At 45.0% G+C, this 144,179-nt stretch overlaps 4 protein-coding genes across 4 annotated transcripts in view; 2 read left to right on the top strand and 2 right to left on the bottom strand.

Moving 5' to 3' along the window:
- The window catches only part of LOC142588350 (nose resistant to fluoxetine protein 6-like), a 55,638-nt gene extending 1,667 nt beyond the window's left edge, over positions 1-53,971 (bottom strand). Inside the window, exons 1-14 of the mRNA XM_075699982.1 lie at positions 53,277-53,971; positions 32,829-33,037; positions 30,282-30,396; positions 30,087-30,171; positions 25,190-25,272; positions 18,561-18,743; positions 13,632-13,725; positions 12,619-12,705; positions 9,652-9,817; positions 6,938-7,020; positions 6,281-6,403; positions 3,494-3,614; positions 2,806-2,995; positions 1,486-1,628 (exon numbers count right to left, since the gene is read on the bottom strand). Coding sequence (XP_075556097.1) covers positions 1,486-1,628; positions 2,806-2,995; positions 3,494-3,614; positions 6,281-6,403; positions 6,938-7,020; positions 9,652-9,817; positions 12,619-12,705; positions 13,632-13,725; positions 18,561-18,743; positions 25,190-25,272; positions 30,087-30,171; positions 30,282-30,396; positions 32,829-33,037; positions 53,277-53,613 — 2,019 coding nt within the window. The 5' untranslated portion in view covers positions 53,614-53,971. The remainder of the gene's footprint in view (positions 1-1,485; positions 1,629-2,805; positions 2,996-3,493; positions 3,615-6,280; positions 6,404-6,937; positions 7,021-9,651; positions 9,818-12,618; positions 12,706-13,631; positions 13,726-18,560; positions 18,744-25,189; positions 25,273-30,086; positions 30,172-30,281; positions 30,397-32,828; positions 33,038-53,276) is intronic.
- A 14,959-nt stretch (positions 53,972-68,930) lies between these two features.
- Positions 68,931-128,268, bottom strand: LOC142588342 (nose resistant to fluoxetine protein 6-like). Its single transcript, XM_075699970.1, has 15 exons — positions 127,647-128,268; positions 115,079-115,290; positions 107,133-107,247; positions 105,498-105,582; positions 104,644-104,726; positions 103,216-103,398; positions 102,467-102,560; positions 95,082-95,177; positions 94,801-94,966; positions 91,556-91,638; positions 83,004-83,126; positions 82,365-82,485; positions 81,132-81,321; positions 74,585-74,727; positions 68,931-72,868 (listed from the first exon to the last, which is right to left on the bottom strand). The coding sequence occupies exons 1-15, from the start codon at positions 127,897-127,899 to the stop codon at positions 72,602-72,604; spliced, it is 2,214 nt and encodes a 737-aa protein (XP_075556085.1). The 5' UTR covers positions 127,900-128,268; the 3' UTR covers positions 68,931-72,601.
- On the top strand, positions 116,219-120,248 carry LOC142574350 (uncharacterized). Its single transcript, XM_075683456.1, has 3 exons — positions 116,219-116,551; positions 118,887-118,940; positions 120,145-120,248. The coding sequence occupies exons 1-3, from the start codon at positions 116,219-116,221 to the stop codon at positions 120,214-120,216; spliced, it is 459 nt and encodes a 152-aa protein (XP_075539571.1). The 3' UTR covers positions 120,217-120,248.
- On the top strand, positions 116,576-117,681 carry LOC142588335 (uncharacterized; the record flags this gene model as incomplete). The annotated part of the gene is made up of 1 exon (XM_075699959.1): positions 116,576-117,681. A coding segment is annotated over one exon (822 nt), but the record flags the coding sequence as incomplete, so codon positions are not given.
- Positions 128,269-144,179: the final 15,911 nt, after the last annotated feature.

Here is a 144,179-nt window from a genome sequence, read left to right as displayed (position 1 = left end):
GGGCGATTTGAACTGCGCTAGAGGTACGCGGACGCTTCAGAACGCATTTTCTCTTAAAATAAGTCTCTCCTTGGCACGAAACAAGCGTTTCAAGGTTTCTGTGATGGTATTTCAACAGTCCACGTTGACTTAATAGTAACCTTTAGTGTCCCTTTAAGCACCGAAGTAATTTAACAGCATAACTTGAAACGGGAGACATTTTCCATGTGGTAAACGTTCAGCAAATCGTAAAATTTGCTTGCCACAGACGCTGCCCGCACTTGACTCAAATAATTAAAAAGGTGGCATTCTGCAGAAACTTGCGCGCCTAGAGTGAGGACACCATAGTGGAACCCATTCCCATTCTTATCCGTTACGCATTCCCGAGTCGTCTGAGTGGCACTTTGCCTACGTTATCAGCACGATCGGTCGGTCGTGAGTGGTACATGATAAGAAAACTGGAGCGAAAGGAATTCTTACGTTATATAAACTAAGGTTTAACATTTTAACATAATTTCAAGGCCTCACAAATCAGTACATAAACAAACTATTTGGTTGCATCTTATGGCTCGAGCAGGAACAGAAAAATATTGCATTGCAGTAATTTATTACTGCAGAGAAAACCTCGCAAAATAGGCGAAAAAAAAACCGGAGGACAGGCGCTGGGTCCGCTGCCTCTCCTGAGTCAGCGCCTGTCCAGTGGAGTTCGCCGTCTTTATGTGTGTGTGCGTGTTTGTCTGGATAAAGTTCCAGCAACCTGTTCAATTCGTCATTCTGCTGTAATGAACTATTGCATTTGGCAGACAACCTAAGTTGCCCTCTAATGTTTAGTCTAGTCGCTACTTTGCTTTTTGCGCTCCTTTCATTTATTTATTGATTAATTGATGACCCATTCTTCTCCCTTTTTTATATATTACAAACTGGTTGCTGTTCGCATAAATACATTCGGATTCTAGCTGTACACTTGGCGGTAACCACTCTGGAATAATTTAGAAGTGTTTGTGTTTTGTTCACCATCCGCCACTCATATAGAACGTTCTGTACCACCTGCTCAGTTTTATTAAGCGTATTTCAATTTGTTCTTGAAAAACATAATCGCGTGCAAGAAGAAGGGCTTCGGATGAGTCCGTTGTAAAATGAGGCGGATGAACTCAAGCGACATTGGCTTCTGCCTAGAGATAACATATTCTGTCTTGTAGGACAATACCGTAATTGATGTTCTCCGCATTACTTGAGTTATACCTCGCATATGGCAAGAACTTGCGCTGCCGGTGAACACTGGACGTTATTCAGTTAGAGCACTCCTCTCATAAATATTCTCGTTGCGAAATAGACCAAATCAGAGTTTGTTTGCCACTGATACACAGTGTCTTAACGCCTTTCAAGTATCGCATATTTAGCGATTTGAAATCATGTGCCATTGAATTACAGTAGAAAGCTTCAACGCTCAAAGGAAATTCAAAATTTACGTCGTGCTTGAGTGAATGGATAAAAACTGCAGCTCACCAAGGTAAAGTGCGAATAGAATATCCGCTCTCGGGCTATGTTTGACTTGATAAAAAACAACGGTACATGAACGATATATATTCCAAAGCATAGGCGACTCAGTGGAACGAATACTCTCCAAGAGAGGAAACTCCACAGGAAACCTGTAAGGAAAGAAAAGAAAAAAGACTGATTATGAAAACGGCTGCAACTTGCGCAATTATTGCAATGTGCCTCCCAAGCAAATTTGCCTCATTTAAAGCATCCTACAAAACAACCTGCGAATTGACTTTCTCAATGGCCCACCCACCACAGCCTCTTACTGAAGTAATTTGACAGCTTGAGCCAGTATGACGCGTTGGCGCCATGCTCAGATGTAACCACGAACCACAGTGGTACACGGTCGGTACATTTTGTAAAGCTGATTTTCGCATTCATGGTACCACGACTTTCTCCGTGTAAGAACGCGCTATTTTGGCATCCTGATACAATATTACGGCTACCAACGTGATGTTTGTGGTGTCGTGGTTTATGACGCGGTTGTGTGTGCTTATTTTTTTTTTAATTTAGGCAATAGGGCGCAAAATATTTTGCTTTTTGCACGTTCTAGCGCACTTGACACTGCCAAAGGTTACAAAGTGTGCACAGCCTCTCGCAATGGACCCCATGAAACCAACTCTTCTTCTACAGTGTAGCGGTTATGGCTATTTTGGGTCAACATCTGTGTGGTGCTCCCATCATTTCCTTCCATTTGATGCAAACTTTGATATCGCCTCTTGGTGTCGTAGAGCTTAAGAACTAACACTCGCGCCGTAAACGATTATTGTGCTTACATTGCTTTACTTGGCATCGTCAGTGGGTATTGGTAATGTTTGCGGCGCAGATATCTGTTGTTATAGGCTGGCCCCGTGAACAGAAGCTTCTTTTCTTAATCATAAATCAAACTATGTAAAGTCCCATACCAAGGAAAGCAACCTGGACTACCTCTTTACTACGATGGCAGTTAAACGCTCAAAACTAGGCTCAAATTGTGCCCGCCCTGTCTGTTACGCCGTCGTCGTCATCAGGCCACCTCTTCCGTTAGTCCAATACGGCCAAGAAAAACGAAACTTTGCTGACCATCTCTAACTCGCGTTCTTGCGAAAGTGTGCAGTTAGGATGCGGACGCCCTAACCACTGAGCTATCGCGCAGTAGTCGAACCTTCTGTTGCTTTCAGCACTTTTCCGAAAAAGATAATACGTTGTTATGCAAACTAGTATGATCAGCAAACTCTCGTGAACTTTAAATGCGTTACTGCTTTTAAAAAAGTCAGTATTGAGGAATGCGTGCTACGTTCTCACCTCCTCTTCTCGTTGAGCAAGCGAATACTGTCCAGCCGATGCAAAACGACCACATCAACCTGTCGATGAATGCTAGCGGAACTTTTATCCATTCCCCTCGGGGACCATGCCCACGGTTCCAGTCATATTTTAGGAACAAAGTTGCGAGGGCACAGGTCAACGTCAGGCACCACATTCCAACCTGCTTCGTCTTTAGGAGGAAAACGACATCGCAGCATTTAAGGTTCACCACCAGTATACTCAGTAATGTTTTCTTGGCTAAACACCAACGACCATAAACAACAAAATAAATAAATAAATAAGTAAATAAATAAATAAATAAATAAATAAATAAATAGATAAATAAATAAATAAGGGAATAAATAAATAAATAAATACATCCACACTTCGCGGCTGAAAAACCATATTTCGTGCGGCTTCAATAGACACATAAGGGAGTGGCCAGTTTGTTTGAGGTGAAAAAAAAAAGAAAGAAATCGAGCCTTGCTCCGTGAGGATTCCTAACGGGCTCCAGTGTAACATATTTTCCTACCTATGTGCCACGTTGGTCATTTCGTGTCTTTATATTTCAGGCGAAGGTAAGAAAGATAGGCGGAAGCGCTATTTGCTGTGGGCGTATATTAAATAATGAAAACGAAGTGTTGAAAGTTTAGAAACACAGCACATAAAAGCTTATATAATTATTTACCTGTGATATCTTCACTTGCCCATATTTCTTCAACAACAAGTACGTCACACATCCTGAGAAGTAGCACATCCCATGATAAAAGGGCAAAACGTACACGTAGTTCAACGTGTAAAGGACGATGCTGAGGAAGAACACATTTCGTTATAGACCGGATGCACTTTGAACATGCACGAAATACACAGTATTTCTATGAGTTACTGCGCATAAAAAAAGCAAGTTTTTTTTTTTGCCTCAGAAGTATGCAAAGTGTAGTGAAATAGCGGCGGGTATATTGCGTTGTCGAGCTGATTGAACATATACTTCTTCTGCAGACTTCGGCATATAGTAAATGTTACACTCTAAAACTGACGTAAATTGTGCGTGCAAAACGGAAGAATTTTGCTAATTATTGAACAGTGGTATAAGTAATGTAAAAATCCTCAAAAGTTGTTTTGCGGCGTAGAGAAATATAGCATAACGCTTTTCGCACTGTGATACGCAATGTCATAATCTTTGTGTCACCCAGCTAAGGGAAAGCATGTGACCGAAACAAAGTACTTAATTAAAATTTCCTCTCAGTGCTATAGAATGAGAATATTCAAGATACCCTCAGAGCGAATATGATGCATCGAGACTTGTACACGAATCTAAACAGAAACACCGTTTACGAATAAATGACTGCTGTAGTCCTGCTGCAACAGGCGCACAGGGGAACACACTCAATTTCCTCACATCGGCTGGCTGTGAGGACACCTGAATTGATCGGACTGCTCCCTCTGAGCTCAATCAGAAATTAGTTTTCTTTTCAGCATTCCCCTCGGACGCAGCAAGCCATGGAAGTTGTATTTCCAGATTTATTTAAATAATTTCTTACTCTCTTGTTGTTGGCTACAAACGATGGACGTAAACGCATACATTCCATTTCATTTCATCCTGACAAAATGGTAATGATTCCAATGTAATGTTAGCACGCGTAAGCCCAATTTCTGAGGATGTGTCACTAAACGTCCTGATAATATTCATGTATACCCTCTATTTACAGTCAACGACAGAAACGCGGAAGAAAACTTTTAGTCTTAATTTCCTCAAGAGTAAGGAAGTGCCTTACATCTTCGACTGTGAAACTATTTCCAATGTTCGAGAAAAATTAGAGAACCGAGGTGTTTCTTAGAGCGCAGCTCTTAGGCGCCTGTTCCTGCAGCGAGCAACGGCGTTGTCTGACGGCGTCGGCGAAACCGAGAGAACGAGCGCTGCGAAGAATGAAAGTGAACGCGGAGCGCAGCGGGGTATGAAAGAAAAGCGATAGCGCAGGAAACGGTTGCAGCGGAACCATGAGGCGGAAATCGGAGGAGTAGCGGAGGGGGGACGGCCTGCACATTCGCCCAGTTTCGGCGGCTACAGCATCCGCAGCCGCGTGGGCGATTTCATCTGCGTTTCCGAAGGGGCGCCAGGGTGCCGTGAGGTGGGGAGGGCTACGTTCGTCCGCGGCGTCAGCTGCTGAGGCCAGTCCGTGCTACAAGCGTGTGTGACGTGCATCACTGCTCCTGCATGTGTCGATGGCGAGCGAATACGCGTAAGGCTTGACGCTCCCTTGGGTGTTGTCGCCACTGACCACTGGTGGCACTGCTTCCCCACGACGAAGGGCCGCTCTCGTCGTTGGTGGAACGAGAGCGTGAGAAAAAAAAGCGCACTGCCGCGCAATACGGGCTGTGCGGCGACGATGGCTACGATATGGCGGCAGAGTAGCGCGCGTCGTCTGTATGGAAACAAAGCGCCGCTTGAGCAGAGGTCTGTCTGAGGCGGCTGCTGTGAGTCGCACCCACGCGTCACCCACGCGCCCCTCTCGCGATCTATCGATTATCGAGGCAAACGAGCCATACTTGGCTCCGTTTGGAACGTAGCGCATGAGACAGATTGTCCTCGCCCAAAATATTGTGAAATGGAAACACGCACAGAGCTGCATTTAAATATCGCATTTGGGAGTATCGTAACCATCGGTAGATTTTCTTAAGTGATTACCATGCATACGAAGCCAACGGAAAATGAGGCAAAGGAAAAGATAGGGCACATCTATTGGTTCTTAAATTCAAGTGTGGAACTACATATGATGAAGTGTTACATTTGGGGCAAGCTTTGTATTCTTAATAATGGAAAAGGCAAATGAAATTGGAAGGGCACACAACTTGTCGCCGGTGCGAGCCGAACCTGCAACCTCCGCATGTCACGGGCCCCGGTGGCGGCTGTCTCCCCGTCCACCTTCTTGGTTATTTGTGTATGTGTACTCACCCTAGTCCTAGGAGTTCCAAGATGCCTGCTCCGAATGTTATACATCCTAAAGTAACTAGCGCTGTGCGAGCATAGACCGTATCCTTCGTAAGCCGTAGGTGTCAATGGACATTCGCAACTATAGAGCATACTGAAAAATTGCTTAAGCAGTTTGTGTAAAATTACCAGCCTTCTCTCTCATAAGAGCCAAGCGGTTGGATATTTATTATTTTATTAAAAGCTGCAATCACATTGTTTCTTTAAAATTTCAAACCTGACCCAGACTCCGCCAATAATTCTGAACGTTTTGAATTTCTTGCTAACCTTAGTTTGAGTATGTGTGCGATATAGCAAAAGCAAAACCTTCAGATCCTAAACTATGAGGCTGCATTTCGCGCTGGCTATTTTTTTCTTTCTTTCTTTATTGTTCTGAAAGCTAAGCCTTGTGTCTTGCTCTAGAACATGGGGTGTCCGGTACCTGTGCTGATTCTTCGAAACCGGAAAAGAATTCTTATTTCGTTTTTGTACTCAATGGGAACTTACCTAATGTCTGCAACAATCGGAGTCATAAAAGGAGGGCAAGGTGTATTGTACACTTGCCATGCTGTCACTGAGCAACACAGCAGACTGTAGCTGAAAAAAGCAGCAATTAAGGCCCAATAGTATCTGAAACGAAATGCGAAGCACATGAGCGAGCCGCCCTGGTCTTCTTTGGCAGTTATTACTTTCTTTTTATTAAATGTATTTAAGGAGAGGTGGGCGTTACTTTCTTTAATTGCCTGGTCACTTATTTCACAGCAAGCCTCTATCCGAGAGAAAAAAAAAATACTGTGAAATACTAAGCAACATTGAAGCCTGCTATGTTGGTATAATGGCCGCACTAGCATGGATATTTCTGCGCTTATTTGATGAAATATTAACCAGGAATTAGTGCCGTCGAAAAAAACAATGAATAATAAGCATGAAGAGGTGTATTACGTACTTTCAGTGAAAGAAAATTAACACTTGCTGTGACCTGTCCAGGCATTTCAGGGGCAGGCTTCAGGTTTATTGATTCATTTCATGTTACAACTAACTGCACGAACTGCATCTAGCCTTCGGAAATTTATGATAACGCAAGATCTGAGCTATGAAGCCATCAAAAATTTCTTTTGCGTGACCACTACCATATAGAGAAGTCTCACTCGCTCATTTACTTACTTTTTGAGTATGAGGATAGTAGGCAAAGCCAAAAGAAATAGTTGGAAGTCTGCTGAAATGAACCACAGGTGGCCGAACATTCCCTGCACGGGGAAAAAAAGCACGCGCTCATATACATTTTCTTCCTTGTGCTAAATAATATTTCAGAAATAAATATATGTGATGAAGTACTTCAGTATTTCAGAAACGAAACTGCGCCAACGACATATGAGATGGAGAAAGTTCGAGTATTTCGCCTTTGCATCTGCAGGCGTAAAACGTCATTTTTCATTGGCTCGAACGCAGTGCGCGATTTGTGTTCGCAGAAATAAGGGATATCACACTGCATTGCTCAATTATCTCAAGCGTTTCGGTTCTATTGCAGTAAAGCTCACTGTAAGATTTATTATGGCAAGTTCGTAAGTGGGCATTCAACGCTCGCGAAATAAACAGGGACCTACGAACTTGCAGTGCTATTTTGTTATACAAAAGTGGCAACAAACATATAGAAAAAAAAACTGCACATTTAACGCTCTTGTGGACGAATTAAAGTGTATAGAAAAAAAAACATGCAGCTGTGTCAAAGTTTGAAGCAGTGAGAGCGATAGATAGGGCACTTTCCCTAGCAGTGATACTCCCACTGCACTTTGTAGTATCCGTTGGCGAACACATTTACAGCGGCACACACAAACAATATGTGCACCACCTGATTTTAAACTTTTATGCGACCTGCCTGACCAACGTGACGGTACTTTGATCCGAGCTCGTCCTGAGCCGAATACAATCTTTCGAGTCAGTATGGGCCCGTGTAGAGCCGTCGGAATAAATGGCTTTGTGGCTGTTGGACGATACCCACTGAGCTATCGTGCAGAAGTCTGCTCTTTACATGCTCTCTTGTGCAACCGTCGTTGTCATTTAAGTTGCCCTGCGATTTTTGTCAAAAGATTTCGCCAACTCGGGGATGTGAAGTACTGCAGTCTCTATTCTCCGCATACGCAATTTAGCCTACTTCTGCGTATGCGAAGAACAGAAAACTGCAAGATACATTTTTCTACTAGAGAGAGAGCATGATGTATTGTGCACTTAAAATGTAATATTATGGTGTACTGTTGCTGATTTACGTTAAAGTAGTAAGCTAGGGCACACTTTTGATACTTCACAGTGTATGCTCCTTACGTGTGCACTATTGCATTTCGTCGGTGATGTTTAACCGTCTGCTCTGTTAGTATCAAAGTTTTCGCGCTTTCTGATACCTTTAACTTATATTAGTAATAACTGTCGCATTGCTAATGATTGCCTGTAAGGGTACAGGGATCCCGTCAAAATGTTGATTGACAAGCATGTTGTTTTTGTTGCCTGCACTTCTCATCTGTGAAATGGCGAAAAAAACTGAAAGTAATGTCGTAGATGTCCACCTGAGCAAGTACCCCGTCCACTTGAATGGGTATCGAACAAGGCACCGCTCCTTTTTCCGGAAATGACACTCTACCAAACAAGATAACCGCAGACTAGGCGCTGGTATGACGAGACAGAATTAATTGACAACTCGAAGCACGTGAACATCAAATAAGCAAATAAGTTGTGCGGAAATTACCAGGATGAGAAAGCCGTCTGAGTTTCCTTGGTAGCTTCAAGCTGCCTGCGGGGGGATGGCTATTTTTTCTTTCTTGATACTCCGGCACATTGCGCCAATGCGAAAAGACTCGTGTTGCCACGCTTTCGTTTCACATAAAAGAATGCTATAATGGTCAAAACTATTCCGTAGCCTACCATTACGGCACCTCTCGTATAACCTGCGTTTGTTAATTTGGGCCACTAAATTAAAGGAATCAATCAATCAATCAATCAATCAATCAATCAATCAATCAATCAATCAATCAATCAATCAATCGCAGTAGTGCTGCAATAACTCAAATTTAGGCTCTTTTTTTTTTAGATCTTGAACTCTTAAACTAGGGAAGGGTCAGAAGAATGCGTATAATAAACGTCAAGGAATTGCCTACAATAGACGGGTGCTTAATTTGGAGCTAGGACGTCACGCGTAAATTAAAAAAAAGCGAAAGGAGGTCCAGTGGTCATGCAAAATAAAGTATCGTGTGTTCATATACACGAGTGAGCATCAGTCAACAAAAACTAAATATCTAGTCACAAAATCCAACTTTAGTAAAGCGCTAAAATTCCAGCTATAATACAACGAATCAGAAAAAGAAAGTGTAATGCTGCAGCTCTTAAAAAAGGTTCCCTTATTTCTCATACACATGTCGTCTTGTATATTGTGCGTTAATTATACCCTTCTGGAACACATTTAGGCATGTCGTCGTTAGCACGCATATACCGTGCCTCGAGATGCACGGAGGAGCCGACACCCTTATTGGCGGCTTGAAGTAAACACCAATGGGCGTGTCCATTTTACGCGAATGACGTAGATTGCAACTTCTCAGAATATTGCGCACTTTTTTTTTTCTTGCGCAGAGGACAGATTATAAGCACCAACGGCGTGAATCGTTTCCGGATACTCTCGAAAAACTGAACTTGTTTTTTGCGCCCTGGTAAGTACAAGAGTTCTATTTTGAGAGCATTTTAGGCGTATGCAAGAAAATTTAAAACTTTTTTTGCCCCCTCCCCTTCCTTTCAGTTTTTGTCTCGGCGCTTTCATGCAAAGTTTGTTAACGATAACCGTCGCGTAACAGAGTAACATCACGGCGTATGATAAACAAAAAGAGTTCAATACTCACAATTTCAGTTTCGCTGTATAGGTTGCGTATTTGGAGCAAAATATGGCACCATTGATTACGAAATTCATAGTAAAACTTTTCCATGAGTGGCTTCAGATTAGGGCCGGATGCGACTTGTGGCACCAATAAACAACACACCATGGCAAAAAGGACAGGGGCTGTTGTCCTGAAGAAAAGAAAAAGAAAGCGCAAATTTGGGCCAACACAATTATCTTACTTAAAGAACAGCGGGTTTGTCAAGCTTTAGCAGAATCATTTAGATTTTTCAGTGGAGGTATTGGTTCTTCTTCCCGGCACATAAGTTTAGGAAAAGTCGGTGCTAATACTAGTATTTGCCGTTATGTGAAAAGTTTTTTCTCATAATGGACACGGCCCTGATACCAAGAACCAAGAGTCACAGCTGGACGCATTTGTAGGCACACTAAGCAAATAACCTGTGGTAAGCACACAATCAGTCCACGTGATCACACTAACCATGTAGCCACTCAAGAAATGCTATACCTGTATAGTTGTGATGGCGTCTGAACATACTGAGAAATGACAATAATAAATTACCATAACCTAAGTGGTTTTTATCAAAAATTACCTTCGGTGTCACAAGCGCTTTATACAGCGTTCTAGTTACTCGTTGGCCGATATCGTTGACTTGTTCAGTGGCCTACGCTACAATGCCATTACATGTGTTCTTAACGTCGGCAATGCAGCATCACCAATGCGCCATCGGCAATCTAGGAGGTAGTTTTTAACATGGTATATTTTTCTTCATACGATTTCATTAATGTCATCACATAGTCATTAAAAATGTTTACTTTACCCGTGCATACTTGTTATTTAGCTGAAAATCTCTGATGTTATTCTTCAGGATTTGAACTAATTTTTTTGGCCTAGTATTTAGGGAAGTATGCCATTCGTATGCCCCATACAAGTATGCCACAACAAGCTCCAGTGACGGGAGAGCTCAGCAACAAAGCTGAAATGAGAATAAGCATGTGGGTAAAACACTCGATGCATTCTTGCTAAACCAAATTAGACGCGTTGTAAGTTAAACCATAATATAGTACATCGCTCATGCAACGTACGAGGCTCAACGGAAGGTCTCTGGGCCGTCTTTTGCATTCTCGGTCCCTTAGTGCCACGGAAGTGCAAACAGTGTTAGTCAGTGGTATTATATGCTCCAATGATTTAATGATTTGCAACATTAGTGTGACAACAGTCCTCGACACACCGGCTGCGTATCGGTGTTCTCCGCCTATATACCGTGCGAGCTAAATGTGAACGTGACGTTGCAAGTGTAACGGAGGACTGAACCTACTGCGCGGCTCCAAAGCTGCGTGAACGAGAAGATGGTGTTACTTTTTCGTAACAACTTTTCACTGGTTCATACCTCAAGCCTAAGGCTGCTGGAAATGTGGAGAAAAAGCCAAGCGCCGGCTCCCACATTGAATAGCGCGCACCGAGGGGTTACCCCGCCTTGGCGACAGCGCTTGCTGTGTATCTAAAAGTGTCCTTGCCATTTGCCCTCTTAACTGTTCTGTTTATTTGTCCCTACGAATATTTTTTTCTGGGAAATGTGATGTAGGGTTCTTTTTTTTTTCGACAGGATTACTAAGGAACCTTGAAACGCCAACTAACCAGCCCGAATTTATTCGCATATATCTCGAGACCCAACAGACGGAAGTGTTGGCATTAACTTCCATCAGCCATTTATAATGATGCCGAAAAGTGAAATCCCGCACAGTACACAAGAAAATATGTGGCGCAGCTCACTACACTGGCGTGCAGGAAACGATCCGTGCATGTATATTTAATAGGAAATCAAAGGTAGGCATCGAAAAGGTAGCGCAATGCTATCCCCCTATAGAGCGACCAGTTACACTTTTCATTATAATTTTCCAATATGTTCTGAAAAACAACAGTTGATGATGCGTTCTTCAATTTATTTATGTATTTATTTATATATTTATTTATAATGCCTCACAGGCACAAGAAAGGAAATTGAGTATGGGTTGTCATACATCGCAAATAACTCAGACAAAATAATGTGACGCTAGCAAAATACGAGACAAACAAAATACTACACGTACAGCCAAGTTGGACGATGATTATCAGTACGACTATATTCATCATCATCATCATCAGCCTGGTTACGCCCACTGCAGGGCAAAGGCCTCTCCCATACCTCTCCAACAACCCCGTTCATGTACTAATTGTGGCCATGCTGTCCCTGCAAACTTCTTAATCTCATCCGCCCACCTAACTTTCTGCCGCCCCTGCTACGCTTCCCTTCCCTTGGGATCCAGTCCGTAACCCTTAATGACCATCGGTTATCTTCCCTCCTCATTACGTGTCCTGCCCATGGCCATTTATTTTTCTTGATTTCAACTAAGATGTCATTAACTCGCGTTTTTCCCTCACCCAATCTGCTCTTTTCTTATCCCTTAACGTTACACCTAACATTCTTCTTTCCATAGCTCGTTGCTTCGTGCTCAATTTAAGTAGAACCCTTCTCGTAAGCCTCCAGGTTTCTGCCCCGTAGGTGAGTACTGGTAAGACACAGCTGTTATAAACTTTTCTCTTGAGGGATAATGGCAATCTGCTGTTCATGATCTGAGAATGCCTGCCAAACGCACCCCAGCCCATTCTTATTCTTCTGATTATTTCAGTCTCATGATCCGGATCCGCAGTCACTATCTGTCCTAAGTAAATGTATTCCCTTACCACTTCCAGCGCCTTACTACCTATCGTAAACTGCTGTTCTCTTCCGAGACTGTTAAACATTACTTTAGTTTTCTGCAGATTAATTTTTAGACCCAACGACTATAATACATGCTCTTATATGTTCGCTTTTGAAACTGTGGCTTTGCTTACGAAACCTCAGATCTTGTTCGCGGAAAAAATTATGTTTCAGTGCTTTTGGTAATACCTAAGTTAATTTCTGAGCTTCCAATGCAAAGTAGTTTAACTTACCTGATATGACGCCGTACGATGGCAATGAGTCCTGTCAGTAGTCTGTTGTCACGCTTTGGTTCAATATTGTAAGCGAGAAGGAAGCCACTGAAAGCCAAAAACACGTATTAAAGCAACCACTCAAGGGTTCAAGTGTTCGACGGTCTTGGGTGTAACTGATTTTCCCAACTCTGTAAATAATTAGACATGGCCAGAAGTATTAAATTTGAGCTTTACTGCTGTGGAACTGTTTATGATGTCTGCCATGCATGATAGCTAAGGGAGTGTCGCGGCCAGTTTAGAGTGGCCATTGCGCATGCTTCTTGAATAAACTATAACGCATACCATAAGAATGAAGATATATATATATATATATATATATATATATATATATATATATATATATATATATATATATATATATATATATATATATATATATATATATATATATATATAAAAAGTGGCATTAGACATTCCTGAGCTCTTTTTTGCAACCTAATTTGCTTCCTACTAAATCTGTGGAGGCGTCGTCAACTTTACAAAAATATATTATGCATTCACGTATCCCTTAGTAACACTAACCCTTGCTAAAGTGTTTACGAAAGTGTTTCATATGGCGCAACTAACCCATGCACACTGACTATGTACTGGACAAACACAGCGCCAACTTCCAAACCAGGTGGTGAGTTAGCGCCATAGGTTCGCGTCTAACAAAGCCAAACGGAAACCTTTTTTGTTACTTTATATCGTTCGCGCTTCACAATTTATTATTCTTAGGGAAAAGGGGGTTTCACATATTGCCGACCCCATTCACATTCCAAATAAAATATGAATCCCAAGCCCAGTTACGTTTCTTTCATTCAGATTTAATTATAGCTCGTTCCCTTATAGATAGGGTTAATCTTGTCACGAGCCGCAGCAAGATGTAGTTAGGTGTTTTGTTGTCTAATGGCGCAACCTATTCTGGAAGTATGGCAGAGAATACGATGGTAAGAGAAGTCCGAAACCTGTGTTAACGGAATGTCACTTACCTCAGAAAGAAGAAAACGTCTACGCTCAAGTACCCAGTCATAACAAGAGAAAAACTGACGTTGTCGGCATAATGCAGAGCATTCACCATGCGGGCTGTTAGGAGAACACATAAAGATGTCTGTAAGTGCTTAAAGTTTTCGTAATATGGCTGTTGCAGCAGAATATACCGTGCACGCCCGCTTAGCCGACCATTTGCATGCTTCCGCCATTGAAAGCGATGCAAAAGATGATTGTAATATTCATTTGCGCCATAAATTCGGAATCGAAACTGTCTCTACAACGTGCCCAGGATTTCATGCACTTTTAGACATTCTTGTCGAAAACGAGTGTTCAAAAAGTTGTCGAGCTGGTGACGTATCCAGCTCGACTCAGTATCTGCCAGGCTATTGGTTGCATTCGCTATAAAAGCCGCTACTGGAGTCCCACGATGCCTTTGGTTTGGCTCGGCTGGGTTACGAACGTTATTTTGCCTCTTTGGATATGACTATAATTGGGTGGCTGAGGATGGCTAGTATGGGTTTTTAGGTCCACGAGATGGAGGCGACATATGTCGACAACGAGACACTCAAGCGCGAAATGGCTCTCGCGTTTTCACACTTGAGTGCGCCATGATTCATCTTTTGGGAGGCGCTGGCGCGAGAATGTGGCGGTAGTAGCGTTTACACTTTGGTCTACATCATACACCCAAAATTTAAATTCACTTGAACGTGTCCCTTTACGCATGCAGGGGCATTAGCAGTAAAGGACATGTTTTCGGACGCTTGAGATAAGCTCGTTGTTCCTTGTCCGACCAACAGGCCTGGACAGGCGGCGTGATCGAACGCAGTCACTCGCGATGACGAAGTAGCTTTAACAGGAAGTTCAGGTCATTGAGTTGGACCTCCGCAGGGGCATGGAAATGCAGCGCTATTATGCCGCGACTGAACCAAGGCTGTGGGAGAAGACGAAACCACTGTTATGGGCGAGGGAAATTTCAAGATGTAACACCATCCTGCAAAGAAGAGTCATCATGCAGAGAGGAATGCTTTTTGCGGAATAAAGTGAGTGAGGTGGCATTATGGCTGCAACGAATGCTACCAACGTGAATATTTCTTCCTGACATCATCATATTTCTTCAGCCAACATCCTCTGCACTCGAGAGCTGCGGCAGGCGCCTCCTATGCTTGTCATGCGACACGTCCACGGTAGCTTACACGCAAGCTTATAGGCCAAGTAGGACACTGATGAACACGCCGAGAAAGAACGCATTGCAAGCACACATTCGCTTCTTCCGGTCGGGTTACACTTCTCGAAGATATGACTCCGCTGTGCGGATATTGTCGGATAGAGCATGGTCGGAAACATTACAGGTACACATTCGACTAAAGTTTCGACTGCAACTTAAAGAGATGGTATCAGTTCTTGAAAGTAGTTTTCAGGTCCCTGTTCAAGCCAGTAGACGAAGGAAAGGAACAGCTTCGTAAGCGGACTTGTGAGTATCCGCGTTGCGCGAGGTTGACGCGAATTTACGTACTGCTAGAATAAACCTTGCCGAAAGGAGGTGTGCTGCTTTGGTCGCTTGGTACCACGCTCTATTCACGAGGCATAACTTCATTTAAAAATTTATTTGTAAAAAAGAAAGAAAGCGGCTGCGATTTCATCAGTAACATAGTGTTCGGACTAGTTACTACTACTCGCGAAAGGTGCAGCGCTTGTAAGAGGAACAAGTCCTGACGACGAAACGGAACCATGGGGTGATTAGGAATTAATCGCCGAGAACAGCATGTCGATTGTCTATTTTTGTGGTCTCAGGTTGGATATGTTCACTGTGTTCTTCCGTCTGTTGCTCTTTCGGCGAAGGCTCCTTTCAGGGAGCTTTTATCTTTAAGCTGCTCTAGGTCATCAACGCTAATGTCTAAAGTCAATTTCCAGCATTTAAGTTTTCTGTTACACACGGATCGATGCCTTTTTCTTGAATGTGAGGCGAGTTTGACCAGCTGGCGCTGTAGAACGTCATTCCTAAATTGTTACCTTTACCGGTTTGATTTGGTTTGGTGCCTAACGGTATGAGTGGACCCACTACGGGGGATCGGCCCTGAATAGGGTGGGACAGTAAACTCTCCGTTGTTAGAATGTCGGTTTATCCAATATTTCAGAATAACGAACTTTTTTAAAATCCCCGGCAGTTTTCTTATAGATTCTATGCAATAATGTTTCACTTAAACGAATTTCGGAAAAGTCAATATTTCAGTTTAACGAACTCGCTCAGAAGACCAAGGCTTATTTTTTCGTTATTTTTACGATCGGCAATGTAACGTCGCTGGCGCTACAGCGCCCCTGGGGCAAAGCGGCGGCGCGGAAAACGAACGGCAACGAGGTATGGCCTCCGAGATTGCCCGCAGAAAACGAGCAAGCACGTAATCTCGGAGGCCATGAACAAAGTAACATCGCCGAGCCAGTTTCAAGGCCTATAACTCTAGCTGAGGTTGTAGGGTACATTGGAAAGTTGAGAGACTTTGTGTCTCAACAGCAAGCTGTGCCAGAAGTGTACAAAAACATTCATTCCTTGGACAGTTCTCTTACTTCTTGTGCTTTAAGTGTACAAGTGCAGAAGAAGATTACAGATTTTTTTTCTAAGTGAGAAAGGCAGCATTATAACTGTTATGAACCTTGTACTTGTTGATATGTACAAATTTCATTTCACACATTTCTAACACTATGGATGCCATGTCTTTTGCTCCATGAATTGCACTTCAAACTTTCGACTCTGTATGCCACGTCTTATGTTGGTCTAGTGAATATTCAGTTTAGTGAACTTTCAGTTAAGTGAACTATTTCCTTCGGTCCCTTGAAGTTCACTCAAGTGAGAGTTCACTGTAGTAGGAAAAAAAAGAAAGCTTAAAAGGAATTCTGTAAATTAAGGACAATATAGTAAATCGATAATAATTGTTCATATCAATGTTAGGACTATAATATAATATATGTACTATTAAAATTTTTGCATTCGTGGTTTGAAAAAAAAAAGCACTGAGAAAATTAACAGGGTAGTCTCTTTGGTTCAATTAAAAAAAATAAGTATGACCTCACACAAGTCCCTATTACGGTATCCTAGTGCCAATGGATCAAGAGAGAGAGAGAGAGAGAGAGAGAGAGGGAGAGAGAGAGAGAGTATAACAGGAAGCGAAATGTCCAGCCCCAGAGAACCTTCCAGCTTCCAATTGCTTCTTGTGTAATGAAGAAAATATTAATAATTTTCTCCTTTATTGCCGGCGCTGCACCTCCTTGCGCAGAACTATCCTCGAAGTACCTCTTTGTCATCTTGCTCTTTCGATGGCTGTCCCTAATTTATCTTTTAGCGCTGCTGACTTTTGCCGCAGCGACAGGGCAGTTAGTGCTCCGCTCTACAAGTTGCCTCCTAAATGGGGCATTTATGCAGGTTACGTTGTTAGGAGCGCTGTCGGTAATACTGCAATCTCTTCCCTTCTTTTTAATTAAAGCTATCTTTGCTTCCCCTGCCCCTCTCCCCCTCCTCATCCTTCTTTCTTTTTTTTGTTTTGAAGAACACTGTGGTTACGTTCGGTATACGAAAAAGAGTCGATGACGGCGTTGACTATTTCGTCGCAGTAAAAAAAAAAATCCCGGCGGTGCGCAGAAGTGTCAAGCTACTTTCATGCTTTAATGAACGTAGCTTGGCAGAGCCGCGATACGACATGCCTATGAATAAGATGATGATGAGGTTGAGGGCTACGGGTCTTGAGATGGTTGAGGGAAAGTGAACGTTTTTCTGGTTGTTTTAGATAAATGACTGTGTGGGTAAATCAGTCGTATAAACTTTTAGGCGCCTTGGAGGAGGGTGTAATTAGTAATCCTCATGACATGTATTGATTTTCGTACTAATAATATCATCCTATAAAATTGTCCTTCCGCTCAATGACTACTCACCTAATGTGCGTCTGTGCTCAGTAGCAAGTGTAAAGAGCGCATTCGTGTAGGTTTCATAAGCCCAAATGTGCACTTATTTGAGGCTTGCTGCAGGGAACACATAATGCATCTATCTTACGAGCGCGAAGCTCAGTCATCTGTAGCGAGGGCGCTGCGCCTAACCGAATGTCGCTTTAGCTGCGCGTTGTTACACCGAAAGGTGAAGGGCTATTCGCATGAAATGACATTCAGCAAGACAATTTAAACAGTTGAAATATCGAATGATGCGAAAAAAATTATTACCAGAGACTGTGTAGAAGCATCTTTTATTAATGGAAAAGTACGTATCTGGTACTTTTCCATTAATAAAAGATGCTTCTACATTGCCTCTTCTAATAACTTTTTTAATCACCTTGACGTCATTAACATTACTAGTCGTCACAACAAACGATGCATTCAAGAAAGTCGTCGTAAATTCAGGAACGTAAGGTTGAAGACCGTCGTCATGGGCCCCAAAACAATATTTTTTCTTTAAGTCCGAAAAAATTTAATATTTTTAACCGTTATAACGTCGCCTTGTTCAAATATATTTCATTTCTGAACTTTGTAGTGATGCTTTCAACCGTCCAATTTTTGTAGGTTTCCCCGCCCTCGCCAATACTTTGTTTCTTGTCAGTCTGTCTATCTGCGTGTCTCTTTCTTTCTTTCTTTTATGGCGCACTGCTCAACACAGGGCTCGGAGGCACCGAAGGTATTTTTAAAACTAAAGCAGGCAGCCGCATTTCTCGCCCTTCATTATGGCTCACCGCAGCCCGGTTCCATTCATAGAAAGTGGATGGAGGCTGCCGTGGCGTTAGTCTCGGCTATTATCGATCACTACGTAAAAGAGGTGTCATGTTGCCCAACGAAACATTCGGAAAGCCACAATATTAATTATCCCCCATGGTTCCAACGTCTCCTATACACACACATTTAACAATATGTGACCAGTACCAATATGTCATCAAAAACATCTCACGAATACTTACAGGTATTGATGAAATCGAATATGTTGTACGAATGACCGAGGACTATCATAAACATGCTGAAAAATCGCAGACCATGAAAGAATCTGTACATGTAGGCATCACTTTCTTTCTCCTTGACCCCAGTGAGCAGAGTATGTAAGTTTGCTTGCAGAGAGAATGCTGTCAAAAGTTTGGTAATAAGATCTGCAAGAACACAAAACGGACATTTACAGAAGCTTGCCAATCAGTATTTAAAAGTATGGCAACTTTATTGATTGATCAAAGCACAAAACTTTGTGTAATATATGACATCGACTTTTCATGAAATAATTTGTAGAAACGTTCAAGTTTATGAACTTTTAAAGGTGTGTTTAAGGTACGTTTCCTTTGTAGAGTGCTGTTAGTTCTTACAAAAGTATTCCATTTAGAACACAATGCACATGGCAACGGAACACATATAACATACACAGGCGTTCATACTTGACAAAAACAAAGTAAGAATGTACACTACTTGCCCATGTTTTCTGCAAATACGCAGGCGTGGTTCCCCAGATAGTTCTGGCATACATCATATTAGTGTCATCGCTTTGTAGGAGGTATTACAGAATCTGCGGTAATACCGCCTTTGTAAGAGCGGCTGAGGAAGGCAGCAGTTTATGTCGGGCACATTATTTAGTAATCTCGTACAAACGAGCAGCCATATACAAAACGTGAAAAGTTTCTTAACACTGTATAAATGATTGTACGATGGTGAACACTTCTAGGATGCCTATATAACGCTTTCAGCAAACATGCTGAGTGTTCCACGTAAATAGCGCCGAAATCAAAAAAAGTCCTCCATCATACACATTTAAGACCAATAGTTTTTACACCGTAAAAATGTTTACACCCTTAAGGGTGTTTTCTTGTCGCACTGGTCCCACCTTTACCGTTAGGGCCCTACACACATTTATAGAGGACGACAACGGAGCTCCAACTAGACGTGCGACGACAAAAGACGTAGTTGGAAACTACGTAATTATTCTGAAAGCCTTGGGCACACGGAAATATCCGACAGGAGAATTTCATATCTCTCGATGTGAAATTCCATGTGCGACCAGTGCGACAAGAAAACACCATTTAAGATGTAGCCCTTTTTACAATGTAGTTGTCTTAAGCTATTCAGCAAAAATGTAGATAGTTTTGATTGATAAAAAGATAATAAATTACGGTCAATTACACAAGAAGATAACATATTTGTTTTTTAAGGGAGAACTCGTACTTCAAGAAGCTATAGTGCACGCCCCGAAACATCCGAGGAAGTTGCTTCCATGAAGTTTGCTTTTAGGCAGTTATCTTCTTTCCAGGATTCAATGAATGTCCGTTAAATATGAAGAAATAATGTCACTGCACATTTGAGTTCCTGGAAACGTAGTGCTTTCAAGCGTCCTCATAATACGAAACTTACATGAGGTACGCATAGGAGCGGCGCGTTCCGGCATCCAGCTTAAGCCAGAAAGCCGCGTCAGTAACTTCGTTGTGAAAACAGAAATATTTACTGGCCTTACTTTCAGAAGACATTTATACATAATATATGGTTGCATAATCCAATTTATGGTGTCTTTGATCTTAACTAATTAAATTAGCTAACATGGAACACAACGCAAATATTCTGAGTAGCTATAAAGGACTGCAAGCAACATACCGGTGATAATATTAGTATTTGACGTTACGCGCCAGTTTTCCTTAGTTTGGTTCTGATTACGTGAAACACCATGCATAACATCAAAGTGTTCAGGAACTTGGGAATTGTCAGTTTTTCATCAATCCAGGCAAAAGTTTATTAATATCACTGTCAGGCTCCGTCATTCAAGTCTGTCTCAAACACTTTTTAATACTGAATAAGTCCTCCCGGTCGCTTAAGAATGCTACCGTGGTAGTAATTAATAGATTCAGTGCTGCACAAGGCAAAATCCTTCCTTGGTTCGCACGGTCTCTAGCAATAACTATGGTATTTTCCGATTAGACGAGGTCCAGTCGTATCCTCAATCTGCCTTGACCACCTGAGCCAAATATTACTTGCCAAAAAGCAGCAGAAGCGCTACAATATTGGTCTAAAGAAATCTTAATTTCTTCCTCAGGATTTATTAAATACCCACCACCTTTCGCGAGCTCTCATGATATAACCGCAGGAGACAACGTACATGGGCTGAACAATCCCGACTCCTGCAAAGCCCAGATCCATTTAGTATACCTAGTCCACGAGAAGTTGCATCCACGCAAAGCGGAGTAAATTTCATAAAATGAAACACACGTTAAAGGGGAAAGCAAGAACATATGCGAGCCACAAGTACATGCCGCAACTGTCGGGCCAGAACACGAGAAAGAGAGCGAGCAGTCGCGTTCAAACGCGTCCATGTTCTCGAGAAAACCTTGCGTCGGCTGTGAAAGCTGCCGGACGTGCTGAAGTCAACAGTGCGCTGTGATCGTGGCACATTACCGACTCCTAATGGCGTCGAAACGCGAGACTTTAAGATCGCTCTTCTGGTCCAAGTGTAGTAAACTATGTCTACTCGACAGCAAAAGTACGTGGCTCTCAAGTTTGCACAGGTGACCCGGTTCTTCAGAGCGAGCTTGCTCCATTGTTCCGCTGCGGTCAGCTCTATCGGTGCATCGTTCCGTGCACTGTTTTAGTGACGCAGCGGCGAGGCGCTCTGACGCAAAATAAAGGGCCGCATTAAAGTGGCAATGGAAGGTGCATTACTTTCACTACAAGTCGTGCTAGCTTCGAGCATATTAGAAAAAAACAAGCAATGTAAAGGTAAATAACTATTGAACAGTACATTTCGTTCTTAGGGCAGCGGTAGCGTAGAGGTAGAGCATCCGCCTCGCGTACAAGAGGACCGTGGTTCGAATTCCGGTGCCGCGCAATTTTCCACCGGATTAAAAAAATTCACGTGTTGATAAAACTGCACAAACAGGCCAGGAGTGTGGCCTGATCACTGTGAACAGAACCGGTAACGCACCAGAGCAGGATTGGCCACCCTGGTGCAGTACTTGGCCACAACCTCCTATATGAATACAAAAATCAAACCCCGGCCCTCAGTACCGAGCAGCTGCGAAGCAACTGACCACGGCGGCGGTCAGGCCTGTGACGCAGCAGAGGGTGCTCATAATCGTTGGATCCGGACAGGACGCCATTGGAATCTGAACCTGGCAACGTTTAACGCTAGAAGGTTATCTAGGGAGGCGAGTCTACCAGTGCTATTGGAGGAATTAGAGGGCAGTAAATGGGATATAATAGGGCTCAGTGACGTCAGGAGGACAAATGAAGCACATACAGTGCTAAAACATAGGCACGTCCTGTGCTACTGGGGCTTAGCGGAAAAACGAGAACTAGGAGTCGGATTCCTGATTAATAATATAGCTGGTAACGTACAGAAACTCTATAGCATTAACGAGAGGGTGGCAGGTCTTGTTATGAAACTTAGTAAGAGGTATAAATTGAAGGTCGTACAGATGTACGCCCCTACATCCAGTCATGATGACCAAGAAGTCGAAAGCTTCTATGAAGACAAAATACACGGTACTGATGGGCGACTTCAATGCCAAAGTAGGCAAGAAGCAGGCTGGAGACAAGGCAGTGGGGGAATATGGCATAAGCGCTTGGAATAGCAGAGGAGAGTTATTAGTAGACTTTGCAGAACAGAATAAGATGCGGATAATGAATACCTTCTTCCGCAAGCGGGATAGCCGAAAGTTGACGCGGAGGAGCCCGAACGGCGAGACTAGAAATGAAATAGACCTTATAATCTGCGCTGACCCTGGCATCATACAAGATGTGGACGTGCTCGACAAGGTGCGCTGCAGTGACCATAGAATGGCAAGAACTCGAATTAGCCTAGACTTGAGGAGAGAACGCAAGAAACTGGTACATAAGAAGCCGATCAATGAGTAAGCGGTAAGAGGGAAAATAGAGGAATTCCGGATCAATCTGCAGAACAGGTATTCGGCTTTAATTCAGGAAGAGGACCTTAGTGTTGAAACATTGAACAACAGTCTTATGGGCATCATAAAGGAGTGTGCAATAGAAGTCGGTGGTAACTCCGTTAGACACGATACCAGTAAGCTATCGCAGGAGACGAAAGATATGATCAAGAAACGCCAATGTATGAAAGCTTCTAACCCTACAGCAAGAATAGAACTGGCAGAACTTTCCACGTTAATCAACAAGCTTAAGACAGCTGACATAAGGAAGTATAATATGGATAGAATTGAACATGCTCTCAGGAACGGAGGAAGCCTGAAAACAGTGAAGAAGAAACTAGGAATTGGCAAGAATCCGATGTATGCATTAAGAGACAAAGCCGGCGATATCATCACTAATATGGAAGAGATAGTTCAAGGGGCTGAGTAGTTCTATAGAGATTTATGCAGTACCAGTGGCACCCACGACGATAATAGAAGAGAGAATAGTCTAGAGGAATTTGAAATCCCACAAGTAACGCCGGAAGAAGTAAAGAAAGCTTTGGGAGCTATGCAAAGGGGGAAGGCAGCTGGGCAGGATCTGTTAACAGCAGATTTCTTGAAGGATGGTGGGCACTTTGTTCTAGAAAAACTGGCCACCCGGTATACGCAATGCCTCATGACCTCGAGCGTACCGGAATCTTGGAAGAACGCTAACATAATACTAATCCACAAGAAAGGCGATGCCAAAGACTTGAAAAATTATAGACCGATCAGCTTACTGTCCGTTGCCTACAATGTATATACTAAGGCAATCGCAAATAGAATCAGGAACACCTTAGACTTCTGTCAACCCAAGGACCAGGCAGGATTCCGTAAAGGCTACTCAACTATGCACCATATTCACACCATCAATCAGGTGATAGATAAATGTGCGGAATATAACCAACCCTTATATATAGCTTTCATTGATTACGAGAAAACGTTTGATTCCGTCGAAACCTCAGCAGTCATAGAGGCATTACGGAATCGGGGTGTAGACGAGCCGTATGTAAAAATACTGAAAGATATCTTTAGCGGCTCGACAGCCACCGTAGTCCTCCACAAAGAAAGCAACAAAATCCCAATAAAGAAGGCGTCAGGCAGGGAGATACGATCTCTCCAATGCTATTCACAGCGTGTTTACAGGAGGTATTCAGAGACCTTTATGGGGAAGAATTGGAAATGAGAGTTAATGGAGAATACCTTAGTAACTTGAGATTCGCCGATGATATTGCATTGCTTAGTAACTCAGGGGACCAATTGCAAGGCATGCTCACTGACCTGGAGAGGCAAAGCAGAAGGGTGGGTCTAAAAATTAATGTGCAGAAAACTAAAGTAATGTTTAACAGTCTCGGAAGAGAACAGCAGTTTGCGATAGGTAGCGAGGCACTGGAAGTGGTAAGGGAATAGATCTACTTAGGGCAGGTAGTGACCGCGGATCCGGATCATGAGACTGAAATAATCAGAAGAATAAGAATGAGCTGGGGGTGCGTTTGGCAGGCATTCTCAGATCATGAACAGCAGGTTGCCATTATCCCTCAAGAGAAAAGTGTATAACAGCTGTGTCTTACCATTACTCACCGACGGGACAGAAACCTGGAGGCTTATGAAAAGGGTTCTACTTAAATTGAGAACGACGCAACGAGCTGTGGAAAGAAGAATCATGTGTGTAACGTTAGGGGGGGGGCATATGAAGAGAGCAGATTGGGTGAGGAAACAAACGCGAGTTAAGGGCGTTAAGGGCATCTTAGTTGAAATCAAGAAAAAGAAATGGGGGGGGGGGGCATGAGCAGTGCATGTAATGAGGAGGGAAGATAACCGATGGTCATTAAGGGTTACGTAGTGGATTCCAAGAGAAGGGAAGCGTAGCAGGTGGCGGCAGAAAGTGGCGGCGGATGAGATTAAGAAGTTTGCAGGGACGACATGGCCACAATTTGTACATGACCGGGGTAGTTGGAGAAGTATGGGGGAGGCCTTTGCCCTGCAGTGGGCTTATCAAGGCTGATGATGATAATGATGATGATGACGATGACGATGATGACGATGATGATGATGGTGATTTGTTCTCTTAGTAATAGGACTGATATAAGGAACTCTAAAGAAAACACTAGACGAGATTCTTGGTGCGACGCCCCTTCAAGACCGGAACATTCTATAAACAGTGTCTAGCGTCCAATCAAAAGAAATAACATAGTGAACTCAACACAAAGAAATGGACGTCGATATTGCCTGGAGTCTTCGGGGACAGTGCTCTGAGTGCACTCCGCGATCTCGCGTCCAATCTGATGCAGTCCACGGGACTGCCTGCAATGCGCTTATATTGTTATTCTTTAACATAAAAAATAAACAAGGTAACAAAAATAAATCTATCCTTTTTGAACGTATGGCATCATGAAGGAGCTGAACAAAAGAGTTAAAGCCCAATTTGCGCGCTGGCTCAACTCCTCACACTATTACGCTATCTTTTTGTTTTATGACAATCGTTCGAACTTCTTGAGAACGGACGGACCAGTTCAGTGCGTTCCCTATAGTTCATAACTGCTGCTCGCACCGAAGAATAGTGTATGAGTTTCGAAGTATTATGTTGCATGCAAACACCGCATATGACATATACTGTAGTCTTGTTGCTATTTGTGTATGTTATGTACACCTGTGAGACTCACTCTGGTTCGCATTGGTGCGTCTCAGATAAAGGTCGACGCCGGTGCTCAGGGAGATGCCCACTGCAAGGACTCCTAGGGCGGCCCTGCACAATAAGATATCACACAGTGATGTTTATGAGAGAGTTCGAACTTCCTTTTTTTTTTATCAGCAAGATGTCGACCAGATGTCGCGCCGCCAAACCTAATTGATGGTCATCCACTCGGCTGGCAACTTGGAACTATGTCAGCTGACCTGCCTGAATATAACCACGCACCCTTCTTCCACACTTCGGGCCACGCCACCGCAGTTGGAATGTTTCGCTCACAGCTTGCACTCGTACAGGTTAGTTACCTTGAAGCTTCATGTTATCGTAGCAACAATCCTTGTCTCATTGCGGTGTCGTGGCCCCCTGATATGTCCAACGGTATCAAGGGGTTTGCGCGTACAGCACTGTATTTTTTGCGCCTGTTATTGCTAGGCGGAGACATTGAAGTGAACCCTGGTCCAATGACGAAAGCACAAGAAGAAAAACTTGACATGGTATTCAGTGCCGTACAACGCTTGGAAGCGAGTAATTCTAACTTGTTGGAATCAGTGAACAAAGTGTTACACATACACATTGGACTAAAAAATGATCTTGAAGTACTAACTAAACGCGTACATGAAGTTGAAGGTAAACTTAAGTCACTTTCCTCAGAGAGACCAATCTCAAGCCAAGAAGTTAATCTAGCCAAAATGCAAAATCAAATCCAGGATTTAGAATCAAAATTTGCATCAGGAGTGTCGCCTCAGTCTTGCAGCAGCAGCAGCGAGCGTGATATATCGATGATGCACGATAAAATAGACGATTTGGAAAACCGCTCAAGGCGCTATAACCTCCTCTTTTATGGCATTCAAGACACGGGTGATTCGGAAGACTGGGAAACGTCCGAGCAAATAGTAACTAAATTCTGCAAAGATCAACTAGGAGTATCAACAGCTTCAATCGCAAGTGCGCATCGCCTCGGACGATTTTCAAATGAACGCACTCGACCAATTATTGTGAAGTTTTTCAATGAAAAAGAAATCGAAACAGTGCTTAGTAATGGCCACAAGCTGAAAGATACTAACTTTGGCATTTCTCGTGATTACTCTGAGGCGGTTCGCGATAAAAGACGTAAACTTTGGCAGTTCTCTAAAACCATAAAGAAAGAAAAAGACCGTGTAAGCCTTGTCTTTAACAAACTAAAACTTAACAAGGAAGTATACGTATGGGACACTCAAGCAAATTGTGCGAAGCTCGTTTCCCCGGTTGTGTCTCCAGTTTGACATAGCGCCAACTTTTCAACTTCACCTAAGGTTCCACAAACACCACAAACATTAATAAATAGTACGATTAATACTGAGGACGGTTGCTGCTTTTTATACACTAACATTAGAAGCGTTATGTCTAAAAATGTCGCACTATCTTCACTAATCGACTCAACATCGGCAACAGTAATAGCATTAACTGAAACTTGGTTGAACGATGCTACTCCTAATGAAAACATATTCGTTTGTGAAGCTGATTTTAATATCGTTCGTTGCGATAGGAAAAATCGTCGAGGTGGTGGTGTCCTCCTTGCAATAAACAGACAGTATATTGTAATGCCCGTTGTTATTAGCACTTTCCTTGAATGCGTAGTAACTTGTTTTAAATTCAGATCAAGTAACTTAATTATTGATGTCTTTTATCGCCCACCGGACCTTACTCATGGGTTCACAGCGGAATTTCATCGCATTTTTACTGAACTTACTCATCGGTTTCCACATTCTAATGTAATAATTTTTGGTGATTTTAATTTCCCAGACATAGCATGGTCCACACAATCAACCTATAGCACACAGTCAGAGTCGCATGCGTTCCTCCAGTGCTGTCTTGATTTCAGCCTAACCCAATTAATTTCAAGCCCGACAAGATGTTCTGCGCACTCTTCTAATATTCTTGATTTGATCCTAACGAACAATCCAGATATATGTTCTGAAATAACTCAGATTACTGGTCTATCCGACCATGATGTTTTAACTGGTCGCTTTGTTCCTTCACCTATCAAAAGGCAAATTATCAGCAAGCAGATTAGGTGTTACAAAAGAGCTAACTTTGATCGTATTAACAATGAACTATCGCTTTTTTCTATCGACTTTCTGAGAGATTACTAGTCGCGGGCAGTAGAAAAAAACTGGTTACTACTTGAAAACGCACTCACTAATCTCATAGATAAATACATCCCGGTCATTTCCATAAAATCCGATAACACTGCTCCTTGGTTTTCGCTGAACCTTCGTCGCCTAAATAACAAGAAAAAAAGATTATTCAGGCAAGCTGACAGAAATCGATTATCTAAATCCTGGCGTCGGTACAAAGCATGTGACGAAGAATACCAAAGTTTACTCAAAGCGACGCGCAGAAAATTCTATAAACGGGACCTGTCATCGATGTTAACAACTAACACTCGGCGCTTTTGGCGTGTCATTAATCCCAAGCATAATTCTGACATCGTCCTGACTGATCATGATGGCGCAGCGTTAACTGACACTGATTGTTCCGAACTACTGAACGAAACCTTTTCATCGGTATTCACGCGCGAATGTTTGGAACCGTTAGCCACCATGACTCGCACTGATTCGTTTATGCCGGAAATAATAATTACCGATTCTGGAATTTATTCTCTCCTCACGAATCTTAATATTTCATCTTCCGCTGATAATACTGGCTTAAATAAGACAATTCTAAAAAATATTGCCCCAAGCATCTTTCCAGTACTGTCCGCCTTATTTTCACAATCACTATCAACAGGCGTTATCCCTCACGAATGGAAGGTGGCTAAGGTAGTGCCATTTTTCAAGTCTGGGGATCGTTCTTCACCGCTTAAGTATCGACCAATTTCTTTAACAAGTAACATTTGTAAATTAATCGAACATATCATACATTCCCAGGTCATTAACTATCTTGAAGAACATAACCTCATATTTAAGCAACAGCACGGTTTTCGCAGAGGCTATTCATGTGACACTCAGCTCGCTGGTTTTATTCACGACATACATTAATCAATAGACACCGGAATTCAAGTAGATGCCGTATTCCTAGATTATTCAAAAGCATTCGACCGTGTCCCTCATCGTCGACTTATTCACAAACTTATACAGCTGAACATTGACTCTACTGTTGTAACATGGATAAAAGACTTTCTTTCTAACAGAATGCAATTTACATCGGTTAACAATCACAACTCATCTCTAGTCCCCGTAACATCAGGTGTACCACAGGGAAGTGTGCTTGGGCCCCTACTTTTTCTAATTTATATTAATGATCTACCAGACGGCATCAAATCCAATATCAGACTATTTGCTGATGATTGCGTCATATATCGTAATATTCACTCTAACTATGATCACGACATTCTTCAATCTGACCTAAACGCAATAAACGTATGGTGTTCAACTTGGCTAATGCCTCTAAATCTTACTAAAACTAAATTCATGTCTTTTACTAACCAGGCGCCCCGAACATCAACATCTTACATCTTAAACAACAGCCTTGTTGAACAAGTTTCCAGCTACAAATATCTTGGCGTACACTTAACCCCTAACTTGACGTGGAATAATCACATTAACCATATCCTCGCTTCTGCAAACCGTTCGCTTGGTTTCCTTAAACATAACCTCAAACAAGCTCCCGTACACTTACGCAAATTGGCATACACAACACTAATACGCCCTAAAATAGAGTACGCGTCAGCCATATGGGATCCCCATCAAGCATACCTAATAACTGACTTAGAAGCCCTGCAGAACCGTGCTGTACGCTTCATCTTTTCAGATTATTCACGAGAAACAAGTATAGCAGCATTAAAAAATCGCGCCGAACTTGAAGCCTTGTCACTTCGCCGTAATATATCTCGTTTAACACTATTCCATAAGCTCTACCATCACGTATCCCTTCATAACGAGTTCATGCGTAAACCCTCAGTCATTTTTCCGCGTCGGGATCATTCTTGCAAAGTTCAATGCATAATGTGTCATTCCCTCGCATTTGGTCAGTCATTCATACCTCGCACCTCGAAAGAATGGAATAATCTGCCATCGCACATTGTCACCGAAACAAATGCCTTAAAATTTACAGACGCTCTACGCAGTACCATGAATACCTAATATATCACGTCTGACTCTCTGATTTGTAGACATATTTATTTTTTATTTTTTTGTTTGTTAATGCGCCGTTAACCAAGCTTCCACGACAGTGTCACATTTTGTACAAACCATTTAGAGTTCCTGTACTGATAACTATCATTATTTTTTCGTGTTTGTACGTTGATGCACTGTAATTAATCTTTTCCCAGTTTTGTTTTTCCATTGTATTTACATTACGCACTGTTCACCTCTCCTATGTAACATTTACCCTATGTAATACCCTCCCTAGAGGGCCTTTAGGGTTATTGTGAAATAAATAAATAAATAAAATAAAATATATAATTTTTTACACACGCGCCATGTAGTGGCGCTGCACGAATAATTTAATTTTCTTCTTAGCTTTTACTTCTTTACGATAAAGTTAACGATGGAGAACGTGTCGGTACCTGAGATTTTAAACAAGAAAGTATACGAAAACCGCCTGCTTCTTGGCCAATCACCCATAGTGGGTACGCGCCACTGTCTGGGACACAAGACACGAGACAAGTAACGCGTTACAAGAGTTTCTGAAAAACATGATAACATAGCGATTTATAAGTTCTTACATTTAACGTACTAAACTTCACTATCCACAAATTACTCGCGAGCATTTATTCACTTGGTTCAATCACTACGCTAGTTGGCTGCAAGTAAAGCTTATTTGCCGAAAGTGAATTTAGTTTGCAGAGGCAACTCGACAAACTGCATAATAATTATATTCTTGCCCACACGATCGAACTTTGCGTCTTGGTCATTGGAGGCTTCAGGTCGGTTACACAGTCCGTCACGACGAGATTGATCGTTCCTTGCACCACTGCAGGAGAGATAAAGAAAGGCGGTGAGTGCCTTCGTGTCCCAGTGCAGACATATGCATGTGCATTCGGGTAACAAGAGCCCGTTGACGGCCCTTTGATGCATACTTACGTGCGTCCAGAAGACTTTGAATATCGGTTTCAGTGCAGTCGCTGATGAAGCAAAATCCAATGCGCACGCCTTCGACGAACTTGTTGTTTCCACTTTCTAAGGCAAAATCGATGGCCTGCATCAAATAAAAAAAAAGGATTTGCCCGTCTCGATAGATTATATTTAGAGTATACTTTCGGAGATATCATTTCATATCAGTTGAAGATGCCTCTAACGAACCCCCATTAAACGCTACTTTTCGCTTTGACAAATTTGAGAAGGGCAAGAGTACACCGTAAATACCTATATAAGCGCCAATCATCGACAGTTATGAAAGAGTCATTTCAAATAAATTGGCACGTGAGTAATGATTTTGGTTACTTGGGTACGCAATTGAATAATACGCTATTTTGGTGAACCTGGTGGTATTCATGGCCTCTGAATTTACTCTTTTACTCGGGCTTCCCGACAGACCGTATGGTCGGGCACGTACATAAAACTACTTTACACTTGAATATTTTTAGGACGTCTATTCTAGAAACGCTTGTTGCTGGGCAAATTGCTGTGGTTTACAATACAGGGTGATCATTTTTAGGTTTACCGGAATACTTGAAGATTGCCTGTGGCAGATAGGATAATTCTTGTCTTTGAGCATTATTATTTAAAGAGGCGCACATTACTAGCACGATAAATTGAAACTCATATTCAATTAATTAACTTCTTAATTAATTACTTTACCGCGCACATCGCATTATACGAATTGTAGACGGTGAGTTTGCTAGACAATTCCCCTTGGGACGAACTTTCACAATGACACCAGTTTCGTGATATTATTTCCCGAAGTGTGGGAAGAAGTACATGGGCGTTCCATTTACTTTTATGCTTCAATGCATGAAAGAGCGTTCTGCTAAAAAAAGTAAGTGGAACAACAGTGAATTTTTTACGGCGAGTTTGATGGTGTATATCTCCAAACTGGTGTCATTCTGGAAATCCATTCCAAATGAATACGCCTTGCAAACTCTCCGGCTACAATTCGTAAATTGCAATATGTGCCATGAAGTAATTATTTATTGAGCCAATTAATGATTATTTTATTAGAATACATTTTTTTCAATTTCTCGTGCAAGGAATGTACACCTCTCTGCATAATCCATCACAAGGACTAGCATTATGTTAACTCCAACAGGCGAGCTTTTCAAATTTCAGAGAAAACTTAAATATGATCACCCCGTACGTTGTTGTTCTTGTCCGCGTCTTGTGCTTTGTGTGGTGTCTGTTTTCGTACAGAAAAAAAAATTCCGCTACTCCGATCGGTTAGCTTTTGTATCTCATGTGCTGAGGAGGCGCCCGGAGAAAAGCAAGCGCACCACTTCAGTCCTATTGTTCTGCTCAAGTCGAAACTGGAATGCGTTGTGCAAGCTCAGACACCACGTATATCCTTCACCATCACAATACTTGAAGTTATCAGGTATCCACAAACTTTGGTAAATGGTAAACATCGGACGCTGAAATGAGCGCAGTATGAGAATATGTGACTTTTCTTTCTCGCCGGTTCACAAGATTTGGTAATCGCGAACAGGTTGCTGTTTAGGCATGACGAAATGAACGTGAAGTATATGTCGCTGGAGAACAGCATATTGGCTACTAAACCTCCTGCGGGCCTTTGGCAGTTTCGCAATATTTTGGCATGTGAGGGCCTTCCGTTCCTGCTCGGCTCAGTTCTTCATAGAGCGTCCCCAATTCCTTCTCTCTCCCGATTTTAAGTGAACGGCCTATATCATCTTTGGGGGGCGGTGAATGGGTATGCAAGTTATACTAGCGGGCACAAAACATTGGTAGCGAAACGACATACTCATCCACGGGTCAAAGCTGATTTCCTGTCCGCAAATACAAGATTGTCAAGCCAGACGCGATACATTTACTGACACATAGAGACGGCAACAACAGGATGCACATTTGTCAGCCAGGCAGGACTCGGGCTCACGATTATTGTAAACTGCAGGCGGTGTTTACGCAGGCTCACTTATTTTGGCTGGAGCAAGCTTTAAAGCCTGAGGTCATTCAAAATGGGCGTTTATTCGAGCAACAAGGTGGCATTGGCATAGCATGCATGTCAGGCATACTGTCGCGACCGTTCTTTGTTTTCCCACATGAGTTGTTCACGATACCACTGGAATGTGTTCTCACCGGCATTTCTCATGGGCAATGCATGCAACAAAACGCGAGGCGCCTGTTCGGCGAAAGCCATGGTTGGCAGCCCTTGCGCTGAAGGGCTCCGCAGAGGCACTGGTGCTGCTATAAATTAACACGTTTTAGTATCTACTCATTCACAACGTACTTTTAGAACCATAGGGCTCACTTCTCATTGACACTATTTTAATGAATACATATTTTACACCATAATACTGAATATTTTAGGCCAATATACAGCCACTCAATTTCCACCACATTCAACTATCCTCATTGTCATTCATCACCAATTGTCATGGCGCTCTTTGGCCATTTCTGGCCCTTGCGCCAAAAAACAATAAGAATCAATCAATCATCAAAGCCATGGTTGTTGCTCACCCTAGGGTGGGACATTGTGATGGCCGGAGTCAGGTACCGGAGCACATCAGTGACGTTGCTATCCAGGTACAGGTTGCAGTAGTGGGCTCGTGCTGTTTCTCTACCATAGAAATCCCGCACTACCGTCTCGATGCACTCGTCGAAAGCTCCCACGTCTGAAAGGGTGCCTTGGAATAGCCCAGTGGGATACTTTCCTGAGGCATCTAACACTGAAAAAAAGAAGTCACTTTGTGATATAGCAACTATTTCAATTTATGCTACTGTTCCAAGCAATTTTACGCTCACTTCACGCCTACCACTTCTCCCTTATGCCCTTTTTTGATCCCTCCATTAAAATTTACCTCCAAATATAAAGCGAACGTAATGGTTACTTAGCTTCAATGTGTCCTAATTTTTAAACGCCTACCATACATATATACTGTGGTCCAGCAATGGGCCGCATAGATTATTTGGGCGGATATGTCACATTCTATACTTGCCGGACATTTTTTTGCCTCTTATGGCTACACACTTTCGAGATCGAGCCAAGCATAGGATTCATTCAAGACGAAATATATATGTGAAGGAGAAGAAAGGGAACCGAGGGGCCCGATTTTTGTTAATCATATCATAAGAAGCCAACAAACATTGACACCAAGGACAACATAGGGGAAATTACTTGTACTTACTAAATGAATTAAAGAAATTATAAATAGAAGGAAATGAAAGTGGATGAAAAAACAAGTTGCCGCAGGTGGGGAGCGATATATATATACAAAAACGAAGAAATGACTAGGCTCCAACCGCAAACTTTGCGGTCGCTCCATTGTGAAGAGCATCGCACGCGTAATGCGAAAACGTGCTTTTATATCCCACCTGCCGCTAGTTGTTTTTTCATCCACTTTCATTTCCATAAATTTATCACTTATTTAATTCGGTTGGTAAGTACTTGCTAATTATCAGTAGTAATTGCGGGCCCTGTCTTCCAGCCTCTGCGTTTCCTTGTATTTCTTCTCTCTTACCGTTATGTAGGCTTTCGCACTAAGTTTTTTTTAATGCTCCGATTAAATCTCCATGGTTTCATCTTCTCAGCAGTTACATCACACCCGCTAGACCTACATCTACTACACGTCATCATGAGTCCTATATACTTATATTGTTATGTGTAGAAAGACACAGACGAAAGAGGCGATTTACAGGCTATTGACACTGGACTGGAGCCAGAACGCCAGGCTGACATTGGCTCGCGCCAAGGGCACAGACCCACTTCGTCATCGTTCTCGCGGCGGCTCGTCCCTTGAGCATCGCTCGGTGATATCGTAATACTACCCCCCGGCGGCAAAAGCACCGTCACGGTGCTGTTAAATATCGAAGGCGCGTGGAGAGTTGTAGGGTTTGAGTCGGGCGACGTGGACAATGTCACTGGTTGTCACAGCAGAGGACGTAGTGGGCGTGGCTAGAACGATTTCGTAGGTGAAATCGGTCACTTGGCGAAGCACGCGATATGGGCCCGTGTGGCAGGAAAGCAGTTTTTCACAAAGGTCAACTTTACGCGATGGTGACCAAAGCAACACGAGGGTGCCGGGCACAAAATGGACATCACGGTCACGGAAGTCGTAGCGTTGCTTTTATTTGCCTTGAGAGACTTGTGACGAGCGCGCGCAAGTTGGCGAGCATGGTCAGCATGGGCGATAGCATCACGGGCATAAGCGCTAGTTGATGCTGTGGTGGACGGAAGCACAGTGTCCAGTGGTAGCGTCGGTTCACGGCCATGCAAGAGGTAAAAAGGAGAGAAGCCAGCAGTGTCGAGTCGGAAAGAGTTGTACACAAAGGTAATGTAATGTAGAGCGTGGTCCCAGTCATGGTTGTCGTCTGAAACGTATTTGGATAGCATGTCTGTAAGGGTGCGGTTCAAACGCTCAGTGAGGCCGTTCGTTTGAGGGCGGTAGGAGGTGGTAAATTTATGCTGTATTGAGCAGGCACGCATGATGTCGTCAATGACTTTGGCCAAGAACGTACGGCCACGGTCTGTTAGCAATTGACGCCGAGCACCATGAATCAAAATGATATCATGCAGGAGGAAGTCCGCAACATCAGTTGCGCAACTGGTCGGAAGAGCGCGGGTTACGGCGTAGCGGGTCGCGCAGTCAGCCACGACTGCAACCCACTTGTTCCCTGATGTAGATTCCGGAAATAGGCCGAGAAGGTCTAAGCCAGCACGATGGAAGGGCTCGGCAGGAATGTCCAGCTGCTGCAGGTAACCAGAGGGGAGCTGGGAAGGCTTCTTGTGTCGTTGGCAAAGTTGACAAGCGGAGACCTAACGTCGTACGGAACGGGCAAGGCCCGGCCAGAAAAAACGGCGACGTACACAGTCATAGGTTCGAGATGCGCCGAGATGTCCTGCCGTTGGTGCGTCGTGAAGCTCTTCTAGAATGGTTGAGCGGAGGTGTTTAGGTACGAAAAGTAGGAACTCAGAGCCGTCCGGATGAAGGTTATGACGGTACAGAGTACCGTCGCGGAGGACGAAGAGGTGGAGAGTGGCGTCGGCCGGAGAGTGTTCAAAACGGTCGACTCTGATGTAGGCGTCACGACGTTGCTCTTCAGCGAAATGAAGCAGCTGTGATACAGAGAATACGGAAGAAGCACTGGCAATATTAGAGGAGTCAGAGTCGTCAACAGGGTAACGCAACAAGCTGTCAGCGTCTTGGTGCAGGCGGCCAGACTTGTACACCACGGAATATGAAAATTCTTGTAGCCTCAAAGCCCATCGACCAAGCCGCCCTGTAGGATCTCTTAACGATGAGATCCAGCAGAGAGCATGATGGTCAGTGACTACGGAAAAATGGCGACCGTAAAGGTAAGGACGGAACTTCGCAACCGCCCTGACTACAGCAAGGCATTATCGTTCCGTGATGGAATAGTTGCGCTCCGATGGTGTGAGGAGGCGGCTCGCATAAACAATAACGCGATCCTGGCCACGTTGACGCTGGGCTAAGACGGCACCTATGCCATGACCGCTGGCATCTGTACGCAATTCTGTAGGGGCATCAGGATCGAAGTGGGCGAGAATGGGTGGTGAGGAAAGAAGAGTAACGAGACGAGAGAAGGCGGCGGCTTCTGCAGTACCCCACGAGAATTTTACGCCTTTCTTTAAAAGATTAGTGAGGGGTCTAGCAATTGCCGCAAAATCTTGAATAAAACGACGAAAGTACGAGCATAGCCCTACAAAACTTCGAACGTCTGCGGCTATCTTCATAACCGGAAAGTCTCGGACAGCGCGAGTTTTTTCGGGATCAGGCTGTACTCCGGAAGCGTCAACGAGGTGGCCCAGAACAGTAATTTGGCGGCGGCCGAAACGACATTTGGACGAGTTAAGTTGCAGCTTCGCCTTTAGAAATACATCAAGTATAGCTGTTAGACGCTCAAGGTGAGTGTCGAACGTGGGCGAGAAGACGATGACGTCGTCGAGGTAGCAGATACATGTGGACCATTTGAAACCTCGGAGCAAGGAGTCCATCATACGCTCAAAGGTGGCAGGGGCGTTGCATAATCCAAACGGCACTACTTTAAATTGGTATAGGCCATCAGGTGTGATGAACGCGGTTTTTTCACTGTCCATATCGTCAACATCAATCTGCCAGTATCCAGAACAAAGATCAATAGAAGAGAAATAGCTGGAATCGTGGAGGCAGTCAAGGGCCTCGTCTATACGTGGGAGTGGGTAGACGTCCTTTTTAGTAATGTTGTTCAGATGACGGTAGTCTACACAAAAGCGCCATGTGCCATCCTCCTTCTTAACCAACACTACAGGTGACGCCCAGGGACTCGAAGAAGGCTCAATGATGTTTTTGTCTAGCATTTTGTTCACTTCACTTTGAATTACTTGGCGTTTCGACGCAGAAACTTGATACGGTCGTCGGTGAATAGGAGTAGCATCGCCAGTAAGAATCCCATGCTTGACCGCGAGCGTCTGGCCTAAAGGGCGATCGTCGAAGTCGAAAATATCTCTGTAGGACGATAATACTTGGTAAAGGTCTTCAGCCTGCGCAGAAGACAGGTCCGTCGCAACCATTTTCTGTATCTTCGGATCGGTGGCCGAGGCTGGCACGATCGGCCTGTTAAGCTCGCAAGAAGCATCGGTCGATAAAGTTGCCACGTGATGGTCGCCGAGACAATCAACGTTGACAAGGCAAATACCTTGCGGTAGAATTTGCTTTGCCAATCCAAAGTTAAAGATAGACATGAAAGTGCTGTTCGCAGTAATAGTAAGTATACTGTGAGGCACGGTAACGTCATACTGTAGTGGAATGTCGGGCAGAGGAGTGACGAGGTACTCGCCATCAGGGACTGGTAGGGAAGACAAGAGTTCAATATATATATATATATATATATATATATATATATATATATATATATATATATATATATATATATATATGTATATAAATTCGTTGCATTACCGCAACGAGGCATTAAAATACAAATGTTTTTTTTACGTTTTTTTTTTTGACGTAGTGCGCGTCCTATGGCGGCGCTGTTAACGGCGCTCCGACGTCAGTCGGGGCGCGCTCCCGCTAGAATTATCTTCATTTTGATGCGATTTCTGGTGTTCTGACTGCGTCGCGCGTGGCACCGCGCTCCCCAATTACTGTCTGTATTTTTTTTCGGTTTTATTTCAATAAATGACAGCGTTAGAAAGGCAGCAAACGTTGTATATTAAATGTATGTTTTATGTCACCAGCCCAGGTGGTAGTCCAGTGGCTATGGCGTGGGGTGCTAAGCTCGAGGTCGCCGACTCGAGCCCGGCCGTGGCGGCCGCATTTCGATGGAGGCGAAATGCGGAAACGTTCGCGTATACGTACATTTAGGTGCACGTTAAAGAACCACAGGTGGTCAAAATGAATCCGCAGTCGTTCACTGCGGCGTGCCTCATAATCTCATAATCATACGGTAGTTTTGGCACGTAACATCCCAGAATATAAGTTTTTAATTACAAAAAGACCGTGTAACCACCGCCCTCGGGGCAGCGACACGAGCTCTTGGCTCAGTTATAAAACATCGCGCCAAGCGAGTAAATGAAAGCTTGAAAATGAAGCTTGATCGGAGGGCTCATTCGCAATATTTCGCGTCGACTAAGTGGCATTCTAGACGGATGCAAACTTTAAATTTCGCTCATAATTCTATTTAATTGGTGTTGCATATAGAAAGCCTTTTTCTGATCAGAAAGATGTCTTTTTTTTTTTAATGACAAGCGGCTTGCCTCGAACATTAGTTGTACCACGCTCTATCATATTTCGCAATTGTCAAACATGCTTCACACTATTCCCTTGCAAGTACATATCATTACCGCTTTCTAATGCAAAAATATTGTTTGTTCAGGTTAGCATGGTGCTGTTTCTGTTCAACACACTTTTAGACAACCGGAGACCACTCGGAAGACGTCACTTTCTCAGCGTAAGAATAAAGATGTTCTCATAAAAAAGAAGTAAACGCAGGAACTCCTGTGAACATATCTATAGCACCTTTGTACATCTACCCTCCCCCCCCCCCCCCCACCCCCACTTATCTTTTTTTTTCCCCTAGTGTGTTTAGCGCTCCAGCTAGTGATTCGGTCCAGTACCAGCCAGCCTGAACTTTTCAACTTTATTGTTTTAGTTTTAAATACGCATGATGCGCTTACTCCACAAAGTTTATTGAAAACGGTGATCTAGGCAAAGCTTGTCACCTGTTCTTATAGCGCTAATTCTCGTCGCTGGACAAACCTCGCCCTCTAAATAAACTCGCTACACACGACAGGAATGAAGAAAGGGTGGTGAAGAACATGGAGAAAGGGTGGTGCTGCGCCGACTAACTTGCAGGGGCGAGCTTTGTCACGATGGAAGTAATTGAGCTCAATTGAAATTATCTTGCGAAGGTCAGTACAGCAGCACAAGAATACGTAATTTTGCTTTACCCACAAATGTTTCCCGTCCTTCTATCGGGCGTTCCAGATTGCATTGTGGGTCAATGATGCTAAAGCAGTGCATGCATTAACGCACCGCAGCGACCACCTCGTTTCCGGAGCGGGGCATCAAACGTATTTCGTGATGTGCTTAACGCGCTGGGCAGCGAGAAAATCGGAATGTCTGTGGCCAACGGAGCGGGTGACCGAAAAAGCAGCCCGCGATAGACAGACACACAGTATTACAGCGCAGACGCAGTAGCTCAAGGCAAGTGCAGCAGTTCATCGTCGAAAAAAGGACCAGAAGATCATCATGATTGCCCTGCAACAACGTAACAGCAATGACGAGTAATCAACGCCACGCGCGTGTACGCATTGATGGCTATAACAGACGACGCCAGGAGCAATCCACCCTGAACGTGGTGACGACGGCGACTCCACGCGATCCCGCAGGGCAATAGTGTCCTGGAACATTTCGTATATACTGTTCTACAAACCTGCAGACTTGCATTTCAAGAACTCGAGCAGAGCAGGTCGGCCGACAGCGTTGCCTTCACGTAGCGTGCGCGTGCGTGTGCGGCGCAGCAGCGGAGTCCCCCCCGGCCCTCCTCTGACGTCACACGCGAGAGGGCGCTACTCAAACAACGCGGGGCTAATAGAACTGTGGAATGAGTTACTCGGTCTAGTTGAATCTTTATGGCCTGTTGACTTCGTTTTATTACATTGCGCACCATTGATTTTGCATTGCATCTTGCTTTTCTTCTTTGCCATCTTTGTATCTCGGACTCCCAACTCCTGCGATAGGCATTTGGGGCTACAGTATGTTTGAATGAATGAATGAATCAACCAATCAAAAACCCTACAGACTTCAGTGACACCTTCGGCAGAGTCTTTTATCAATGGCGTGTGAAATGCACGTGAATGTTGCGTGTCTCAGTATTCCATCCATTTCCAGTAAGCATTGCTAACGATTCATGAAAAAAAAATGCATTTCGAATAATTTAGAACATTTATTAGGGAAGGAAACAGCGTCACTTGCATGCAAAGGGCATAAATATACTATACAGGGTGTCCCAGTTAACTATATCATGCACTAAGATATAAAAAAAATAGCAAGGCATTACTCAAAAGAAACTTAGTTCATATTGTTTAGAGTACAGGGGTGTAGCTGCCAGTAATATTTTCGTTACAGAGATTTAATTAGGTAATCGTAATTATCTAGCTCATGACGTACTATCCTAATTTTTAAAGCGTCAAGGAGACATTTGGAGGCACAGCGAAGGGACATCTAACTGCGTTATCTTCAGCGAGGTACTAATTGCGTATTAATTTTTTTCCGACTGATAGATAAACCCCGCGAAATATGTAGAATACGACGGAATTGCGCTCCCACCCGGATCACGAAGCAGCGCCCTCGAACAGGCCCTCTGAGTTATCCAGGAGGAAATAAAGCAAACAAAAGAAAGCATCGTGATCGAGCTATAGTGTCTTAACTGCCGCGCCCCGGCTGAAGTAACACGTCGCGTTTGGTGTTACTTGGAAGCAAGCTGTGATAGTTGTTGTCTTAGCGTAGATAAAGTGCATGGATGGTTCTTTTTTTTGTAACAAAAGCTATTCCTACAAACGCGAATTGACAACGTCAGTGCAAATGTTTAAAGGTGCATTTTTTTCGTCCCAGTCGCTATGTCATTCTCTAATGAGCAGAAGGTAAACATGATCCTTTCTTTGGGATCTGCAAATGACAACAAGAGAAAGGCCGCAAATATATATATCACTCATGGAAGTGTGGCGGTAGACCAAACGCATCAACTATCATCAGGTATTATGAAAACCTGACACAAACCGGCAGCTTCAAGAAACAGCGGCGGAGGACTCCATCTTTGAGCCCTAGCCTATAGTACGCACGGATGTTCAAGCATTTATGGCCTCAAACTCTCATGCTAGCATGCGGGACGTGGCCCCCCAGGTACCAATTTCCAAGTCATCAGTTTGGAGGATATTAAATGACGGCCTTTCCCCCGTACCACCTTAACCAGCACCAATGCTTGGAAGATAGGGACCTGCAGAATCGTCTAGATTTCTGGTATTTGGTCCTCACAAAAGTCGATGAGTCACCGGACTTTTTGAGCAACATACTGTGCAGAGATGAAGCCAATTTTCCCAGAAATGCCTAGGTAAATTTGCATAATGCACACTATTGGAGGGACTCCAATCCACACTAGGTAAAGCGCAATCGGCACCAGTCCGAGTGTTCGCTCAATGTGCGTTTCGGAATTTACACCGGTGCTATAATCGGTCCCATCTTCTTCGATCACACACTGACTGGACAACGTTACGTGAACAAAATCCTTGAAGGAGTGGTGGGTGAGTTTCTCAGAAGTCCCGCTGTCACGTCTTTCACTTCTATTGTATCAGCAAGATGGGGCACCCGCACACAGCAGCAGTCGAGCACTAAACTGGCTGGATCTTCTTTTCATGCGCCAGAGAGTGGAAAGCACGGGCCTGTAAATTGGCTGGCTAGGTCACCTGACCTCTCTCCACTCTATTTCTTTCTTTGAAGCTATGTGAAAGATCGTGCTTACATTATTGAGACGGACGTAAGATTAGTTCAAGGCAAAGAAAACGTATGTTAGCCACTGAAAATGTGATAAAACGGACACATGTAGTACTGCGTCGCTGCAAAAGGAGACCTACTCGAACACGTCCTATATAGGCAGCAGCTGGTGTTCAACGGAGCTTACGAATTCATCGATAATAAGGACACACTGAAATCTGAAGGTCTTTTTATGGCCAAACATCAGGATTAGCAATACGGCTCATTTAGAAGTGGTATATTTACTTTCTTGAACGCATTGGTGTTGCCTTTTCTGTACACGTTGTTCGCTTCCCGGTCTGTTTATTTCGTCTCTTTCTTTTACACGAACCTGTTTTTGCAGCACGTATACAGTTTCATGAAAAATAAAACACTCACTTTAATTTGGCTTTGGCCCGAAGCAAGTTTCTGGCGCGAAATATAGCTTCGCGCGCACACTTTCGATGCCGCGCTAGAAAAGCGTGGTTTTGAAAGACTCTATGCCTATTACATTGCTTTTCGCATTTCGTGCGTGTTCAGAGCGGAGCTTCCGCCACGTTATGAAGGGGCTTTTGTTTTCAATATGACTAGTAGGCCTTGTGAGACGGATAATAAGTGTGACGTATACAAAGGAGAGGAAGGATAGCTGCGAAGCCACGAAACCGGCCGTTGGTGCTCCTTCCGTACCATTATTAAGGCGATGCACTGTCTCTTCGGGCTTGCGATAGGCATTGCAGTTACTTTCAATCAGCTTATTTGAGGGCGCTACTATGTGATGTGGGTGGGAGCGCACTCAAGTGGTATTTTTCACACTTCGTGAGGTTTCTTTGTCAGTCAGAAAAAAATTCACGCAATTAGTATGTGGCTGAAAACACCGCAGTTAGATGTCATTTTGGAGTGCCTACAAATGCCACATTGACACTTTGAAAATTAGGACAGTACTTCCTGTGTTTGATAATTAATTGCAATTACCGAATTAAATGACAGTAACTAAAGAATTACTGGCGGCTTCTCCACTGCACTGGAAACAATATGCATTAGGTTTCGTTCGAGTAAAGCAACTGCTCTTTTCTTTAAGACTTGGTGCCTGAGTTGGGGAACACTGCATAATTCACTTAGTAACCTAACTGAGCATAAGCCGGGTTCACTCGAAATCAGAATCAACAGCAGTGATGCGCAGCAGCGTTTATACTCGAACTCGCAGAAAGAGAGAGAGAGAGAGAAGGAGAGGTCACAGTTTCGCCGGGAAGGCGAAGCAGTATTAGTGATAGCCAAGTATGCGACAATTACACGAAGGACAATTACACCCCCGAGAGGCTGTGAAAATGAACTGTCTCCTACTATGAGGTCTATACATGTATACATACTTACATATATCTATATATATGAGGCACTATATAACGCCGTCACTTCAGCGCTCAATTCTTCGAGGTCACACGAAGTTTTTTTCAAATAAAAAAAAAATTTATATATATATATATATATATATATATATATATATATATATATATATATATATATATATATATATATCATCACCAGCCTGGCTACGCCCGCCCATACCAGGGCAAAGGCCGCTCCCATACTTCTCCAACTACCCCGGTAATGGGCTAATTGTAGCCATGTTGTCCCTGCAAACTTCTTAATCTCATACGTCCACCAAACTTTCTGCCGCTCCCAGCTACGCTTCCCTTCTCTTGGAATCCAGCCCGTAACCCTTAATGACGATCGGTTATCTTCCCTCCGAATTACATGCGCTGCCCATGCCCCATTTCTTTTTCTTGATTTCAACTAAGATGTCATTAACTCGCATTTGTTGCCTCACCCAGTCTGCTCTCTTCATATTCCCGCCCCCCCCACCTTAACGTTACACCCATCATTCTTCTTTCCATAGCTCGTTGCATCGTCCTCAATTTAAGTAGAACCCTTTTCGTAAGCCTCTAGGTTTCTGTCCCGTAGGTGAGTACTGGTACGACACAGCTGTTATACATTTTCCTCTTGAGGGATAATGACAACCTGCTCTTCATGATCTGAGAATGCCTGCCAAACGCACCCCAGCCCATTTTTATTCTTCTGATTATTTCAGACTCATGATCCGGATCCCCGGTCACTACCTGCCCTAAGTAGATTCCTTTACCACATCCAGTGCCTCGCTATCTATCGTAAACTGCTGTTCTCTTCCGAGACTGTTAAACATTACTTTAGTTTTCTGCAGATTAATTTTACACCCACCCTTCTGGCTTTGCCTGTTAAGGTCAGTGAGCATGCATTGCAATTGGTCTCCTGAGTTACTAAGCAAGCCAATACCATCAGCGAATGGCAAGTTGCTAAGGTATTCTCCATTAACTCTCATCTCTAATTCTTCCCCATAAAGGTCTCTGAATACCTCCTGTAAACAAGCTGTGAATAGCATTGACGAGATCGTATATCCCAACCTGACGCCTTTCTCTATAGGGATTTTGTTGCTTTCGTTATGGAGGACTACGGTGGCTGTTGAGCCGCTATATATATCTGTCAGTATCTTTAGACACATATATTTACATACACCCTGATTCCGTAATGCCTGCATGACTGCTGAGGTTTCTACTGAATCAAATGCTTTCTCGTAATCAATGAAAGATATATATGAGGGTGGGTTATATTCCGCACATTTCTCTGTCACCTGATTGGTAGTGTCTACTGCCTGGTCCTTTGGTAGACAAAAGTCTAAGGTGTTGCTATTTGCGATTACCTTAGTAAATACTTTGTAGGCAACGGACATTAAGCTGATCGGTCTATAATTTTTCATGTCTTCGGCGTCCCCTTTCTGATGGATTAAGATTATGTTGGCATTTTTCCCAGATTCCGGTACGCTCGAGCCCATGAAGCATTGCGTATACAGGGTGGCAAGGTTTTCTAGAACAATCTGCCCATCATCCTTCAACAAATCTGCTGTTACTTGATCCTCCCCAGCTGCCTTCCCCCTTTGCATAGCTTCCGAGGCTTTCTTCACTTCTTCCGGCGTTACTTGTGGGATGTCTAATTCCTCTGCACAATTCCCTCTTCCATTATCGTCGTGGGTGCCACTGTCTGTATAAATCTCCACAGAACTCCTCAGCCACTTGAACTATCTTATCCATATTAGTAATGATATCGCCGGCTTTGTCTCTTAGCGCATACATCTTATTCTTGCCTATTCCTTGTTTCTTCTTCACAGATTTTAAGCTTCCTCTGTTCCTGAGAGCATGCTCAATTCTATCCATATTATACTTCCATCTGTCAGCTGTCTTACGCTTGTTGATTAACGTGGAAAGTTCTGCCAGTTCTATTCTAGCTGTAGAGTTAGAGGCTTTCATACATTGGCGTTTCCTGATCATGTCTTTCGTCTCCTGCGATAGTTTACTGGCATCCTGTCTAACGGAGTTACTACCTACTTCTATTGCACACTCCTTAATGATGCCCATAAGATTGTCGTTACTATAATCAACACTAAGGCCCGCTTCCTGAGTTAAGGCCGAATACCTGTTCTGTAGCTTGATCTGGAATTCCTCTACTTTCCCTCTTACCGCTAACTCATTGATTGGCTTCTTGTGTACCAGTTTCTTCCGTTCCTTCCTCAATCTAGGCTAATTCGAGTTCTTACCATGCTATGGTCACTGCAGCGCAGCTTGCCGATGACTTCCACATCTTGTATGATGCCAGGGTTAGCGCAGAGTATGAAGTCTATTTCATTTCTAGTCTCACCGTTCGGGCTCCTCCACATCCACTTTCGGCTAGCCCGCTTACGGAAGAAGGTATTCATTATCCGCAAATTATTCCGTTCTGCAAACTCTACTAATAACTCTCCCATGCTGTTCCTATAACATATGCCATATTCCCCCACTGACTTGTCTCCAGCCTGCTCCTTGCCTACCCTGGCATTTAAGTCGCCCATCAGTAGAGTGTATTTTGTTTTGACTTTACCCATCGCCGATTCCACGTCTTCATAAAAGCTTTCGACTCACTGGTCATCATGACTGGTTGTGGGCGCGTAGACCTGTACGACCTTCAATTTGTACCTCTTATTAAGTTTTCAAGACCTGCCACTCTCTCGTTAATGCTATAGAATTCCTGTATGTTACCAGCTATATCCTGAATTATCAGGACTACGACTCCTAGTTCTCGTCTCTCCGCTAAGCCCCGGTAGCACAGGACGTGCCCGCTTTTTATCACTGTTTAGGCTTCATTTGTCCTCCTAACCTCACTGATCCCTAATATATCCCATTTACTGCCCTCTAATTCCTCCAATAGCACTGCTAGACCCACCTCACTAGATAACGTTCTAGCGTTAAACGTTGCCAGGTTCAGATTTCAATGGCAGCCTGTCCGGATCCAGAGATTCTTAGCACCCTCTGCGGCGTCGCAGGTCTGACCACCGCCGTGGTCAGTTTCTTCGCAGCTGCTGGGGACTGAGGACCAGGGTATGATTGTTGTATTCATATAGTAGGTTGTGGCCAAGTACTGGACCAGGGTGGGCGCACAAATGCGCACCCGAGCTCTGCCATCCGTCATGCCTGACGACCCCAGCCCTACTTCTCCACCGGTTACTCCAGCCATCGTATGTGCCGGTGCTCAGCGTCAGCGGGATCCTGATATCTTCAGCAGTAGCGATGAGAAAGATGTTGAAGATCGGCTGGAATTGTATGAACGCACCAGCGACACCAATAATTGGGACGATCCCCTCAAGCTCGGCAACGCGATCTTCTATTTATCGGGCATCGCCAAGCTGTGGTTCAAAAACCACGAAGCCAATCTCCGCTCGCGGGCTAGCTTCGAAACCAGCATCGCAGAAGTTTTCGGCCACCCTGGCGTCCGTAAACTTCGCGCTGAACAACGCCTACGAAGCCGATCCCAGCAAAATGGTGAAACGTTCACCAGCTACACAGAGGACATCGTCGACCTCTGCCGGCGTGTCAACCCAATGATGGCGGAGGCGGACAAGGTACGTCACATCATGAAGGGCATTTCCCACGATGCCTTTCATATGCAGCCGTCCAAAAACCCAGGCACTGTTTCTCAGGTCATTGAGCTTTGCCAGAGTTTCGACGAGCTCTGCAGACAGCGTCTTCTCACGCGGCGCCCCCCCTGCGTCCGCCGAAACCCTCGCGAGCATGACCGCGGCTCCTGAGATGGACTCCCTGCTTTGCCAGACAAAATAGTTCGTCCGTGCTGAAGTCGCTCGTAAGCTTTCGCTGCTGTCCTCAGCCACGCCACCACCTTCGCCTTTGCCAGCCAACCTTCGCCAAGTCATCCATGAGCAAGTTCGCGCAGCTCTCCCTTCTTCCCGCGCGACTCCGCTGGTGCCGACTCCCGTTGCTTTTCCTGAGGTGACTGCACCTCTCAGCTTTGCCGAGGCTCTCGCACGGCCACCACCTCCTACCTTTGCCCCATCCCCATCAGTCCGGCCACTGCGTCCAGCTCCTCACTTCGTTCAACCGCGATACCCACACAGCAGTGGACAATGGCGCACTCCTGACAACCGGCCAATATTTTTTGCGTGTGCATGGTCTACCTGGCCACGTTGCACGATTTTGTCGTCACCGCGCAACATCCTACCGCCGTAGCTTCGACACCGAACCATACGTTTCCCCATACTCGTCATCCTCCGCGTCTCAGAACCCTGGCCAGATGTCTTCCTACTCGGACCACCGTTTTCTTGTTGACCACCGTTCGCCATCACCTCGACGCCGCTCGCTTTCGCCTATGCATCGTCGTCCTTCTACGCCAAAACGGGAAAACTAATCGTCCCAGTTCCAGAGGCAAGAACTGCGTCACCCACGAACAGACCAAGGCCTCTCCCTTCTCCGACTAATGTTATTGACGTATATGTGGACGGCGTCGCTGCCTCGCCCTCGTTGAAACTGGTGCCGCACTTTCAGTTATTAGTGGCAAACTTTGCCGTTCGCTCAGAAAAGTTACGACGCCACTGTCAAACGTGACACTTCGTACTGCCAGCGCAGACTACATCACGCCGGCGGCTGCGTGTACTGCTTCCGTTGTGATCAACGGCCTCCTCTACATTGTCGAGTTTTTGGTGCTGTGTTCTTGTTCTCACGATCTTATTTTGGGCTGGGTCTTCCTTTCCGCTAATAAGGCTGAAGTGAAATTTCGAACGCTGTGTCATGCCTCACTTCTTGACGCTCGTGACCCTGAAGATAAAGTATTTGTTGCCGAAGACGTTACAAGACGTTACAATTCCACCGCACAAATCTGCCCTTGCCACAGTGTCATGCAACATTGTTCCTGATGCCAGCGCACTTTTTACGCCATCTGCAATTTTCGCTCGTGGCAAATGTTCCTCGCTGCCTTTCTCTCTTTTGGACGTTCATGCCGGCATCAGCAGACTGCTCGCCTCCAACCGATAGTCCTGTCCTCTAACTTTGCTTCGTGGGGAGTGCATTGGACGTGCCCAGTGTGTCGACCCTGCTGCCATCATTGACATGCCAACTGTTTCCATCGCCACTCATGAGGTCGCCGGAGTGACCTGTAACCCCGCGCAGGATCTGACTTCGCCCGATGTTTTACATAGCTCCATCGCCGATACGTTGACTGTTTCTCAACGCGCCCAGCTTCTACGCCTCCTCGACAAGTTCGGTTCGTCTTTCGACTGCTAGCATGTTCCCTTGGGCCGCACGTCAACTGTTTGTCATCGCATCGACACCGGTACCAGTGCGCCGCTGCGACAAAGACCATATCGTGTATCCCCGACAGAGCGCCGTGTTATCGACGACCAAGTAGCTGACATGCTCAAGCGCGGCATCATTCAGCCTTCGGATAGCCCCTGGGCGTCTCCCGTTGTTCTCGTTACAAAGAAGGGTGGATTGATTGGATTCTGTGTCGATTACCATCGTCTTAACAATATATCTTGTAACGATGTTTACCCTCTTCCGAGAATTGACGATGCGCTTGACTGTCTCCAAGGCGCGGCGTTCTTCTCTTCTATCGACTTACGCAGCGGCTATTGGCAAGTCCCCATGGCACCCGAAGACTAACCTAAAACGGCCTTTGTAACACCAGATGGCCTATATGAATTTCGTGTCATGCCTTTCGGGCTTTGCAACTCCCCCGCAACATTTGAGCGTATGACCTTTTGCGTGGTCTCAAGTGCAAAACGTGTCTGTGCTACTTAGATGATGTGGTTATTTTTTCGCCAGATATTCCCACCCATCTCTGTAGGCTGGAGGAACTGTTACAGTGCCTAACTTCCGCCGGCCTTCAGCTCAACCTGAAGAAATGCCACTTTGGCGCAAGTCAGCTCACCATCCTTGGCCATATAGTATCTAAACACGGTAATCTTCCTGACGCCGCCAAGCTCCGTGCAGTCGCTGATTTTCCCAAACCTTCCGCCGTAAGAGAACTTCGCAGCTCCCTTGGCTTATGCTCTTACTTTCGCCACTTCATTCGGAATTTTGCGTCCATCACCGCACCCTTGAATCAGCTTTTACGGAGCGACTTGAATGATTACGCCTGGTGGTCCGCTTGTGACGATGCCTTCCAAGAGTTGCGTCGTCTACTGACCTCGCCGCCTGTACGGCGTTACTTTGACCCGACAGCTCCGACCGAAGTACACACTGACGCCAGCGGTGTTGGACTCGGCGCTGTGCTCGCGCAGCGCAAATCTGGATTCGACGAGTACTACGCTGCATACGCAAGCCACACCCTCACAAAAGCCGAGAAGAATTATTCCGTGACGGAGAAGGATTGTTTAGGCATAATCTGGGCACTTGGTAAATTTCGACCCTACTTCTATGGCTGCCCCTTCGACGTGATTACAGACCACCATATACTTTGTTGGCTGTCCACGTTGAAGGACCCTTCAGGTCGATTAGCTCGCTGGGCTTTGCGGTTGCAAGATTTCAACGTGCGCGTTGTCTACAAATCTGGCCGCTGCCACACCGATGCCGACGCGCTTTCCCGTTCGTCCGTGTCAAGTGAAAGCGATGCCTGCCTCTCTGCCGTTGACCAAGTACATTCGTTCCCAGCAGGCTGCGACATGGCTTCGGAGCAACGCAAGAATGCCTGGATTAGTGCTCTTATCCGCTTCCTTTCAAACCCGTCGACTGTTCCTGCCCCTTCTCGAGCTTTGCGCCGTCAAGCATCTCACTTCGAAATTCGGGATGCACTTTTCTATCGCCGGAATTGGGTCTCTGACGTCCGCAAGTGGTTGCTGGTCATAACTCTACATGCTCGGGGTGAAATATGTTCTACCTTCCATACCGACCCATAGTGTGCACATGCGGGTGTCTTCAAGACGTACACCCGGCTTCGCTCCAGGTTTTATTGCCGTGGCATGTACAAATTTGGGTGCAAGTACATTCGGTCGTGCCCTCAGTGCCAACGCCGCAAGGTTCCTGCTCAGCATGTCTCTGGTCCACTCCAGCCAATCCCGTGTCCTGCCAGGCCCTTCGATCGCATTGGCATTGACTTGTATGGACCCCTTCCGAGCACGGCTTCCGGGAACCGCTGGATAGTCGTCGCCATCGACCATTTGACGCGATATGCAAAAACAGTTTCTCTGCCTGCTGCCACCGTCCGTGATATAGCATCCTTCCTCCCGAAAACTTTACCCTCCGTCACGGTGCACCTCGCGAACTTTTGAGTGATAGAGTACGTGTATTCCTCTCCGAAGTCGTAGACGCGCTCCTTGCTGAATGTCGCATCGTTCATCGCACCACCACCGCCTACCATCCTCAAACTAATGGTCTGACGGAAAGATTTAACCGCACCCGTGGCGACATGCTCTCCAAATACGTCGCCTCTGATCACACTGATTGGGACCTCATTTTGCCATTCATCACGTTCGCCTACAACACTGCACCACAGGCGACCACAAACTTCTCCCCATTCTTCCTCTTGTATGGCCGCGAACCTTCGACTACCTTCGACGCCGTTCTTCCGTACAGACCCGACTCATCCGAATGTACGCCCATCTCTGAAGCTGCCCGCCGCGCAGCGGAATGCCGTCAGCTCGCCCGTTCCTTTACAGCCGTCAACCAATGTCAACAAAAATCTCGCCGTGACGATGATCACCCGCATTGTCACTTTCTTCCGGACTCCCTTGTGTAGCCTTGGGTTCCTGCCGTTCCTACTGGACTCTCATCCAAGCTTGTCTCCAAATTTCAAGGACCCTACCGTGTTGTAGCACAGACATCGCATGTGAACTATATTGTCGAGCCTGTCACGCCACCTACGGACCAACGCTGTCGTGTTCGTGAAACCGTCCACGTACAACGCCTGAAGCCGTATTACGACCCCATGATTCTATGTTCACCATGAGCCACCAGGATGGCGCCTTTTCCTATGAGGGGCGATTGGCTGCAGCGCCAGGCATTCCTGGCGCTGCATTCCTGGCGCTCGAGATTGCCTGAGCTGCTCTGGTTGAGACATGCTGCCTGCTGCTCTCTTCTCCTGCATTCATGTTGGACATATATATATATATATATATATATATATATATATATATTGAAAGCGCGGTCGCGCCTCAGCCCCCCTCCCCCCCCCCGGAAAAATGAACTCTCCGTCTATGGGTGTAAGTATACGTGTATACGTGTATACGAGATTAGAAATACGACACAATGTGTCTTTGTGTTAATTTATGAAGCCATTTGTTACAGGAAGGCTACGTCAATCCAGTGAAACAAATAGAAAACGGCCATACGTGGTCACACGCGCTTCCAGCCTTCTGGAGAAAGCAGGAAGCTTCACTGATTCCTCGGAGTCGTTATGCATAACTAATCAGGGGCCGCCAAGCATGACTCCATTCGACGCGCAGGTTCAGTTCACTGTTCCAGTGACGGATTACCAAATGTTTTGTTCGCTATGACAGCAGGATCATTAAAGGCGAGGCTCGCTGAGCAATGTAGCAATTAAGTGGTATGCCTACCCCCTGGAGCCAACGTTTCCGCCTTCTTTCTATTAACTCTGGCAAGGTTATCAACTCACGTACGGACAGATAAGCTGCGTGATTTCATTAACGGAACATTTATTTATAGGAACAAATCATGTTTTGTTGACTATAATAAATGAGTGCTGCACGCTGTCTCAATGTCTTGCTTTCACCAACAAAAGTACACCCGCTAACGCTTAAAAGCACGCGCGCAGTCAAAGTTCTGTTTGATAAAGATACCTGATAACCTTTAAAGCAATGCATATTACACAACACGAATTGCTTTGCAGTGCCTTCATGCAGTGGTGGTTTAGCCCAGTGCAGGGTAGCAAAGCAGAAACTCTCATCTGGCTGACCTCCCTGCCTTTCCTCTCTCTCTCTGTAGTCTCATACTCTGGGACCTGGTTTCTGCCTGATATGAGCAGCTAATAACTCGTCGATCTTGCATTCTTATCACAGCATAAGCAACATTTTGAAGAAGGTGTATGCAGTGGGCATGTGCATCATTTCCATTTAATGTGCTGAATATTTTGTTGTTCCCACTTAATACTTGATTCAATTATATTTTAGCAATTGCATTAATTTGTGATATATAAGACCTCAGTGTAAACCCCTATTGACCGCCCATATGTGTTAATGATAAAGAGTTATATAGTTATAATAACTGAGAAATATTTCTAACTACATTGGTTTCCAAAACGTTTTACAGCGCTCACAATTGTTCTGTGCTGCCGATGTTGTCAACTTGTCGGGCCGTATTTGCATCACTAACATCGTCCCCTGTACTTGCAACATAAGTATGAGATTCTTAGCCTCTTTGGTCATTTAACATGTCTGCGTCTTTGCATAAATCCTCTTGCGCACACGAAGGGGTTCTTCACACCAACGTAGCATAAAAATGTCTATTTAGGCCAAGAATGACATGGCGTAGCTCATATCTGATGTGTGGCATCTGCTATCCGACGCGCAAGTCGCTCCAACTGCTTTGGTATTTGCCACAATTTCCTTACTATACCAGAAGAGTCATGGCTCCCAGGCATAATTAAAACAAATCCCAACACAGTCAACCTTCTAAGCTTTTGCGGGAGCCCAATGTCACCAAGTCATATTGTACTACTTTTGGAATACTTCAATAACGAACACCTGATCAAAGTGAACACAGTTCAACGACTCAGGAGGGAGAAAACGAAGTCAGCTTCACCGTAACAAAGCTCTGCAGTACATTCTTGTGAAGAAGTTATTGTTAATGTTGTTGTTGACATAAACTTTTCGCGTATTATCTGGTCTTACAGCCGTATCAAGAAATTATAACCAACAAATAAAATCCTGAACAGGGAACGTGTCAAAACAACGTTCATCTGCCGTTTTCTTCACATGGTATAGGTCTGAAAAGCCCGAATTAATTCTCTACTTCTTGCGTTACTAACATCAAACATTATGTATGTGATGTGGAACGCAAAGCAACAACAACGCAAGCGGAATTGCCCTTATAGCAGAGTTTTGCTTTCAGTACCAAAGCAAGAGGTATGGTACAAATACTTCTTAGAAGACTGACCTTTTTCGTCGCTTGATTTGGGAATTAATCGGGATTCCTAGCGCATGGAGCGGCCCTGAAGATGGACAGGCTACAATTTCATAAGTATGACATGGGTTTTAATCTACATACTTAGAAGTTTGTGTATTTTGGCTAACGCATCAAATTATTATCGATTACTTCTTAGCAGTTGACTTCTTTTTCTGTGAAAAATACGTTTCTGCAAATAGCCTTTTGTGCATGCGGCACTGTCTATTCGTCTGCACTTACCTCAACGCCGGTGTACCGAGCTGATCAGCCTAGCTGAAAATTTTGCACAATACCAACGGTAGTCATCGCTAGTCAAGGCCTCTTGACTGCATCTGCAGAGTAGACGCAATCAAGATGCCACAGAATAAAAAAATAGAAATTTAAATAAAGGAACTGCATGCACAACGTCGCATTCCTTTTGTGGACACAGCGACGTGACGCTTTCGTTAGGTGGAGCAAAAAAAGGCAATAAAAGGAAGAAGTCTTACGCCTGTACGCCCAGGGCTCCATGTTCCTGAGAGCCCGCAGCAGCTTCATGAGGCCCACGCTGCAGCCGGAGGAGACTTTCGCCCCGATCAGCCTCCTTGCCAGAGGGCTCCGCGGGTTGCCCAGGAAGTCGTCCACTACGCTTTTCAGTGACTGCACTAACTCGGGCGTAGGTTGCGCCGTGGGCGGGCGTTCTTCGCTCGGCCGAGTCGTTGCCGTCGCAGCTTCTGCGGATAGTGCCGATGTTGCCGCGACAGTAGCCCCCGCAATGCAGAGAATAATAATAAGGACGCTCGGGCATGGACGCATCTTTGCTTGAAGGCGATTGCAGTTGAACATGGGATACACCTGTTCTCGTGACGTGCCTTATCACTGCTGTTTTAGGCGCTGCTTTGTGCTACGCGCGGTACGAGCCTTCCAGAATCAAACCTAAGCACCCCACTGACTCGCGTCCAGGGGGGAAGAGCCAACCTTCTCCAGCCTTCGACTGCGGCCTTAGGCTGGCTATGATGACGGTATATCTGTGGTCGCTTCGGCGACGTGGCGTTGACACTGAGCTAAACCATCACCTTTCCTCAGCCTTTGTGTCCGTTATTTCACGCCTCTTAGAAAAGAGCTTCATGAAAAAAGGGCGGGTCACAGAGGTCTGGGGCAACAGGAACAAATGCGGCACGGCTGTCCGCGTAATGTCAACTGAGCTGCGTGTGAGAGAGGAGTGTTTTTCATGCATGATGACGCCCCGGGCGATTTGCGTCGAAACCTAGAGCTGCACTCGCTCCTTCTTTCCCCCGGAGGGTCCTTGAAGCCCCACTGCGGTGGCCTGGCTTCCTCGGCTTCCGAGTCGACATGGGTGACCAGCTGCGACAGCGCTCTGGCCAGAGGACTCGCAGGATGTGCGTCACCGCGGTGTGCCCCATGAGATGGGCTCTCCAAGGCTGCTGGTGACTAGAGCGTAGGCACAATGCATGACAGTTTTATTAGAGATATGAGCGGGGCGTTCTTGGTGCTTCGTCTTGCGGAAAAACGGTAGCTGTAGGCTATCGACAGGTTACCTTGAGCGTTGTGGCTCATGTGGAGGAAATAATAATTATTATCATATTTCTTTACGAAGGGGGCGAAGGTAGAGTGTGCTAAAAAAATTCAGCATTATAGGAGTTAAGTACGAGAAACAGTCCTCACAATGAATGCTATTTGCTTTATGGTTAGGCATATATCGAGAAAACGACCATTGAAATGATCGTTTTCTTTAGCTAGAGCCTGTCGAGTTAACACGTTAACAACGGGCACAACGCTGTCTTAATGAGTGAGGGTATACGCATGAGGATGGCACAGAGCTAGTGCATAGCAACCAGGGGCCGAATTTACTAAGCTTTTCGTTTGTAACAACGAAAAGCTTAGTGCAGCAGAGCCGGTACAACGTAAAGCTATTCCAAACTGTTTCTATTCAGTTTATGCAATCACCCCTCCGCGATTGGTTGAGCATATTTCGGGCGACCCCCGCTTCGACTGTCTGTTACGCGACGCGACGTCACGAAAACCACGAAAACTTTCCATACGATGTGACGTGTTCACACTGATTATGAATAATTGGACCAAAGAAACAAGCATATTTATTTCTGATTCCGCACGTTTTTCACCATTAGCCCTCCGCTATCGGTCAAAAGTTCTCCGGCTGCGCCCACTACGCCTGTCTGTCACGCCGCGTCACATAACCGCGAAAGCACTTCCCGTCAAAGTTACATGTATACGCATTAAAGATGCATTATTATGCCGACTATCGCAATTTTTTTTTTCGGAATAGACAGAGACTGCCCCCTTTTGGAAGGAATAGAAAATGTCGGTTCACCGATTGTTATGGCACTGGCTACTCGGAGCTGCCGGGCAGCATGGACTTATTTGCGTTTAATAAAATATTTTGCGTGGTATAGCATAACGTTATCGAGCCTTTTCGGCACGTATACGGCATCGCTCTGCCAACTCTTCTTCTCTGAGAATCCGTCTCAGCGTAATTTTTAACCTTGCGTTGTACGCCGCTACGATTTTCGATCAGCCACCGAAAACTAAACAGGGACGCGGGCCAATCCCGGACGCCGGCACCATCTTCCTTGTCCCAGGTTATCTACTTTCACCACGCTAGCCCAAGCCCACCTAAATCATCTACAGTTCAGCATGCTCCTCGCCTCTTGTCAGCCAATTAGACAAAAAATCATGAGTCATTCAACTATGTGAAGATGGTGGCTATTGATAACTAATCTATTGAAATGCATATCCAAGTGATGAGACGTATAAGCTTTTGCATAAATCAAGCGATTTTGCATCAAATTCGTGAGCTGAGCTTTTGCACATGAAGATTTGTTGACGGACATGAGAGAGAGAGAGAGAGAGAGAGAGAGGTCATAAGGCAAAGGCAGGGAGGACGGACGTGAAAAATGCGTGGAACCCTAGCCCCCCCCCCCCATACATAGCTTCGCTCTAAAAAAAAAGAAAGTCAAGGTACGTAATGCTATTTGTTTTCAACGCATACAAAAGTGACCTCCTATAAACGAGGAGAGCGTTTGATTCGCCGGTTAAAACGCTGCTGAGTGTCACCGCCCAATGCTTGCGTCGGTGGTCTCGTAAATCTGACGTCAGGAGATTGAAATAAGAACAGTTTGGAATTGTTTTACGGTGTATGTCCCCTGTTTTGTATGTTCTTGCTGGACCTGCTTACTGCACCCAGTTTTTTCTTGCTTCTTCTTCTCAGGGAAGGTTTCATTCATTAATTAATTAATTAGAATACTTCAGGGCATCTATGCCGTTGCAGAGAGGAGTAGTTTAACACTTATACAATGCAGTAATGGAGGTCTTGAATAAAGAACCACCAGCATTGGAAGTGATGGAGGCGGAGAGGTGGTTCCAGTCGTTGGTAGTTTGCATACTAGCTTGTACGGCAGCAGGGCACAATAACCTTCAAACTGTGATCGCTGCGGGAGGAAATGTATGAGGGTTCAGAGACAACCCCATGCTTTAGCTCTAGAATATGGAAGAATGTTTTGTGGAAAAGGCACAGTCGAGCTTCTTTTTGTCTAAACGCTAAGTTAGAGTGAAAGTTTAATTGCTGGGACGCTTGTACTGCGCGAGTAGTTACATGCAATAATACGACCGCATCTATATTGAACAGCGTCAAAAAATGAAGCAATTTATATTGTATAACAGGATTCCCAGATACATGAGCCATATTTAAGTTCTTTCTTTGCCTATAACCCCTCCTTGAGCCACTGCATATGTGCCACTAGGTATGCGCCGGGAGAAGGCTGCTGACTGCTGCCTTGCACTGTTGCCGTCCCGGGTATACATAGTGCAGACCATGACCGCATGCAGGGCAATGCGAGATGGTCCAGGGCGCCAGATGATCTGCGCAAGCGCAGACGTGAGCTCCGAAACACAGTTTCGTCGTCGCCGTCCTTAATTCCTTCGTTGTCAATTCGTTGCCTTCATTAGTACCATCGTCATTTTGTTGTCATCGACATGTTTTGTCGGCCGTCCTCTTGGTCGTTCTCTCATCGCCAGTCTGGTGTCGTCATTTCTTTGCCGTCATTCGTTCGTCGCATGCCGTCTTCGTAACTTCGTCGTCGTCCCGCCATCGTGGTCATTTTGTCGTCTTCACGTTGTTGTGGAGCTGCCACGCCGTCGTGATCATGCAGTCTTCCGCATGCCGTTATCGCCATTCCGTTGTCGTCATGCCATGACCCTCAGGCTATAGCCGTGGTTCCATCGTCGTCGACCGCCGTCGTCCCTCTGTTGTCGCGACTTCATCGTCGCCAATCCACCGCCGTCATTCAATTGTCGGCATCCTTTCGTCACATGCCGTTGCCGTCACTTCTTCATCATCATGTCGTCATCGTGGTTATTTTGTATTTACGCCGTTTTTATCGTGCAGTTGCAACGCCTTCGTAATCATACTGTCAACGATCACCCAGCTCGTAGAAACATTCCACGAGTTAGCAAAAGCAATCAACGATAAACATCAGGTAGATGCAATTTGTCTTGATATGTCGAAAGCATTTGATCGGGTCCCACACATAGAACTTATAAGGAAACTAAAGAATTTTGGAATTAATAGTACTATTGTCGCTTGGATTAAATCGTATCTTAAAAATAGAACGCAGTATGTGGAAATCAACAATGCGAAATCCGCCATTCTCAGTGTTTCATCAGGTGTTCCCCAGGGCTCCGTGCTTGGTCCCGTCTTATTTCTGTGTTATATCAACGATATTGCAAAGACAGTTTCCTCAGGTGTTAAGGTTCGGTTATTCGCAGACGACTGTCTGCTTTACTCACATATAACATCCAAAGAAGATCAAGTTACCTTAAGCTCGGCATTAAGTAGTATCCATGACTGGTGCTCAAAATGGAAAATGAAAATAAATCACAGCAGAACGTCATTTATAAGAATAACAAACAAAATAAAAGATATTCTTCCATTTGAATACGAAATTGAAGGACACAAATTACAGAAAGTAAGCTACTTCAAGTATCTAGGCATAACGATAAGCGAAAATTTAAATTGGGATAGGCACATTCATAACTTATGTAGTGCAGCCGAGAGAAAAATGTGGACTTTGCGCCGAAACTAGGGAAGGCAACCACGACAGCGAAACTAACCGCCTATTTGACACTTGTAAGACCAACTTTGGAATATGGCTGTATCGTGTGGGACCCCTACACAAAAAAACAGATAGCAAGGATAGAAAAAGTACAAAGAAGGGCAGCTAGACTTATTCTGTCTAGATATAAGTCCACGGATTCAGTCTCGGGGATGTTGTCAGAACTTAAATTACCCCAACTGCTAGAGCGGCGAAGAGTTGCTAGACTTAAGTTCCTCTATCTTTTGCGGGGTAACTTCTTTAACATAAACACCGGACTGTACATAACGAAGCGCTCAGCCCGAACATTAAGAAACAGCCACAACGAACAACTTACAACTCTCCAAGCTTGAATCAACACATTCAAATATTCATTCTTCCCACGAACAATTGAATAATGGAACTCGTTGCCACAGCACATAACACAAACAGACTCTGTCAGTTTGTTTGAAAAATCTATACACCTTTACCTTGACCTACCAAACTAACCACGACAGCTCGTTTGTAGCGAATCTCACCTATTTGGAAATATGATTGTTGCTGTGTGTGCTTCTACTACCGCACTTGTATTTTGTTGTGAACCGCAGGTTGTGCGCACTAAATTTATTTTGTATTTGCATGTCTGCAAGGCTGTGATTGCCAATGCATTTACTGCATTTGCAACAAATATTTGCCACCCTGTAACGGCCCAAAAATGGGCCAACAGTATTAATAAATGAATGAAATAAGTGAATATAGTCGTCGGCATAACGTCATCGTCATGCCACAGTTGTTAGGCCGTCGTTCTTCCGTCGTGATCGTTCCGTCGTCATCATTAAAGCGTTGTCGTGCCAATGCCGCCATACCGCTATCGTCATGCCTACGTTGTATTACCTTGGCCGTCGGTGAAGGTATACATATATGTCACACTTGGTCGTACGCTCTATCACTGCCATCTATCTTGCTGATTTTTGTGAGGTGCTTTCTAGTCGCATCGGCGATTATGAATAGTCACATTTCTGACGATGCGTAATCTAAAAAAAAGTATCTATTTAAGGTATATTTCTGTCCCCCTGAAACAGAAGCAGCGCCTGCATCGAAACACTTACGTCATTATGTTACAATTTCCTGATCGCGTTACGTTAGGTTAAACGTTGCATGGCGTTTGCGCCATTAACATTTCATATGCGTAAATAACACGTAATTTGCGTCATTCTGTGCAAATATTTTGGTCATTAGCGTTGCGTTTGCACATTTGCTTTACCATTTGCGTAAACATCAAGGAAAGTATTGCTCCGCCGATTCCCACGTAAGCGTGCGGTCCGCCGATTTTGTTTTTTTCATTGCATCGCCTTTGTTACGCGACTGTTTGATGATTTTCTAGATGACATGTTTTCCTCCTCTGTGCTGTTTTCTCTTCTTGCGGTATTGCATCTCATCTAAATCCTTTTTGTTTAGAAGTATAGCTTTTTGTATGCGCTGTTTGTATGCGCTATTTTGATAGCCCATGCAGTCACCTATAATAGTATGTTTTGCTGCCTCCTGCTGTTGTGGGTCGAAGGTGGGAGCCCGGCGCACGCTTGAGCGCACGCTTGAGAGCAGCACAGTAGCACTGTGCAAGCGCTTCGTCACGTGGCATTTTTTCCTATTTCTCGGGCTTTCTTTGCAACCCGGAATAAAGGACTACGTGAGCTGTATATCGTACAGCAAACAACTCGATCGGTGGTTTCTGAAAGTGCTCTACAAATCTGCGTATAATGCTTACGTTCCTCAGCCAATAATTGAAAAGTTGTGTAATTAAACTTAAACTATGAGCGAGTTATGGGGAAAAAAAAGGAAATGCCTGAGTTACTATAGGCCGTATGCGTTCGGTTCAATTCCCTTCCTACGAGACTTTCATATTTAATATCTTGGCTCAAATTACGTGGGACACCCTGCATACGTCTAATGAAGTTCGTCGCGCCTGCATAAAAAACACCTCTGGTGCTAGTAAAAGTGACTACTGAACGTAAATAATAATAATAATAATAATAATAATAATAATAATAATAATAATAATAATAATAATAATACTCGCTGATAGATACACATTGCAATATTCGATGAACAGCTCCAAACAGCTTTTAAAAGGTTCGGACAGTGAGCAAACCGACTCCCGAGGCCAAAGTAGCTAAACGCGCTTCCTGCTACGGCAGAATTGAGGGCCTCTGAACGACTCTGAGCTCAAAGGCAAGCGAGTGGTTTCTCTCTCGCCTTCACCACCCTCCCACCAGGCATGCTCTCCTCCTCGAAGCATACTTCTCTAGAAGGCACATCGACACAATGTCATTACCGGAAGTCATGTAATCGCTCTTCTTTTTTTTTCTTGTTTTTTTTTTAAGACAACACCGCGAACTTCTGCTTATCTGGACCGCGATTTGTAGCGATGCATTGCGCTCGATTCTATGGCACTCATTCGGCGTTCACGGCCGGCTGATTCTATTGATAACGAAGGCGAAGCGTCGCTCTTACCACTGAGGGAGCGCAAAAAGCACGAAACTGTGTAGCATTGGAAAAAGCATCGCTACAAACTCGCTGCCCTGCTGGACTCCGCCACTTATCGGATACACGCGGTTGCCGCGTCGCGTGCAGTACGAAACATGTTATGCGTGGTGAAATCAGATGATTACGCGCTGTAGGCAAGTGAGACGACGAGAAAGTGTGGTCGTGCGACTGTATAGAAGAGACGGGCTAGTAGGAGGATTGGAACTGATGTTCCTCGTATAAGGACCAATCGGCAGCTTTTACCCTCGTGACGTCACGTGTGCAACCGTGTTGGCGTCACGACGTGCGAAGAAGGGGCAGGAAAAGCCTGGAGAGGAGCACGTGACTTTTCTTTTTCTTTTTTTAGTTATCGCAGGTGGTTTAGGGGCCCTTTTACCACATTATTTACCACTAACTTGGAAAGTCTCAAGCGAACGAGCGGAACTTCTCTCCCTAGCACCATTTTACATGTTCGACCAGCAGAAAACAGGATACAACCAAATTCTAATATGGGTCTATCATACATTTCTTCAAGTTACCAAGGCGAAGAGCGTTCGTACGCAAACCATAGCGTGCTTTGCCGACCACGCGATGCTTTGGTCGCGACAGGCTCAATATAAGCACGCCAGTTCAGCTTTTTATGATACATACCACACCTAGACATTTTAGTGATTCCGCTTGAGATATGTTTTTTTTTTTCGACGGTACGATAGACAAGGAAAATTGGACAAATTAGAACACAATTCTTGAGATTAAAAGACATATAAGGTCTTCTTATTTATGACTCAAGTGAAACCAGGAGAATTTAATCGTGGCAATGTACATCGCTCGCGAACACCAAAAACCCACTATCGTCTGGCTAAAAGTTATCATGCACATACTGATGTGGTAGCTTTCATCAATTTATTAAACAAAACAGGGAAGAAAGCTGCTTCTTGCGTAACTCCTCGTGTCTACATATCCCACGTCAAATAGCTGCTTAGAGCAACAAAACTCTCCAGCTCCTAGAAACTCGGAAACACAGGCAGTTACATGTTCTGGGAAACCGTTGCGCAGCATTTCATCTAGTGTTTAGCATTGTCATAGACCTTAACAGACCAATTTGACCGGGGTATAGTATCAAGCCTTAGTCTCGGCATTTTGGTATCTCCTAAACTGGGAATGGAAGAGAGGAAGGGAGTGGGAGAGAGCATGCAAAGGGTATGGGTCAGTTTCATTTCGGTCTTGTTTCACCTTCATACATTTTCTTCTCGCTTTCTTATCTCTCAGTAAAAACCTTGAAGCACACCCGAGGCGCGGAATTTCGTCGCATTCCAAACATTACATGACATTACCTTAGATCCCAAGTTCTACGCACAACGTTATACAGATACGGTGTCACCAAATACCATGGCTCTACTGCGCGCAGAGCGGCATCAGCTGTAATCTCCCTGTTAATCGGCAACGGAGGTTATGCAGCGCGATAAAACCGTGGAAATTCAGAGTGTTGCGCTATTTTCGGTTTACAGTTCACTCGAGAGCATCGCGAAGGTCAACGCGCGCGCGAAGTTAGGCAGGGGGACCATGACGGCGTTCCCGGCGCTGTGCCTCTGGCGAACGTGTCCAGGTTGTTTCACCGCCGCCTATTTATGAGGTTTACGTCCTTGAGCGTCCGCATACGCGGAGCGGGTTTTTCCTGGAAGAGTGTGAATACACCACGCTCGCGTTTGTCCTGGTCGGCAATGCAACTATCTTGGAGCCACATCGCGGGAAAGGGAACACCCAACGCATTTCCTCTTTCAATAGTGGTATTGCTGTTTACGAGACGCGTGAATATTCATCACCACCATCGTCTCATAATGGGTGCAGTCAACTGTGCCAACATCGTAGACTCCGTGCCAGACAGTGTGTGGGCACCGTATGCACAAGAATGACCGGACGATATTTCTCATGTACGTGAGCAGTCTCCAAATTACAGTAAAATGTGCTGAATTATTAATCGAGGAACACTTCGGTTTAAACGTTAGCCGAAATTCACCGATTCTTCTTGCGCCTGAGCTCACTTACTGCGGCAGTGGTCATACTCCGCTGACTCCCCTAGACTCTCTCAACTGTGTGCAACGTCCACAAAGAATGACGGCATGACGATGACTATACGGCGGCGTGGCGATGGCACTTCGTGTACTCACATCTATAGGAGAGCTAACGCTGACAATGACTGCTGCGCTGAGAGAAGCGCTTTCAATAGCCATTCCATCGTGCATAAACTACGCTGCCGTTAGCATACTGCCTACCGTTGAACTCAATGTAGACGTACAGACGCCGCCACTTTCCAGGACAGCGTCTAGCTTGCTCCAAACCTCGCAGAAACTATACCAAGCATGAGAGTTACACGATAGCTCAGAGGTGCCCGGCTTTTATGCACATATTTCCGCAATGGCATCAGTTGGATCTCCAGGCGCGGCATTTGTCGAAATGAAACAGGCACTCGCCTAAGGTATGAAAGGAAATAAAAGATATAGTCGATTATGAATAATAACGGGCGCCCCATGTTTCTCTCGAAGTTCAACATTAAACAGTTCGCCTGACGAGTTCAACAAACTCGTCAGGCGAAGGTGATGCATACAGTCGCGCGCAATGGGCAAGGTTGTATAATTATCTGCCATATGCTGACAGTGAAGTTAAAGGTTATGAGGTGAGGACGTTGGGGGGATGGCATGACGGCTGCATGACAACGACGACTACGGCACACGCCGCGGCGGAATGGAACGCATAGAAGGGCAAAAGGGCCTACGGGTGGATGGGTGAGCAACACAAGCCCATTAGGTGTTGACTGGGAGCCAGCTGAAGAGTTTGGCAGCAGCACGCCTCCGGCTACATTATTTTACTTAATGGGAAAATGCAATTTAAAATGAATAAATATGAAATAGTAATTGCAAAAGAACACTTCTAACGCGCTGAAAACACTATCGCATACTTGCAAGAGAGAAAGTGAGAAAAATTATTCAGACAATAGAACACCGAACGCTAGTCGCTACACGAACCTAGCTTCCAGCTCTCCAACTGCTGTCGCAGTAAAAGATAAAAACACAGTAAAGATGAATAATAATGTTTTTCTCGTTAAGCGGATGCGGACAATGTAACCAAGGATGTCTGTCCCATGCATGCTGATCCACTTCTTTCAATTATTGCTGCTAACATGAACTCATTACACAGAACAATGTAAACGCAATCTCATGCATTAAAATTATCGAGTAGAAGCGATACCCTGTCCGCTAGAAGGTGAACTACAACAAATTTTCGACTTTGAGAAAAGCAGAGTTTTCACATGCAGCGTGTTTAAGCGAACACTTTCAAAAATCTTTAAGAGTTGCGTGTGGCAGATATCACAATTCTAGTTCATGAGCTGGTCTACATGAAGCGGCGGATAATACCTGCGCAAATAATTGAAATGCAAAATTGTCTAATTAATAAAATTTCGCCAGTAAAATTTCTAACTAATTACATTATGGCCCGTGTTGCAATTCACAAATTCTAGCCGTGGAGTTCGCAAGGCGGATCGGATCCACTTGGAACGAATTTTGAAGATGACATCTGTTTCGATATATAAATTCCCGAAATTGGCGGAGAAATGCATTGGCGTTCCAGTTAATTTGTTAACAAAACGTCGGTTCATGCACTGACGCACACAAGTAACTAAAACGCCAATGGATTTCTGCGCAAAATTTGGGAATTTATATCTCGATACTGGTGTCGCCCTGAGAATTCGTTCCAAGTGGATCCGCCTTGCGAAGTCCACTGCTAGAATTTGTGGGTTGCAATATGGGTTATATGATACTTAGCTAAAATGTTAATTAGTGAATTCTTGTTAATTAGTCGATTCTGCATTTCAATATTTTATGCAAGTAGTGTCCGCCACTTCGAGTAGACTAGCTCATAAACTTGAATTGAGGTATTTGCCGCAGGTAACCTTAAAAAATTTTTTGAAAGTGTTCGCTGAAACACCCTCTATAGTAGACAGAGAGCAAAATCAATGCAAAATTTTGCGTTTGAAACACCAGCGGATGCATCCCGAAAGGCTCGCAAACGTAGACGCTTTTCATACCGAAGCTACTACTTGTCCTTAGAGCTTCTCTGTGAGACATGTAATGGCGTCGTGCTTACTTGTGACAGCCCGGCGCCAGGAGAGCTTGTGCAGTCGCTGGAGTGCCGTATTCGTGAGCAGCGCGTTTATACGCAGCCTTCGTACAGTGTATTGCCACCGTAGTCATTCATTCATTCATTCATTCATTCATTCATTCATTCATTCATTCATTCATTCATTCATTGAGTTTAATGTCTTAAAATAACACGAGGACTCTGGGCGACCTCGCAGCGGGAAGCTCCTGATTAATTTTGACTCTGTGACCCCGGTGTTGAGCTGCTGAGCACGAGGTCGCGGGATCGAATCCCGGCCACGGCGGCAGCATTCCGATGGGGGCGAAATGCGAAAGCACCCGTGTGCTTAGATTTAGGTGCACGTTAAAGAACCCCAGGGGGTCAAAATTTCCGGAGTCCTCCACTACGGCGTGCCTCATAATCAGAAAGTGGTTTTGGCACGTAAAACCCCAAATATTATTACTCTGTGACCCTTGAACGAGCTCTCTTTCTGTTCGGTGCACGACCGTTTCCGCCTTTCATCCGCATCAGAATGAGTCCGATCCTACAGGCAATCGAACCCGTGACCTCTTTTTTATATAGCAGCAGAACGCCGTTATTGTTGAGCCTCTGCGGAAGATGCATGCCACAAGGTGCACTTGTTAGAAACGTTCCCGAGAGCTCGAAGTTAAAAATATATTAATATCGTTCCTAACGTCCAGAGCCTGGAACATCGTGAACTTATCGAGAAACGTGGCCTACAAAAAGAGACAATGAGCATGCTTGCTGAAAAGGTGGTGTCGGGAAAATTACGAGAACGAACAGACGCCAGAAACTTCCTTGGGGAAACAGAAATCGGTCCTGCAATATGTAGCGTCGCATAAAACGAAAGGTACGCACCAAACGGAAGGTACAACACATTAGCATAATTAGTGTTATTAACTTATATGTATTAGTAAGATTACAAGCTTATGTCATCACGTGTGTGGAGCGCGTGCCCGACATGAGTTCTTGCTCTTCCCTTACTGAATATACTCAAGGAAGTGATTGGCAAGTAGCCAAGTTTGGGAACGCTACAAACAAACATTAAAATCAGCAAAAGAAAAACAACAAACGAAGCTAGCGCATACGATGGCACAAGAAAATAAGCAATAATTAAAAGCTGCCGATGTATTTTTCCTTGCAAATCAAAGAACCAGGAACATCGCAGCTGAAACATGCGTCAGTGAAGCTGTTGAAGGAAAGGCGAGCGGCGCTGTAGCTGCAGGGGAGATGAGCAGTGCCAATGCATAATAAAGTTTGGAGCTGTCATCAAAACCACAATTCGACGAAGACGAAATTGCAGGAGTGATTTACACAGGGATTCTCGTCTGCGAGCCTGTGCATCTCAGACAACATCAAGACCTCATTTCAGCTCCCGTTAATCTGACGTTTCTTCTCACTCCGTCCTCGCGTATACCTCACACAACATCAGCACCTCATTTACTCTTTTTAGTTCTCCTTATTGCTTGGAATCTCCCAGTCGTATATTATTGCTTTCCTCACTACCACGAGAAACGGGGTAGCTGCCGCCTTTGTGCGCATGAAAGAGATCTGGCAAAGGAAAGGAAGGAGAGAGGTGAACTAGGCTCAGCCCTATGCAAGGCTCAACCTGGTTGAATAGAACTAACTCAGACTCACTCTCCAAAATAAGTTGAATGCGATGAGCATTCTGCAGTTGCTAACCCCACTTTGGTGTGCTGCTATCACCGCGATCGCATGAAAGCTTGAGCCACTGGGTATTTGGTCATTCTTGACCAATGCCTCAGAATGGGTACGTAGACCAATTGAGACGTCAACATGCCTTGAGCGATGTTGGCTCTTCTTGCCTCTTGTCCTGCTTGATCATTCATGCGTTGAGCTACAGAAAAGTGATCAAGTCAGCAACAGAAAAGTCAACAAGTCTGCTACAGAGAAGTGCCTAAAGTATATTCCACTTGGATCATTTTGTGCAAACATTTCCGTCATTAGCGTTTCCTTTTGCATGACAGTCACAATTAACATTTCAGTAAACAACAAAGAAAACTCGTTTAATGCCTTTATTAAGGTATATTACTGCCTAAATACCTCGCGTGGGCTTTGTGCATTGGGTAACGTGCCCGAAGCAATGGACATCCCAGAATGACCACTACATATTGCAAATAAAGGTGTGGTGTGTCGCTACATTGCTTGAATCCTAATCGCCTTAACGTCGATAACCATGGTGAGATATGTTCTGCCTCATTTTTTTTTAACTTGGGGCTCGCTCAGACGCAGGCTCACCGAACGGAGACTCAGCCGGGTTCAATAGAACGCAGACTCACCGTTATCAACCTCAGCCTGGCTCACTCTGACTCCCTGAGGCTGACTCAGATTCACAGTCACAAGATTGAGGGAGCCCCAGTGAGTGCGAGTGGGTGTATGTCGGAGTCTTGGTGAGCCCAAGTCAATTCTAATAGGTATGAGTCTGAGCCAGTCGTGGTGAATTCCAGTAGGTGTGAGTCCGAGTCTGCGTGAGCCGACTCATGAATGAGTTTGCTGGCCTATGGAGTCCAGTTGGCTACTATACACTGTGACAGCGGACAAAAATATGAGTATAGAAGAAGAAATAGTGCACGCACGCGCACGCAGATTCCAGGATTCACTCAGTCACAAGCGCTAACTAGACCTGTGGAAAAGAAAAAGAAAACGCTGCAGCACTGCATGGTGGCGTTTTTGAGCGCTAACGCACCAGACTGCGGTGATAAGATTTTCTCCCCTGCTAAACTTCGCTCACCTAAAGGCCTCAAAGCGATGTGAACGACAGATCTTTCGTCGTCGCTGGAAGGGTAGTGTTTTTTTTTATCCTAAGGTTTACCCTGCGGCATAAAACATGTGAAGCATGCATATTATGTAGACAGCTCAGCGATTCAAACGTGATAATCGACCCTCATGGCGGCCGGCGCTCTTTGTGCCACCGATGAGTGCTGGGCGATCGCTGTAGCGCCAAATGCCGCCGCAATTTGTTACAAAGGCCCTCGCTTTCATCGTATACCACAATGCATCAGTTCACTGTCCCCACCCCAAATGCGCCGGCCGCCATGCGGGTCGATTATCGCGTTTGAATAGTTGAGCGCTCTACATGTATAGTTTGTTACGTTCAGTGAAGTCCAACAGGGATGTATGGTCGGCGCCACGGAGGCCATTACCATATATTCACAGATTGCAGCCAGTAGGGCGGCTTGGGTGTAGCCCAATTTTGGACAGGTAGTGGCGTGTTGATGAGAGCAGTAGCGACATGACAGGTGCTCCAGGTTTCTTCAGAAGCAGAAGTGTTGCAGTTAACACTGTCACGGTGACTACATCGGTTAGCAACGTCTAAATTTAAAAAAAAAGGGGGGGGGGGGTGCTTCAACGCCGCTAAGGAAGGATCAGTTGTGTCTTCATCGCAGAAAAGCGAAGGTCAGACATCTACAAGCCGGACACACTATTATTATTATTAATATTATTACGTCTCTCAATTGTGTGTTATTGCTGTATTGTTGTTCATCATGCAGCTGTTTACCCAGTTCGTTTTTGTCTCTTCTCATTCTATATTTATTACCCTATAACTCTTGGTCGTAGTTGCTTTATATGTTATAGGTTTTTTGTGTGTTTTTTTTTGTACACCAGCACAAAAACCTCAGTGTTGTTCCTGGGTGCATTAAAAAGAATGCTTGATTGATCAGATGCATGGCATTTCTGGATTTTGTTCTATTTACGAGCAACGCTGGTTTCTGAATTGTGTCTTTTGATAGCAGAAGGTGTGGCGGTCTGGCGGAGAGAGTGAGAGAGAGAAAACAAGAGGTGAAAGGCAGAGACGTTAACCAGATTAGGTGTCCGGTTGGCTACTGAACAACTTGCAACATGTGATTGCGTCCATTTAGTTAACGAACTATGCACAGAAGATCGCGTAGTTGTCATCAAAAAAATATTTTCAATGCTGCCAACATGTTGGACATAATATACTTGTTTTCCGTCTTGCTTTAGTTTTTCATTCTTTCTACCTTGCTTGCAATATATCAGATGGGTCTCGTCATTCATCTAAGGTATTACAGCTAGTATTTTTTTTATTTCTTAGTGCACACCATTTCGACACTTGAGAGCAAGAAATTGTGAAGTCCCACGACAACTCACATGGCCTACTCTTATCAGGTATAACTTTTCAAAAAAAATTTTCTCTTGTAAGATGCGAACATTCTATATCCGGTGCCATGCTTCATTACATGCCAGAATTACATGCCAGAAGTAAAGAAACATAAAAAGAAAAAAAGTAAGTTACTCCCATAACGGTAAATGCTTGAAATGCAGTAGGTACGAAACTGCCAGCTCCTCTTATCCCCGATAGCATCACAGAAACTACAGGGCACAATAGCGTCATGGTTTCAATGGTTGTTTATATCTTTATGAGAATACACATGACACAAAACACAACATCATATGGCGGTGAGATATGATGGCAGAGGGTCACAAGCCGTGGACCCGAACATGAGGTGCGTTCAATGATTAAAACACAAAAAGTAAACAACCAATCATGAGGGGCAAAATCGACCGTAGATCTTTCCTTAAATATCAAGAAAGATGACATGAAGTGCTTCTCACTTTATGAAAGTTAAGGCAACAAAACCAGCAACTCTTATTGCCTCCTGCGTGTAAGACACGAAACACTGAAAGCTTCATAAAGATGGACCTAACTGGGCTTTTACCGAGCGATGTACCTACGCCGTCGTCACGAAGACTTAATCCGAACGTGCGAGTTCCTCAGGGAAGCGTCGGCCCACTTCATCGGCCTTGGCCACTAGAACAACGTCACCTGTCGACAGCAAATGTAACTACCCACTTCGCCAGCAGCAGTGCTGCAATCTCAGTGGTTACGTTCACTATCGACAGGTGTCGCATGCCAGTTTGCGGCGCTCGAAACGCTGTCTCGGTGTGCTCGGCCGCCAACGACAAACCCTCCGTGACGTTGGCAACTGCACGCTTCACACGGCAGCTGCCACGAGGCGGTGCGTTCGGTTAACTCCATGGCTATCTTTTACGGCAACAGCACTGCTTACTCTAGTACAGGATATCGCAATAAACATATCAAGTTCACACACACTGAGAACAACGAGGATGTTGGTTGAGACGGCGCTCTCGGAAGTAAACACACAAAAACGCCTGTTACTACTGCAGACGCCAGCTGTCTAATTCAGACGGCGCCAGTTCGCACTTATTCCAGTGCAGTTTTTTATAGATGCACTTATTTCACTGCATCTATCATCATCAAAAAAAAAAAGCGTAAACGATGTCCCGCGAGGACTCATAACATGCATTCTCTTACTTTAAGCATCTTGATTATTGTATTCATCCTGGCGAATTTCACGCCACATTTCTGTTTTTGTTGTACGGATTGGAGATTGAAGTATTGTGAAATCTACTCTCCAGAATATATTTTGAGTGATTATTAACAGCAGTAGAACTGTCCTCAAGACTGGACAAAAGAACATTCGTGGCGGCAGACGTTAAGGTCAATGTGTTATGATCAGTAATGAATGGAATATTTACCTAAAGTATATTAAATAATTTCTTAATACCATTGGACGATATGTTGTAATTTCCAAACCGAAGCAAGGCAGTATGGAAAACAAACGGACCAAAATGCACGGCGAATTACACACCTTTGTCCCAGCTAACATTTATGCACGCTGCAACTACAGGCACCGACAAAAGTGGTATACTCCACGCAGATTGCTACTGCAGCGGCGTCGCTCGGCATTTTGGCGAGCTGAAGCACGAAACATGACACGAGTCAAGCGACATGCCTGCAGATAATAAAGGGCACCCATTGGCTGTCTCGATCCCAGATGCTGCCTGTAGATGGCGTTGCGATGCAGTTTGCCGTTGCTCTGGCTCCCACTGCGTGGAGTATACCGCTTTTGTCGGCGCCTGTACATATACTGCCGTAAAATGTAATGGAACAGCATCTTTCCTGAAGTCTCTTTCGGAACTGTTATAATTAAAGGATTTCTAGCAAATGCGATTTAATTGGGCCGCAATTAGGAAATTTAGTTAATATTTAAATCTCTAATATCTTGTCCTCGTCTTAGCAGTTCAGTGTTTAATATGATCTATGAAAGTCTTCCCTGGAACATTTAGTAATGCATTGCATCAGTAAATAAATATTTTCTCCAACTTTCTAATTTCCATTCTTTGTCTACACATCTGCACAAGCTATTGTTTCCAGAATTTTTACGAGTGTGTGTAACCTTACATACGACATAGAAAACTGAGGATCCTAAATAATAAATATTAGTAGATAAGGTTATGAACAGTCTGGTTGACCAACCTTGCGTAATAACACGATTGTAGACTAAAGCGTCGTGTTTGGCATTACGGAAAGTTGTTTCACATGCACAACATCCAGCACTAACGCACAATTAATACACCACCGTTTAAGGCCAAACGCTGGTTAAACAAAATATAAACGAAAAATAAAAAAATAAAAGACAAGAATCTCAGCGCAGAAGGATTGTCAGTTGGGCGAATTGTTAAGTTGTTATACTAAAATTGCTTAATTCGAATAATTGCCAGCCTACAAGTTCATAGATTTATTAACCCGATGTTTTAAATCGTTTGAACACATAAAGGAACACAAAAACAGTATTTTTAAAAATCTATATCTGTTATTATTGCCATTTCATCGGTAGCGATGAGCTGTTCAAGAAGGATGTTGTAGTCCTGAATCCACAGCGCGAGAGGGAAAGACGGACGGAATGAAAATCGCACGCTTCTTGTCCTTCAGGCTGTACACTTAGCATGAACCACCTACGGGCCCGAAAGTGCATTATGATATTTTCTCGTATTTATTTTGCTATAGCACTTAAAGCTTGTTGCTTTCATAAGCATTCTGTACTAGAGAGCTGCCGTCAGGCGAAGGGGATAACTGCGCTTGGTATGGTGCGCATTGTTATAGTGGGCAAACTATTTCCACATGGATGATACACGCAGAAAGTTGACAAGGTACACTTCCTTCTGTGGAAGTGTATCCAGGCAACATGCAACGTCATCCTAGTAGTATGTCATGAAAGAACTGAGATTAAAGTTCCATCGATGAATAGGAATGTTAATGAACCACTCCCAATGCACTATGTTCTCCAGGCTAGAAATACCCTCGTTTTAACATTATGTAAAGCGATCAGTTGAATCAGTCAGAAAGAACTACACTAAACTTGATTGAATACTTCTATAGTACAGGGATACTTTTGCTTATTTGTTTGTTTGTTTGTTTGTTTGAGTGTTCGTTTTGTTTTGTTTTCCGGTTATGTCAGAGGCGAATATTACAGGTTGCCTAATAAACCCATGCATACACGTATTGTCCAAGAACTTGATTAGACACACGAGTTTAGCGCTGCTACTTCCTAATGTGGTGCCGTCTGCTGAATAGCTGTACCTGACTAAGAGGCATAGTACCCGCGTTACTAGTTGTCACGAGAAGTATTGATTAGCACTTTAACATATGTTGTATACACTATGACCTCAACAAGTTGCATGTATCATGCTGTGCGAACTTCTTCGTGTATCTGTACCAGCATCTATTTGTCAGTTGCAATGCTGTGTAACAACATAAAATGTACTTCCACAAAGGGATGACCAAGTATCACTTTAAGGGACTAGGTACTGTGATAACACTGTACAACTTTTTGTAGCGCGAAAAACGGTAAGTCATATCCCTCTTTTTTCTAATAAGGTAGCACAGTGGTGGTTAGTTTACATGGTGGTGATAAATGGCGACCAGACAGTTTGATCGAGTAGAGGGTAGTAAAATGGGAAACAAAAGATAGGAACTCGATTCCCATACCCGTTGCTTCTGTGCTTTAGAATTTCGATAGGTCTGAGTGGTGTCTGTCGGGATCGTTAAGGCAAAGTGAAAATGTTTATTCAGGCGTTAAGCTGCTGCGCATTGGCGTTTCTGAAAAAGTGGAGCGCCGATGTTACTACGCTACATAAACATTGCGCAAAATGCAGGAACATGCGGTCGTAGCATAAAAGAAAACTGGACAAATATTTCACAAGCGGCTGTTGTCAACAATGGCAACAACCGCTTCCAGGCGCTTTTGGTCATCCCCTATCCACGTAGGAACCATTTCGGACGGAGCACCGTTCTGTGCTGCGCCCTTCGCCGGCGCGGCTTTGCGTTCTTTGAGGTCCTTGTGCTGCAGGCTGGAGGGCATCAGCACCATCTTTTCCAGTCGACCCACCGGAGCGTCGCAGGCCACGAACACGATGAAGCTGAATATGCCGCTCAGCACGAAGACTCCAAGCGATAGTAGCACCTGAACAGCACGCGACCCGTTTGATGTCATTTTCCTAAATAGCAAGATCTATACTTTCGTAAATATTGTAAGCCAACAGAAACAAACAGGTGCAAAATACATGCAACATAGCCAAAACTAGAAGAAGGAGTGAATTGATTCGCAAACAGACCGCTGTATAACGACTGAAAAATGCAACGACGTCGCAGGCTCGGGGAAGAATGTGTACGCCAAGTGCCTTCTTTTCCGGTAATGTTAGAATTCTTAAGAACCACTTGTAGCAGCAAAGCACTGCTTAGGCCTAATTGCGTCCAGACATTATCATTGGAAAGTGATGCTATCATCGTGATTCCTACTAAATGGAAATGCCTCGAGCACTGACCGACTTCGATACCGTTATTGAAACATGTGCCGTAAACAAAATTAATACAGTTTCAATTACTGAAGGTTTTATATTAGCTAACGTTACATTGTAGTTTGTCGAGCAAATATTGTCTGTCTCCCCATATTTGACAGCCTAACTGGTGGTAGTGCTTTATCTGCCACAGCCGTTTAATGTGTATGCGCATAATTTTATTAGGACACCACATTGGGTCATATACTCTCTCATACACTTAAATCAAAGTGTAGCACGTATGCGTAGTTTACAGAAATAATCGTTCTTATTTAGCGAGGACCGTCTTACATTCACGTTCTCTGTCAGCCATTCCAGTGGCACCAACAAGGGGGTCCATGAGCCGGTTTCGTGAGGTTTACCTGTTCATATCGATTATCACAATTTTCAGGTGGCTCCTGTTCATATTAAATTTACTTGCGTTAAGATGGCTAATTCGTCCCGGACCAGGACAAATTTTTCTTCAACTGCGGGGCTTTTATTTCGAAGAACCATGCGGGCTTCCTTTGTAGCAATTGGTACGATTTAGCGGATGTCTCATTTCTCCCCTTAACAGCTGATTAAACGTTGAGGTCCTGAAACGGTTGTGCACCGGCCAGGTGTGCGCTCGTAGTTAATTTAACAATACGTTCCCGACAGCAGCTCCGGACTGTCTCCTGCATGCTAATGGTTTGCTACAAGGCCGTATAAGTTTCTGAAAGGTCTGCAACACACCACGAAATATTTACAGAAGAAAACTTGCTATGCGAGAACGCCCATGGGCAAACAAACATCACATATGTCACCTCATTAGAAAAACCGGTACACTTTCGGCGTTCCGGGCGCATACGTACCTCCAGCATACGAGTTGGATGCTCTATCACGAGGCTAGCATTGTGGTCGAGCCGCGGCTGAGGCCTCAAGCCGAGGGGGGAATTCAGCCGTAATGAGGGGTATGCTGAGGCCATCGCTGGCACCATGATAAATATATTCAGACTAATGACTGCTTTAGCTAACGCCATTTGCTTGCACATTAAGAGCCTTTGGGAAGGTGAAGCAACGCACATTGTTACCTAGCGCAAATACTATAAGCGTGCACTAAAATAACCAACGCGCAAGCACGCCTAAAAATGGCATTATAGGGGTGTGTACTAAGCGAAGCCCATGACCAGAACGCTGCTATGCGCTACCTAGGCTAACAACATTTCTGTCCATCCAATGAGCACTAGCACAGCTCTGAGAGGCCCCGAATATTTTACTGCTGCGAAGTGCTGTCACGCTGTGCAGCGAACGTGCCTGCGGTATGTTTACATTTTGAGAAACATCCTTAGGTAATTACACAGATTGTACAAAAGCGAACTAACCATTGTAAAGTTCCCTACGAATGTCCTCTCACGGGCCAGGGCGAAGATGAAATAGTAGAGGGGCACGTGGATGCAGTAGATGCCGAACGAGAGGCGACTCAGAGGAACCAGCGCCTTCCAGGCCAGAAATCTCGACACCAGGCCTTTTTCGGAATGTCAAGCAAACACAGCACTCATTAAATTGAAGCAGTAACCGTAACATCTTCATCGGACACAACACATATTTCTCAACAAGGACAATTTATAACGAGAAAATTGGCGCAAGGACACGATACGAAGTGAGTAAAGAGACACACAGAGTTGTTAGGTTAATGTAGTCGACCACAAAAGTTTACGGATCATGCGAGCGTGTGCCAAACGGCCACTCCGCAGCCCTTCCGTTATGTCAGCAGCCGTCGAGAGCAGCGCTAGGCTGGAAATGGGGGCTTTTGTTGCTCGCCGGCGCGTCTATGCTTTTCCTTTTTTTTTTGTATTGCTCGGCGCGAGGCCTTCTCTAACTTTCGCTTTCTCACGCATCGCGTTTCTCGGCAGGCGTGGCGACGCGCTTCCGTCACTTCCGCCTCGAGTCATTGGAACTGATATTGCTGATACTAGCCGCGTGGGCCGCTGGGCTGCGCTCTTTGCGTGAGAATCAGGAAATGGAAAAACCTCATGAGGCACAAGAAAATTGATCCGCCGGCGAAAAACAAGAGCACTCATTTCCGGCCTAACGCTACTCCCGAAGGCACGTGTCGCACGGCTAGGTAGCACGGAGAGGCAGTGTGGCATGGAAGTAGAAGCACAATACACAGTTGGCACGGATCGGCGTGGGTCCGTAAAATTTCGCTGTCGACTGTACATTACTGTAGAACGCAGTGATGTTTCTTGTAGTGATACAGTTTCTTACATCACACCAGAATACACGAATGCACTTAGTGGCTAGTGCTATTGAAGAACTTAAGACATTTGGGGTTTTTCGCAGAGGGTGACTAGGAGCGCTACAACGTAAAGCTATTCCAAACTTTTCTGTTCCAATTCTGCAATCAGCCCTGCGCGATCGGTCAAAAACATTTTTAGACCACTCCCACTTCACCTGCCTGTCCCGCGACGCCACGAAAACCACGATAGCTCCCCATCTGATATGACGTTTACACACTGATTATGCATGGTTGGGCCGAACAAGAGAAAAATAGTTATTTCTGATTCGACGCCTTTTCGCCATTAGACCTCGCATATTGGCCAAAAGTTTTAGGGCTGCACTCACTTCATCTGCCTGTCACGCGACGTCACAAACAGCGAAAACTCGTCGCGTCCAAGTGACGTGCACGCGTTAAACATACATTAATATGCCGAACAAAACTGAACTACTTTTCTGAACAGCCGCAGGCTGCCCTGTTCCGAAAGGAATAACAGATGGCTGCTGCCGATCGCTCAGGCACTGGCTACTCGCACCTGCCGGAGAGCACGGGTTTTTTTGCGTACGATAAAGCTACTTGCGTGGCCGTGTAACGTTTTCGAGCACTTTTGACACGTTGACGACCTCGCTCTGCCAACTATTCCTTGCTGAGGATAATTTTTAGCAGCATTCTTAACATTCCGTTGCATGCCTCCGCGACTTGCGAACAGCCACCGCAAGCTAAGTAAGGATAAGCGGACCAATCGCAGACGCCGGCACCACCCTCTTCATCCGGTTATCGATGTTCAATGCGCTGGCTCGCCCTCATCGAATCCCTCCCCACTTGAGCGTGCTTCTCGCCTCTTGTCAGCCAATCAGATAAGACAAGCAGCTCAGTGTTGGCAATGTTATTCGTTCTTAAAGCAAACAAAAGGTACCTATAATTTTGGAGAGCGTTTGATTGGTCTCTTCAGACAACCCTGCGGGTCACCACCCGATGCTCGCGTCGGCGGATACGCAAATGTGACGTCAGAAGATTGGAATAGAAACACATTAGAATAGTTTTACGTTGTAGCGCCCTAGGTATCTCACACAAACTAAAAGGAATTACCTGCATAACTTATTTAATGAAGAAGTCATAAAAAGGAGTGATCTTATACGGCGAAGGCTTAATAGTGTGCTCGGCCGTTGGAAGTAGCAGAAACGATGCGTTGAAGAGTTAATGATTGACGACCAACTGCTTTTCGGAAGTTATTTGGCCGACGGTTTTAACGATTACCGCAGTTATCTTGATAATGCGAGTCATAATCCACACAGCTTACATTACGTTCAATCGACGGGTCATAAAAGCACGTTCTTAAAAACAAATATTTATAAATGAGAGTCCTAGCACATTTTTGTCACTGTGAAACAGCAAAAGTTGTGATGCAGACGATATGCAGATGCGGCCCATCAAGTGCATTTTAGATATTCTCTGTCCTGTCCTTAAACACGCATGCAATCTTTCTTTCAACTATGCCCAGTTCCGAAATGCGTGCACATAGAAAAAGTCAGCGTTGTCTTTAAAGGTGGTGACGAAACCAAGTTATCAAACTACAGGCCTATTTATGTCCTGCCCGTCTTCTTGAAGATCCTAGAAAAATTAATTCATGATAGGGCACGTGACAGTCGTTCTGCGAGAAACAGTATAATCACGGCTTCTCAGTTTCGTTTTAGAAACAGCAGCTCAACTGAGACCACATTCCTAATGCAGAAGAACACATTTTACAGGAAAGCGATGACAAGATGCTGTCTCTTGGTGTCTTTGTAGATTCTTCCAGGGCGTTTGACCGCATTAATCGTGAAACGTTACTAAAGAAAGTCGCAGTTTCGCCCGAAAGACGACGCATAGATTGCGATAGCAATTTAGTGGACAGCTATACAAATAAGGATATCAGTTTTATCGGCGGTATAACGTTGTAATCATAGGCATACTGACTAAATTACGAAGCATAGCGTCACGCGCGCGCAAGCAAACATGAACGCATCTCACTCGATGACCGCGGGAACTCGCTGTCAAAACGCTGTAGTGAGTGAGCGCGGCAGCAGCAGAGAACGAACTGACCTTCGCGCTGCCGCTCGCATCAACGTGAACTAAACCGCGATATACAGCGTGCGGCGGACTCTGTACCCGCCGCCGATGGCTTTCAACCCCGCCCTTTCTCACCCCCCCCCCTCCGTAGCCTAGCGCGCGACGAAAGACGACGCACTTCCTCCCCGCTTTGCTCCGTTGCGTGCGCGAGATTTAGCCGCAATCACCGGCTCACCCTCGCACGATTTCACTCGCACATACAGCATATTGGCCTCGAGCTCCACCACTAGAAAAGCTGGCGCCACCGTCGGCGTGACGTGCTAGGAGGGATCACGTGGACATAGCGGCCGCGTCGGCTGCTTCGGGCGCGCCAAAGAGAGCTGAAAACGAGTTTAAATTCCCTCGTACGCTGCGGTACTCATTTAGTGGCGAAATTTTCCCGCTTCGAGTGTCTCCTTTACAACGCTTCAAAGCACTACAATAGGTAGTGGCTGCCTTTGAGGGCGCGCAACATGGTAGGCGACTGCTCGGTGCCGCAGGCCCGGGCGCACGTAACGGAGGCCGGTGTCAGCCTTATTCACACGTAGCCGCAGGACAAGAAGCTGCGTGAAGCTTGGCTCGTGAAACATAAAACCGGCAAACAGTCATCGGCTACAACTGGAGTATGCAGCAAGCACAGCGCGAGGAAGATTTCTGCTACGGCGCCCGGTCTGCGATGTTCTGAAAACGCGCACTGAGACGTTCGCCCGAGTCCGCTGCCCGACTAATGTCATGAAGGTTTGGTCTATGAACTTGTCGATGCTATAGATACTCGCAAGTTCAGTGGAATGGAAAGGCAGCGGTAAGAAGCACATTTAAAAAAAGCATGGCATATGGTCATGTTTGTGTTATGAATTAATGCACTGGATTACAAAAAAGGAGCAGCGGGAAATTGCAGGCTGAGAACACGGATAAACATACAGTGCGACGCAACTCGAGAAATAATATTGAAACGTCCAATAATTTAGAAAACAAAAAAGATTGAATCGTCGCGACGGCACATCACAGTCCCCGTAGGCGTCGAAGTCTCTACAATGAAATTATTTTTGAACTGCTCTGATAGCGCCCACGCGACAATGGTTGCCTGCATACTGTGAAATGCTCATATTCTGCGGCCTAAAGCTCATGGCACGGTGCGAAAACGCGCACACGGCGAAAGCGAAACAGTGCGCGGACAAGCATGCAGACGCGCAGTCGGTCGCTGCGAATCTGCGCGATCGCTGCATTGAGGCTTCGTTCTATTACGCTCCATTTAGTTATACAAACACTATAAGAACATATTTCACATACTTTGCTCTCAGCGTTTATCTACCTTTCACGCAAGAAGCCGGTTAGGGAGACTCCATCGCGGCGACCGCGCGCAGTGGCGTTCACTGTACGTATTCGGTAAGGAGATAGCGTCGATAAACGATTGTGTGCTTTCAGTTTGCCCAAGATTACTATTTAGACAGTAAGAAACTTCTCTCATTTCGAAAGTACTTATAGAAATGTCCGGGAGAGCTCGCGCGTGCTGTTTTCAGTGAGCGCTGACAGCAAAACCTATGAGGAGCGCACCGCATGATCCCTCATACTACGCCAGCGAGGCGCTTCCGATAGATGGCGACTCCGTAACTCCTCGCCGCCAATACGGCGTGCGGCCACGATTTTACCGCCCTTGGACTTTATGCGGAACCTCACAGCGACGCCAGCGCCGATGGCAGAAATGCGGCTGAAGTTTCCATATAATTGCTATCGCAATAAAAGAAGCTAGATATTTATGGCTTCAGGGCTGTATCTTTGTCACTAATTAAATCTTACCTGGAATTTCGCCTCAGGCAGTTTGTATACAGGACCAAATGTTCAGTCTAAATGCTATTAATGGCGGAGTTCCACAAGGAAACATCCTTGGTCCTTTGCTTTTCAATATTTACATTAATGACATTGTTAATGTGGATAATAGTACGCAGTTTATAATTTATGCCGATGACACGACCATGTTATTCGCTTTTACCTATATCAGCAAATTGGTTGATCACGTCAACGTTGTATTGTACTAGTTGCACGAGTGGGGAGTTCACTAAACTTACGCCATATAAACGCTAACAAAACTAAAGCTATGCTGTTTAAGCCAAAGAATCAGAGTGATATCGTTAGCGTCGACCTTATTAGTGGTAATGCAATTATTAAAGTTGTACCCTCCATTAAAAGTTTAGGATTTATTTTTCAACAGCACATGGCTTGGAATCAACACGTAGACATGGTTACTAACAAATTTGCTCGTATGGTCGCAGTGGTAACAAGACTGCGTTCATTACTATCGGTGCACATAAAATTATTGTTTTCTAATGCACTTTTTCTTTCCCATATTAACTATTGCTTCTTCGTTTAGGGAAAAGCAACTGTGTCAAATCTTCAGAAACTTCAAGTGCATCACAAAAAAAAAAAAGGCATGCGCGCTATTACAATCTCACCCTTTGATGCCCATACAGAACCACTGTTTACTAAACTTGGCGTGCAGAAAATTAACTCACTGTACGATCATATTTATGGAAACACCATAGGTTGGGAAAGCGCAAAAAGGACCCTTTCTTTGAGTAGCTGTCGAGCCTAACAAAAAACACTGCCAACTACTTAACGCGTCATCATCAGACATGGCACATCTCTCACAAACGAGCTAACTAATGTTACAATACATACTGCGATCGCTTCTGAACTCACTGTGTCCTTCAAATGTACAAATATATTCTTACTATTTACCAGTTCATGACGTATTTGTTTCTTTTCAGCATGTATTGTGATTTAATTCCGCTGTATTTATGCTATGCAAAATCCTTGTTCACTATGCGATTTTCCTTTCTTTGTGCAAGCATTGTAGTGAATATATTTTTATATTCCTAGAAATTGTATAGCGCGCCTGTGCTGAAGAAGGAAAATGATTTAAAATTAAATAATGGGGTTTTACCCATAATATTCTTGTTCTTGTTCCCTAGTGAAATTGTACGAACTACTGTGGGGGACCAGCCATGAGTCGGGCGGTGAAATATAACTGTTATGAATATTTTTTAAAATAAATTTAGGTTAAACGAAATAACTATCATGTATGTTGTATTTAAAGTGTCTACTGTTGCAGATATAAATGATCAGAAATCTAAGTATTACAGAATTTTTTTTTTAGTAATTATGGGGTTTTACGTTCCAAAACCATGATCTGATTATGAGGCACGCCGTAGTGGGGGACTCCGGAAATTTCGACCACCTGGGGTTCTTTAACGTGCACCTAAATCTAAGTACCAGGGTGTTTCCGCATTTCGCCCCCATCGAAATGCGGCCGCCGTGGCCGGGATTCGGTCCCACGACCTCGGGCTCAGCAGCCCAACACCATAGCCACTGAGCAACCATGGCGGGTAAGGAAAATGTGTATCTACATGCATTTGTTATCCCTGGAATTTGTTCCTTTTGTCTTTTGTATTGTCCTTTTGCTCCGCCAAATCGAAGTTGTCGCCAGCATGTTGACACTTCGAACGAGCCCAGCGAACAAATCCGAACTGAAGGCGCCGTTGGCCAGAACTTCAGATCAGGCTCACCTCCTCTGCCAGCAGCGCAGGCGAATACCAGCCAGGCTAGGAATACGGCACAGCAGAATCCATTGGCGATCGACACCAGGAGCGTTACCCATTCCTCAGTTGGGTTGCGGCCGCGACACCAGTCATACTTGATAAACAGGCACGTGAGCCCACAAGTTGCACACAGACACCACATGGAAAACTGTTTCAGCTGTGAGAAAACAGAAAAAAAAACAGAGCCCTGTATTAAACTTCGAACGTCGAAACGCACTGGCGAATATTGACTGTCTTGTTTATTTATTACTTTGATACGACTATTTCGAAGAGACGCTTCAAGCCTACGCGAAAATAGTGTTCGTTCTAAAGAGCCTATACCTTTATTACAACGAATAAAAAAAGTCTAGTTTCAAGCGCCGCTACAACACTGCGGTATAGGGTACGTGTCCGAGCTAACGTTAGTCAAGCTGATAAAAGAAAATAATAAACAGTAAGAGCACGGTGCGAAGTACCATTATAAGTTCTATGGCGTTCGGTCGTCAGATCTCCGACGAGCGAGCAGCGTAGGTCTTATAATCACGTCTTGCGCCGTGTTTTTTAAAAATATTTTTCTCTTTAAACAACTTCGCTAGCGTTAGCTGGGAGACACAATATATGCAGCGGTAAGAGCATAAGCCGCCCACCAAGCTTTTAGGAACGACGAAAAGTTGCTGGTATTTCGTGCTGTTCAGATTAAACGATCAGGGACCAATTAAGGGCTGCATTCACAAAGATTTTCGTTCGAAAGTGATATTACCCATTGGCCACCATCGGTACTAATGTGTCCAGCATCGTGAATGCCTGCAAACTTTTCTTGCGAAGAATTCTAGCGTAAGACGCTTTCTTGTGTATTCACAGAAATACTAAGCTAAGCTGTATGTAAAGGCAGCTGCTAGCCAATCGCAATCTTGGACGTATTAGTTTCCAATGAGCCAATGACAGAGAGCGCTTACGAACGAAAAGCTTTGTGAAGCCACCCTTTGGTGGCGGAGTGGCAAAAATACGAATTCGCCTGTTTAGGGAAGTACAAAAGTACAAAGATGCTTCAAAAGCACAAAGATGGACGTACAAAAGAGCAGTAGCCTGCGTTTCGCGCGTATGAATATTTGCTTATCCGTTCAATTTGAGGCATTACAGCGATAGAATTCTCGCCCTGTGCTGTCCAGCTGTAGTTGTCTGAGCCGTGAGGGGTACACTATCTGGAATGTGGGCAATCACCTTTGAAATCTTTACATGGCGGTATCTCTGGACGAGCAAGCAAACCATGCAGCCTGCGAAATAGCACATTCCGTGGTGGAAAGGCCACACATAAACGTCGTAGTAGTAGCTGTTCGCTATGCTGAAAAAGAAGATAAATTAAGTATCAAGTGCATGTTAGGATCTCCGAAGCAACGATCGTCTACATGTCTCCATGCCTTTTTGACGCAGTAGAAATACTTTATTAGAATATCCTCGAATCGCTTAGTGTGGCAGTTTCTGACTGACCTAGATAGACTTCGCGATAAAAACAGCTCAACAGTAGGCACCCGCCTTTTCCTTTCTAACGTAGAGCAGTATAGACACTCACAGGGTGCGTTCAAATGGCGGTTGAAGCATCTCTCGGCTATCTGTGGAGCATTCGGTGTGGGTTGGGTAGCAACATATACGACTATATCTTGCTCCATAGCTAAAACTCAAGCAAGAAGACAAGACGGGACAAGAGAGGCGACTGCCCTCTTTTTTCTCTCCCGTCGTGTCTTGTTTTTGTGTTAGGTGTTTAGCGATGAACATGCACGAACTAGCCTAGCAGTCCGTTTTATTAAGAAAATAATAATGTATTATACGTCGGCGGAGTAAAAAGTCGAGGCTCCCGCTCACCTAACATCGCTGATGATGGGCATCATAAAGGGTGGATACTTAGTTCCATGCAACTGCCATGCGGCTATGACCGAACATACGGCCCCCACTATGCCGAAGGCTGTGATTTTGCCCCAGTAGTACCTGAAAAGTAATGCAGAGCATTGGGATAAGGCAAGGTGACCAGTCACCTAGGGCTTTCTTGCAAAATTGGCAATGCAAAAACGTCTTCGTGAATTGTTTTTGTTCGTTTTTCTTTTTTTTTCTCCGAAGATATATGGTTCACTGAATTACTAGCACACTCAAAGGCCTACATTAAACGCCAATATTTTTTTTACTGTTTTAGTGACGTTAGATAAATTTTAGTGATAAACAATAAATGTTGGTGTTAAAGACGATAAAGCACCGGCTGCTGCTTTGCACGTGAACAAACTCGCGAGCGTGTGAACAAAGTGCATTGCATGCGAAAACACTCGCGAGCATTTAGCAGCCTAGACATTCAGCCTAGTACAGTCACATAGTAGGCGTGCGAGCGTTTGACCAATACGGCACCTGTCCCAATTCCAGGCTGCACGACCGTGCCAGAGGAAAATGTATTTATTTCTCTCCCATCATTCTCTACAAACCTTAACTAAAGAATGTACACAGGAAACACATGTGCATGAACAATGTGCAATGCAGTTAAGACAGTGGCGGGTAAGAGTGCCTTTTCTAATAGCGGCAAAGGATGCCTATGTCTTCCAGAAATTTTCTTAGAGCAAAACACGTATGTTTTTTCACTGTGCTTATTGACTACATGCCAAATAAGCTTTCAAGGCTGAAAGACATGCAATGAAACTGCGACAGTATGGGCAGTTTTGCCACTGGTAAGTGTTTAGTGCAGATATCTAGGTGGCTTGGTCTGCCACGACAGAGGCGTTCAAGAGGACGACAGCACGTGTCTCGATCATCGTGACCAAAAACGTAGTGCCATGTTTCTGCGCTGCCAATTCTATATTTAACAGAAGTTTCTGACAATCGTATATATATATAAGTGTCTCGCAGAAGCGTAACCTGGGTGCAAGCAGTGAACAAATGTTTCTGGGCTTCTGCAGAAAGTAAGCGAAGGCTTATTTCAATAAACGAATCAATGTATGAAAGATATCTGAACTCTTGAGTTATGCTCAAACCACGTACTTAACTTATGCGTTGGTTCTTATAGGACAGGGCAGCTAAATAGTTCGACGTAGAAAAAAAGAATTCTTCATTCGTTTATTGCGCTGCGGCATCAACCGATAGCCTTGCGCGGCAATTTGCTGTGCCTCCGAATTTTCGCGAAATGCACTTGGCTGGTCATTGTGAGCTGTTTCAGTGAACCTCTAGCAATCACCATGTTCGTGTATCGATTGCTAAGTGATTTGAGATCCGCTTGGCGCGGTCGTCGATACAAAAAGACAGTATTCAAGAACATGACAAACTTTTCCAGTTTACATTTACACCGTCTGTTGACAACTAGATCATATCAAAACTGCGCTGAAATTGGCTGCAATAGCCGACATAGCGCCGCAGTTGACTGTAAGGGGACACACTGTGTCGGTAAGTTCATCAAGTGTGACAGACGATGAACGCAATAGGTGCATGACTGGAACCGGGCAAAAAAAAAGTAAAGAAAATGAACGGACAAAAAAGAAGAAGAAAAAGGCACTGCGCTAGCATTTCGAACTATTGTGTTCTTTGCTTGTCTCGTCTCTTCGTTCGTTCACTGCAATCCACCTGTGTCTTGATCGCTGTATATTGTCACGGCTCACTGGATACAAGAGCGGAGAGCGTCTTTAATCGAGAGAATTGGGGCAAGCGCTCAGTGCAGGCTTCTTCTCTAGCACCTGGCTTGCACACACGAGGTTGTCGTCTTCATCGTCAACGTGGCCGGGCACAGATGACGTCGCGGCATTTGCCCCCCCCCCCCCCCCCCCCCAGAAGGAGCATTGTCCCGATGCTCGGCGGGTAGCATCCGGTGTCCAGCGAACCAGAGAGTGTCCATTTCATTCAGAAAAATAAGGTTTCATGCGCACCACGTGCACAGTCTCAGGCAGGTCGTGACGGCACCTCGAGCAGGATGGGCTGTCAGGAACGACTTCACAGTTGACGTCACTAAGGCCTCGTAGAACCTTGTGCGGTCCGAAGTATCGGCGCATAAGTTTCTCCGCGAGGCCTCGGCGGCGTACTGGAGCCCAAACCAAGCCACTCTGGCCGGGCTGGTAGACGACGCATCGATGGTGGTGATTGTAACGTCGGGCATCACGGTCTTGCTGGCTAGCCATGCGAACGCGCGCGAGCTGTCTTGCTTCTTCGGCGCGCTCTGTAAAATCTGTGGCGTCAGTCTCGGAATCCCTGGAAGCATGAGGAAGCATAGCATCCAGCATTGTAGTCACTTCTCGACCATGGAGGAGACTGAATGGCGTCATTCTTGTTGTTTCTTGCCGAGCCGTATTATAAGCAAACGTTACGTAGGGTAATATTCGGTCCCAGTTTTTGTGTTCCACATCGACATACATGCACAGCATGTCTGCGAGAGTCTTCTTGAGGCGCTCCGTAACTCCATTGCTTTGCGGGTGATAGGCTGTCGCCCTTCTGTGTGCCGTGCCACTGAGGGTGAGCACAGTACGCAAAAGTTCAGCCGTGAATGCGATTCTTGACATAAAAATTGTTGCAGCGCAAACACATGCAACCACAAGTATCAAGGACGGGACACAAGCGCTGTGCTAAAAAAATATCACAAAGAATTACAGCCACGCCATACTTTGGAGCCATACTTGTGGTTGCATGTGTTTGCGCTGTAACAATTTTGATGTCAAGTATGCACCAACTCGCCCAGAAAGAAGCTTTAGTGAATGCGGTTCCCCTGTCGGTTACGATGACCGCTGGAGCACCGTGCCTCAGGACGACGTTTTCGATTAACTGTGCGGCCTTGGCTGCTGTGCTGCAAGGAAGTGCCTTGGTTTCAGCATATCGCGTGAGGTAATCTGTCCCGACTGTGATCCACTTGGATCACTTGGGAATGGGGCCAAAAGGTCCATGCCAATTTATGCAAACGGCGTTCCCGGCACTGGAACCGGGTGTAACAGTCCGGCAGGTTTTGTAGGGGGCACTTTTCGTCGCTGACAGTCAAGGCACGTTCTAACGCAGTGCTTCACCTGTGCTGCGAGCCGTGGTAAGTAATACTTCTCTTTGATCCGTGCTAATGTTCTTGTGTAGCCTAGGTGACTTGAGGTAGCTTCATCGTGACAAGCTTGCAAGATTTCATTGCGGAGAGTTTTAGGGACGACTATATAGTAGATATCTCTTCCCTGTTGAAGAGAAGTTCCTCCTAAAGAGAACACTGTTGCGTATGCTGAATGATAGGTGCCTTGAGAACAATTCGGGCTTGTTTGTGGTGCGGCCTTCTAAGAAATCAATTAGTGACGCGAGCTCCTGGTCCTCTTGCTGTTGTTGAGAGATGATGGCCGCGTCAACTCCTAAAACGCCTGCGGATTCGTCATGATCTCCGCCTGACGACTCGATCGGCGATCTGGAAAGGCAGGCAGCGTCTAAGTGCTGCCTTCCCGATTTATAGACCACTGTCATGTCGTACTGTTGAAGCCGCAGGCTCCAGCGTGCCAAACGTGCAGATGGATCTTTCATGTTGGTCAACCAACAGAGAGAATGGTGGTCACTTATAACTTGAAATGGGCGGCCGTATATGTACGGGCGGAACTTGGTAACTGCCCATACTACAGCCAAGCATTCCTTCTCTGTGGTGGAGTAGTTCGACTCGGCACGTGACAGTGTTCTACTCGCCTAAGCGGTGACTCGCTCAGCGCCGTCTTGCCGCTGCACAAGGACGGCACCTAGACCTACGTTGCTGGCATCGGTGTGGATCATTGTCGGTGCATCAACGCAAAGTGGGCAAGAACAGGCGGAGTTAGTAGACGGTGCTGCAACTCGTTAAATACCGCATCCTGCTCCTCGCCACAAACAAACGTGACATCTTCTCTGGTTAAGCAGGTGAGCGGTGAGGCGATGCGTGCAAAACCAGCAATAAATCGCCGGTAATATGCGCATAGGCCCAGCAAGCGTCTGAATGCCTTCTTGTCTGTAGGCCTTGAAAACTTTGCGACGGCTGCGATTTCTAAGGATCAGGTCTGACACCTGTGTGACTTACTACGTGGTCCAGAAACTGTAGTTCTTCATAGCCAAAATGGCACTTTTCAAGTTTTAAGATAAGCCCAGCGGACCATATGGCTTGAAGAACCGACCGTAGCCGTCTGAGATGTTCATCAAATGTGGCAGAATAAACAATGACATCGTCTAGTTAGACTAAGCAAGTCTTCTACTTAAGGTCTGAGAGAACAGTATCCATTAGTCTTTGGAACGTGGCTGGGGCGGAACACAAACCAAATGAGAGAACTTTGAATTCATAGAGCCCATCAGGCGTCATAAAAGCAGTCTTTTCGCGATCCCGCTCATCGACCTCTATTTGCCAGTATCCACTTTTTAAGTCCATCGATGAGAAGTACCGTGCACGCCGTAGCCCGTCGAGAGAATCGTCGATGCGTGGTAAGGGATACACATCTTTTTTTGTAACCCGATTGAGCTTGCGATAACCGATACAAAACCGCAGGCTACCATCCTTCTTCTTAACGACTACCACGGGTGATGCCCAAGGGCTTTTTGACGGCTGGATGACATCATCATCTAGCATTTTCTTGACTTGCTGCTGTATTGCTTCAACCTCTTTCTCAGCCACGCGATACGGATGCTATCGGATGGGTATTGCTGTTTCCTCCGTGATGATGCGGTGTTTCGTCAGTGGTGTTTGACGCACTCGGGACGTTGTAGAGAAGCAGTCCTTAACATCGTCAAGCAGTTCCCTGAGACTTTGTTTCTGTTGCGGCGCTAAACCTGGGTCAACGTCGACGACGGGTGCATGTGGCATCGTATAGGGAGTCTATTCCTCTTTTACAGCAAAGCAGTGTTGAACGTGGTCACTTTCATCAAAGTATGCCACAGCGGTGCCTTTACTGATGCGCCGGCGTTCACTGGTGAGATTTGTCAGAAGTACCTCTGTGCGACCACCGGTTAGGCTGACGATACCGCGAGCGATGGCAACACCCTGATGGGACACAAATGCAGTTAACTGTTCGGCTACACCGTCCTTGTTCAACTGTTCTCTGGAGACAAGACTGCATGATAGAGGTGGTGTGCAGACATCGTCGTCGGCGACACGCATTGATTTACGTTGGTGCTCTTCGTCGTGGCTCGTGTCTGTACTAGTTGATAAGGTTATCTCACCGTCCCGTATGTTAACCACGGCGCCGTACTCTCGCAAGAAGTCCATTCCAAGGATGAGTGATCTGCAGCACTCTTTTAACATAATAAAAGTGGCGACAAAAGCTGTATTTCCTATCTGGAGTCGTGCAGTACATATTCCTGTATGTGTCATTATCTGGCCCCCGGCATTTCGAATATAAGGGCCCGTCCATTGCATTTTGACTTTATTAAGCCGGTCTGCCAACTGCTCACTCATTATGGAAAAGTCTGCGCCAGTATCAACTAAAGCTGTCACGTCGTGCCCATCAATCGTTAAGAGTAGGTCGGCACTCACAAATTCGTCGGCGTTCCGTTTCTCCGGCTTACTCTGCTCGTTTCTCAGTAATAATGGGGGACTTTAAGGTGGTTCGGCAACTTGCAACCTTCCCCCCGGAGGTAGCTGATTTCAGTTTGCCCGCCGTGGGCTTGGAGAGCGGCCTCTTACCACGTCGGCGAAACTGCGATGGTTCGGCGAAGAATAACGCAACGGAGACGGCGAGCTGCCTTGTTCCCGAGTGACACTGTCGTCGAAGCGTGGATGTCCCGCTGGAAACTGTCGCGGAGCGGCAGGTGACATTTCCTGGATGCCACCCTGGCGATGAGGGCAAAAACAATAAATGTGCCCTGGTTCGCCACATTGAAAAAACAATGGTCGGCGATCAGCAGTGCGCCATATGCGTCGGTCCTGCGAAGCTGGGGTCGCCTGAAATGCTCCCTCTGTATCCAGGCAGCAATAGGTGGCCGCTGGTGGTACTGCTGTACTGGCCCGGTAGAAAGCGGGCGATGGACAGCGTCTGCGTAGCGGTATGCGCGCGCCTCGAAGCGTGGCTCGGGACACGGTTCAGGGAGTGGCTCAGGTGATGCAAATGCTTGCCAGATTTCTTGGCGGACAACTTCAGTGACCGAAGCAACAGTGAACTCCTTCGGTGTCACAGTGTGCTTCGCAGTCTCCTCGCGCACAATGTCACTTATTAGTTGACGCAGCGAGGTCTAGTCTGCCACTGTCAGTACTACGGCTCCTGCTGGCGCATCGTTAGTTAGGCATGCGAATTGCCGGCAATGCTGCTGCAGCGCCCGCTCGTTTACTGTGGCTTCCTTAATGAATTCTTCCACTGTTGTAGGCGGGTTACGCACGAGACCAGCGAATAACTGTTCGTTGACGCCACGCATGAGATGGCTCAGCTTCTTCGAATCAGGCATGTTGGGATCCGCGCGGCGAAACAAAGGAGACATGTCCTCGGCAAACATCGAAACACTTTCGTTGGGCTTCTGAATGAGCAACTCGAGAAGGCGTTGTGCATTATCTCGGCAATCAGTGCTTCCGAAGGTATCAAGTAGCCGACGGCAAAATTCGTCCCACGTTGTCAAATGTGCCTCGCGGTTTTTGAACCACGTCCTTGCGCTACCTTCAAGATCGAAGTGCACATTGGAAAGCTTCTGGTCCGGACGCCACTGATTGACCTTAGCTACGCGTTCGTGCTGGTCCAACCAGTCTTCGGCGTCTTCATACGTGTCACCGTGGAAGCTAGTGGGGACTAGATTGTTTTGAACAGTCACCTGTGTTGGACTTGCAAGCGCCATTTCCTGAGTCGGTGAGGTCGCTGACAAAGTTCCTTGCAAGAGGCAGAATTCGGGGCACAGACCTTGCAGGCGGCGGCTTGCGCGGTGCACAGGTGTCTCGACGTGTGGATGATGTCTTGAAGGGCTGGACGCAGGGCTACTCGCAGGAGTAGTCCCTATCATTAGGCGATGATACGATACCCAGCACCTCCAACAGTGTCCCGGCTCACTGGAGACCAGAGCGGAGAGCGGTATTTAATCGAGAGAATTAGGGCAAGCGCTCAGTCCAGGCTCCTTCTTTAGCGCCTCGCTTGCACACACGAGGTCGTCGTCTTCATCGTCAACGTGGTTGGGCACAGATGGCGTCGCGGCAATATATATACTTATCTCCTGGAAGTTCTCTCCTTTCGTAAATTTAATCTTCAACCGTACTAACTTAATAATACGAAATGTTGCTTTCACTAGAAATTGCCAGTGGAGCGATCTCGCAGTGATAACCGTGTACATATACAGCTGTTGAATGCTAAACAACGACACGACTTCTTTACAATACTTGTTGCTGGGCTAATTGGTTCATCTTAATCCCCGAAATTAAGACGCAGCCAAGGGCGGGAAAAAACTTTACCACAGGAAGATATTTACGCTCTTTCCTGTCTTAAAGCTTTTTTCTGCCCTTGGTTGCGTCCTAACTTTGGGGAATACACATTTACTTATTTAATCATGAAAGCTATCACATCATATTACCACACAACACTGCTCCAGGAAGTTCAAGTACTCTAAGCTTTCTTTATTTAGCCAGTTTTAATATGTAATGAAATCTTAGTGGGCTAACGAAACTTTTGAAATTCACCTATCCTAATTATCGATGTTTAAATTACCCCGATCTGAGAGAACGATCCTTAAGACATTTTTGCTCCATCCCTGACGTAGCAAACGTAAGAAGCCAGTGAACGCGCAAAGAATATATTGGAACTAATATATAAAACTGTATTCCACTTGCGACAAACTAAGTCAGAACTTTACTTGCGTCCTAAGAAACCCTAACAATTTTTCATCATTGATAGGGTGCATGCATAGCGCTTAATACCGTTCACCCTAAAAACTTCTTCTGCTCTGCATAATCACCGCTCTTGCAATCTTATTACAATCTTATGCATACCACGCGCGCTATGCGTCTTTGCATTCTTATTATACGTGCATTTATGCTAAAGTAACTGTTAATTTTTTTATTTCTTCTTAATTTGCCTGTGACCTACTCTGCGAAATGTCGATGTGCTTCAGTCAGCCATAAGCGTGTTCGAATTGCATAGGTCTGTGAGGGGAATCTATGGGCTCAGTTGAATTGCTGAATTAAGTTACTCGTATATAGCGCGTTTTGACCGAATGAAGCATAGCGCCGACGGGTCGATTTGGTGCCTTCGAGTTCCTTTTGCAACGTGACAAACTTTGCCTGCTAAATGCCTGCATTCCTAATAAAGGTGGTTGTTCCTCCTTCATCAGCCTTAAGGGCGTGAAATCTCAATCCACTCAGCACTTATTGCGCGTCTAAACGCTTCTCTCTCAATGGATGCGGAAGTGCTACCATGAGAAGGGCTATATTACGAGAAATAATATCCACAATAAATTATGAAGACTTATTTCTTTCCTAACATAATGTAATTGCAACCTTTGTGAAAGATACTTACCGTTTAAGAATCAACACCAACGGCATTCCGACCATGAAGAGTTGGAAGTCTGCTGATATGAACCATAGCAAGCCTAGAAATTCCTAGAAAATGAAAAGACAGTTCGGCTATGATATATATATGAGAACTTACCGACAGCGCAAATAAAATACTCGAAATTCAAATTATTGATATCACAATGTTGAATTTGTTCCTAATTTGACAGCTGTGCTGCTTTTCTGGGAAAGGTTTACGTCCAAAAACAGTAGGAATGTTTCACATTGGGCCCTATAATGTAAAACTATGCCAATCTGTTTTGATTCCAATCTCCTTGCCTCAACCGCTGACGCAAGCATTGGGTCATAACCAGCAGTGTTTGAAAAACCCAATTAAGCGCGCTTCTCGTTTATAGGATGTCACTTCAGCGAATAGCTTTACCTAACTTAATTGACAGGCTTTTCTTATCTAATTGGCTGAGAAGAGGCGAGAAACATGCTTACGTGGAGAGAGTTTCTGTGGGGCCGAACAAGCACAGGTAAAGTAGATAACCGGATGAGGAGGGTGGTGCCGGCGATTGCGATTGGGCCGCTTCCCCTTACTTAGCTTGCGATGGCGGCTCAAAAATCGCGGCGGCGTGCAACGGAAGGTGAAAATGCCGCTAAAACGAATCCTCAGCAAAATAGAGTCGGCAGAGCAATGTTTATTACGTGCCTAAAGGTCTCGATAACGTTGTACTGCCACACAAGATCTTTGATTATACGCAAATAAATCCATGCTCCACGGCAGCTCCGAGAAGAGTGCCAGAGCTGCCGATGGGCAGCCATATTCTATTCCTCTCGGAATGGGTAGTCTCCGGCTATTCAGAAAATTTTTCAGTTTTGTTCGGCATATTAATGCGTATTTAACACGCGCTGAGATTTTGCGGATTTGTGACGTCGTGTGAAACGCAGGCAAAGTGGGCGCAATGCTTGAAAAATTTTGACGAGTAGCAATTGGTCAAACGACACCTTTTTTCGCTAATGGCGAAAAAGGCGTCGAATGAGAAATAATTATTTTTCTTTCGTTTGGTCTAATCATGCATAATCAGTGTGCACATATCATATCAGATCGGGTGTTCTCGCGGTTTTCGTGACGCCGCGTGCCAGACACATGCAGAGGGTGGAGGCTCGAAAATGCTTTGACCAATTGTGGAGGGCTGATTTCAGAATTGGAATAGAAAAATTTGGAATATCTTTACGTTGTAGCACCTATTTTCTTACCAATAATTCCTACAAAGCGACTGAAAATGTTCGCTATGATGATGAGAGCCAGATGAGAGGGGGGGGGGCATCGTTTATAGGTCTCGACGTGCTGCAATGCAAGGAATTCCCACAACACGAGCAGTGTGTGGAGGCGCTCGGCTAGTGCGCACCAACTTTCAAGAACTGCGGAGGCCTTTCAGCCAGTTGTATATTGTTAGCAGCCACTTCCGGCCACATGTGTCGCTAGCTCAAAAGGCGGCGCCTACATTTCTGTGGTTCCTGAAGTCGAATAACCCTAGTGACTACTTGTGCACTTCATGTGCAGATCCGGACGCAAGCCAATTGTTGTCTTCTCTCCTGCCTTTCTCTCTTTCCATCCTTTAAGCTGGTTTCCATTGAGTACAGTCGCAAACCGGGCATACGCCAAGTTGTTCTCTTTCTCTCTTTCACTTCCTCTTACGAGCTGCAGCCACAACTTTGCGCGTATCACCTAATTGTTTATTTCATCATCATCATCGTCAGCCTACTTTCTTTAACTCCTCTTTTAGGCCTCTTTCTGCGATCTCCAATTACCCCTGTCTTGCGCAAGATGGTCCCAACTTGCGCCTATAAATTTCCTAATTTCATCCCACCTAGTTTTCTGCCGTCCTCGACTGCACCACTTCTTTTACCTTAAAAACCACGCCTAAATACGTCAGGCGACAGCGCTCATTTTCTTTGCAGTCCCTCCCTTCACAGCCGGCCGCCACAGACAACGACCACACCTGGCGTCACTCTACTGACCTGTTAAAACTAACCTGCCGAGTATGACGAGGCCGCCTTTGACGAAGATACCTCCTCCTATCGAAACGTTGGCCAGCCTTTCTGAGGCACCTTATCCCTGTTTATAACCTTTACACCACATTTGGCACCCATTCTCTAACTGAAATGGCTCATCGATTATCTACCCTGTGCTCTACATGGCTTGCCCAGTTCCATTTTTGTTCTCTTCATGTCAACTAGGATATCGGCTATCCCTGCTTGCTCTGTTATCCACGCCACTATATTCCTTGTCTCTTAACGTTACCCCTACCATTTTCGTTCCATCACTCTTTGCGCGGTCACTAACTTGTTCTAGAGCTTCCTTGTTAACCTCAAAACCATGAGTTGTTATTTAGTGATCCGTAATTATCGATATCCATCAGTAATGCCCCTCTGGACGCGACAATGCAAAACAATACACTTTTTTTGTGTGTGCTATGTACCAGAGAAACTTCGGCTGTATTCTTTCAGCACCTGGGTACAGAAAGGCGCGCTGTGCTTCGCTACGACTCTAAAAGATACTGAATTATTATGACAAGACAGCCACGTCGCATCTGCACTATGGACGCTTAGACGTAACCGGGGCTTAGCCAAGGTATCGACGCTCTCCACAATGTCACAGGTCCTATAAATGCGACACCGTTTTGACTATATTTAACCATGTTTAGTAGTTATGCTTAGTTTAACGTACGAATACTTTGGTGTTTCCGGTGTAATACAGGCAGAAAAAAAGATGCCAAGGATAGGCGAAGGCGGATGCTGCAGTGGCAGGACGAATCGTGCGAATTTTACTGCTCTATCTTTTTGTTTCTTTTTTTTTGTTGTTGAAATGAAAATATTGCAGGAGATTTAACCGCACTACAGTCGTACCAGCCACTCCTTTTCGATTAATGGTATACAGAGGATGCGAAGGGCTAAGTAATCAAAAGAAACAAACAAAAAAAACAAATAAAGATGAGAATTCGCACTCATACAGTACGCGTGAGAATGATAGGTTATAAGAACTGGCTTGATATCAACGCATGCCCGCAATGCGCGCATGAAAATTAGCAGAAGATAATTGATTAAATCAGCATAGTATGTGTTAATTCGGTCCGAAATGCACATCTCAAGAACACAACATTCATAAAGTAAAAGTAAACGAGTGAGGCCTAGGACCTCGTTTGGGACACCGCCTCATAATTGACAACGCTGTGCACGCGTTTGCTGCTGAAATTCTCCTACCTGTCGTGTACGGTCGCCGGCATTTCGAACTTGCAGCAAAATTCGCCACCACTCCCTACTGAACTCATCATAAATTTTCTCCATCAATGGCTTTAGGTTAGGACCGGATGCAACCACTGGTCCTAGGTGGCAGCACATGATGACAAAAAACACTGGGGTGGTAGTTCTGGAATATAGGTCCGTCAGAGTCACCATACAGCCATTCTATGCTAATGCGCAGCTCACAGTAAAATGCGCTCATTGGGCACTAACAAAAAGAGGAAGAAGGGGGAAGTGTTTACCTTAAATGTCGGCGGATTATTGCTGCTAACCAGATGTAGAATCGGCTTATGTGCGTCCTGGATAATTTGTCGATGTTGTAGACCATTAGGAATCCACTGTAAAGACAAATAAAAGGTTCCCGAAACGCCAGTGTTGCATATTCAGACGACGGTTAGATTAAGAATTGATATTGCAGGGTAAAGTTTGCCGCCATGTATATAACTTTGCAGTGATGGGGGAAAAGAGAGGGTAAAGCGGCGAAAACCAATAAGAAAACATAGCTACATTCAGAAGAGAGTTGTGAACAGAGATACGTAATGTAATAAACTTTTTCCCATTGTGGCATTATAGGGACGTGCTGCTTCCCTCTGAGGGGAGGAAGAAGACTACAAAGCTGCTGCAGCCTGTGTAAGTAGATCTGCCTGCATTTATTGCTATTTTCTGGTCATCTAACTGGCCGGAACTGTTCAATACATCGGACGACTCGGAAAGATACCTTCCGTACCGGAGGCCGAGGGGTGCTGCGCCACCCGTCGCCTCACAAGTTTCTAGAAGGACCCGAGCTTGCACCGACGAACACTCCGCCATGACATCTCAAGGGGTGACACCGGATGAAACACGCCAGCTTGTTTGTACAAGCCTGCCTGACTACAAACGACAATACACAGGGGAATCTGAGAGCGAGTCAACAATCATCGGGGACTACGACGAGGTGAACCTTTCAGACCTGGCTACCTAATCGTGCGCCATCGTAAAGACAGGACGGTGGGCATTCTTGTGGTAATCACTGCACATCAGAAAGAGCTGATTTGAAAATTATAACAGCGCTAACACATGTAACCACAAAGGAACAAGGAGGGGACACAGTGTTTGTGTCCCGTCATTGTTCCTTTGTGGTTGCATGTGTTAGCGCTGTTATGATTTTCAAATCAAGTATGCACCAACTCGCCCAGAAAGAAGTTTTAAGCTGAGATATTCTGAGATTGAAACGATTCTCGGTGGAGCCCCAGTCAAGAGCCATTTCACAACGCAGCGAGCATTGCTCTTGTATGTAGAGACAGAACGGCAAGCTAACGTCGTTTTAGAGACCAAGGATATCGGTGGCATGCCCATATCTTCCCGTGTTCCACACACTTACATGAAAAACTGGTGCATTGTTAGGGGAGTCCCAAAATGGTACTCGGATGAAGAGCTGCTCTCCTATCTGAAACCTCAGGGAGTATTCCATGGGAGAAGAATCATCCGTCGGGTCCAAACCTCGTCATATGAATGGGAGTCAAGGCGCACTGACTCCGTCGTTCATGCATTTGCTCCAAATTCTGAGCGCGCGGAGAAGATTAACCTCGGTTTTACGAGACACGAGCTTGTCGACTACGTGGAGACACCACCACACTGTTTTAAGTGCCAATGCTTCGGACATGTAGCTAAGTACTGTCGTGGGGAGCAGATATACAAGCGCTGTGGGGAACCTCATTACTTTAAGACGTGTGCAAGTAAAGACAATTTTATGCGTGCTAACTGCCGCGGCGATCACCCAGCTAGCTACGGCCGATGCCCTGCAAGGACAGCTGCTCAGCGAAGAAATACGATGTCTGTCTTGGGTCCAAAGCATGCAACCTCACCATCGAGCAAGAAGGCGTCCAGCGCGCCACAACTAAGTGGTTTGGAAGCAGATTACTCATTTAATTTCTCGCGTCTCACACCGTCACAAGAAGTTATTGAGCCAACGCAACTGGTCAACGCCGCTGGAGAACATGTTCCAAAAGAGTCCGAAAAGCGCATCTATGCAGCCGCAGTGAACCGACCTCAAGTACCAGTTGGAAGCACTCAGCAAAAAAAAAAAAAACTGGCAACACGTGATACGCGCTCTGTTCACGGGACTACGCTCACATGTCACGAAAATGCCTGCGAGTTCAACGAAGGATATGCTGGAAGCAGTGCTGGCTCTTGAGTCAGTAATACTCTGCTCTACTTCCGCATACCCTTAGTAGCATAATGGCAATTTCTCGCCCAGCTGGCCCATTTTGCCGTTCAGAAGTGTCCTTAATGATGCAATGGAACTGCGGTGGTATTCTACAGCGTCTGTGCGAATTTAATCTTTTCCTTCGAGACATGCCTATACCAATGCTAGCCCTCTCAGAGGCTGGTCTCCCAAATGGAAGGACGATCCCAGGCTACATCCGACATGACAATGCGAGTATACGTTCACTTGCGAACGGAAGTGCAATGATATACATTAGGTGCTAAATACCTCACATCACCTTACCAGTGCAAGACCTTTGCTGTACCGCCTTGGAAGTCGCCGCTGTGCAGGTGTGCCTAGGAAACCGAAAACTCAGTGTGGTGTCGGTGTATGTAAGTCCACGAAGGAAGGTCTCCATGGAGGCGTTTCTAAAGAACCTTTGCATTCGTTGCCCTTCGCCCAGAATAATCTGTGGGGTCGTTAACGTACCTCATTCTCTTTGGGGAGAAAATAAATATTTTCGAGGCAAGGAAATTCCAGCAGCAGAAGGATGTTGCAGACTTATGTGTGACAAACGATGGAAAACCGACTTGCTTCAGGCTACCAGATTTATGGAGTGCCATAGACCTCGTGTTCCAGTCTACATACCTTTTGGTATCATCAACATTGGCCGCAGACATGATGGGCAGCGACCATTTCCCAATCTTCACCATCATCACTGGATTTCAGACTGCTGGTCGACCATTCTGTACTGTGACCAGCTGGGATACATACAGAGAAACGTTGGATGAATCCCCTGGTGAGCTGTTCGCACATATGTGGCGGAGAAAGAGAGTGGTTACTACAGTGTTGAAACTTCCCGGTGATTTCCCTACTCCTGACTTGAAACTAAAGAATCTCTGCGCAGCGCGTAGGAGAACAGAGCGGAAACTAATGAGAAAAAAGAGAAATCCCTCTCCGAAAACTGAATATAACAGGATAAACGCTGTCATTCGCCGTCACACAAAAAGGTTAAGAAGAGTTCAATGGGCTGCTTTCTGTGAGAGCTTGTCGGCATTTACTCCCATGACCAGGATATGGGGAGTACTCAATAGCCTAGCTATCCGGAAAGATTCGTCCACACAAGCCATTCGAATCACTTGCTTTAAAGCAAGGAAACGATTTACGAACCCTTGCAGATGATTTTGCAGATGTAAACACATTTGGCAGATCAGCAGGAATGGCGAACCCTCTGTCATCTCAATCAATCCATGTGATGGATACACCATTCACCTTTTGTGAGTTGGATTTGGCGCTTAGCAGAAAAAGACGGTGTGCTGTAGGTTCCGATTTGATCAGCAATCAAATGCTGACACTTCTACCATACGAGCGAAGGCAAGCCCTTCTGGACGTATTTAATCCCGTCTGGAGAACAGGAGAGATCCCTGAAACATGGAAGACAGCATTGCTGTAGCCAGTGCTCAAGTCTCGAAAGGATCCAACGAACCTTGCCTCATATTGGCCAGTATCGCTAACATCATGCGTGTCAAAGTTGATGGAAAGACGAATATGTACGAGATTAACTTGGTATCTTGAGCAAGGAAATAGACTGCCATCGTGTATGACCGGATTTCGCCCACGGTTGAGTGCTCAGGACAGTGCCTTGGATTTACTAAGCACATCGAGCATCTTCGCGTCGACGGCCTTTCGACACTCGTCACCTTTATGGACATTGCCAGAGCATATGATTGTGTGTTCCACACTGGCATCATCAACGGACTCCAAGCTCTGGGTGTCTCCGGAAATGCTCTTCGATTCGTCCACGAATTTCTTAAAGAGCGACATGTTCAGGTTAAGCTCGGAAATATAATGAGTGAAAAACGACGCATTTCCCTCGGAGTCCTACAAGGAAATGTCCTATCTCCCTTGCTTTTTAACGTTGCCATGGCCACCCTTCCAGACGCACTGAAGGTAGACTGTACGGCTGTTAAAATGTCCATCTACACAGATGACATATGAATTTGGATCTCAGGGTACCAGCACCAACGTTTGGCCCGGATAGCCCAGGGTGCAATCTCCGTCATCGATCGTGATTTATCGATGCTTGGCCTATTTTTATCAGCGGAAAAATCTGCCTTCATGCTTTTCCCGGGAGTGAGGCGCAAGTTAACTCGCCTTTCGCCGAATATTAGAGGTCATCAAGTTCGCCGTTTAACTAGTGTTCGATTCCTGGGCGTCACCATCGACAGCAAGCTACTATGGCGACGCGAAGTTGAAGGTGTTGTGGCTGCATCAGTGCAAAGTGTCAACGCACCTCGTCGCATGGCAGGTGTACGTTAGGGAAACAATCCTATGTATATGCTTAAATTAAACGCTGCACTCATAACAAGTCGCATTCTTTATCATCTGCCGCTGATATCACCATAACCGAGCCAAATCGAGCGCTTGGAGGAGGAGGAGAAGGAGGAGGAGGAGGAGGAGGAGGAGGAGGAGGAGGAGGAACTTTATTATTGCAGAAACTGTTGCGCGGTTTATTCCTGGGTGGTTCCCTCTGACAGGGCTCCACTGGCGATCGCGGCTCGCCGGGCCTGGTCGAGGGTCGCCAGTTGGCTTCCCAGGTCCAGTTCGGAGAGTCTCGCCTCCCAAGACCACGTAGTGAGTGTGTGTGTTGTCACTCGTGTTGAAATTGCGTCGCCCGGACGGTCGGTACATTCGTGTGTTATGTGCGCGAGTGTTGCTGTGTGGTTGCTACACCAGGGACATGTCCGGGACGTATAACTGTCTGGGGAGATTGCGTGTAGACGAGACAAGTGTGGGTATGTGTTAGTTTGCAGGCGGCGCCAGTCCCTTGCCTGGAGTTTATTGAGAGCTTTGTGTGGGGGAGCGTATTGCGTTCTTCCGAGACGTTGGTCCTGTAGTATTTGTTGACCTGTCGTTAACTCGTGGGTCGCTCGTCGGTCTGTCGGGGGCTGAAGAACGGTGTGGTCTGCCGCTCGGCTAGTGAGACCTCGAGCTGCGCAGTCCGCCTCTTCGTTTCCCCGCATGCCTTCGTGCCCGGGGCACCAGACGATACCGTGGGTCCATTCTAGTGAGCGACCCAGGATTCGAATGGCTTGTATAGGGAGCGTTCCATTCATGTATAAACGATACGCCGCTTGTGAGTCCGTAAGGACGCGGGCGGACCTTCCCTTGCTCTTGGCGTCGCGAAGTGCGAGAGTGATCGCTGCTGCTTCTGCTGCTGCGCTGCATGTGGCGCGGATGGAGGCAGAGACTGCCAGGTTCCCCTGATTGACAACGGCGAGTGTGTATTTGGGCCCGCAACGTGGCGACGAGGGATACGGGCTAGCGTCCGTGTAGTATGTATCTGGGCCTCTGAAGCAGCGTTTGTGCAACATGCGGGCACGCGCTGCTCTTCTCTCTTGATTGTGCGTGGGGTGCATGTTCTTTGGGATAGGGTCTACTACAATGTTCTCTCTAATGTGGTTAGGCAAGATTTGTGTTTCTTCTTTGCAGTACTGAGGTGTCAGCGGGTACCCTAGCCGTTGAAGAAGGTGTCTTCCCTGTTGAGTCTTGTTGAGGCGCTCCCTCTGCGCTATGAGCGTGGCACTTGCTAGCTCCTCAAAGGTGTTGTATACACCTAGCGCTAGTAATTTCTTTGTGCTTGTGCTTGACGGTAGCTGTAAAGCCGTTTTGTACGCCATTCTTATGAGAGTGTCCATGCGCTCTGTCTCGCTTTTGCGCTTCACTCGCTTGGCGATGGGAGTTCTCATGCGGCTCCAAACAAGAAGGTTAATAATGAAGCGGAGTCTCTTCCACTCCACATTTTGGCATCTCAGGCCTTGCTGATGCAGCCTTCAAAGCTGGGCGAGTCCCCCTCAGGCGCGGCGCTTCTCCGGCGGCTAAGAGCAAGAACTCGCTCCCATTTCCATGCGGCGCTGAAAACCTTTTGATTTTAGGATTGCAGTGGCCTAAACGGAATCACCTCGACCCGCCATGGTCTTTATCGGACGTTACGTGCAGCCTCAGTGTACCCTACCTGCAGGCGAAACACACCATTTCAACTGCCGAAGCAAAATTTCTTGTGCTAGACCACTTGAGCACAGCGTTTCAACGCCACCTACAAGTGTACACAGACGGGTCAGTGTGTGCACTGACAGACAGCTGCGCAGCGTCATTCTGCATACCCTCCATTGATGTGTCATGGTCTGGCCGCCTGGATCGCGTAGTGTCGTCTACAACAGTAGAAAGTCCCGCCTTTGCCGCGGCCTTGCGAAAACTTCGCACTTATTCCGCACGTGACGTCGTAGTGCTGACGGACTCAAAATTATCGTTACAACGATTACACCGGGGCCTACCTCGAGACAAGTTTACAAGGCAATCTCTGGCACTGATCAAAGTTTTAATTAATAAGGGATTTAACGTAAAATTTCAATAGATCCCATCCCACGTAGGAATTGAAGGAAATGAGAAAGATGACGCTTTTGCACGCCGGGCACCGACGTGTCCCAAAAATAAGAACGCCAAAGATTTTTCAGAACCCTAAGAATGCAATCCGCATTCACTTTAGGGAGATCCACCAAACTCCACACCCAGCCTGTGTGACCCATGGACTTACTCTGGAAGAAGCAACGCTGTCGTACCGCATCCGTACCGCATCCGAACCGGCTTGGTTATTCAAGACTGGACGATGCGCTTCCCCGTTCTGTGCCCTCTGTGGTGAGATCGCCGACACCGAACATTTCATTTGGATATGCCCGCAGTTCGACACAGAAAGGAAAGCAATGGTCGACAGCCTACAAAAGAATGGTGGTCTTTCGCACAGGACCTTTGAAGACGTTGTTTTCCCCGGAGGGCCTGCGGCAATCAGGCAGAGTGCACAACGACTGATGCTTGCCTTCATGCGAGACACGGGGCTCTTCGACACCTGGTGACGCACACGGTGACACTCATAGGAGGCTCAGGCAGAACAATTGCCGGCTATGTATGTCAGGCTAATCCCGTCTGCTGCAATACCATCGCCTCCCTCCGAGTTCTCTGTGTTGAGTAACGCAGTAAGAAACGGCACCACATACACAAAGCGAAAGGCTAGCGGCTGCGCTACATTATAGCTTGATCATGATGTCTTTACTAGCACGCTGTTTTATTTTATAGTGTTCCTGTGTTTGTGTTCTATTGATGTGACAGTGAGTGAGTGAGTGAGTGAGTGAGTGAGTGAGTGAGTGAGTGAGTGAGTGAGTGAGTGAGTGAGTGAGTGAGTGAGTGAGTGAGTGAGTGAGTGAGTGAGTGAGTGAGTGAGCATCCACTCACAACAGCGTTCCTTGTTTTGCATGATATAAGTCTGCTTGACTTTGTTGTGAAACATTGCTCTGGCTTTTCGAAAATGCGAATTCGACCACCTTTGCGTTGTTAATGCTCTATCTCTGCGAACTTTGCGGCAAGCATCGTTTGGTGGTGGATTCGTACCTGAGGAAGAAGAAGACGTCCACGCTCCAGTAGCCTGTTATAACAAAACTGAATCCCAGTGTGTCGGCAAAATGAAGAATGTTGATTGTTCTGGCTGAAAAAAGGAGGTTTAGTTTGGATGACAGGTATTAACACGCAGCAGCATTTTCTCTACTGTTCTATTGAACCACTTCACAACAATTAGAGTTTTGAAGTTGTTCAACTTTCTCGACAATATCTCATAGAACAACATCTTGCTACACAGCCTCGTCGTGTCAGTTTCGGGTACAAATGTTTTCTGCCCTGCTGAAAACGTACTTTGCTCCACGCTAGCTTCATCACGCAGTAAAAAAGAAGAAAACAAAATTTAACGGCAAACAGCATCTCTGTTTCGCACTGCTGAAGCACATTTTGCAGCATGCATAATGAAAGCTTGCCCGAACTCTGTTGTTTACCTTCAGTATATTCTACAAGGTCTCAAGCTTACTTTTCTTGAGGCTGTACAGGATCAAGAATAGGCTCAATACTATACATTTGCCTTGATATGGGGTGTCACTTATAAGCGCAAAGGCTAATGGTGATGTTCGCTTACTTTTTCGTTCCACTCAAGCAAGTGGTGAATCATAACGTCTTAAATATGCAACTATTTAATGCGAATTATTTGACATTTATTCTGAAGAATATAACAGAAGTTTATTTAAGATACCTGAATGAAATTATTCGTAGAATTATAACAAAGTCCGAGTTCAGAGACATTACTTTGCACTTACCCAAAGCTAAGTGGTCGAAGAAGCTGTACGAATGACCAAAAACAATTGAGAATATGGCAAAGATACGTATGCCATGAAGAAACCTGTAGGTGCTGGCATCCGATTCCTTTGAATTTTCTACGTTCAACAGCAGTTGTATATTGGCTTCTAATGAAAAAGCACACAGTGCTCTCTGTAAAGGTCCTGAAGAAAAATATATTTAGAGTCAGTTTTTTCAGATAGAGTATTTTGCTTACACTTGTACGACATTATTGTAAGCATATTGTCCTGACCTTTCAACAAAACATGTGCCTGAAAGGAGCTTGCTGAAGAGTTACACGAAAGTGCTGTGGGATATTTATTTCCTTATGATGGTGGTGTCAAACCGGCTGTAATAATTAGACTCCAGTACCTAGCTGTAGCGTCTGCTTCTATTTTTATCATCTCATTATCGCAGCCTCGCACACATTGGCTGATGTGCGAAACTGGCCGATTGGTAGCACTCTTCACGAAGCTGTTTCCTTGTACTGATATCCGCAAACTGTCCTTTGACGAAATGAAGTGCCTGTTTGGAAAACCTTTGCTTGAAACAGATGCTTTTGCTTGAAAGTTAAAAGCTGTTCAAGAAACTTTACGCGTCGAATATTGGCACATATGGGTTAGGATGTTGGTTAAACTTATTCGACCTCTCACTAATAGCACCTTTCCTTTAACATGAAATTTAACATTATTTAACAATGTAGGAGACACTGGTATCATATATGATGCCAACTATTTTTTTTCTAAACCTTACAATATAAAGCGAAGACAGGTGGCCTTTCAAAAGATACTCTTAAAGTTAAGATAAAAAGAAAAGTCGAATACGTTTACACATAGTTCGAACAAGCACATTGTACAGCACAATGCGCACAATTTACGCGGCCCTTGTGCCCACATTCATTTTAAATTATTTTAAAGGGAAAAAATATAAGAAACTGGAACGCGGTCACGTACTGTGCACACGTGTGATCCACAACTAGCTACAACACGTTGAATTACATTTGAGATTCACTTCCTGCAGATATAACAATGCACCACAGGAATTTGCAGATATAGATAGTCACTACACAGCATACAACATACCCCTAGTAACTATGCGCACGTTCTGAGATATTTAGAAAATCTCTTACGATGAACTGAGGTAGGGAATACTTAGCAGGCTTGAGGAGTTTTGAGCTTAAAGAGGTTGCAGCCCCCACGCAAGCTCTGGGTATTCTTACGGTGTCATTATGCTGCGTCTAGTTACCACGCACAATTTTCAGTGCCCTATATAAGAAGGCCAACCGATAAGTGCTAAAAAAATACACATTACAACATCTATCGCTAAAGGCGTCAATTAGTCTTATTGAAAGCATTGACGAAGAAATAACATTCGGATATTTTTACGTGAAACACTTCAAAAAATCTTACCTTTCTTGATTTGTTGGTTTGTTAAGTAGTAGTCAAAGGTGCTACTAGCAGCGATCACTATTGCAAGGCAGCCCAAGAAAGCCCTGAGAGAGAATAGGAACGTAATAATTGCAACTTTTCTTCAATATCGTCGGGATGAATTTTTCTTGCACTGTTATTAGCTAACTGTCATATTGAAGAACAGTTGTTTTTCTTAGGTTATCAGACACTGCCTCACAAAGACCACGCAGCTTTGTAAGAAAGCTTGAACTTGCTTCGGCTGGCGATGGGTTGAATTCAGGAAATCGCAGCTGAGGACGGTTCACGATAGGCAGGCGCCTTAGCATTGCCTTCACTGGTTTGCATATTGTCGTGTCTACACTACCTGTAGTAGTTGGCTATGAACACATTAATTGATTTTTGGCTGTTATTTTGTTTACTGGTTGTTGGTCGCCACCCATATTGGTTGTCTATAATTGTGTGTTCTACCTGGCTCTTATAATCTGAAGGCGTTTGTTAATATTGCTACTACTGGTTGTCTATTTGTACATGAACTGACTAGCTACCGCTGTTGTATTGATTGCTTATAGTTACCTTTATCATTTGGACATCGTTGTCTGTATCCATTTACTACCGTTGCCTGAAACTATTCGTTATAGTGACTGTTCCCTTACTCATCGGCTACTATGGAGGCATCGAACAGTGAAGTAACGCCCAGCGACATGCGAGATCAAGAACTGTTCTTCCGTGCTATCACATACGATTTGCCCCGTGATTGTTACAGTGCAGTGCATGTCTAGCAGCAAGCAAAACTTCCTTCATCCTCATGGAGAGAGTGTACTCCATCGCGTCCTGAATGAAACAACAAGACTTACACAATTGAGATCTGTGTGATTGTCCATGGCTTTGGCTCGTTGGTGATGCAATCTCTGACCTTTACGTCGACCAAACCTCCCAGCACTAACGGGGAGAAAAAAAACGAATTAGGTGTGTGGTCATGCCACCATTTTCACTTTCTCGCCGTTAAATTCGATTCCGGGGTCTTACGTACGTGCCAAAACCACGATCTCGTTACGGGGCACGCTTTAGTGGGAGACTTGGTATTTATTTTCGCCACCTGGGGTTCCTTAAAGGGGCCCTGAATCACGTCTTATCGAACTCGAAAAATGCATTTGAAGTAAAAATAGACTTATTCAGAAATATTTTGCCGCTTCTATGCGTTCAGCAGGAGCGGAGTTATTGGCAATCAAACATCTGCTTCCGCTATTTCAATGGCTTGCACGGCGAACGTTACGGCGGAACGGGGCGGGCCAACAGCTCTCCGCCTACTGAACGTCACCGTGGCGCGCCATCCGAATTTGATTTTGGATGTTCACGAAGACGCCACTACTTTTGAATTTGGCGCCTACAACGCGCCAAAAAACGCGGTCGTCCTGAGCGAGCCGCACTGCGCTCAGCCAGCATAGCCCTCTCTGCAACCCGCGGCGCCCGCAGGGTTCCACGCTACGTAGCAGACCGCAGCGACACGCAACTTTGTACACGACAGGGTTTCAGTGCTCGCTCGCGCTCATATGCTCCAGTATGGCCGTGCTAAGTGGTGCGCAGCGGCTTCGTCCTGCACCAGCTTGACCGAAGTACAGTAGCCACATCCAACCAACGCATTTTGATGCGCTATGAATAGCTCAATACGAAATGAAATGCCGAGGCGTCCAACCAGGAGGGGCCAAGAGTGAGCGCGCGCTGGCTAGCGTGCACGTTGTTTGACCTTAAGTTTCGCGGGGTTCGAAGCTAGCTGAGGTGTTCAAAACTAGTCGAAATTAGCGAGGCCTGGCGGCTAAGACACCTATAAGCAATGTGGTCAAAGTTTAATTCCTACGCGGGCGGCCGCAGCCGAGCGTAGGAAGGGCGTAATTATTATCCAAATTCGAAAGCAAATTTTCGCTTATTTCAGCCTGTTTATTAAACTGCGTCCGAAAATACACACAGTAACAGTAGGAAGAAGCGCATTGATCCAGACGCCTTTCTTGTCTGATGTCGGCTCCTGGCCAATAGCAATCGCGTATGGCTATTTGCTATATTGCGAAATAAAGCGTCAAGAAAACAGTGAGGAACAGGCTTCCGTTGAAACGACAGTGTTTGAGAAAAAAAGGTCACTGGACACTCCACTTGCGAGCTCTACGCGCCGCGTACGAATGCAAAATTTGGCTAAGATGTTCACAGCAGCGCGTGATATCCGCAGACTGTCTTTTTTTTTTTCACCATGCCCATAGGATGGGTCTGAATCACTTTAACGTGCACCTAATGGACGGTACATGGGTGTTCCTGAATTTCACCCCCATCGAAATGTGGCCGCCGTGGCACATGAGAAGCTGCCTGTAGGACTGGAGGAAAGGCAAAACAAGAAGGCACAATAGTCGAGCATAGGAAGCTCGGCGTCCTGTAAACACATTCTCGCTCACAAATCGAGGCTCCATGCAGTGGTTTCCAAAGAACAGGGTGGATACACTCACTCGCATTGATGACAGTCTCAGTATCTTCCTCGTTGCAGTCATTGATGAAGCAGATGCCTAGACGGGCACCTTGAACCATTGATGCGTGTGAGCTGCCGATAGTGAACTCCACTATCTAAATAAAAGGGGAAAGAAAGACCCGAATGGTACCGGAAATCAGGGCCCGTGTATTTCAAGAAAGGGGAAAAAGCAGATTTTAAGCTGGAATCGCTCGTAACAGCAGATACCAACCGACTGTGATGTTGACATGTATTAGGAAAGGGGACTGGCCAATGGCAAACAGCACTTAGGAACAAAAAAGTTCGTACATTCTGTCCCAGATTCATGGCTCAACGTAACAAGTGCTTTGTAACCATTCAGGTGCGCAGCGACACTTATCCAAAACCGACGCAAACAATGACAAAAGACTAAGGGTTGACCGATGGCATAATAAATACTGCTACCCTCGCCAGAAATGCGTAGGGTGATAAAATACAGCTGCTGATAGAGGAGTTGCAATACCAGTGCTCGGAATTTTCTTCCAATACACAAACCGACATACATCGACTTCTCGCTAGAGTTGTAAAGACAGGGAAAACACGAAGGATTGGAGAAAAGAAAGGGAAAAAAACTGCTTTTTTGCAATCTTTCCAAACCTCACGCCTCCAAACTAAGAGAGAAAAAAACTGAATTTTCTGCAAGAACTTCTAGGCATTATAAGTAGCTGGTGTGCAAATGTCATAATCAGAGAAACAGCTTCCTAACAAGATAGAAACTAATGGCGCGTAGCATAAAACAGTGGAAAACAAATTAATTTAAAATCCGTCTATAACTTTATGTTTAGTTCCAGTATTCATGTCTCAATTCATAGCACTCGGTCCAGGACTAAGATATGGAAGTTAACAAAGTAGACGAATGCAGTGAAATAGCGGCAATACCTATACATCGAGGAAGCACTCGCCCGTCAGCATGTCGGTTGCTGGAAATACCACCGTTATCTGCCAGCTGACGGCAGATGTCTCAGTTCAATAATCTGCGTACAAAGCTACGTAATAGGCTCTCAGGTGAACAAGGTCGAAAACTTGTATATATTGGGACGTAGTAGTGACGGCGAAGAACACAGCAGCAAAAAATTAAAAGCCCTTTCACTCTGTGAAGATGGAAGACTAGCGATGCTGCATTGCTCAATAACTATCTTAAGTTCTATGTGGCGATTGGGTTATATTGGTTGAATAAAGACACAAACACATAACCTTGTTTGTTTATTCTTTTCTTTGATTTTATTTATTTTCCCAATTTTTCTTTTTGCTTTACACATATACACTGACGTTTCGACACGCATCGTCATAGACTAGCGTTCGAGCAACGGCGCTCATCGCTCCGGCGCATTGTTTTTGTTAACATATCGGAGACATTTTTTTCCATATCCTAGCCATGCACGGCTTCGCTGTACAACATCCCTTCTTGCCCTTGTGCCTGGGACCTCTTTGAATCCCACGTGTGACAAGCGTAGTTCAAGGGCACGTTACAGGTCTCCGAGCCCACAGGGGTAAGTGCCATTGTGCTTGGACCCTTTCTGCACATCACCAGGATTGGCCCACATTATGATTTGTTTTTGTCGACATCTCAGATACGTTATTTTTCCAGATTCTAGCCATAGACAGCTTCACTGTAAAACTGTGTACCACAAAACTAACTCTTTATTGGGCGAACTGGGGCCCCTATAAGCGAGTGGCATTCAAAGCACGATAGCGGCGAGCACAGGCGGCGACATCAAAAATCTGATCAGAGGTTCAAATGTGGGCGGGTTTTTATACATGACTCGTCAAAGATTCGAGCCTAAGTCACCCCTCTTGCCCGCATGCCTTCCAGAAAGTACTACAACACAATTCACATCGGTCATACAACCAGATTATACAAAGTTCGATGACAGCAGACAACGGATGGTACTATGGATAGCATTCGAGAAACTTCCGATGCATGCAGGCAAGTCATGCGCCGAGCGATAACGTTTAGCATTTGTTAGCCCGTGAAAAGCGGTAAAAGAAGAATGATATACAAGTACACGTGTTAATATGTACCACAAACTGAATGTGGAGACTGCCTTATTATTTATTGATCGGGTTTGCTGTCTCCAAGTAACGCAAGGGCTATAAGAGAGACGCCAAAGTGCAGGAATGAATTTAGACAACCGGGTGTCCCTTAGCGTGCATCCAATTCTCGGTACGCTATGTTTGCGCGTTCCATACGCAGCCTCCTCTACCGAGAATCAACGCGCAACCCCGTGAATACAACGCCATAGCCACTAAGCCACCACGGCGGGTATCGACACAACTTCAATCGATGCGACCGATCAACGATCACGTGCTTCCGCATCCTGTGGCAGTCACTCAGATATGAAGTGACTTCTTGCCTACAGTTTTGAAATTTGTTACGTTTAGTGCAATAGCGTAAACACTTTGACGATTTCGGCATCTTCATTTGAGGCACATACGCAATTTTTAATATAATTGAGCAAGTAATATAAGTATGATGTGCATGAATTTTTGCCATGTTTTTCAGTGGTTTATATATTTACAACTGTTATTAAGAAGAAAAAAAAACACAGATAAGGAAGCGCACTTTTCTTAGGTCACTCAAGACTTCCGAGAATTTTGCATTTCTGCTCGTTGATTGGGCTAACCTTTCAACAGCAACCTACCTATCTGAGGCCCACACTTTCCTGCAGTCATGTCTCGACTTTTCTTTAACACAGCTTATCACCCGTCCTACGCGATCTTCGGCTACATCCGCTAATATTTTAGATCTAGTATTAACCACTGATCCTGACGTGTGCTTCGCCTTGACTCATCAAGATGGGCTATCTGACCATGATATCATAACAGGTAGTCTTGCAGTTTCCCTTCCAAGACGTCCGTGCTCTGATAAGTACATCCGATGTTACAATAGAGCGGATTTTGACAGCATAAACTCCGCGCTATCTGACTTCTCTTTACATTTCCTCAATAGATGCCAATTTCAAACCATCGAACATAACTGGGCTGAACTTAAAACCACTCTTACTGAACTAATTAATCGATTCGTTCCTCTAACCAAAATAGCCTGCACCCCGACAGCCCCGTGGTTTACCGTAAAGCTTCGGCGCCTTAATAATAAGAAAAAGCGTTTATATCGTAAAGCCGATAAAGCCCGCGACTCAGATTCCTGGCACCGTTATAAGACCTGCGATAAGCAATATCAGTCACTGCTAAAATCATCTAAACGACATTTCTTTGCCCATGACCTATATTCTATGCTCACTAACAATCCTCAACGTTTTTGGCGCGTAATAAACCCGAAGAGCTATCCCGATTTAACACTAGTTGATGAGCACGGTGATATGGTCCACCACTCGGAATGTGCTGATTTATTGAATAGCGCATTTTCATCTGTATTTACACAGGAAGACACCATATCTTCACCAACCCTTGACAATCTCATTAACATATCAATGCCAGAAATAATTGTTAGCGAAGCAGGTATTTCTTCTTTACTAAATAAACTTAAACTTTCTTCCGCCTCTGATCACACTGGCATTAATAATAAAGAGTTAAAACATTTGTCACCTAGTTTATCACCTATATTATGTGCACTCTTCTCGCAGTCTTTATCAACTAACACTATTCCGCACGATTGGAAGGTGGCAAAAGTCATACCCATTTTTAAGTCCGGAGACCGAACTCACCCATTAAATTACCGCCCCATCTCCTTAACTAGTACTATTTGTAAATTACTTGAACACATCTTGTATACTGAAATCATTAACTACTTAGAAGAGCACAAAATTATTGTTGATTACCAACATGGCTTTCGTCGTGGTTATTCATGCGAAACACAGTTAGCCGGCTTTTTACATGACATACATTCATACCTAGACCTAGGCTTTCAAGTTGATGCTATCTTCCTGGATTTCTCATAAGCTTTCGATCGCGTTGCTCACCATAGACTAATACTGAAGCTAATGAACCTTAACATACACCCAACCGTTATTGGATGGATTAAGGATTTCCTCTCATCCAGAGTACAATATACGTCTGTTAACAGCAGTACTTCCTCCTATACCAAAGTAACCTCCGGTGTTCCGCAGGGCAGCGTTCTTGGCCCTTTACTTTTCTTAATCTATATTAATGACCTGCCTAACTGTGTGTCTTCCCACATCAGACTTTTTGCCGATGACTGCGTAGTATATCGATTAATTTCATGCGACAATGACAAAGATATTCTTCAAACCGATCTTAACGCTATTAACACATGGTGTTCAACATGGTTGATGACTCTTAATACAGCTAAAACGAAGTTATTATCATTTACTAGGCGCAACCACCGTATTGCAACATCGTATGTAATATCTAACAACATAATTGAACTTACAACTTCATATAAGTACCTTGGTGTTCACTTACAGTCTGATCTAACGTGGCATCATCACATCCGCCTGACGTTGGCATCAGCTAACCGCTCTTTAGGCCTCCTCAAACGCAACCTTAAGCATGCTCCAGCTAAACTACGCAGACTAGCGTACATCACATTAATACGCCCCAAAATCGAGTATGCATCAGCCATCTGGGATCCTTTTCAAACATATATCACCCAAGAAATCGAATCACTGCAAAACCGTGCGGTCCGTTTCATTTTTTCTGATTATTCACCCTATACTAGCATTTCAGCACTAAAAGCTCGCGCTCAGCTTGACGACTTATCTCATCGCCGCAGAATTGCCCGCCTCTCACTGCTGCACAAACTTTATCATCATCCGCACCTTCACCATATCTTCGAACCAGCGACAGCCTTCTTTCCACGCACAGACCATATCTTCAAGATAAAATGCATCAGTTGTCGCTCAGCTAACTATGCTAACTCCTTCGTTCCCCGAACAATTGTTGCATGGAATAACCTACCATCACACATTGCTACTCAAACCGATTTCGCAACCTTTCAGGAACTTTTACGCAATAGTTACATGTAAATATCCATTATGTACCGTTTCTTCATACGTTGTTCAGTGTATATATTGTTTTGATCATTGTCTTACCATTCTGCGTGCACATTGTACAAGTGGATTCATGTCTCATTAATTTGTTAACGTGACAACTGAAGCAGTTTAGAGCAACACCCCGTTTTACTTCTTTTACATTGTACCTATTTAATTCCCTTAATTTATTTTCTCTGTCAGTTTTGTATTTTCTATCTGAGTTTCACTTGCCTAATGTATTTCGTATATTGTGTTTCGTATATTGTTTACTTGTGTATTTTGCTAAATATCGTACTTTTGTATAACTTTTGTGTTTTCTTTTGTAAAAATTTTGTATAACTTTTGTGTACTTCAGTTGTTTTTTCCGTAACGCGCAAAGCTCACATTTTTTTCATGTATCGGTACCCCCTATGTAATACCCCTTCGGGGGCCTTTAGGGGTATTATGAAATAAATAAATAAATTGGCCATGGTAGCGCAGCTGTTGAGCACAAGCTCATGTATCCAAGGGGTAGCAGCATTTCGGGAGAGATGAAATCAAAGGCGCCTATGCACTGTTAATTAGGTGCGCACTGAGAAACAGGGAGCCAAAATTGGTCTGTCTAATACGGCTTCTCACACTCTCACATCAAATCTGCAAGTGCGTTCCTACCCGAATCTCGCCTGACGTAACCAAGATGGCAGAGCGGCTATTTATCGGCTAGAATAGGCGTCAGTGTGCGGATTGGCGCAAAATCGCAGCTACATTACGTTCCTTGCATTATGAAAGTATGCAAAACTCGTCGCTCAGTTTCAGCAGTCCTACTATATGGAGTTCGGCTATCTAATAAGGGAACTACTAGAACACTGCAGGGGCCCTGGCTCACCCGAACGCCAGGGTCCGGCCCAGCCTACGGGCCGGGCTCGGGCCGAGCTCGGGCCGGGTAGGCAATTGCTCACTCCGGCCCGGGCCGGACTTGGGCCTAGGAGCTTGCGGATTAGGCCCGGACATGCTCTTTGCAACTCCACAAAACTGTAAACTATAAAAACTCATCCCTATGCAAATTTTAGATCAGTGGTGCCTGTAGGTTTATGGGAAAGTCGAGGCAGGCACGCCACGGCGCAGCAGCTGTACTACGCTGCGCAGATTAGTGTACATTAGCGGCGCTCCTCGTCCGCCGAGAAAACAGTACCAGTGGTCAATCGCGCCTGCTTTACGCCCCGCCTTTTAATGCGATCAGCATTCTTTGCCTACTTCAAACACTTTTTATCTATCTATAAAAAAATGAAATTCTGGAGTTTTACGCGCTAAACCACTAAAAACATGTAGTACGGCCGTTCATACCACACTTTAAAGCACGAGCATGGTGATCAACGGGTATACTTTTCTATATCTTCCTCCATAAATGTAAGCAGGCGTTGTGCCACTCGCGGTGGATGTTGCCAGCCTGATCCCTCTCTATTTTTCTAACTGTTCATTGATATGTGGGTTTTCATGCCAAATATTAGAATAACAAAGTCGCAGTTTCGCCCGAAAGGCAAAGAATTTATTGCCATAGCAAATTAGTAGACAACCATACGAAGTAAGCATAGTAGTCGGCCGTATAAACTTGCAAACACTCGCTTACTTACTAAACTAACAAGCACAGGTCAGCGCGCACAGGCAAACATGCACACATCACACTCGATGTCCGCGGACACTCGCTGCCAGAACGGTGGTGTGAGGAAGCGCGGCAGCAGCAGCGAGCTAAGTGACCTTCGTGCTGTCTATCGCTCCAAGAACAGGATATGGGACCGACTCTGCGCACTTGTTGAAGTGTATGCGCAGCGAGAGCTGCGCTCAAGTCTGGCAGCGGTGCTATCTCTGTTCAATGAAAGAACACCGTCACTCTTAGCGCAGATATCTTTAGAGTTCTATATAGCACTTGGCGAGGCTTACTATTTCCTTACCCCAGTATATATGGTAGCCAACCAGCCACTTTCTTTGTCAACGTCCCTGCCTTCTATATTTCTTTTGCCTCTCTCTTGATGAGTGTAAATGAAATACGTGGAAAAGCCTGCTTACTGAATTTCATCGCGTGGACTATTATAATATGTTTTCATTATATTTGTGCATTACTGAGAAATAAACTCTGAACGGTTTATTTGCATGGTTACGAGCACGCAAATGGACGAAAATTACAAGTAACAGTAAAATAAATGAACGCCTGTGTTGTGAATGAAATACTTGGTAAAAATTTTTATTCCTACTTCAGTGCCCATAATTTGATACCCCTTGAAGCGCCATCAGCCACTGGGACATGCCGGCATCTAACAAAGCACGTCAAGTCTAATGCACGTACTGGAATTTTTTATTATTATTATTATTATTATTATTATTATTATTATTATTATTAATATTATTATTATAATTATTATTATTATTATTATTATTATTATTATTATTATTATTATTATTATTATTATTATTATTATTATTATTATTATTATTATTATGTGAATTTAAAGTGAACGTGCGCGCCATAAGTGGTACAGACTACGTCGGATAGAGCAGTCGCTTTCATGCTTTTGTGGACGTACTCAATTCTACTTTATTTTTTCGTCCTTTCCTTACGAGATCCGCATGACATAGGCTGTCAGTGAGTAGTCTACCTAAAGCTATTTTCTGTGTCCAGCTGCAGCATCAGTATAACGAACACATGTGTTCTATCCAGCCGTTATGGTGCGTCTCTCAGTCACGTGCAGGACGGAAAAGAGATATACAGAAAAAAAAGAGTTCTAAGAAAAGGCAGCGGGGTGGCGCCCGGTACATGTTGCCCTATGCTAGGTGAAGGGGAAACTGAAAGGAAAGGGAGAAGGGAGCAACAAGTGATGCACGCGCACATACAACAGCATCCACCTCGCAGTCAACGGCGGTCACAGAGCCAAGTCCTGCTTAAAAAAAGTGCGGCAGGGCTCTGGTGGCTTTCTTCGCTTACCCGCGGGTGTGACATGTGCAGAGCCGATGCTAGGTAGTCCACGGGCCGCGTGTCGTTGATCATAGGAACGTACATGTTGCAGTACTGGCCCCGAATCTTCTCGTTGCCGAATTCGTCGCGCACGAGAGTCTCGACGCACTCGTCGAACGCTCCCAGGTCTGCAAGAGTTCCTTGAAGGAGGCCTGTAGGATACTTGCCGGAAGCGTCGAACACTGGGGCAGAGAATCAGAATACAACGTACTTGCTACTGCGTATCGGAGCAGCCGTGTCCTTATTGCAGTCTCGTCCTCGAGGAAAATGAATGAATCAATGAACGAATGTTTTATTCACTTTATATGTAATCCTAGGACATTGAGCACCTCCCCTCAGTCCATAACAATACTGCTAGCATGGGATCATGCAAATGGATTGAAGCACATATTCTATAGCAAATGATATACGGGTTGTTTCAGCCAACAGTTTCAAATTTTTTTTAAAGATGGCCTGTGGCAAGTAACACAATCTTTTCCATGAGCTAGTCTACTCGAAGAGGAGGACATTACTTGCACAAAAATTCAAATGCATAATTGACTAATTAACATAAATTCACTAATAAGTGTTTAACTAATTACCTTATGGCCCATGTTGCAATTTACAATTTCAGCGGGTGAGACCAAGGCATATCCACATGAAAATAATAGCGTATGACACCATTTACGAGATACGCGCAGTCAAACATTGGCTAAAAATGCACTGTCATTCCACTTACTTTCTTCACAAAACGTTGTTTTATGCATTGAGGCACACAACTGACTGGAATGTTAATGCATTTCTCCGCAAAGTTCGGGAATTAATATCTCAAAACTGGTGTCACCCTGAGAATTTGTTGCAAGTTGATCCGCCTTATGAACTCCCCGGCTAGAAGTTGTAAATTACAATATGTTCCATAAGATAATTATTTTAAATCTTAATTAGTGGATTTTGTTAATTATTCGATTATGCATTTTAATTATTTTTTGTGCAAGTGTTGTCCGCCCCTTCAAGTAGACCAGCTCATGGAATATAATTGCACCACCTGTCACAGGAAATTAATATTGGCTGGGTGGGCTTGGTGGCTGCTTAGTGTCGTCACCTACAAACCCGCTACTTCTTGCTATGCAGATGTTACCCGCCGTCCTCGTCCATCTGCTCCTTGCTGCCGGTGTGACTACTTCTGCTGACTCACCGCCGGCCTGTGGATTGCTGTGCTACAACTCCGCTCCGCCCACTATCCAGCTGACAACCGTCAACGTATCAAGCTTGAACCCGCCGCTATCTGCTTTCCTGTCGCCACTGCCACTGTGCCTGGCCCTGGATGGTGGATCGTCAGCGCCGTCGTCACCAACATCAGCTGCGTTGCCAACTATAAATAAGCTGCAACTGTCAGCCGCGCTTCGTGGGCTTGGTGGCTGCTTAGTGTCGTCACCTACAAACCCGCTACTTCTTGCTATGCAGGTTGGTGTATCAGAATCACTTTTTTCTAAGAAGACAAGTAATTACTTCTTGCTGCAGCTACCGAGCCCACGTTGCTGCTGTGCGACCGTTATTGAGTGTGCTGGTGTTGTTCAGTTGTTGTTGCTTTTGTTATCGGGTGACGTAGAGTCAAACCCCGGCCCTGATCCTATTCTCGTGGAACTACAAAAACTTTCCGCGGGCCAGTCAACGCTAATAAGCGAAGTGCAGGGTCTAAAGAACCAGCTATTCACAACAGAGCAAGCCCTATCTGACTTAACTAAGAGAATGGCCGACATTGAAAAACATTACCATTCTCTTCCATCCCTCCAAGCCGAATTAGAACTTATCAAAAATAACACCGTTCATACTGCACGCCTAACCGACGATATTGAAGCACGTTTGGATGACGCCGAAAATAGGTCACGACGTAACAATCTAATTTTCTACGGCCTTCCAGACGCCAAGCCATCTGAATCGTATGCCGAATCTGAGAAAACAATCATTCAACATTGCAGGGACCATTTAGGTATAGATATTCACCCTAAAGAAATCGACCGTGCGCATCGCTTAGGCCGCCACACAGACGGGAGATGTAGGCCGATAATAGCGAAATTCGCGTTCCACAAAATAAAAGACTCTATCCTTTCAAGTGGACGTAAATTGAAGGGAACACCCTATAGTATAGGTGAGGATTTCTCACGCAAGGTTCAGAACGCCAGAAGTCATTTGGTCAAATTTGCAAGACAGAAATCTGTTCCATTTTCTCTGCGCTACAAAACGCTTCACATCGGGTCGAAACGGTATCTTTTCAATGAAACCTCAAGAACAGTACAAGAAATCCAGTAGCAATCACATCAGCGTCAAGCAGTTATCACCAGTTTTCACCCTAGATCAAAAGCTAACCTTTCTTTTTCCGTAATCTTCACTAACATTCGAAGTTTCATACCCAAACGTGAGCACCTGTCCTATCTTGTCAAGTCTTCTGATAGCAATATTCTGATACTAACCGAAACGTGGCTATCAAGTGATGTTGCCGACGCAGAAGTACTAGCCGATCTACCGAATTTCAATGTGTATCGGAATGACCGCAAAGGCACTCGCGGGGGCGGTGTTCTCATTGCAGCCAGTAAACAATTACCGTGTTCTGAAGTTAACATTGACTCCGACTTGGAAATATTATGGCTACTAATCCAAGCTTTACCACAATCTGTATTATTGGGTGTTTGCTATAGGCCCCCATATAACAATCCTAACTTTTCCCGCGCACTTAATAATAATCTAAACCAACTCACCTTGACCTATCCTAAAGCCGATCTCGTTCTTTTTGGTGATTTTAATTTTCCTGGTATTAATTGGAGCGAAGAAACTGCAACGGCTAACACAGCTGAAGCCAGAGACTTTCTTAATGTTTGCCTTGATTATAACCTAACGCAATTAATAACTCAGCCAACGCGTGTAACTTGCGATTCCGCTAACATTTTGGATTTAATACTGACGACCCATCCCAATAGCATGTCTTCGATTAACTATCTGCATGAAATTAGTGACCATAAAGTTATTCACGTAGATTTCAGTTTTTGCCCTACTACCAATCCCTCGCACAAGAAAACTATAACATTATACAATAGGGGAAATTATGAGGCCATAAACAACGAACTTTGCACATTTTTTCCCACATATGAGGCCAATTTTTATCACTGTTCCGTTCAGGAAAACTGGCTTACTTTTAAGCAGAAACTAACCGAGCTAATACGCCTGTTCATCCCTAAAACTACCATCCGTGTAAACAGCCAAAAGCCATGGTTTAACAAAATTTTGCACCGCCTAGACAACAAGAAAAAACGTTTATTCCGGAATGCCAAACTAAAAGGTGGCGCCCAAAACTGGGAGAAGTATTACGTAGCAGAAAAAGCTTATCTCACGGGAATCCGTAACGCCAAATTCACTTTCTTTAACAACGATTTGCCTAATATGTTAACTAATAACCCACGCAAGTTTTGGCAGACTATTAACCCCCAAGCAGCAGCTTCTACCACTCTTACTAACGACTCTGGAGAGGTTATTTCAGCAGCTGAATGTGCCGATGCTTTTAACAAGGCCTTTTCAACTGTCTTTACTAAAGAGGTTGACACTTGCTTACCCATGTTTTCATGTCTTATCACGTCTTCGATGCCTGAAATTAGCTTTTCTGTTGATGGTATATCATCCCTCATCGAAAAGACCAAGTTATCATTGGCATCTGGACTGGACTAAATTAACGCTAAAGTGTTAAAAAATATAGGCCACATTGCTTCCGCTTATCTTGTCTTATTATTTTCGCAATCTCTTTCTACAGGTATCATCCCAGATGACTGGAAAGTGGGAAAGGTCGTTCCCATCTTCAAATCCGGTAACAAAAACTCACCTCTGAACTACCGACCAATTTCATTGACTAGCGTACCTTGCAAACTCATGGAACACGTCATTTACTCTTACATCATGAATTTCCTCGACTCTCATAACTTCTTTCACCATTCTCAACATGGGTTTCGTAAGGGTTTCTCTTGCGAAACCCAGCTTGCCATCTTTGTTCATGACCTTCATGCTAACCTTGATGTTAACGTACAAACTGACTCCTTATTTCTTGACTTCGCGAAAGCTTTTGATAAAGTACCCCATAAACGCCTAATTTTAAAATTGTCCTTCTTAAACTTGCACCCGAATGTACTAAATTGGATAAAAGAATTCTTGACTAACCGTTCACAAGTAGTGTTTACAAACAACAAATTATCCAGCCCACTTCCAGTCTCATCGGGGGTGCCTCAAGGCTCTGTCCTCGGCCCTCTTCTGTTCCTAATATACATTAACGACCTTCCTTTGCATGTATCTTCTAATATCCGCATGTTTGCTGACGACTGCGTTATCTACCGAACCATTACTAGTCCATCTGACCATATCATCCTACAACAAGATCTCGACCACATACTACAATGGTGTGATGACTGGCTAATGTCCCTAAACCCTACTAAATGCAAGCTCATTCCCTTCACTCGTCGTAAAATTCCTCTTCACTTCACTTATAACATAGCTAACATCCCTGTTGAATCAGTAACCACTTATAAATACCTTGGAGTTACCTTATCTAACAATATGTCTTGGAACACGCACATTGATAAAGTCACGTCATCAGCTAACAGAACTTTGGGTTTTTTAAAACGGCATTTACGTAACGCTCCGAGACACGTAAAACTACTTGCTTATAAATCATTAGTGAGGGCTAAGTTGGAGTACGCATCTCCTATCTGGAACCCACCCGAAGTAGGTCTCACTAATACCCTAGAATCCGTTCAAAATCGTGCTGCTAGATTCATTCATGCTTCGTATTCATATGAGATCAGTGCTTCATCCCTCAAAGCCGAGTGTAATTTATCACCTTTATCCTGTCGCCGACGCATTGCAACCCTCTCTCTATTTCACAAGTTCTTTCACTCGCCGCTTAATTGCGCTCCTTACATTATCCCTGCAGCTCACATATCTCACCGCACTGGTCATTCCTTGCAAGTTTCTCGCCCACGTGCCCGCACTAAAACATTTTCTGCTTCATTTTTTCCCAGAGCAGCAAAAGACTGGAACGGCCTTTCTCGAAACATCGCCATTATCACCTGCCCATCAAGCTTCATGCATAGCATATCAAATATAACATCGCACTGATCGGTATCAACAATATTCTAACAAAAAAAAAAAAAAAAAACCACCCCTTATGTAATACCCCCTCGGGGGTCTTTAAGGAAATAAAAATGAAAAAATGAATGAATGAATATATATATATATATATATATATATATATATATTGAAAGTGTTCGTTGAAACAACCGGCATAGGGTGTCCCAGCTGACGTTAGCCAAGCTGTTCATCGAATAAGAAAGAGATTGAACAATACGATGCTGCGGTGTTCGGTCGTCAGAGGCCCGACGACTGAACACCGACATATATATTATAGTTGTAACTTGGGGTGCTATAACGTAAAACTATTCCAATATGTTTTTAATCCAATCTCCTGTCGTCAAATTTGCGTAACCGCTGACGCAAGCATCGGGCGGTTACCCACAGGGTTGTTTGAACAGACCAATCTAACGCTCTCCTCGATCATAGCAGGTCACTTTTGTTTGCTTGAAAAACGAATAACATTGCCTACATTGAGCGGCTTGACGTATCTAATTGGCTGACGAGAGGCGAGGAGCACACTCAAGTGGAGAGGGATTCGATGGGGCCGAGCGACTGCACTGAATATCGATAACCGGATGAAGAGGGTGGTGCCGGCGTCTGCGATTGCTCCGCTTTCCCTCACTTAGCTTGCGGTGGCTGGTCGAAAATCGCGGCAGCATGCAACGAAAGCTTCAGAATGACACTACAACGGATCCTAAACTAAGAAGCGTTGGTATAACGATTTCGTAAACGTGCCGAAAGTGCTCGAAAACGTTACACGGCCACGCAGAAAGCTTTATTATGTGCAAATAAACCTATACTTTCCGGTAGGTGCGAGTAGCCAGTGCCTGAGTGATTGGCGGCAGCCATCTTTCAATCCTTTCGGAACAGGGCAGCCTGCGGCTATTCAGAAGAATATTCATTTTTGTTCGGCATATTAATGCATCTTTAACACGTACACGTAACTTTGACGCGGTGAGTTTTCGCAGTTTTGTGACGTCGCGTGACAGGCTCATGGAGTGGGTGCAGCCTGAAAACTCTTGGGCAATAGCCGGGGCCTAATGTTGAAAAGGCGTCGAATCAGAAATAACTATTTTTCTTTTGTTCGGTCAAATCATGCATAATAAGTGTGTACACGTCATGTGAGATGGGGAGCTATCGCGGTTTTCGTGACGTCGCGTGACAGGCAAGCGAAGTGGCGGTGGTCCAAAAAAGTTTTCGACCAATCAAGGAGGGCTGATTTTAGAATTGGAATAGAAAAGTTTGGAATAGCTTTACGTTATAGCGCCCTTGCTCAGCGTATTTCTTTTTCTTTTTTGGTTGCCCAGTTTGGCGAAAGTGAACTGGAATATACGGTAGATTGGATAAAAATAATAGAACAATTATTTAACAAACACGTACGTAAATGAATCAACGGTGAACACTATACCGAAATGTTCACTCAAAAGCGAAGGATAGAAAGGGGGGGGGCGGGATTTCTGCCCTTGCATATTTATAGCATTGAACATTAAAATGCGCTGATTGAATTGTTGACGCGTTTTCACAAACCATTAGCCACTGCGGCGCCTCTTGAAACTGTCCATTTGCACAGACAGGATTAAGAAAAGGAAGGGATTGATGTCTTGTCTGCACTTCGTCTGTGTGGTGTGGGTATCGTGGGTATTGCGTAAATGTTGCATTCCATGAATACAAGGGGAGGTTTCTAACATATATATCTCGCCATCCCTTTCAGGTAAAAAATTTGGAGAACGCTTAAGCTTCGCCTTTAAGAGTGCAAAACGATAGCATTAAAATGTATTTGACTGCTTCTCATGCTTCCCGACAACTGCAGCTTACGTAACCTTAATGTTTACCGGGAAACGCTGGCGGTGAACGCTATGCACAATGTCGAGCTTCCTGGTAAAAACGTGGCCTCTTGCGTGGGCCGTGATGCGGCGGAGGTGAGCGCCATCCGGAGGTCTTACTAGGAACCGGGCGCGCCACTGCATGACCTTCGAGATTTGCGCGCGCCGGCGCGTGCAAATCTCGTTGGCCCTGGCCACTCCATGAATAGTAGAAACGCTGGAAAAGGGATTTGTGTTTTGAGTTTCCGTGTAGCAGAATTATGTTTTCTCCTATAGTCAAATTACAATCCGACGCCGCATGTCTGTAGGTTGTGTGTAAGACGTACTTTGCGATTTTCCTGACGTATTTTACCTTAGGAAACTCAGTTAGTTCAGTAACTTCCTTGTGCTACATGGAGGGCCTGCGTGATTGGGTATGCGTGGTTCGAAATATCTTTTGCCGAAACGATGGTCGACGAGAGACGCCGACGCCAGATTTTCGGAGACGCGGGGCCCTTAACGCCGTCGCGCTAATAGTGCCGACAGTGAAGCGTCGTGCACCTCTGCGAGCGATGCTAGACACATTTGACAAAAGCAGGATCTGAAATTTTACAATGGTGGATTATTGAGTACACCGCCACATTTTACACAGTTTTTTTTTTTCATAGTAGCACGCGGCGCCCTTCATCGCCCGATGCATTAAGGGATCGGCACTTCGCCCGAAGGACATCGTTAGCGGGTGTGCAGCACAAGCTCCCGTTTCTTTAGCACGTGGTACAAGAGTTTTCCTTCCGCCAAGGGCGCAATACGGCGACGGCTTAACTGCGCTGCCCTGGCAATCTCTCAGTGGTCGCTGCCCCCGGTGTAGATTGAGGAAAACCTTGACGTGCTCATACGGCGGAGGTAAGTGATCAGTTTCACAGCACGTCATACACTACGCTGTTTCTGCAGAAGCTTCGGGTGTTAATGAGTTTTGTAAATAGTCGTGACAATAAAACTAAGTATTACTCAGAAGCTTCTCAAGGAAGATGGGCCCCCTTGGCGATCCCTTCAGTTCAGTTTTTGTTATTATTCGGAGAAAGCTATGGAGAAACGATTTTTTTTCTCTTTAAGATACATTGATTTCACCAGCAGTCTTGGTGTTCACTGTGTCACCACAATCTTAACGTATCTGAGCTGATTTAGTTATGAGCATTGGGGTTATCTGGTATAAAAAAGGTGGAACTTGAAAAAAGTGGGGGAATACCAATTAAAAAAAATAGAAATCGCAGTGCCTGCCTTGGATAATTAATTTCCCTAGGAGCTTTCACTAGAATGGAGTACACGTGTCACACAACATTTGGCTGAAAATCTTTTTCAAGTGAGCAGTGTCTCGACCTCCGTTCAGCACTGGGAACTTGACGTAAGCTAGCTGATATGCTCACTGAGTAGTCGCTCCGCGGAAGGAGTGAGCGACGTCACAGAAAATGTGAAGGGGCAACAAGGAACGAGCGAAAGGCTGAGCACGTGTTCCTAATTTATGTTGTTGACACTGTTGATTCTTCCCGACCACAGCCTCACAGTTTTAGCAGCTTTTCCACGCGAGGACAAACGCCTAGCTACGTCGTTGTGCTTATCAAAAACACTGCTTCAGGAACGGACATTGAGAATTGTTTACATCCACATCATCGCATGTGTTATAGCGACTAGTATTCAATGAACGATATCTGACACACTCTTGATAGGTTGATTGTGGATATCCAGTACTCATGAAAATATCTGGGAAATTGAATCGTGTGCGTCTGTCGAAGCGTGAAAGCCAAAACGCGAGAGTTATGGCGGTGGCTTTAGCCAACGCTGGAGGCTTTCGTACGCTATCGTCTCAGTATAGCGATAACGGATATCGGAAAAAAAGCTTTTACATGTACACCGCCAGCCGTCAATAAATAAAGGCCTCTAGAAGAAAACTATATGAGAAGACTTGCATTGCTACATGCAATACGTATAAGTGCTTCTTTGGCTTCGAAAAGTATACACATCATGCGTTGGAGGGCGTTCAGGTCGACGGCAAAAAATAATCCTGGGGAAAATGCACCAGAAATGAAAATGACATTTTTTTCGCAGCACACAGGTTTATAGGACGTTGAGTGGTTGGCGATATGCACTATAGCGCACAAGCGAATTTTCTGAATTTACTGAAGCCAAATAACGCTTAAGGGAGGCTTTTTTCTTCTTTCTTTAGGGCATATACGACTTGTGCAACCACTGTTCAGTGCTGCTGGTTGCCAATTTATTAAAAACGCTCAGTCCAGGGCCTTGTTAGAGGCATCAATTGTAAAAATGTGTGACGAATGTAGTTCAAAAGAACTTGGCCACACGAACCTGTGTTACCTATACTCGAACAGCAATGAGCATTCGACAATTTCTATGGCAAATTCTCCAATCTAATACGAATCGAAAAGCGAAGACAAATCTATTCGTATCAGATTCGGGAATTTACCACTCTAAATTGCCGAATATTAATTTCTGTTCAAATATAAGGGATAGCAAATCTTAATGAAGTTTTGAAGGACAATTACCGACGGGAGTAGGACAGTTTCAAATGATTCTGCTGCAGAAAACCCGTGGTTACTTGGCAGAGGCACCGAGCAAACGCAAGGTGTAGCTAACGTTGGTTCCATAATTTCGAGACACTTATTAAGGGTGTCATTAAGGACGATTGGTCGAACAAGGCTGTGTCGTGCTTGAGCATAGGTTTCGATAAGGGGACATGTCTTCGTCTATGACGTCAGACGTTGTCGCAGACGAAAATAGGTCTCTAGGGTTGTTCGAACAGTGATATTTCCGATTCGAATGTAACACGAATATTTCGCGAAAAATCACCTTCACATATCAAATCGAATATGTAATATGCCCTTATTTCTAAACAAAGTGCAATATAATGTTTATGTCTAGTCCGTCAGATAAAAAATGGGATTTACTTACATTATTTCATACGTTCATGTAATGCCGTTCGAAACTGGGCGTCCGGTCAACACAGGTCAACTGAAAAGCTTGTCAATAAGAAACAACTGCTTCCAGATAGCTGGTGCACCATGAATACAACTAATGAAACAAAGAAAGCTTACGTCACGTTATGCACACAGAATGTCGTACTCACTGAAGAAGAGCGCCGCGCATTGTTTTAAAGGGATGCAAATAAGGTGAGACTGGTTAAATAATGAAAGGCTTTGGCCCAAATAGAAACGTCACTTCGTATGTAAGCTACTAAATGCGAGGCATTGTTATTGAATGAATGGACATTTTTGAGCAGAAGTTATCTGTACCATTCGTTCGCTCAGGAACTGCTGCTTCTGGGAACAACTGCGGCTTTGCTGCAGAAGAATCAATGGTGCAGCCCTCACTGTCATCGACCTACTTACCACGAGCCACCGATAAATGCCAGTCTCTCTCATATTCGAACATGAACGAATATTTGACAATTTCGAATTTTCGAATTTTCGCATTTGAATAGCAACCGAATAGCGAGGACAATTTGCTTCGCGTTCGAAATCCCGAATATTGGCTCAGCTCTAAATGTTGTCGAAACCTTGGCTCGAGCCTGATACACACTCCTTGTTCGACCACGGTTGATCCCTTCAAGTCTCCGTCTGCCTGCGAACCTCTGTCGAATAGGGATGCCTTGCCTGTAGGCAGCTCACAAGTTTGTTGGGTGGATTTAGGCAACATAATTTATTACTGGGCCAGTCTCACTACGTTTGCATCCCTTGTACGGTGCCTGTGGTATCACGCTCATTGATCTCCTTCTAGGAACACAACACTCTCCATGCATCTGGCGACGTTTCGATACTTTAGATCGTTACTGTCATTGTGATGTCAAACTACATAACTCAATGCAGTCGTTTGTCATTTAAAAGCTCTTCAATTGACCGGAGTTCCGCACGGCATTACATGCACGTATCAAAGAATCTAAAAAAGGCTTTTCTTTTAGCAAACGGAGGCCATGCAAGTCTTCTATTTCACTTTTTTTTAGTAATGCGATAATGTTCAATATTCAATGCGATATTCATACGTTGTTTTTCTGCATCACTCGTATTCTATTCGACTAAGAAATTTCATTATTCGAACAATCATGTTCAGAACATTTCATACAGCTTTCACATAGGCAGTTTGAATTTGCAGGAGGGACAAATAAATAAATAATTTATCATACAAATCAATTATCAGTACAGTAGGGGGGGGCGACAGTTTTTCAGAAGGGACGCTAGTTTCGAAATTTGGGCTGAGTAATACGACTTCATTACTAGCCGGCTTCATTTCTACAATTGCGCCCATGTGTCTTAAAGAAACAAAAAGCGAATTAGTGGGATTTTCTCGTCATCTACCCGAATTATTGCGTCTTATTATGAATGTCCACCTCTTCCTGTGACCAACATGAAGGGCGCCAACACTGCTGTTTGAAACAGGCATTTCTTTTTTAAATCTGCTTGAGCTAAAAAAAAAATTCTGGTGATATCCCTATATCGTTTTCATCACAGACACAGCCATCACTTAGATTTAGCCAGCATGTTGTGAACGCCTGTTGTAAGACACTTTAGGCACTGTAATTAAGCCTGTTTTGGTCCAGCCAGATGCTTTTCTCCAAACAAAGACACGCTCTCAGTGCTAAATTATGGCTGCCTCTGCTGTGTATCTAGAAGACCATGCATTAACTAAATGAGTAGAGTGGTCGACATGTGGCGTCCAATACCGCATTTCCAGAGAAATAAAAGCGTGCCCGAAATGTAATTGAAATAATAACAATGACGCTATGTGTATGTTTACAAAAGATAGGCTCCATTTTTTTTATTTATAGCCAAATTTTGATGACCAATGTGCTATTTCGTATCTACGCGGTAGGACATCCTTCAATGTAATGGGCAGCGTGGCCGCCACTGCAAGGAAAGTTCGCGTTAGGCACAGAACATGTTTGTTAAAGCGTGTTTATGTCTATTTGAGCTTTATCGAGTTTCTACTATCGCTTAACGAGCGTTCAGCGATACTAGAGGCTTGAAAGTTTCCTCTTGGCGCTTACTTTGCGACTCAAGGAAACACTATGTTCCAAATATTTTCTTGGCAGTCACTACAACAGAAGAAGGCCGCATACTGGACTTTTTTTCGTTGTTATTGAACGTAGCCCTAAAGTATTAGTGCAGGGAACATGTTCCGTAGCTTTTTGTTCATCACTTTACATTATCGTTCAATTCTTCTTCAGTACGAACTATAAGCAAACGGGAAAATTGAGTTGAAAAACCGAATAAGTTAGCTATAAATTATCATGGCTGAGCTTTGCTGATGTCCCTTTTTTCTAACATTCTGAGCTCATTTTGAATGCGCTGCCCCCGCCGTACTGCGGGAACAGCGCATCCATTGCTGTGACACAAAATATTGTTACACTTGAACGCAAACACACTTACTAGCATTCAACAAAAAAGACACATCTTCAGACATGTCGGTATCAATCAATCAATCAATCAATCAATCAATCAATCAATCAATCAATCAATCAATCAATCAATCAATCAATCAATCAATCAATAAAAAGAGGATGCAAAAGTGGCAATGCTTACTTCTTATTACCCATGGGTCTAAGTTTCGGATACCACGCATTAACTTCAAGAGGCCCACCGTGCAGGAAGGCGAAATATCTGCCTCTAGTAGCCGCCGAGTCAGAGCACTGTCTTTGCTGTTCAACATGTTGCCAACGAATGCCTTCGCTTTGTCTATTAACCCTGGCGATGAGTTTTCTGTGACGGCATGCGCACAAGGCACGGCTACGGAGCACACTGCGGCGCACAGGACTAGCACACGCGGCACCTTCATGGCTTCGACCGACTACGTTTGTCACCTCTACTGGTACACGAAGAAAGTTCCTTGGGAGTTGAGCGCTTCGCGCGGAATGAATCGCTTCCAGCTGCCTGATTGACAAAAAATTGACTGCAGGGAACACTTCAATGTCCAGGTTTCATCTCTCGATCCAAGCTTGTAGCGAGCGAAACTTTAACGGGAAATGCATATCCGAAAGAAGCGTGTCACCAAGAGCGTTGCTTCGTACAAACGTGCAAAATTTTCGTCATCATTGTCGGCGTAGGTGAAACGAGAGCGAAGTGACTCGTTCCTGGGAACTGCTGAATGTCGACGATGATCGGGTCGCGTCAATTTATACAGGCGGTTCGCGGTCTGGGAGCAGTCCTATATAGCCTTCGTCGTCTGCCCGGTCAAAGGGAAAGGGCCATCGGCCACCGCGCGCGTGCCTCATCGCGTACTTACCGTAAAGGGGCGAGGAGTGAGACGCCGCGCTTGAAGTGTGGCCTGGGGAAACGGCGGGCGACGCGAAGGGTCATCTCGCAGCGCGCCTTCCCCCAAAAGTCCTTGGCGTGCAAGCGGGCACGCGGAGTACGCCACCGGTGAAAGCGCCAGGAGAAGCACGTGGAGTGCGTATCGGCCTTAGGCGCAGTCAGCGCCCCGTAAGAATTAATCTGTTTCCTCCGTTCCCAACGTGGGCGCCTGCGTGGATTGAAACGTGCGGGTTCAGCCCCAATTACGCAGAGCCATTGAAATCGTGAGGGTGGGTAAACAGACAGGCGTGTTTTCGCTTACGATAGTCTTCAAGCCTAGGGCACGTCGGACGCGCCAAGAAGGGCTGGTTTTACGCTTTTTACTAACGCGACAGCCCCATATGCATCAGATCATCAACCACCACATACAGCACCAAATGATTAGCTGGTTAACCTGCCAAGCAGTCGGCTAATGGATCGCTTGACGATCAAGGTGGCTAACTAAGCAACCAACTGATTAATTACAAGAGTGATTGCCCGGAGTGGTTAACCAACTGGTTAAGCCAGTTGGTAATATTTTCACGTGTTATTACTAAGCAACGTTTGCTTTGTATATAGGGCCTGAATGCATGGTTTGACTATGCGCAGAAATGTTTTTGAATTCGCCTGGCTGAAAATCCCAAAGATGTCGCTGCATTCAGACTTTAGGTCACCTCGTCTTCTTGATACAACACACGAACTCACGTCACGAAGCTATACTGAGGCCCTTCGGAATAAAAATAGAAGTTAGGAGCAACTAAATGCATACGCGTGATATGAATTTTATCAATAACAACTCATACTACAACATGGCTGAAGTTATGTCCTTTTAAGTGTATTAAAATATAAAGGTAGGTAAGTGTATTTATATGGCATAGTGCGTGCAAGAGGCTGGTGTTAAATACCGCCTCTGTGTTTCTATTATCTTTATTACTGCACCGGCGAGAGAGAGAGAGGGAAAGAGAGAGGGAGAGACAGAGATTGATAATGATACATGCAAAGGCAGGGAGGTTAACCAGAAGTAGTTCCAGTTGGCAACCTGCACGGGGGGAGGGGGTGTAAAAAGAAAAAGAGAGCGGAAGGGTGGATAGAGATAGGAACGAGTAGAAACAAGGTAACCACGTAAACTATAGAGCGGTAGCAGGCGGGGACCTTAAAGTCTATCGTGAAGGCCAGTAGACCTCACGAACCTGAGTATTTATTTATTTATTTATTTATTTATTTATTTATTTATTCAAAAGAACCTTACAGGCCCTATGGTAGGGCATAAGGTAGGGGCATATTAAACAGTAAAGGTATAAAAAGTACAAATTTCCAGTAGGAACAGTGCTATAAAGAGATTACCGTGTTACACAATATTGAAGGCACAGGGAATACAAAGCAATATCTGAAGGCACACGAACACTTGTTACTATTAACACATAAAAGGGAATACTGTTTATGAAAATAATATACAACATTGCAAAAATGCACGATCAAATACACTATATTGGTCCCTCATGAGCGGTATTAAATGGGAAAAGCGTAACTGATAGCGGAACGTGTCGGGATTAGATATGGAGGCTATGTTATTAGGCAGGTTATTCCAGAGACGAATGGCACGGGGTAGTGCAGATGAATTAAATGCATTTGTTTTACCATATATGCGCATGAAACTGAACTGATTATGTAATCTACGTGAAGAAGAGTGGGGTATTTGCAGTTGTAACCGGGTTCGTTTATTAGTGTAAATATATTTGTGAGTAAGCACAGAAGAGCGATCTTGCGGCGGATATCCAACGGCGGCAACAGAAGGTGTAGTTTAATTTGTGTAATGCTTGAGTTTATACCGTAGTTACGTGATATTAACCGGGCTGCTCTATTTTTTATCATTCCCGACATATTTATTACGTAATTTCGATGAACGGACCAAATTGCGGAGGCGAATTGTAACTCTGGCAAAATGAATGTTTGGAATCGAGTTTTCGAATGTTTGGCGGGACATTTCGCAAGTTGCGTCGTAGATAGCCAAGCGAACGTGATGTTTTGGCGCATGCAGACGGGATGTGTGGGACCCATGAAAGATTCTCTGTAAGAAGAACACCAAGGTAATTGTATGATGAAGTGTGGGAAGGCATAGTGTTATTATGATGGCACGAAAATTTAGAATTTACATATTTTCGGCTGAAGCACATCCCCTCGAACTTTGTAAAGTTTAGTGTCATGAGCCATTAGTTACACCAGTTAGCGATAAGGCTAAGATCTGCTTGAAGTGCCAAGTGATCGTCAGTCGTGTGAATAGGACGGTAGATTATGCAGTCATCGGCAAAAAGGCGCATGCAGGCAGTAATCTGGGTGGGTAAGTAGTTAATGGAAATTAAGAAGAGTAAGGGACCGAGGACGCTGCCTTGTGTAACACCAGAGTTAACAGAAGAAGGCGGAGAAGAGAAATTGTTAACAACAGTAAAGTGTTCTCGAAAAGAAAGAAAATTACGAAACCAGGATATGGTTAAAGAGTCAAGTCGTAGGGCAGATAATTTAGAAATTAGGCGACAGTGGGGTCAAGCCAGTCATTAGTTCAAATAATTGTGTGCCACAGGAAAATTCCTTCCTAAAACCATGCTGATTAGAAAAAAAAGAGAAACTGTGAGCTTCAAGGTGACTGTACACGCGTGGAGTGATTATGTGCTCGAGCATTTTGCAACATATGCAGGTTAAAGATGTGGGCCGATAGTTGTCAGGTGTATGAACATATCCAGATTTGTGAATTGGTATTATTTTTCCTATTAACCAATCGGTGGGTAACTTTAGTATAGTGCGAATAAAGCCTTCTGGAAGATTGGTAGCCGTGCATACTCAAGCTTGATTTATCACCACTGTTTTTGTACGAAACATTATTTGGCTCATTCCAGACACTTAGCTCTAAGCAGGAGTCGGTAGGTTCCTGTCTCACATCGTTTCGGGCCCTGCTCAATAAAAAGGAAATTCATGTGTTCCCCGGTGGGATTGGACCTTGCCCCCCTAGCACAACCGACCGAGGCTCTAACGCTCAAGCCGTTACGCAACTCTGGCGCGCATGTGTCTCTAATGCCAACGGCAACTAGCTCTTTCAGACGATTGGAGCGTGCCTCGAGTGACACGTGCGCGCACACCACTTTCCATTTTGCCCCAGACTCAGGAATGAAGCGCGCGAATAGTAGTCATTCTTACCACTTGATTTCACGTGCGTCACGTCGCATAGAAACAAGTTGCTCATAAAAGCGAGAGCGTCACAATTTCTCTCAATCTTGCCTACTAGCAGGTAGCACTCTGAGCCGCTGTACCGCGTTTGCGATCGGTCCAGGTCACAGCGGAACCGGTACTAACTGTTCCTCGCTGGAGACGAAAAAATCATTTGTCATGTCATCGCCGGCATACTATCGTAGTCGTCGTCTTGCTGCTGCTGGCACAAAGACGTTGGCTGACCTTGCAATGCTTTACAGAACCTGAAGCGATGCGGAATAAGAAGCTAGCTGCAGAATACTTCACATAGCATATATTCCCACAGTGCATGGAATCCGAATAATTTTTATTTGAAAGATGTTCACTCTCTTACGAAAAAGTGAAATCGTAGTGACCGACAGGCCCTGAATTTATAGCGATAGCGTGTACCTACTAGTCGCCATCTGTAACACAGCGCTGAACATTCGTTTTCGTTTTTACCTGCTACTCCAATGACGGTCACTTCTTTATGTCTTGTCTCCTTCTCCTTATTTTTAATGCGAATAATTCATTGCCTAATCGCAGACATCTTGCGGTAGATAGATTAACAGGTTCCAGTCTCGCCTCGTTTCGGGCCTCCTTGATAAAAAAAATTCATGCGGGCGCCATCCCTGATTACCTATGTCACGCGAAATATTTCTGAAAGGTATAGACGACGCAGTTGCGCGCAAATAGTGACGACAGTGGTATGATGACGATGGTGCGACAACGACTACGTGACGACCATAAGATGACGACGCTGGAGTGACGACGATGGTATGATGGCGGCGGCGTGACGACCATGGTATGACGACAACGTTGTGACAACGACTGCACGAGGACCATTTGATGCCGATGCTGGAGTGATGCCGATATGGGACGAGGATATTAATGCGATTCCACTGCTACGACGACCACGGCGTGTCGACAAATATATGACGGCAGTGCAATCGCTAAGACAAAATGACGATGATGGAACGGCCACGACCATATGACGGCGGCTTTGGGATGAGTACACGATGTCGACAATGGCAGATGACGATGGAATAATGACGACAGCTAGGAGATGACGACGATATGACAACGCAGCGGCAGCAACAGAGTAAAAATCGCGGAAAGATGACGATGACATGGCAACGAAAGAATGATGAGGACGGCATCTTGCTGCTGGAGCTTACGTCTACGCTCGCGTGCATCACCTGCCGCCGCGGGCCGCCTTAATTCGCAGTATGTCCTGTGTTTTCATAATGTACGGTACCGACCAATCGGGGTGCCTTAAATCGCGCCATATCTGGTGAATGATTGCACCATGTCCGGCGGCTTTTCGAGCTGCACTATCTGCGGGATCGGCCGACATATTTCGGAGACAAAATTGGCGCGCGCTTGCGCGTGACATTGCGCTGACCTTGGCTCCGACTAGGCAAAGAACTGCTTCGCATTTAGGAAGAAAATTGAAGTGTCCGATAGTGTAATCAAACCTCGGCCTCAAAACACAACAGCCCGGTGATCTAATGATTAGGCCTCACTCACACCGATACGCCACAAATTACAACGGCAACTAGCCCTTTAAGACGATTGGTGTGTGCGTCGCGCCACATAGCACGAGCGAGAGCACGTGAGCAGCGAGCCGGTTTTCATGAGGCCACAAACTTACCACTGTCTTTCCCGTGCATAAGGAGCGGAAGTGTGCCAGTTTCTCACATTCTTGCCTCGTAGCAGGTAACGATCGAAATGCTGTGTTAGACTGCACCGCCTTCGGGATCGGCTCAGAGTCTCCAGTACTTTCCTCGTAGCTGATAACGTTACGTAGACGCTATTCGACATTCTGCTGGGTTCGGGATCGTCCCAGGTTGTAACAGAACAGGTTGCAATGTTCCTTCGCCGCAGAGAGAGAGAGAGAAAGTGGTTGACATGTCGTCGTCATCTTGCTTCTGTCGTCCTATACGCGTTCGCGTCACACCCACAATTGCTCACCTTATGCTAACAACGTTGCCCATCTGGTGATGCTCTGTAGAATCCCAAACAATGCTGCATAGAATGCTAGCTGCAAATTGCATGCTTCGCTGAACATCGATTCCTGCAGTGCGTGCGACCTGCATAACTTCTTTCTTCACTTCCCATTTTTTCCTTTCTCTCCCTCCGTCAATCTGTGAAGCTAATTAAGTGGGGCTCAGTAATCGCTTGAACTTGATAATTTTCAATATGTGCGTAACCCAGCCAATTATCTGGATGACTTCTGTCGGCTATGCAACTAAATGGACAAAAATATTTCTTATGATAGTTATACAACTGATAAAATTGAGGAAAGTTTATTGAGCAAAGTTGAGGATGCAGGTCGGTTATTTGGTCTACATGACACAATGTGAACGGGTCTTTAAGCAAATTCAGGGTGGATATTAAGCGTTTAGATATTGTAGCATTTCGACATAAGCAGTGAAACTTAAGCTACAAATGTTTAGCATAGCGGTCGGTCAAATAAAAAAGATACGATGTTTCTAATAAATCCTTATTTCGACGAAGATGGTTTCCTCATGGTGAAGATGAGATGTTGTTCCTAAAAGCTAACGCCCCCCATCAACGCTGGAAGTATAACGAATAGAATGATATTGACACTCAACGATGAGGAGTTCAAATTGGCGCTTGCACATTAACGAGGTACGCTAAAGTAATTGTGAGCGAGATCAGTCACTAATTCATGCTTTAAAATTTTCGAGGTGCCTTAATTAAAGTGCGACTTGATATAGTTCGACTTGAAATACCACGGTCGAGACGACGCTTTATTCCAAGGAAAAATGGCGCCGATGCAAAAACGAACACGAGCCGATGATTGATGATGACTTTGTACAGATGAAGATGAAGTCTGCATACATACTTACAGTATCTTTAGTTATTATTTGTACTTACTTAGAAAGTGAAATTCAAGGGAAGAGGCGCCGCTTATACTTTAATTCCGTAAAGCGCAGCGGCAGAGGACACGCACTGCTCACTGGCGCGTTGCTGACGGCTGCGCTAAACTGCCATAATTCGGAGAAGCCTTCAATGACGACTGTTTTCAATATGACTGAGAGTTGAACTCGTTGGCCCGTCAAAGTGGATAGAAAACTTGGCGCTATGCTTTCATTCAACATGATGGATAAATAACCCAACAGTGAGGACGTTTTGACAAATATTTCTACTACATTGGGACTTTTTTGTTTGTTTGTTTTCTTTCACAGAAGCGACCCCTGTTTTGCCGTGGCGAACGACATAACTATGTTCATCTAGGTACCGTAGTACAATTATCGAGCATTGTGTACGTATTCATGGCGTCCAGATAACGCGCAGCACTAACACAACAACAATTGAAATGGAGCTTGCATTGTGGCAGTTCAGGCACTGGCGAAAGACGAAAAATGGACGAGGACAGCTCTGCCCACTCTCTGGAGTTTCGGATCGATCGTAATCAGTAGGTGCCGCTTCGACTCCAAAACAACGCCCTGCGGCAGCTCTGGTCTCGCGCGCTCTAATCTTTCAACATTCAACGTTGATGTTGCTTTATTTTATTGCAGTAAACTTAACAGAAATGCAATTACTGAGAATTCATGACGCAATGTGCAAGCGCCACCGGACGAGGACAAAGATAGAAACAGACACTCACATCTCTGTCCTCGTACGCTTGTGCATTGTATCACGAATCCTAACCAACTAGCTCACCAACGTGTTTTCGACAGACGACTGAGAAATACCTTACGACCCGGACAATCTAGCGCTGACTAGACCGCTCCCCACCCCCCTCCGAATCATAATTTTTCTCATATGCCTAAACAATATCTTTCCAGCTTTTTTTTTTAATCCCGAAGAAATGCCTTTGTAGCGTATTTACTTGGACCTAAGCCGACCTCGATCGTGCGTTGCGTTTACCTAAAGTTAACCTAAAGAACACCAACGCCGAGGTGCGAGTACCACTAATAGACACCTAAGTCAAATATTAGGGTCGCCTACAATTTTTATTAACTTTTATACAATGGGAGTATCATAATATTCCCCGTGTTTTCACTCATTGCGTGCTGGGTCTCTCAAATGCGGTGGTTTTGGTGCCATGGGCATCTATAACAGGGGACATCTGTACATAGCGGGGTTCTAGACTTCACTTTGGTGTCTGCTATCGGATAGGACGCATAACCTATGCCGCGGCAGAGAAGGCATGTCATATTTTATCACGCAGCTGAACTAACTCAAGCAAACGTGCACAAACAGAACGTGCTCCTTGAATATCCTCCGTCACTAAATATGCGGTTGCACGTGCCGCCAAAAAGGAAAAAAAAAAGTTCGCAAGGTCTTAGTATATCTCGGAGAAAATAATGGGGAGGCTGCATGTGTTTGCATGGCGGTTGGTGAGTTATCAATACTTCCTCATCACCTCGATAACTTGCACCTGACCCTAACATGTAAGCGGGTGCCAAGTGATTCCTGGCAGATGATCGGGTCTGATTTTCTTTCCATCGACTATTTTTGTATGCTGCTTTCCGTAAGGAACTGCGGTTCGCGTGAAATATGTAGGCATGTCAGCTACGTAGTTTGAACGTTCTGCATGCAGCAGTCAGAGAACATACAGAATGGCGTAATATTACAGCTCTGCTGTAAATATGTGAAGTGCAAGTTGTTTCCCACCTAATTGTAGCCCAAGGCTATAAACTAAACGAAGCCAGTTCCTCAAAATAAAATAAAAGATACTTACAGTTGGTTTTCAAATTTAACCCCGGACATCCACCTGACTGGGCCAGAAAGTACAAGTTGGCAGCGAAGATGACCACACCGTAACAATATTTTTCTTGAACACGAAGCATGTATGCTTGTACAATAAATAATCAAAGGGGTTCTGTGGAAATCTACAAGATAGTGCGGATTCGTAGAAGCAAAATTACCGCCCAGCTGACGGCAGCACAGTACTACAAAATTATGTAGTAATGCGCTGTTCCACTAGAAACTGCCAGGCCCCGGGTAAAAAAACAATAAGGGGTTTTACGTGACAAAACCACTTTCTGATTATGAGGCACGCCGTAGTGGAGGACTCCGGAAATTTCGACCACCTGTGGTTCTTTAACGTGCACCTAAATCTAAGTACACGGTTGTTTTCGCATTTCGCCCCCATCGAAATGCCACCGCCGTAGCCGGGATTCGATCCCGCGACCTCGTGCTCAGCAGCCCAACACCATAGCCACCGAGCAACCACAGTGGGTCCAGGCACCGGATAAGCCCAGCTGTCGAAGCCACTGCTTCAATGAGACGGCGGTATCGAGTCCAGCTCCTTGGTCACGAAGAAGTTTTCTCAAGATGCAGCGTTTCCTTTAAGTAAACCTGCATTGTCTCATGGCCTCAATTACTAGCTGCTACTATGACATGGATCACGCACTTTCTCGTTGAAGGTTTTAATAGAATTCAATTGAATCATAACTCTATCATACTGTTACTATGTACTCGTATTTTCCATCAAGCCAAGTTGGAAGCAGAAGTCGCAAACCGGAAGTGCGTCTGGTTGACTTCCCTTATTTTGTTTCTCCCTTTTCCCCCTCTCTCTCTCTCTCTCTCATTCGAGTGATCCCAGAGAGCAATGAAACGAATAGTTGAACATGTCCCGAAGAATCTCACTCTTTTCTCTTAACGGGTCATACCAACGCCAGTCATTTACGCTAATGCGTCGTTATTTTGTCTCTTTTCATTTTTCCAAGCGCTATGAATTGCAGCCGATGCTTCATTTCCATCGCCTGAAATAACTCTCCCAATAATTTAATACGCGTAAACTTTACTTCACTCTGGTGCCTATGTCAGTGTGATTTGCCCCTCCCCTCAACAACGACAACAACGACGACAACGACGACAACGACGACAACGACGACAACGACGACAACGACGACAACGACGACAACGACAACAAATCGTGTTACAACTCTAGTGAGGCAGTGGTATCCTTCGTTACGGTAACCTGCCCAGAGAAAGACTAGAAATGACTGAATCCCACAGAAAAGGGTGAATGTAAGTGTTGTATGTGCCCCTGTAACGTAGTTGACGCAATTAAAACAGAAAGCACTGCACCGCAAAGCCCGGCCCATGCAAGTACTTCATAGATAGCAGATGGACTGTGGGCTTTGAGACGTGACGTCAGGTGAGATCTCTTGCATTTTATTGGCGGGCACCGGTGACCCGGTGCGGTTGTCAGTTTGCTGAGGATGCTTTCTTCAAAAAAATTATGCAGAAACTCCACTGTAATTAACCAAGTTTACGTAAGCATACCCAAAAAGCTGGCCAACCCTTCCTCTACTGGAAAATGGGGGTAAGCGAAGCTTGTCCTGCGGGCACCGGACCTTCATCACGGTTAAGTAACCCACAGGTAACGGTGTCTGATTGCTTCGGCTTCCCGCTCACTCAGCTCGGGGTCTTCTTGTTGCTGACGGATTGGCTGGGCTCGGGGCGGCTGGACCGCCGCGCCGACGGCGAGCCCTTTCACGGGCGAGTTCTCGGCGCTGCTCGTCGAAGGCTGCCTGTTTCTCCGGGGAACGCACAACGTGTGGCCGTCCTATCCGTTTTCCGAGACTGAAGTGAACGGAAACGAAGCTGGCGCAGCGCGCGTAAGATCCATTCCTGCCCTTTACCTCCGCGGCGGAAGCGAAACGGCTCTGATTGGTTGTGCGAGCGGCGTGAGCGCGTGGCGCGAGCGCGCAGCCAACCGAACCGCGCCATTGTGTGCGCTTTCCCGCAGCTGCTCTTCTCTGGGAATAAGTTTTTTTTTTTGCGTGACTACATCGCCACCGAAACTTGTGAGCCAATGCAAGCTTCTCTTGAAAAATTCAAGTTTTCCTACCCGCAAATTTCAAGTTAGCCCACATCAGCATTTCAAGTTACCCCACCTCCAAATTTAAGTTGGCCCACCCCCATATTTATGTTGGCCCACCGAAATTTCAATCCCCCTCCCCTACTATAGGAATCCCCATGCATATTCTATAGAGAATTATGAATCCCAATGGGCGTGCATAAATCTGGTCATATGAGTATACTCCTGATAAATTGTTTTTTTTTGTTTGATCGTAATCACTTATGAAGCTACCAATCATCTACATTTACACTATTATAACAAATAAATGTATTGGCAAGTTGCACACTTTTGTACAGATACCAGACATTACACTTTCCGCGTGACGGACACGTTTATCTGGGGCACTCGCCAAAGAATGCTTTCACATTATATTGGCTCCGCTACACAACCGTGCTACCTCTCGACGCTGCGCCGTTAATTCCCTGCTGTGTGCGCGCGTCATCTCCTCTTCCCCGACTATGTGTCATTAAAGCATATTCACAAAGTATCATCAGACATCTGTCAACTATCTCTCCAGCGTCTACGCACATATGTCGCTCCGTTCGGGCAAGTCCGAGCTCCTTATCTACTACCACTCGCCTAAGGCGAACGTTCGGTGTGATTTTACGTGACGTGATGTTGCAGAGATAACCTGGTTCGCAGCTAACAACTGCTTAGCGCCGCAAAAATTCTTGACATTTGTAGTTTGTGGGTTATGTTGCTTTATTATTCTAGGTTCGCCACTCAGTTGGAGTTGCTTCAGTGACAGCTGCTAGATTAGAGAAATTTCGTGGTCCCTCCGGAGGTGACTCCTGGAGTATAGTACTGTTTTTGGTAACATATTTAAGGTATCCGTAACCAGGCCCCTTAAGAAATTTTGCGCCTGCACTAGAATTTGAAAAGCACCATCCAAAAATCGTTCTGCCACAATAGTTTTTCAATTTGGCTCATTAACGAGAAAGACATCAGAAATTTAAATTTCGCGAAGTTGGTGGTGCCCAGAGACGCGCTACTCTCCCATTGCCTCGCGCAGCCTCCGCAGCTTTGGCTCTTTTTCTGCGTTCTCCTATACCGGAATCAAAAGGCCGCATCACCTTTAAGTGTTACACTGCACATTATACATACACTGTATTTAAACACTACACTGTAAAGCTTTTGTAGTAGTAGTAGTAGTAGTAGTAGTAGTAGTAGTAGTAGTAGTAGTAGTAGTCGTAGTAGTAGTAGTAGTAGTAGTTGTTGTTGTTGTTGTTGTTGTTTTTGTTGTTGATATGTCGCACGATATAACTTATATTGCTCCTCAGAAGGCAATTTCATCTTCTTAGTATTGATTGTTATATATTTTTATTAACGGTAATTTATTATTCCTCATCACTAGTTTAATTGCTTATTTATTATTTACATTTGTTTCTCTCTATATTGCATTTTTGTCTTTTAAAGGCTGGAAATGTATAAAAGTGGGTGCACTTCGGCTTGAGCTTATTTGTTAAACTTCTTACCGAAGCTTCGGAAGCCTAATTATAACGAAGTTCTCGCTACACCAAGAGTTTTTTATTCCGTACAGATCCATGCTGCAAAATTCGCTTCCAGACAAATTAATGGCTGAATTGCGCAGTTAATATTTGAAAGAAAGGTAAGAAAAGCAGACTGACGAGAGAAACTTTAACACATCTGTAGACAAGAATCTCAAGGTCAGAATAAGCGTAAGGACGGTAAAGTGACTCCTATCAGTGGTTGAAACGTTCTCAAGCAGACCATACTTCTTTATCATGCCGCGCTAACAAGCTGCTTTTTTTTCCCCAAAAAGTGCTGACGAAAGCAGCATGTAAACCATGCACATCACCAAAGATATACGTGCATGTGTCGGCATTAAGTGGCGCACCAATGAACCGAATATGTTAAACAGCGAAACAGCGACGTTTGTTTCTAGAAGTGTGCTTACAAGACCCCTCGTATGACTGCGCGTACTAAGGGTCTAGATTCCGACTAAGCGAGCGCGGGCTCACATGTTCATTCGCCACCAAATTACGCTGCCGCGTAGCTGCTTACTTGTAAACAAGTGTTATTGACGATGACGCGAATTATGACCTTTGGTACAGGGAAACAAAACACGAGGCCGCTTTCAGCGGCGCATCTGAACACGCCGCTCGCTGCACGGCCCACGCATTAAATATTTATTATGGATAAGCGACAGCTATCTAGAATAAACACGTCGTATCACGCGGGCAAAGGCGGTGGGCAGCGACTAGGGAAATTTTTACAGCGCTGGTACAGTCACGTTCTCGATCTACACTTCCTCATGCTGCATGACATTGGCGCCTTTCAAGCGAGCAAGCAAGAAAAAAAAACATTTATTCTTGGTTTCTGAAAGCGCGTGTTGCATCTCTTCCTTGTGCACGGAGATTTCCCGTTCCTTAAAGTGAGCGATGGGGAGAGAGCAACAGTTTCTCTAGTGAGTCACTCTCTGGCTCTCGATCCACTCGAGTTGGAAGTGTCAGTGTTTGAGCGAATGGGGCACAGCGGACGAGCAGTGGATGCGTGGGTATTAGTGATTTAGAGAATTAATCAAGACGGTTGACTTTGCGGCGTTTATTATGCGAAAATTGTCCGTGACAAGCTTTTTTGTAACCGAATTGAGATATTTTTATGTTATGAAGTGGTCTATGTATTCCTGCTTTTTCAGCCTCAGCGCTTGGAAACAAATCAGACATTCTTCAACTGGATCAGAGGTGTCAGCACTGTGAAGAGGCATGCGGTCACCGCTGTGAAACCATATCAGCATTATCTGGGATTCTCTAGTTGAACCCCAGTACTTTATCGCCATGTAGTGATGAACAGTGAGCGCATGCAAGACGATGTTGAATAACGGTGGGATTAGCGAGATTACCTACACATACTGTGCTTAGAGCTCAGAACACGGGCGATCGCTAGGCTACTACGTTGGAACATCCGAAAGCAATATGTGAGTCCATGCTTGCGCACTTGCCAGCTTATGCTCCTGTCGTCCGTTTGACCGAAATGTTGGTCTCTTTCAGATTATTTGATTATTTATGCAGCTGTTCTTCTGATCTGTACGCACTTCGACAAGTCGGGTATCTAGAACTAACTAGATGATTGATTGTGCATGCCGAAAAAAAATTTGTGTGTTTATCACAAAGGCAGGTCGCAGAGGTCATCTTGATACATGAAGCTGTCACCTGCTCAACTATATACTGAGGGGAGGAAAGAGCAAAGAAAAGAAGGGGAATGATCGAAGTGTGTGACGTACGCAGCAAAACAGAAGGGGTAATAGCGGCTAATGAAGTTTTCTTTTTAGGACTTCGCATAAGTGTTATTTTGTATCCTGCACTATGAATGTAATAGTTGCTAGTTCTTTTTCTGTAGTTCTTGTTCATCGTGTTGTTTTTCTTTTTTAAATAATTTTACCCGTGCTAGCTGTCGCAATTTCGCGACTTACCGAATCTGAGCTCCTAAATTCGAATGGGAAGAAAGGGGGTTAACCGAGGGGTCCGATGTTTATTAGTCATATCATAAGAAGCCAACAAACACTGACACCAAGGACAACACAGGGGAAATTATGTGTGCTTAATATATGAAATAATGAAACGATAAATTAATGGAAATGAAAGTGGATGAAAGAACAACTTGCCGCAGGTGGGGAACGATCAGATGCGGAGGTTGTGGGATCGTTCCCCACCTGAGGTAAGTTGTTTTTTTCATCCACTTTCATTTCCATTAATTTATCATTTCAGTGTTTCATTTATTAAGCACAAGTAATTTCCCCTGTGTTGTCCTTGGTGTCAGTGTTTGTTGGCTTGTTATGATATGACTAAATTCGAATTGGTCGCTTAAGCAAGAGAAAGCCTTATTTTTTTATACGATATAATTTGTAGTCATCCGACAAAAACGTGTCAGTATGTCACCATATCTCAATCAAAATAATGCTCGGCATAGTGCGATTTCCAACGAGCACGTAACTGCATTCATTCAGGTACGAAAATTGCAGTCGTCATATTTGCGATACCGGCTGTCTTACAGGCTGTCGTAAGATACCAGACGTTTAGCCTGCCAATTTAGAGCTTGTACTGCGGGGAAATATGCGGATTATTGTTTCGGGCTAGGGGCCCACAAATTTCAGCCAGAAGTAGCACATCGTGCGGAACTAATTTTGGATTTTCTAACCTCACAACAAGATATCTTTAAATGCTATTCAAATGTTTTTCTTTACTCAAAAAATCCACGCAAAAATAAGTTAATCACGCATAGTGCTTCAGAAAGCAAAGGCCTCGACATCACGCTGCTCGGCCGGTCTCTGGAGTTTCTCGGGGTCCTGTATTGGTGACCGGAGTCTTTGGAGAACTTAACTGAATGCTTTAGTTACATGTTAAGACGAGGAGTACAAGACAAAGAAATACATAAAAAGAACCAGAAATAACGGTCAGTACATAAGTGCAAAGAGCGCGACTTTTCTCTACTCGTTGCGTCATTTTATAGCCGTCTTCCGTTGTGCCGGCGGCTCCGTGACGCAATTGATGCGTTCTTTCGCTTGCGATAGCTCTAAGCGATAGGGGTTCCCTCCACTCCGGTGGTGCTCACACGTGACTGGTGCTATACTTCTTTGCGATGACGGCGTCATGTGACGGACGTCGGTCGAATATTGGATGCGCTGACCCTCAAAACACAAAAACAGGGTCCACGACAACCGGTATGCGGTGCGGCAGTTTTTCCGGGAACTTGCTGTTGAGTACGCCCGACTCCCGCACAGCCTAGGTGACCTTCTTTTCGTGAAAGTGACCCCTGTGGCTCATGCGCTTACACAAAAAGACCTGCGAGACAGAGGAAAACAGTTAGCGCGAAACATCGTTCTCCTATATGGGATCAACATGAGTCGCCATAATTGAACCGCCCGCCGACGAACGATGGCCTTCCCTGCAGCGACCATAATTGTGATTCAGGAAGCGTGCGCCAACACGTGGTCCACATGCCCTCTGCACAAGCACGTGGGAATGTTCATCAGCACTCATAGGATGTTCATGTCGACTACCTGAAAAAATGGTCCGAGGGAACCGGCGCCTTTTATGGATGCTGACACTTTATTCCCACTAAAACTAAGCTCATAATCTTTCTTGCCATATTAACATCCGATTGAAATTGTACAGAAATTGTTGGTACGGGCACCAACCACGAAGTCAAATATTAACCAATTACTAATTCCTGCAAAGCAGGTTACGCGCCTAAGTTAACAATCGGTCATACGTACCAGCATTAAACAAGAGTTGGAGGCGACTGCTGCATGCATACCATCTTCTATATTCGTTACACTTTTCATAAATGTTCTTGCAACAGTTCTTAAACGCTTCACAGCTCAGAGAACGACAACGTAGTCTTCGAACTCGGAGACCAGTAAAACGACTGATCCAATACATGTCAACGCCCTATGTATTTTCTTCAATCACTAACCCAACTGGTTCCTGTGTTATCGAGCAACATAAGCATCCATAGCACTGCTATTATAACATTCATCCTTCGACTCCGCGCAAGCTCCTCGCGCCCTTTGTAACTTGTGGCGCTGGACTGTCACCATTGTGCGACAGCTTGTCCATGCCTCACCCGAGTCTCCTCGATTCGACGAGCTATAGCGTACCGGCTCACGCTGCTGCCGACGCCACCTGTAATCCTTTGACGGTCGTATATACCCAATTCTCTCCTGTCACTACTCAATCAAGTTCTTCACCACCACC

The sequence above is a fragment of the Dermacentor variabilis genome, chromosome 1, assembly GCF_050947875.1.
Source record: "Dermacentor variabilis isolate Ectoservices chromosome 1, ASM5094787v1, whole genome shotgun sequence".
NCBI classification, from domain to species: Eukaryota; Metazoa; Arthropoda; class Arachnida; order Ixodida; family Ixodidae; genus Dermacentor; species Dermacentor variabilis.
This window is presented reverse-complemented; position numbering and strand designations above follow the sequence as displayed.

Coding starts and splice junctions, on each gene's coding strand:
- LOC142574350 (XM_075683456.1), top strand. CDS start 116,219: ATGTTACCCGCCGTCCTCGTCCATCTGCTCCTTGCTGCCGGTGTGACT. Junction 116,552..118,886: donor CGCTACTTCTTGCTATGCAG/GTTGGTGTATCA, acceptor CTCTTTCTACAG/GTATCATCCCAGATGACTGG. Junction 118,941..120,144: donor CGTTCCCATCTTCAAATCCG/GTAACAAAAACT, acceptor ATTTTTTCCCAG/AGCAGCAAAAGACTGGAACG.
- LOC142588342 (XM_075699970.1), bottom strand. CDS start 127,899: ATGAAGGTGCCGCGTGTGCTAGTCCTGTGCGCCGCAGTGTGCTCCGTA. Junction 115,291..127,646: donor AGACCCATGGGTAATAAGAA/GTAAGCATTGCC, acceptor TCTCTGCCCCAG/TGTTCGACGCTTCCGGCAAG. Junction 83,127..91,555: donor TTGGTGTTGATTCTTAAACG/GTAAGTATCTTT, acceptor ATTACTTTTCAG/GTACTACTGGGGCAAAATCA.